The sequence below is a fragment of the Podarcis muralis genome, chromosome 2, assembly GCF_964188315.1.
Source record: "Podarcis muralis chromosome 2, rPodMur119.hap1.1, whole genome shotgun sequence".
Taxonomy (NCBI): domain Eukaryota; kingdom Metazoa; phylum Chordata; class Lepidosauria; order Squamata; family Lacertidae; genus Podarcis; species Podarcis muralis.
Window position 1 is genome coordinate 62,623,205 of NC_135656.1, and position 144,179 is coordinate 62,767,383.

Below are 144,179 nucleotides of genomic sequence, written 5' to 3' on the forward strand. Positions count from 1 at the left end.
CTGGAAGAAGAAAGCTCCTGCCCTCTTCCTGAAATCCTGTAATGTTAGGTGAGCCAGACCAAGAATGCCCTTGAGAGGCAGTTCCCTGGCTGAGGCGCCTCAGCTGAGAAAACTCCTGCTCTTCCATGTTCTTACAGACTTCGTCAGCTGATGTAATCTGAAGCAGATCTCTTTGAGGTATGCTGGGACAAGGCCATAGATAACATTGTAGGAAACTGGTAACCTGCATCTTGAATTGGGTCTGGGAATTTACATGCAGCCATGTTACATATTATGTTTACATTATATGCTATCTTTGCCTTTCTCTTGGTACAGCCAGGGCCGTCTTAAGCATATCCTGCACTGTGGTGCAAACATCCCTCTGGCACCCCCCCGGGCAACTCCAAAACAAGGGAGAGGTGTGTGGAAAATGTCTTCTGCCTCCCCCACCGCCCCGATCCCTGGCGTGGCGGCGGCGATCAAGCAGGAAAACGTGCTGGTGGACATGCTTTTCGGTGTCGGGGCGCCCGAGAAGGCAGCCCAGAAAGTCAGCCCAGGATCAGGAGGAGGACAACGACTGGGAGCAGGGCCGTCTTTAGCAGATGCAGAGGCTTGGGAGGGAAGCTGCACACAGCTTCTATCCTAAGCCTCTGCGGGGATCGCTCTCCTCCTGCGGAGGCTTGGGAAGGAAGCTGCACAGCCATATAATTGGCAGGGTGCAGCTGGCGGGCGTGCAGGGAAAGGGGAGGCTGCCGGCAAAGCCACGCAGCTCCCCCACTCGCGAGGGTGCCCCTGAGAGGCCGGCGACCTGGCGCAGTGAATCACTAACACCAATGGGAAAGACGGCTCTGGGTACGGCGTTTTGCACTAACTGCATTTTTAAAGACATTTTCAAGGGTAGCCCCAAGAAGGATGCATTGCAATAGCCAATCTAATGGATTCCATAAATATGCATGATAGATACTAGGTCTTTGAAGAAGGAATAGCTAGTTTGTCAGCTATAACTGGAGCTGGCGAGTTGTCTATTTCATTTTATTTTGTCTTCTTCTTTAAAAAAAAGGGTGGGGTGGGGTGGGAAATCCAGTTAAGATAAATTGAAATCCAGTTCAAATTTCACATTATCTGAGGTCTCATGTTATCCACAATGATAATCACATCCATATTGCCCAGATACAAATTCAGTGTGTTTGATCTATCTTCTCTCTAATTACCATATGACATAATCTAGAACCCAATTAGCTGCTCCTGAGTTTGAAGGAAAACAAAAACCAAATTGGATGCTACCTAAAAAAAAATGCTAATAGTCATTAAGAGATTATCATTTCCAGTTGTTCAACTCCCATCAACTCCAGAAAGCATGGCCAATGTGTTATGTGGGCTAGGTCTGATTGGAATTAGATTCAAAAACATCTGGAGGGCACCAGTTTGGGGAAGACAGACATGAATATTAAATGGGATTGAGCCTGCAGTAATTCACAGGCATATTCACAAGCTGTTGAATACACAGCAGCACCCTGGGGACCCTCAGATTTAGGAAGGTCCAAAATAACCTATGACTGAACCCACACCCCAGCCACACTTCTTAAGTTGTAATGATCAACAATGTTGAAAGCTTCTGAAGCTTCTGAAAGATCTAGAAAGAGTATTGCACCACCTGTAAATTTCTAGATGTAGATTATCTGCCATTAACTTTCAAAAGCGGCTCTAAAGCCACTTGGAGTTAATCCACTATCTTTGATTTGTACAGTTCCATTACTGTATTTCTGCTGTTTTGAATGTTTTTACAGGCAGGAAATGCACATTTGGAAGACCAAAAAATATAATTACTGTCTCTTGCACAATTCCTGACGCTTGAAAAACCTTTTTTGGAAAGCAGACACTGGAGAGACAGATCTCCAGGCAAGATGAGGAGGAATGAAATCTCCTGAAATGTAAACTATGCAAAATTACTTTTGAATTCCAGACTTTGCTGGGATCTAAACTTATTTTTCATCTTTTAGCCTGGGAAAAGTTTATTCCTGCTACTATCTTTTTGTGGACTCCTCTTGATTCCTCAAGATTAAAAATGACGCATGCATCCCTGTACACAGCATCACCATTAACCCAAACCCTTTTGGAACATCTGCAGAGGCAAGAAGCTCAGTCTTCTTCACCAGTGTTCCATGGTGAAAGGAAGCTGCCCCTTAGCACTTTCCGTCAACAAACCATGTGATCAATGAGTTTCACCATGGGCTCTTTATGTTGCCCTGATCTGGATGGCTAGGGTGGAGTACTACTTCATCTTCCTGCCCCAACAAAGAACAGGAGAAAGAGGGATTAGGCAGGATCTGCTAACAGCTGCTTGTTCCTTCATTAGTATGGCATGGTTCACACTTCCAGAACCACAAGAACCAGTTGCCATGGCAGGCTACATCTGTATCAGTGAGAAGCGATGCATGTTGCTCATTAACTATTATGTGGTTTGTGGCATTTGCCAAGTTATATATGTACATGGTTTCCGTGAAAAATGTTAACCAGATGCAGACCTGCTTTGCTTTTGAACAGAGCTGGGGAAGCTTATGGCCCTCCAGATGTTGTTGAACTACAGCTCCCATTACTCCCTGACCATTGGCTGTGCTGACAGGGGCTGATGGGAGTTGAAGTCCAGGAACATCTGGAGATCCACAGGTTCCCCACCCTGATTTAGAAAGATTGCATGCTCTGGAAGCAATACATGGGACAATGCTGTATCTGCCAAATGTCATCCCTTTTAACAGAGTACTTTTGTCAACTCTCAGAATGCTTCCACTTTACATTCCAGCTGCTTTTTGAAAACAGTTCCATGGCACTTTTTTTGGGTTCCGTCTTGCAATACATTCAATTGCAATGCTAGGAGCTCCCTACTCCCACCTTGTCAATCTGCTACGTTTCAGGCCTGCAGCGATGTTTACGATTAAAGATCAAGGCTCTCATAATCAAAGGCAACCAATCTTCCCAAAATTACATGATCACAGCGCAACATGTATGAATAAGACTTGAGTAGGGGACCACCCAGCTCTTACATTTGTTTGCAAACCATAATGAAACCAGAAGCCAAGGGCATGAGCAAAGATCATGAGCACTCAAAACATTTGGAGAAAATTTGAAGAGTTGTATTTGCATCAGCTGGAATGTTATTAAAAGTCATCAGAAGATTCAGACATGGAGAGACAAAAGGAGCGTCAGTGATGGGTAATAATGACATTTTCAGACATCATCTACTTTAAACATCAAGTAACCTCCATGACTAACAAGGTTCATCTAGCCATATTTCTAATGTGCTTGTAGCTTCTTATTTATTCATTTAGCCTTGGCAATTGCTCTTTCAAAATCTGTGGTGAATTTACTTTCTCTTTGGTCTGAAAGTAATCAACAGCCATATCTGTAGAGTCTAATAAACTCTTTTCTGCCTCACACAATAATTTCCACCCATGCCTAATGATGAGCAAACTCAGTAGTAGCTGTGCCCACTAGGGCTGGTAGGGATTCAATTTTATGTTGAGCAGATTGTTCCATCAGTGCAAGGATTTCTCCTTGTGCAATGGAATAATCTCCAGCTCCTCTCCCCATGCACTCCTTTAATTTATTCTGGGGGTTCCACCAATGATCCTGAGCAAATTTGGGGATGGCATGGATAGCATGCATAAGGGGTGAGGGAGGAAGTCTCATTGTGCTAGCAGGAATCTTTGCATTGGCTTCTGTTAGCGCATTTATTTAGTGGAATATGGCCCAGTAAGTTGACCTGATCATGTATTTAAACAGTGGCAAAGAAATATAGTAAAAGAGAAGAAATACAGGGCAGTTGGATGTCTCATTTTTATGGGCTTGTTGGCTACCCATAGGCATCCAGTAGGCCACTATGGGAACAAAATGATGGACTAGATAGGCGTATACTGTAGTATGACCCATCAGGACCCTTCTTAGGTTCTTAATGGAAGTGAAGATTGTAGTAATATAGTTACTGACTTACATTCGTATTCATGAAGGATCCCAGAGCTCAGGTTGCAAGTGGATGTGACTTAGCAGGCTGTCAGCAGCCACGGCTTTCCTTCTTTCCAGTCTTTTCTTTTTGTGTTTTCTTGAACAAGCAAGGAGCCATGCAGCCAATGACTCACAGCTACAAGAAAAACCAAGTGAACTGAATCTCTCCAAAAGAGAACTGAATCTCTCCAAAAGAGAGATGTTAAAGTCCGTATCTTTGGTAACCCAAAGATTGCACAAGAAAACCAATTACTTTTAAGTTGCTTGGAACCCTTTTTTCATCTCTGGTTTACTGGGACCAAATGGAGACTTGCTTGCTGTTATTTTCTGGAAACTCTGTGAGTAAAATATTCACTTATTTGCAAGCTAAGTGCCTGTGATTTATTCTAGCCTAAGCATTTTTTACGAGGAACATTTGTTTAACGATGGATGAGGACAGATGTAAATCTAGCCAAGTATTAATGTGCTTAACACTGTGCTTAACTTTGCTATGAGAAAGTAAGACTCTCTCTTCCAAACCTCTCTCTCCAACAAAGCTAGCCTTTCTGCACTGTGCTATATTGGTGGGTATACTTGTGGTCTCACGGGCCTGTTTCACCTGTCACATCCATGCCATACATTTGGCTTGCACATGGCTTCCCCCAAAGAATCCTGGGAACTGTAACTTATCCCTCACCGTGCTACAATTCCAATCACCCTTAACAAACCCACACTCCCAGTATTCTTTGAGGGAAGCCATGCACTTTAAATGTATGGTTTGGATGTGACTGCAGTTGCAAATGGAAGATAAAGAACCACAGCCAAAAGGGGCTGATTAGAAGAGCTTAATTTCGTTTATTTTTCAAAAACGTTTTCTTTATTATGGGCAGATGCTGTTTCAGAGGATGACTGCTAATGGCGGCCAGATTGTTTGCACAGGACTAACTCCCTAGAAGTTCTTGTTTGTTTTATCTCAGGTCGAAAATATCCAATCAATGGCCTCCTTGCAATAGCCTGGGAGGCAAAATATGAAAGTCTACGTGAGAGGAGAAGAGCAAATGACAGCCTTTTCCACGTCACCCACCATAAAGTTTCTTTTGTCTCTTTTGTGGGGGTTGCTCGGTGATCCAAGGCTTAGTGCTAGCAGTGCTGTACTGTAATATTAACTTACCCAAATCTGTAATAAATTTGCTTTGCTGCCTCATAGTAATCAGGGCCCCCTCCCCTCCTTGCTATGGCACTACAACTTTATGAGCGCTGAAGAACCATAAAGCCCTTTTACTGGCAGCTTTTACAATTGCAAATCAGAGTATGCAACTGGATAAACATTGGACAAAGCACCAATTTGCCATGTGCCCTCACCCCATGCACAGCATGTGGACAGCAGTTGTAGTGACAGATTTATGGGGCCTCATAATTAGCCGCAGTCCCTAGCTGTGGAACACTCACTCCTTTACCCTAATTCATGTGTGCATTAGAATAACTTTTTCATTTCAGTCTATTCCCCTGCCATATCTTCTAAGACAATAGAAGGAGAGAAAGCCTATTGGTCACACTGGATAGAAGCAGGCTGGTGGAATGCCCAGGAATGAGACTGCATGGTGCCTAGCAAAAGGAGACCAGGTTTTGTGGCATTTGTCCTTGAGATGTGTTTGGGTGACAGAAACAAACTGAGAGGAATTTACAAGTTGAGAAGCCCCTTAATTTTTCATAAGAAGCATAGAAAAGGTTCATCCAAAGATCACTACTTAAATCAGAAAATGTGGACCTAACCCAAATGTTTGAATATGGCAGCCGTTTCATGAGCATAGCATTTATCTCCAAAGCTCGTTGAAGAATAAAGTCTGGAAGGCTTGCGAGGGCACAACTTTCCAGAATTCAAATTCCATGCAGACCCTACTGATTCACACTAGCATTAAAAAAATGTGAGGCAACATAGCCACAAACTAGAGGTCAAAAAAGAAGTTTGCAACTGTAATGGAAATAGCCAACTCTGTTGCAGGCTCCAACAGGGGCAAAACTTCTCTGCCAAAGATTCATATGACACCCCCCCCCCCCGCTCACTTTTTGTGTGTGTGATCTGCTTTGCGTGAGTTTTGTGTTCCCTGCCATGAATTCACTAATCTGAAGCTTGGCTCAGTTCCATGAAAAATCTGCTTTGTATGGGTTCTGAGTTGTCTGCCACGAAGCCACTGATTGTCATTTGAATTAGAAACTGACAGCCTCAATGGATAAATGGTTGGCCTGATATCACGCGCAAATGTATCCCTTGCTAGGAGGGGATTTGTGAACACATGGAACAGCTTAAAAACTTAGAGAAATTGTATTTTCACATCCTTTTACCATTGGACTCTGTCTGACCACAAAATTCTGTCCCTTGATCCTAGACTTCATCCCTGAGGTCTCACCCAGGTACCAGAATCTTAAAGGCTGGCAACATTATTGTAGACCCAAAAATAAATAACATTTATATTGTATTTCAGAATCACCTAGTCTCAGTCATTTACAACATTGTTACTTGAAGTGCTTTTCTATCTTGACTTTTTTTTTTTTTTTTTTTTACAAGGGCTGTGTGAAAAATTACCATTTGTGACTCTATACTAGGCTCTTTCAAATGGTTTCTTTGGCTTCGTAAGGGTTTGGGACTCAAGATAAATATTTATGCATTTCGAAACCACTGCCAGATGTGTGGAGTCTCTTATCTTTGCCACTGCATCATGTCCCATGCGGGTTAGAGTTTATGTGCTCCAAAATTCATTGGACACCTCTCCCCCTGCTCCCACTACCCATTCATTAGGATCTGGTAGTGATGTGCAAATGTTTGGAGCGGGGTCAATTCCAGTGGGGCTAATGAAGTGTGGAGTAGTGCGGGGGGGGGGGGGAATGGGACGACTGTCCTCTTTCAGCACCAAGCCATGCCCCAGAATCTACAGAGAACACGCCTGTCTTTTGTGTAAATGTGCCTTGGACTGAGACCTCAGCCAGATGAGCAATAAATAAACTTGGTTAACACAGATTGTCCGCAAAGGCTTGTATATAAAGCTGCGCACATGTATCCCTGGAATTAAAAAAAGAAAGGGGGGGGGGGAACTGTGTTGGCTTTCAAAGCATCTCAGTGTGGACTCTTTTCCTCTTTCTCTTTTTCTTTATTTTTCCCCTGTTTGGATTTTGAGGAGCTCCCAACCCTTCCCAGAGTGTGTTTTCAGAGAGCCGGGCATGAGCTCCATGTATACTTTTGAAGTAAGCTCTTAAAAAATATAGGTGGCTAATGTCTTCAGTATGTACGAAATATACCATATGTTGTGAAACAAAAGGGGCTCTGTGCTATTAAAGTTTCAGCTCCACGCTCCCCTTCCCTCCCTCCCTCCCCCTTCCCACCCCCACCCGCTTTCACCCTTCCTTCCTCTGTTCCTGCTCAGGCAACTAGGAGGGGAGGGAGAGAGAGAGGAGAAACCCAGTTGCTTTGAGATGCAGGCTGAGGTGGATGGAGAAGACAGGATCTGCTGGCTGGCATGGTAGCCGGGGGGAGAGCATCATTTTACTGCTGCAGGTAAGGGGGCCTAGCGGAGGCCGGAGGGCAGACTTTACTCAAGGCTGTAGGCTGGAAATGGATGGGGGATGATGAAGCCAAACAGTGATCAGAAGTTTGGTATATTTCACAAGTGGCGTGTATAGGTCAAGGGACCAAGAACTTGGCATGTTCCCCTCAGTATTAATGGAAGAGTGGAGGAGATTCCTTCTCCACAGGCTTGGCTTTGCCATCTGTGTGAGGCACAGCCTTTTTCTTGCCACTCCAGTTCGATCTGTGCAATTCTCTCAGCAAAGCAGCTTCACTTAGATCATGAGCGCTTTCCTAGGATCAGGAAGCCTGTCCCGACTGCTTAAAGACACCGACCTGTCTGCCCTTTGGTATCTGAGAGCCAAAGGGCAGATATGGACCTCCAGAAATGGACACGTACATCATCCCTTTCCTGTTCTTATTTAACAATGAGCCTTTCATTAGGCAAGCGTGGTGGAATAAAGTACAGGAGCATCACGTGGTTATGGGGAAACCAATCAGACCATTCGCTGGGTTCCGTTACCTGATGGAATGGAAGTGTGTGTGTGTGTGTGTGTGTGTGTGTGTGTGTGTTTCATCCTTAGTGAGCTGCAGGCATGAATTCAGCTTCACACAACTATGCACAAAATCTCCTTTGCTTACGCTAAATTAAAAGAAGCTTTGAGGGGCCAGCATGTTCATTTGGGCCCTGAGACTTTGCAAATTGTAATGACTTATTGACTATTTTTGAGTTGTTCTGAAAATCATCCAGTCGGTGGAATTCTATGCATCTTTACTTTATTCAATGGGGTTTACAGGTAAGAGCGTAGGATTGCAGCCTGAACTTTACATTCAACTTGGGGTCGTCCACACTTGCTTTCTATGCATGGTTTTCCATTTGTGTTGTCATTTTCCCTGGGAAAACCCACTTTTTAGCACTGAATTGGAGCAAACGTCAATCCATGGAAAACCCAATGGATGTTTGCTCCGATCAGTGCTATTTTTCTAGAAAAAGAGGTGCCGGAACTCACCATGAATGTCTCCCTTGTTCTCTTATAATGGCAATGGTGCCCACCTGAGAGGTGCCGGAACTGAGTTCCAGTGAGTTCCGACTGAGAAAAAAGGGCCTGGCTCTGAGTCTGTGGTAAAGATCAGGTTTTCCCAGTGGGAAGCAGCAGGACAAGTAGATATCTGGATGAGCTCCTTCTCTTTAAAATGCACACATACAGACACAGACATGGGGTACTTTAGCTGTAAAGGTCCTCGAATTTCTGTGTGGGCCTGGAAAGCATGACTTTCTTCCCTTTGCCTTTTGGATGGCTGAAGGTGCTGACATCTGCCATCGTGATGAAAGGCCTTCCTGATCACCCTTAAATCAACAGAATGTCCTTTGACTTGTCTGTCCTGTCAACATGTTGGGGATGCTGTTAGTGGTGAAGAGCTGCATGGAAGAGGAGAGGAGGGTAAAGGGAGTAAGCAAAAAAAGTCAGGAAGGAAATAACAGTGGGGGGGGGGGGGAGAAAGATTATGAATACAATGCCACCTGATTGGCACATTCTGAATATTCTGCTGTCCCTTGGTCCTGCCTTCTCTTGCCATTACTGCATAACAATGCATTTGATATTGGTGATTCTAAAGCAAGGATTTCCAAACTGTGGTCCTTGGACCACCAGTGGTGCAAAAGCTTCATTCAGATTGTGTGGCATGCCTGCATTAAATACTCAACTGGATTTTTAATTGTATTTTTGTTGTTTCTTTTGTTTCTTGTATTCTATTCTATTACAACTTGAATCTATGGACTGCAAATTATAATACAATGCAATATAAGAAATCAAAGAAGCAATTAAAATGCCATTTAGAATCATGCAACCTCTATTATAGTGCATTATAACAAGGAGAAGAAGCATTAAACAGTCCACCAAGACCCTCCACAATTTTCAGGGGGGGAAAGGTTTGGGAACCAGTGATCTAAAGGAAGACAACAGTTTCTAAAGGGAAGTCCAACCACAAATTCATCACAATTTGTTCTCAAAGGTGTAAACCAATCCAAAGTTTGAATAAAAAGTGGTATATTTAAAATAACAGGGTTAAGAGCGACATGGGCTGGAATGGAATGGAGACAGGACTGGGTGAATCTTTAAATGGAAGTTTTTCATTTTTCTAATCTTAAATTCAAGTTGTCACATTTCCATATCAGATTGTGATTTAAAAAAATAAATACACCATGAAAATTCACCAGCATTTTCTCACCAGGATGCATTTTTTGCAAACAATTTCCTCTATTTGCACAGTTACTCCATATTCATTCTCTCCCCCCCATTTTATGGTTGGGGGACTGCATCATAAAATTGCAACAAGTGTGGATCTGAAAGGATGGCTGAGGTTAGGTCTGCCCATTTTTAGGGTGAAGTGGGAGTTTGATAGATTTGCATTAAAATGTGAACTGGACCAAATTTCTCCCCCCATCCCTAGTGAGCTTTGGAGACAGACACCCTCAGATTCAGACTATATGGTTTCTACTGCTAGAATGGTTGGGAAGCCAAAAGGTCCTTATAGTCCTCTTATTTTGCATGCCTGTGTTCAACTTCCTCTCTCCTTTCCCCACTTTTGCCTCAAAGGCTGTAAATTCTTTGCGCAATCTAATTTTCTCTTACAGCTGTGTAATTCCAGCTCCCCAGCCATGGCTGTCTCCCGCCCACTCCAAGCAATTCTCTCCATAAATGCATTATATTTATTTTGACACTTGTATATCCTGCCCCTGTCTTAATATAAATCCAATTATTTATTTAGCACAACTGCACCCCACCATACCCTCCAACATTTCTCCTATGAAAATAGGGACGTCCCATTCCATCTTACTGGGTTGCCCTAGTCATTCTGGGCAGCTTTCAACTTACATAGAAACATAAAAAAACACTAAACATAGAAAAACCTTCCCTATACAGGATTGCCATCAAACAGCTCAGGGGTCGGATAACTCCATAGCCTCCAACATTTCTCCAATGAAAATAGGGACATCCTAAGGAAAAGTGGGACATTCTGGAATCAAATCAGAAACTGGGATTCTCTAAATCAGGGACGTCCCTGGAAAATAGGGACACTTGGAAGGTCTGCCCCATTTTCCTCAAAGAAGAGCAGGAGGCAGCCTACACAGGACTATCGCTTTCTGTTCAAAGCAGATTTTTATCCTACCCCTTCTCTGTGGGACTCAAGGTGGTGTATATGAAACCCTCCCCTCTTCATTCTTACTTCTAAAGTAGGTTCCCTCAACCCTGCAATTTAGGTTAGGTTGACAAAAGATAACTGGCTCAAGGTCGCCCTGACCCTATGCATGTCATGTATAGGGTCATCATCCCTGAACAAGGATTTGAACCTGCACCCCCCTGGCATAGGTCTAGCACTCTTTCCACTACAATGGCTGTTCAATCCTTCCAACAACCTTCAGAGATTGGTTAGGCCAAGAGAGAGCGATTTACCTAAGGTTGCCCAGGGAAGTAAGCAAAGATGTTACCAACTACAGTGGTACCTTGGGTTAAGTACTTAATTCGTTCCGGAGGTCCGTTCTTAACCTGAAACTGTTCTTAACCTGAAGCACCACTTTAGCTAATGGGGCCTCCCGCTGCTGCCGCACCGCCAGAGCATGATTTCTGTTCTCATCCTGAAGCAAAGTTCTTAACCCGAGGTACTATTTCTGGGTTAGCGGACTCTGTAACCTGAAGCGTCTGTAACCTGAAGCGTATGTAACCCAAGGTACCACTGTATTTGAAAGTAAGTATCTCAAGCCCAAATTCATCCCACTATAGTGGCTCCCAGTGCCATCAGCCAGCTGGACAATGGTAGCGAGTGCTACATGGGGATGCCCTGAATGAATTTCAGAAGTTTGTGTTGAATGCAGTAGGCAATTTCCTAATGGAGCCACTCAGGTAACACATTACAGCTATGCCCTTAAGAGTCTGTGCTGGACCCCTGTTGTCTTTTGGCCACAAGACAAGCTCTGCTCTCAAACTGTAGACCCCTTACTATTCCTGCATTTCTAAGAAGTGTCCCTTCTCCTTGTCCTGGCCTGGTTCTCTCCATGTTGCTTAGTTAGTGACAGAGCAATTATGCCTATATACGGAAGCCTGTGCTGCTCTGTGGCTCTGAAGAAGTTGAGGATGGGTAGTGGAAAGGAAGATAAGGAAGAAAACACAAAGTGTAGGCATGAAATGATTGACAGAAGCTATTTGTGCTGCCTTGCACGTGCCCTTGCCGTGTGCATTTCCAATTCACATTGAGTGTTTGTGGGGAAATGGATCCAGACATTTGAATTCATTGAATGTTATCAGCTGCACAGAGATACACAGGAAAAGAGAGAGTGAGACGCAAGCCTGCACATCTGTTCATCCGTAGGAGGAAATGTGACTCTGGCCACATTTTTGCACCATACATTTAAAGCACTATGATACCACTTGAAACAGTCAGAGCTATGATTCTGAGAGTGGCTTAACAATCAAGCCCTTTTCACTGGGAAGGGGCAATAGGAGTCTCCTAACAACTCTCAGAACCCTTAGCAAGTTGCAACTCCCAGGATTCTTTAGGGGAAGCCATGATTATTTAAAGCGGTATTACACTGCTTTAGATGTATGGTATGAATATGACTTAGCCCTCTCTATGGGCCCACCCCCCATGCATTGGCTAGAACACGTGTGCGGTGACTACACATGTAGACCATGGTGCACAGAGGTTGGAATGAGGTTGCATTTCTCCTATTCCTGCTAATTTTTATCTAAGCAGATTGTTTTTGTGTTTTTTTTAAAAGAGTATTTTAAACACTTATATCCCAGCTTTCCATCACACATTCTTCAAGGCAGTTTACAGTTCAACATACAATTAAATAATTAAAAGGTCTATTTTAAAATGACTCAAAGCACACCCTGAGTTATGATTAGTCACAGCAATAAAGTACAGTACATCATATTACTCAGCAAAAGGCTGAACAAAATGGAACCGTTTTCACTTGGTGCCCACAGGATAAAAGACTGAATGCTGAATATGTTGGGGAGGATGTTGTACAGTTCAGGTGTCATCACTACCTCTGAAGACACCCAGAGCAGGGTCTTGAATGATGGATTTGTTCATGTGGGAGAAGGTAGATTTCCAGAAACTCTGGTTCTAGGCCATGTGGAGCTTTATAGCACAAAGAATCTCCATGGGGCAGATCTACATATTTAAAGAGCATCCAACATACATTTAAAGCACAAAGAATTCTGGGAAATGTGTTGGGAAGTCTAGCTCTGTGAGGAGCAAACGACAGTTCCTAGAATTCTTGGAGGGAAGTCATGTGCTTTAAATGTACATTGGGTGTACCTCAAAGGTATGGTGTGGACCTACTGATCGTAGAACAAGCTGGCCACAAACAGTACCTCCAGCTTCTCTGGATTGACTTTCATTTTGCTAATCCCAATCCAGTCCATTATAATTCCAGGCATCTGTCCAGGACATCCGCTGCTACATCTGGATTAGATGAAAAGCCGAAAGAGAGTTCTAGTGATGCTTGAGCCCAAATCCCTGTATCCAGCAATTTCATATGGATATTAAACAATATGTGGTGGTGTGGGAATAAACTTTGAAGTACTTTGTAACAGAATTGTGAAGAACCAATAAAGCAAAAACAAAACAAAACAAAAAACAACTCCACCAGCACCTGCCTTCCAGATAGGAGCAGAACCATCAAACTGTGCTGTCCCTAATTCTCAAACCAGACAAATACCATGGTGGGTAGCATAAAAAACTGCTGAAAGGTCCAGAAGAATCCATGTGTTGCATTCCCCCAGCTCCTGGTGTACGTTGCCCACCAAAGCAACCAAGGCTAATTCAGTCCAAAAACCTACCCAGCAGCCAGACCAACATGGGTAGGGATTATCCATGTTGATTCAGGAATGTCTAGAGTTGGCCATACATTGGTTGCTCTGTAGTCTGCACATATTCTGACCAATGCATAAGAAGGGTGGTCACATGACAGGGGTAGAGCCTCCTGCCACAGCCTCCCTCTTCCACTCACACAGTGAACACCTGTGTGCGATCCTATCCACTAGACTACCTTCCCAAACCCAGTGTCTTCTGGATGTTGCTGGACTACAACTCCCATCATCCCTGACCCCTGACCATGCTGGCTGAGACTGATGGGAGTTGTATTTCAAGAACGTCTTCTAGAGCATTTCCAGACTCTGGATTGACAAAGTAGAATCAGATTCCCCCCCCCCCCCCAGTGAAGGACATGTTCAGGCATTTCCCAAGCTTTCTTTTTGAAGGCATAAATATCTCATATCAGTCATCACCAATGGCACAACCCTTACATCTATTTGTCGGGGAACACAATGTGTAATTACTTTAAAGCCAGGGCGCTTGCTTTGAAATGCAATAGCACTGGACGAGAGCTTTCTTTCAAGATTGATGTGCTTTATGAGAAATCTGGATTACCGCCCCAGATGTTGCTCAGTCATGCTACCCTGTGGCAACGCAAAGGCTGCATCATACTAATTCCCCACCCAGTGCTGCAAGGGATATGACTAGCACTATGGCTTTTCCTTATATTCTGTGGCCAGACAGGATCTCATTGTTTTGCGTCTGTCTGTTACACTTGCAAAAATAGCAGGTACTGTGAGAAAGAAGGAAATGAACTGAGGGGTCTCTACCCCTGTGCACACATAATATTGGCATGCAGTTCTGAATTGGGCTGATGATTTGTATGGAGATGATGCAACACTTTTTATTTTCTAGACTTGCTGACGGTGACTAGCAATAAGAGGAGAGGTGATTCTAATGCTTATGATTCTGTTCTAGTGACTTTGTGATAATACGATGGCTTGATTTTATGTATAAAATATGTATCCAGTCCAAACAGTCTATACCACCACCACCAATTTGCCAAGTCTGTCTGGTCTTGGTGAGGTTGATCTCACAGCCAACTGGGAAGGTGAAGAAGCAGGTGTGGCAAATCTAGGTTAGGAGGAGAGAGCAGCTGCAAGCAGACATGTTGAGTCCACCCCAAGCAGTTGGGCAGATCAGGAATGAACCCAGCAAGCAAACCTGGGGAGCAAGGGGTCTTTCACAGTGATGGACAGGACACTGAGTGTAGCACATTCTCAAAGAAATGCCCTTATATAGTCATTGGCAGGACTCTCTTTCCTTTTTTTAAAAAATGTTTTTTATTGGTGTTTCATTTAATACAAACAAACAAAATACAGTAAAATTCAACAATCATTTACCCACATTCTTTCCCCACACTCTGCTAAGTATTGACTTCCTTCCCTCCCTTCAACAGGTTTTCTTATGTCAGTTACTTTTCCACAGTTTCTTATTGTATCCAATCCTATCTACATCATAAGATTTCTTTCAGTCCTGCCAGAGTCTTCAAATTTCTACAGTTATTATTTATGTACTCCATAAATTTACTCCAATCTTTCTGGAATTTTGTTTCCTCCTGATTTCGGATTCTACAGGTCAGTTTTGCTAGTTCCGCATACTCAACCATCTTCGTCTGCTACTCCTCTATTGTTGGCAATTCTGGTACTTTCCATTTTTGGGCTAACAAAGTTCTGGCAGCAGTTGTAGCATACATAAATAACCTTTGATCTGCTTTTTCTATTTCCTCTCCCATCAAGCCTCGCAAGAAATCTTTCGGCTTTTTCGGGAAAGTGTATTTAAATATCTTTTTTAAATTTGTTATAAATCTGTTCCCAAAACTGTTTCATTTTCTCACACGTCCACTACATGTGGTAAAAATCTCCATCTTTATCTTTGCATTTCCAACATGTCTTACTGCTCATCCTGTACATTCTCATCAGTTTAACAGGTGTCAAATACCAACGATACATCATTTTCATTATATTCTCTCTTAAGGTGGTACATGCTGTAAATTTTATACTCCACAGTTTTACCCAGGCATCATACTCAAGGTTATACCCAAAATCCATTGCCCATTTCATCATCACCTCCTTTGTCTGTTCATCTTTTGTGTACCATTCTAGTAAGAAGTTGTACATTTTAGACAATATGGTCGGCAGGACTCTCTTTCCAACCTCCATCCCGCCCCCTTACTGAGGATTGGAGCTCCATAAAGGGGTTCCTATCTTACCTTAAATCTAGCTTTCCATTGCCTTTCTTCTATCTCTCACTAGGAACATTGTCAACAGTGGTGACTGGACTTTGTGGCGTGTGAGACTTTGGGGGCAACAGTGCTGGTCCCTTAGTGGTATTTAGCTCAGAAGCTGCAACCTCTCTGTCAGAGTCTTGTCTGAGGGTCCCGGGCTTCAGAGGCCCACTGTTGCTGGACTGAGGCTTGGTTTGAGGGGCAACTTGGTTTGTCTGTGCAACTAAGCCTCCCAGCTCTGAATGCACCTATGTATTGCCTCCCTATTTCAATGAAGAATGTAAAGAGCATCATTTAGTGGGTGTTTACATCAAGTGAACCAGGCACCAGTGGAGCAATGTCCACCTTCCAAAGGCAGATCCAGGGTTACAGGGATGAGAGCAATGGGCCAGATTTAGCAAGTTGGTCCTGCTCGCAGAAGCCCATACAAAGACTTCTACAATGGGGCTTTTCCTCCTCCCCTCCTCCCATGCCTCCCCAAATTGGCTTTGGGGGGGATGTCTGGAGAACCTCCAGAAGAGCACATGGTGGGGGAGGAGAGGGGAGATTGTTCCATCAGAGAAGCAGATGGATTGAATTCCTCACACAATGTTTTCAAAGTCCCATCCATCAAAGATCCAGGGACTTGGTTCACGAAGCAGGAGGAGAGCCATCAGTTCCATGGTGGTCCTTGTTGCTGATGCTTGGGTCACTCCCTGACAACTTCTGGTTTGGGACGGGGCAGCATTCCTCACTTCCTTCTCCTGTTTAGTTTGGGAAGAGTTGGGTTTGGATAAATAGTCCTGGCTCCCCATCTCTTCTTCACCCCCTCCCAACAAAATTGTCATAGTCTCAGTGATGCATGGGAACTCTCCACCCACACTTACTTGCTAGCCTATTCATTTCTGAAGCTGTTGCTGTTGAGAACAGGCCAAGGAAGAACTGGGCTCAGGCCAGCTTCTCCACTCAGGGAGTCTGTGTGTGATGAATGGATGTGGGTGGGTGAAGCCTGAGTGGGAGTGGGGAAAGGTCTTGATGTCTCATTCCCTCCTCCACCTAGAGTTTGTCTTGATGTTCCAGACTTTCAAATGCATCCTGCAGTTTTTTACGAGAAGGTACAAGAAGGTCAAGGATGGTCAAAAAGGAGTGGGAGGGGAGGAGAAAGGCAGCAAAGCAGGCTGTGTGAGAGAGCAGGAGTCTCTAGTTTACTACGAAAGCACCTGGAGCAAGGCAGTAAGAGACTGTAAAAGGCACAGAAAAGTGAGGTTTTGTTTTAAAACCCTCTCCTCTCTTCTACTCTTTCTTTGTCCAAGTTTTAAAAGCAACACTGAGTGCTTCCTCAGATCACATTACTGGATAAGCATACAGGCTTAATGAAATCCAGTGCATCTTGGGGCTAATGCAACACAAGCCAGACATCATCTCCATCCCATTAGTTTTCTTTTATGGGGCACCCTTTGCCCCATCCCACACTGTCTCCACCCGGAAAGCCTCAACTCCTCTGCTGCTTGGCTAGCACCACGCAGAAGCAAAGGAAAGCAGCAGCAGTAAACAAATCAGAGACAGATTTTTTATTTTAAAAAAGGCTAGATTTTGGACAGGCATCTGGAATATGGTATCCTTTTATGAAAGGTAATAAATAAATGGCTGGAATTTTTTTTAAACAAACAAACAAGCATCAACACAGTTCTGCACAATGTAGAACATCCCTGTTGGAGGTCCAGAAAGCACAGCAAGATTTTGCCTCATATTTGGGGAGGGTGGGTATATGAATTATTGGACAGCTTTTCTTCAGAATATTGTTTTTGGATAAATTTTGGCTTGCTCAGTGTCGAATGAAATGCTATTGCAAATTCATACTGGTGGATGAAAGAAGAAATAGGTTAAGACAGGAGGACTGAAAGAAAGAAGAGTTTAGCCCCTTGCTTCCTTTAAGAACGTTAAAGGAATATTGATTGGTACGAAAACTAGATCCACAGCTGCACCCAAAATTGATGAATAGGGAAATTGGGGAGTCAATTTCACAGAAAAGTCCATAGAAGAGACTAAATTCTTCAACAACTCAAGAATACTGTACTTCAATTTTTTTTCAAAAATTTGTCAGGATATTTTATATATATATAAATTTTGGTTCAGTCCTATTTTATAAATATAAACCAGCATGTTTATATTTTAGTATAGGGATGGGGAAATGTTGGCCCTTCAGGTGTTGCCAGGCTACGAATCCCATAGTTCCTGACCATTGGCTATGTAGAATGGGATTGATAGAGGGAGTTAAAGTCCAACAACATCTGCAGGGCCACAAGTTCCTCATCCCTCTTCTAGTGGCTCCATCCATTATTTGTCCCCCAGTACAATTTTGTTGAAAGTTCTCCCCATAAGAAAAGGGTGCAAGAGAGATATTGCAAAGAAGCTCAGAGGGACCCTTTATGCCAGTTCACTGATTGAGCAATATTAGACTGCAACAGATGGCAAGCAAAATACGTAGGGCTGCCCTGTCAGCTCTGGCTATGCATCAGATCTTATCCAGAGCTATACCTGGAATGGCATCTTGGGTATCAGCGATTGCATCACTAGGCTTAGGTAGCATTTCACTCTCCTGACCTCTGAATTGACCAGCTGCTCTTCTGAAGTGACTTCCAGCACTCGATGAAGCTGTCAAACGCCCTCTGCTATATTTTATTTTGCCACCCATCCCCAGTTGATGCAAAAGTCTAATGTCCTGAGGAGAATATTTGATGAAATGGTTCCCTCGGTTTTGCCATTCACAAATAACATGGAGAAATGGGCAGAGTGTTTGGTTCATCCCTCTCCTGTACCAGTTCCATGATGAAAATCTTGCCTGCTCACCAAACTTAAATGTATTACTTATTAATACATGTTTTTCTTTCCCTAATGGGACTAAGAACAACTGGAGAGGGCATTTTCACTTGGAAAATGGCATGGAAAAAGAGTTAATCCCTGCCACCAGCACTTCAGTCCTGATATGGGTCCCACCCATCCCTGTACAGCTACCATTTGCCAAAATTTAGAAAACCCATTCATGGATCTCTGCTTTCTGGTCTGGTTGGGTCCCAAGAACTTCTTTTTCCCCAAGGCTGCCTTATTCCATTTCATGCAGCCTCTTAAATGTATTTTTGCTTTGAAGCTCAAAAGGGGATCCATTTCAGCTACCTAGTCACTTTATGCACATCTGTGGGCTTTTTTTTCATGGCATGGTATAGTATTTCCAATGCAATATTTCAGAAGTGGTCCCTGGAGAATTCAGCTGACTCCCATCTCATATTCCAGAAGTTTCCCCTGAGAAAGATCCTGCTGGTACCCACAGTCTCACAGGATAGGCTTCTAGGTCTTATTAAAAGGACCCACCATGAACATTTCAGATTTGTTGGGGCCAAACTGGTGCTCTTGTTGGTCAGACTACTCCTTGACCTTGTGATCCTTGATGCCTCAACTGTTCCTGGGAACCTGCAAGACTCCCATGACTCATTGACAGGTCTTGGCCAACCAGCTGAGCGTGACCTGAGGGTTGGGATTGCAATTTCCAACAACGAGGTTCTGGTTGAGAGAGGGAATCACTTTCACTGTCGTCACAATGAAAACTGGTGAACTACATGGTTAACACAGTTAAAAATTATAGTTTCAGCAAATATCCAGACCGTAGATGGACTATGATAGTAATAGCCACAGTAAGTGGTATCGGAAGAAGACACATACACCCACTATTTGGGATCTCTGCTGTAAAAGGGACGACAGAAACTTAAAAACAGAGGCAACATCCCATTCCTGTTGCTAGAGGTCCCTTACTGAGCTGCTGCTAGCACTGATTATGTAATGTTTATTTACAGCTCTATTGGGTAGGGAACAAATGTTAAGGATTATCATATTGTGTGGTCATTTTCATTAACCTTAAAGCAGAGCTTGGTACAGCAGCCTGCACTAAAAATATCAGAACTCTGTATCAAGATGATACAGATTCTTTGTGGGTATGTTTGTACACACACACACACACACACTCCAGAGTCTGTGCCAAGAAAGGCTGAACATTGTACACACATCACACAAATATACTAGCTTTGATATATTTGCACCCTACGTGTATGATGGTGATGGCAGTCTTGAGGAAGGACAAGAAGCTACACAGAGCAGTGAAACCTCACCCTCGACTACTCCACCCCTTCACAAACATCCTTCCTCCCAGAGCTTCCGATATTTCCCCAGACATTGCTCACACACTTTTACCTACATTGGCGGCCAATAATAGAAACTTGCTTTTGAAATCAAACGCTGCATGAGCTTGCGCAGCATGAATAACACTCGGTTGCCGAAACACTGAGTTTGCCTAAGGCATATTATGGGATTATCCTGCCCGTTTGGGGGTTGCAATATTTATGGTTGAATTAGGCTGCTGAAGCACTCACCTTCCCCACCAGATGGGGATAGCTGAATAAGAAGCTTTTTCACAGCCCTTTTTCTCCTCAGTTTGACAGTGCTGAAGAGAGCCGTGCTTGCCAAAACATATTTGTGTAGGAGGTGGAAAGTTAACTTTAGTATTCCTTTTGGAAGGAGGCGTATTCATCCCTTTCATCAAATAAAATGCAAAATGAGTATGCAATAACCTATATCACGGGGAGAGCTTGATACAGGGTTTTTTCTACTGTTCTCTGAAAGGAAATTACCGCATTACTGTTAAATTATCAAAAAGCTGGCAGTTCCTGGTTTCAGAGGTCATGCTGTATGATATTGGAAGCATACAGAATTTTACAGGGTAGGTTCTATAATTCTGAGTCCAGGAGACTAGAAATTGCAGAGTGCAAAATGTACACATTAGGTCTGGGAGATATATTGATATATTGCCCAGGACCAATATGAGGAGCAAACTGCGAAGTCGGCTTCACTCAAGAGTTCCTTCCTCCAGTGGGCGCTGCTAGCAGAGGGACTCAGGGGTGGTGGTGGTTTCACCAGTGATATGGGTGGGGGCTATGTGAAACTGCTCAGCTGAGGGAGTGCGGTTGCCACTCCCCGCAGTGAGTACCTGTAGTTAAAGGACCCCTGATGCTCCATTCGCTCGCGAGTGTCGAGAGCACAGAGGCTGTCTCAGCTGGGTGTGTGTGTTTCCTTTCCCCAGCTGAGTGGTGCAAAAAAGCTGCATTGTCCCAGCCCAACCCCGTGGGCAGAGGTCAATGCATCTTGATATCTCCCAGCCTTAGTACACATGCAGACTTCCAAATCTGGTTCTAGGAAATCCAATAGAGATTGCTGGATGTTCACACCCATTGAGATGTAAGCCACATTTAGATATCTAAACATAGCCTTTAGATGCCTACCTAATACCTACCAGGACTTTCCTGGTGCCTACCAGGGCCTGAGTAAATATGACATAATGCACAAAATTAATGCATTCACTCTTGTGGGATTACCAGTCTCATATAACCAACATGCCTACATCTAATTAATGCAATAAGAGGCTAAGACCATAGAGTAAGCTGTCCTGCCAGGCTTAGCTCATTTTTGGAGGGACTAGAGACAAGCTTTGTTCCCTTCCAGTCTACCAGGGATGCTCAGTGTGTGAAGAGCATGGCTGTAACAAGGCACTCTTGAATTCATATATCAATAATTTAAGAACTTTCAGGACTGTAACTAAGCCAAGTTTTACTGCCTGTGCAGCATTTCCAACTGATGTACGGAAAATCACATGAACCTGACCTTTGAAGAGTTTGTAAGTGAACCATTTTTTAATTGAACAAATGTGTGATCATTTTTCTACCCTGGGGGAAGAGGGAAACTTCGGAAAGAAACTTTTTAAATGAACACTTTTGGAACTCCCAAGGGCACATATTTCAAAGGTCTAGCAGCCTATATATCCATGCTTTACTATACTATATATATTTAATTTAAATCTCTGCTAGGGTTCTCTCACCAAAGAGTTCTTTCCCCAAACTTGGATCTTGACATCCAGGAGGTCTCCTTTTATACCTAGTTTTTTCCTTGCCACTAACACTCGTGACATCTTTTTCCCTTGCTAAAATGGAATGTGCAGGTGAAGATGTAGAGATCAGAGCAGCCTAGTCAGAGGGGAAATCCAACCCTTCCCCTTCACCACTTTTGCCATGGGCCCTAATCCAATTCAATTCTTTAAAGCTGCTATTAAAACACATTGACATTCATAATGACTTCAGCCATCACATCCAGAATAAGCTCTCTGTTTGTGCTTTTGGGGGACATTAGTGTTTGTACCAATGGCACTGTATGCCATGCAGCACAGCACAATATATACCTAAGGCTGATGTGGCATAACTACTTTTATTTTGGTCAAAGTTCTGTATGATGGAAGACACAGAGCAAAGCTCTAACATACTATACTCCAGTGCACGTGTGAATCAGTCCATAATGATCTTACAGCATGAGGAGAAGATATCAGTTGTTCCTTTCAGGCTTTCTTAAACCTTGAGGGTTTAAACAAGCAGGCTGGGTTTAAACAAATCAGCCTTGCAAAGGGCTTTGAAATAGCCAGCACAGTGTTTTAAAGTATCAATAATCAGGCCTTCAAAGCACAACATAACCTGCTGTCACAATGATGTCAGGTGATTGACATATGGGCACACCCACCCACCTGCAAATTTGGCCTGCCAGGGGCTGGTGTGATAACTATCTGGCCAGAAAAAGTTCCCTACCCCTGATAGAAGTCTACCCTCTCTGCACACACATGCAGAAAGCTTGGGACCTTGCATCCCAATAAAATCAACCTTATTCTACTGTTGATATAACTACTTTGTGGATTGGGCTCTTTGGCTAGAGAGTTTTGTTTCAGAGCTCCTTGTTTTGTGTCTTCTGTGGACAGCACAATGCCTTATGAACCACTTTTTGAAGCGACCATTGAAGTTTGTTTGCATGTCAGGATGGGCAAACATGTCAATTTTGGTATTTCTCAGTTACTCGTTTTTCCAATCTTAACTTCATTTCTTACGTTAATCAGTTTTGGTGGGGGTTGTTCTTGTTTTAAAAAGCTCTCCTGAAAATACACCAGTATTTCAGTGGAAATTCTCCTAATATACACATTTTTGCTGTATGTAAACTTTTCCCAAATTGTGTGTATTTCCCCCTAATACACAATTTTTTGCAAAGCGTTTTGCAACGCTTATTTTCAGTAATATATGCATTTATACGCACACTTTACAGTAGTACATGCATTTTTGTACACCTTACTTGGTTGGAGAAATTTGTAAAATCATGAATTTTGTAAGATTGCAAAATTTCAGTTTGCCTATTCTTTCAGAAAGCGCAAACTAAGTAAGCTGAATCAAATGCAAGCTGAATCAAAGCTGAATCAAGTAAGCTGAATCAAAAGCAAGCTGAATCAAATTTATTCACCATCCTTGTAAATTGCTCGGGTTTAGCCTGTTGTTGGTTTGTTTGAAATACCCATTTGCTATTCTTTAGCTATGGCAAACAAAGAACATCAAAATACAAAGAAATTCACCATGGTAAAAATACCTAAAACTGAGCAGTTGGTTTTAAAGAAACACAGGACAGAAAGCTCTGAGCAAATAAACAAAGTGGTATCTAAAAGAAAATAAAGACTCAGAGGAATCTCCCTTGGGAATACGTTGCATGATCAGGTCTCTTCTGTCATTTGCTGCCTCAAAGCAGACAGCAGCAGGCAGGGCTGGAGGCGGCTGACACATGGAACAAGACCTCTGAAGCTGATAAGGCATGAATCAGGCAGGTTAATGGGGAGGAAACTGGCCCTTTAAATTGGTTTTACACTGGGAGGTTCCTTGTTAGAGAAAGACAGATAAGCTCTCCCAACACTGACGCCTCTTCCTCTTCCTCTTCAGTGGGTGTCCAGCTCACACTTGCAAAAGAACAGCAGACAAATTACTTGTGAGTAAGCACTCCCATCTGCCTGCTCCATTTCAATCTCTGTGTGTGTGTTTGTTTGTTACTCACTCATCAGTAGATTCTCCCCAGCAAGCCTCTTGAAACAGAGCCATTCCTATCTGAGGAACATGGCAGGAGGGCGCTTTTTAATGGGGGACTTCCAGCCTGCTGCTTGAAACTGATGACTGCCACTCCTCAAGCCAACAGATGCTGCAGGCTTTAAGTCACAAGCAGATATATATATATCTGGTGGGCAAAGTTCTGTGAGGTTTATTGAGGTGGGATACAGTAGAATGAGGAGAGCTCTGCCATAGAGGGCAATACAGAGACTAGCAGTTCCCATTTTTTGGGGGGGGCTCCACTTGGTTCTATAAACTCATCCCCATTTCTCCCTACTTTATCCCTATCCATAGGTGCTGGCTCCCTGGGGCCCTGGGTGCCCGAGCACCCACAAAATTATCCATGAAGGGGCTGGGCATCCACAAATTTCAGTGCCAGGGCCATGCAGACCCAGAATCGTGGGGCCAGGCTGGCATTCCTGACCCTATACTATAAAAGCATTATTCAGAACAGATGTTTGGAAGGAATAAAATCAAATTCAAAACAGTTTACAAAGGTATGTTTAGTCAGAGGTACAGTGGTACCTCGGGTTACATATGCTTCAGGTTGCATACGCTTCAGGTTACATACTCCGCTAACCCAGAAATTAAGAACTTTGCTTCAGGATGAGAACAGAAATCGCATGGCGGCAGTGTGGTGGCAGTGGGAGGCCCCATTAGCTAAAGTGGTGCTTCAGGTTAAGAACAGTTTCAGGTTAAGAACGGACCTCCGGAACGAATTAAATACTTAACCTGAGGTACCACTGTATTTGGTTTAATTAATTCAGCAAAATTGATGAACTTGATCGAATGATGCCAGCTTTTATTTTCACATTTCATGACACACACCCCACCCTCATGCCTCTTAGCATCTTCCTAGGTAATCCCATTCCCCCCCCCCGGGGGGGGGGGCTTTTGACAATATAACTGGGATCACTTAGAGTGGGATTATTATTTTTTACGTTTTCCATTGTTTAGTCTTTGCTTATAGCAGGAGCTTATTGTATCTATCCTTGTTTATAACTGAAAATCAGAGATGGAAGAAAAGGAAGAGATATGCTGCAAGAGCCCCAGCTAGGAAGAGTTTTTACACCTGCCTGTGCCTACCACATCTCTCCTCTTGTACCCGACAGATTCTTTTCTGTCTGGGCCCTCTTTGAATATTAGCCTGGTGATGTGACTCTTGATGAAGAAGCAGAGTGAACTCCCAGGTCAGGGAGATTAAGACTGCCATCCCAGAATGTATGGAATTTTTCAGCGAACTTGAGTCATCAAAGAAGCCCCTTTGGGTGTTTTATCATCACTTCTTCTTTAAAAAACAGCAACACAAAGCCAAAAATGAATGAAGCACATATCTTTGAGAAGAAGCAAAATTAACCATTTCTTGGACGACAGTTAAGGGATGTAGTCATCTCAGTACTACAGGGATGACTCAGTAAGAAAAGTCCGTTCTGTTTCTGCCTTAAATTCTATTTATTCATTGACCAAAAATAGGTGTGGGGAATCTTTGACCCCCTAGATGTTACTGGACTACAACTCCCATCATCCCTGGCCATTGGCCAATTTGATGGGAGTTGTAGTTCAGAAATATCTGGAGGGACAAAGGTTCCCGACACCTGGCTTAGAGCAAATTCACTGCCATCACTTTATAGAGTTCTTTTCCTTCCCATATGGTGCCTACTCTAATCCACCCCACATAAATTCTAGCATGTGGATGAAAGACCACAAAGTGATTGCAATGTGCACCCAAACACAACAAAGCAACGGGGAAGCTTTAACTAGAGCAACATATTATTTACACTGCATTATAGCCACAAAGTCAGTAAAGCAGGTATACATGTGTAAAACAATAATACAAAATTAAAATGAGTTGAATAGATATTGACAGGACGATGTTGTTGTTGCTGTTGTTGCTGTTGTTGTTGTTTAATTTTCTATACTGCCCTTCATCCAAAGATCACAGGGTGGTTTACAATATAAAAACACAAAAATACATAGGCCTGGGAGAAGAAGAATGCTTTCACCTGATGCTTAGATATATGTAACCACAGTTTTAAGTGTAGATCACATTTTTATTCTCCATGTAATAGAATCTAACTTAAATTTGAGACAAAAATTTAGAGCCAAACATTATTGACTGTCCATGCATAGTGTAGTATTTGTAATTTGACTCTTTTATGCACAATACATAATATTTCAAGTTAATAATAATAATAATAATAAATAAATAAATAAATAAATAAATAAATAAAAATAATAAAATATTTATACCCCGCCCATCTGGCTGGGCTTCCCCAGCCACTCTGGGCGGCTTCCAACAAAATATTAAAATACAGTAATGCATCAAACATTAAAAGCTTCCCTAAACAGGCTGCCTTCAGATGTCTTCTAAAAGTCTGGTAGTTGTTGTTCTCTTTGACATCTGCTGGGAGGGCAGGTGCCACTACTGAGAAGGCTCTCTGCCTGGTTCCCTGTAACTTGGCTTCTTGCAGTGAGGGAACCGCCAGAAGGCCCTCGGCACTGGACCTCAGTGTCCGGGTAGAATGATGGGGGTGGAGACGCTCCTTCAGGTATACTGGGCAAAGGCCGTAAGAGAAGAAAGAAGCATTTCTGTAACACTATAGCTCGCTTCTAACCCAGAAATGTATGTGTGTGGCCTAAAAGTACTATGTCCACATTTATAATTTACTTAGGAGACCTCTGTAAGCAGATAAAAACATTAGCAGAATTTTAATATCACTTGTAATGTAACAGGTATTATGGTTAATATAGATGAATACAAAATATAGATTATGAAATAATCTGCAGTTGAAAATGTTCACAATAGGACTCATGGAAGGGATGGGCGGAGGTCGTGAGACTCAGAGAAATCTCTGTATATGGATATGCATTTGGTATTGTTATAAACTCATTTTTGTAAAATCAAATAAAAATGATTTTATTAAAAAAAGTACCATGTCTAACTACCAGCAAAAAAACACAGGGTGGGATTCACCAAATTCATGGTGGCATGGCTGGCCATGGAAACACTACAATGCTTTCCCTGGGTTCCCAAACTCCTATGGGCAACTCCGGGCTAGATACTTTTCAGGTCCCCTTTAAGCTAAGTACTCTGTGGTTCTAAAGCTAATGTAGATTCATATTTTCAATTTAAACTTAAACACTTTCATAAGGGTGGTTAACCTGTGACCCTCCAGATATCACCGGACTTCAAATCCCATCATCCTCAGCCAGTATGGATGATGGGACTTTTAGTGCAACAACATCTGGAGGAGCGCAGGTTGGCCACCTCTGCACTGGCGGACATCACTTCTGCTTGGTGGCACCCTTTCATGCATCCTCCCTACCTGCTGCAGTCCTGTGTATGGTACCTTACACTGTTCTATAGACTCTTCCAACCCCCAGGACTAGTTTTTAAAGGCCTGCCTGGTGTGGGGAATCCTGCAGTGAGAAGGGGACAATTGGTGAAAATCAGGGGCCCTGCCTTGCACTCGTGGACATGCTTTCACTAGTGCAAAGCCACCCTTTGTTATTTAAAATATAACAGTATAGCCACACATCTAAGTAGCCTATGGAAAAGCTGGAGATCCACGTTTTCCTGCAAGAGACAAAGTTTAAAAATTAAATGTTGCGCATTTCTTTCCTTTCAGATTTGTTTGCTCTGAATGCCTGCAGTAGACAAGGAGAATTCCATAAGATGCTCCACTTTGATCATCTTGAGCAGCTAAAGGCCGTAAAGAAGCATCAGAAAGATCAGCTTGATTCCCAGAGGATAATTCACAGCAAAAGGTCTGCAATTCCTCTTTGAAAAGAAGAAGCGCAACACCCACACTTGGTATCCTATTCTCTGTTCCTGCATTCAATATCTTCTTGTTCAGGCTGGGGCAAAGATTAGTGCATTAAAGCACCCTGGCAATTATTTACTCAACCTTCTTTCCTGGACAAGTGTTCAGAATTGTAGAGGTTTATCTTTTTTTCCCCTTAGAAGGAATCAAAGGCTAGTCCTTGCTACACCCAATCAATGAAGCACTGTCTGAACCCTTCCCAGTAAGAGTGCAGACAGGGACAAAATGCTAGAGGCAACCTTACGGCAACCTTGTCTCCAACCTCAATCCAGCTGCGCTGGGACCAGCAAAGCAAAGCAAAATCCATACGGTTTTAAGAAGCCCAAGCCTGACTTGGTTGATGGATATGGCTGCTTGGAAGGCCTGCAAGGAAAGGAGAGAGAAAGATGTCTCCCAGCTGGGAAGAATCGCCCAGCAGAGCCAGAAGAGCAAGAGATAAAAGAGTCAGCAAGAAAGAGTTTCTTGCAGGAATCTTGGAAAGCCAGTGGAGATATGCTACTGTTCAAGGGAGATGGCAGCGGGCTGATATCAGGGGGCAGGTGCCCCACGACCAGAGACTCTCCAAGGCCAGCTTTGGACTTGCTCCAGCCTGGGTTTAGCAAAAACGGCGACCCGAGTCAAGAATGGAAAGTGGTGAAAGTGAAGCGAGTCCTTATTTCTCCTGTGGCTGAACCTAGGAAAGCAAGTAAGTGCAGCCCTACTTTTTTCTCCCAGCCCTGATTCTTGTCATGGGGAAGAAAGAAAAACACTATACGTTCCACGTGGTCACTGATGGTGCAGCCCTGTGCTCAGTTACTTGCTTATGAATCCCATAAGATTCAGTGCTGCTTCTACTGAATCACACTGCGTGTATGGTTTAGCAGCCAGTACTCGCCCACTCCTGTGAGTATCATTCAGTATTTTTCCGTCATGGTGAGGCTCTTCACCCCTGCTCTCCTTCTCATGTGGGTGTTCTTGCCACACTGCCTAGAGCAGCCAGCTAATCACTTGTGTGTGGGGGACGGGACAACCTCACTCTTTCTTGTGGGTAAGGCAAGTAGCTGCTTGTTTGGCCATTATGAGGCTGAGATGGTGATCATAACTTTCCTAGGATGCAAGATTAGCTGGAAGTAGCTTCCAGTATGACACACATAAAAGGTGCAGATCAGAACAGCTTTTAATGTTTGCGTGGAGATGGGAATTATTTAGCCAGTACTGCACTCACCTGATTAGTGAGTGACAGAGATCAGCTCAGCTGGATCTGAGTTTCCTTTGACTTTTATTTCTTGATTACTTTAATGATTAATTTTTATTACATTCCGCCACCTTTTGTGCTAGGAGAATATACTGAAGGGCCTGACCAGGCATTACACCAGGTCCACGATAACAGCAAATTTTGCCCCAGCAAAGCAACTGAAAAAGGCTTATACAGTGGTACCTCGGGTTAAGTACTTAATTTGTTCCAGAGGTCCGTTCTTAACCTGAAACTGTACTTAACCTGAAGCACCACTTTAGCTAATGGGGCCTCCTGCTGCCGGTGCGCCGCCGGAGCATGATTTCTGTACTCATCCTGAAGCAAAGTTCTTAACCTGAAGCACTATTTCAGGGTTTGCGGAGTCTGTAACCTGAAGCATATGTAACCTGAGGTACCACTGTAACATGTTAGGTGCCATTTATTATGCAGAGAGCGTGTTCTCAGGTGCGTGTATATAATTTTTTTAAATGTGGTTACTGTACATTCAAAACCTGGGGGGCTTAATGTGAGCCTTGCTTCTCCAGGGTGGCAGTAGGGGAAGGCAGGGTGCCTGCAAGGGCACTGGCCCATGGGATTCTGCCACCTGAGGCAGCTGCCTCAGTCCAGGTGGGCCTAGCCAAGGGTGCCCGTGAAAACTCTATCCTTCAGTTATTCTCTTCCATAGTTTGTAGGATCTCTTGCCCCAGGTTTTGATGCTAGCATGCTCTGTGCAGGGTAAAACAGCAGCATAATGTCATGGTCTAGGGGACAATATGGTTGTCTGTCTTAGAATCTCACATAATAATCTTTCATCTCTATAAAGCTGCATATATCTGTGGATGTTTGTCTAAAAACCTTGCTTTGGGATTCCCATGATTAGACTTGCTGAGTCTCACGGGAACCAATTAGGATTAGAAACTGACGAAACTGTGGCATCTTGAAAAGCTGCCCTTAGCTCAGAATGCAGAGATGGGTGGAGCTTTTCAGCTAATCCAGCACGGCCATTCATATGCTATGATGCCTACCAACAAACCATTTCCAGAAATTGTTGGGTTACTTTAAGAGTCCAGGTTGGCAGACATGATGGAACTGCAGTCTATTTTCCAAAGTGAAAAACAATTGTTCCTGGGTCATTTTTTAAAATGACAATTAAATAGCAGGGCTGCTACATAAACCAAAGCTATGACGTATATAGAAATTATAGTATATAGAAATTAGACGTATATGGTGCTTTGCCCCGAAGTATAAGGTTTGCCCTGCCAACATTGTTAATGATAAACTTTAAACTGTTTTACCTAGAGTTCTCAAAACTGGCCAGTGATTGGAGATGCTTGGACTTTAAAACTTGACTGATTAGTTTTGTAATGTTTTATAGGGACAACTTGAAAGATATAGCTTATTAGCAACAGCTTATCTGGCGCCTTTGCTGTTTTGACATTCGGCAGTCATAAAGCTAACCAGTATTATAACTGAAAGGCCTATCTTACACAGGATTGTCTACAATGATTGGCATGGCTGTCTGGGATTTTAGACTAGGGTTTCTCCCAGCCTTACCTGGTGATGCCAGGGATTGAACCAGGCACCTCCTGCATGTAAACTAGATTCTCTGCTACCACTGAGCTACAGCCCTTCCTTATGCACAGCTGCCACTTTTGTAATCTGCTTTTGCTTGGCAGGTTTCAGGAAGCCTCTGTGCAGCAACCTAATCTATGAACGGGCCCTCGCTGTTGCGCAGTTGGTGATATTGGTGATAAAGGTATTTTTGACTCGGAGGCAGTGTTTGCACTACTTGAATCTATGGGTTTATTTATTTACTTGTTTCAACAATTTCTATACCACCTAACGCCATAGTTTCTAAGTGGTGTATAATGAAGTCACAAAAAATGTTACAAAGGATAAAATCGGTTAAAATTAAAAAGTCAGAAAGCCTCGATTAAAAGCGCTGCTGAGAACTCTTCACGTTGCCTGAAGTTTGATGATGATGATGATGATGATGATGATGATGATAATTTATTTTTTATTTATACCCCACCCATCTGGCTGGGTTTCCCCAGCCACTCTGGGCAGCTCCCAACAGAATTAAAAGCACAATAAACCATCAAATATTAAAAACTTCCCTAAACAGGATTACCTTCAGATGTCTTCTAAAAGTCAGTTAGTTGTTTATTTCCTTGACATCTGATAGAGAGGGAGTCTGTCCGAAGGGAGTTGCACAGAATTGGACCCACAATACTGGCTCTGGGTGGACGCACGTCATGCATCCAAGCCATGGGGAGACCATAAAGACCTCAGTGATTGGGCAGGGATCTAAGGCATCAAACATTCGTTAAGGTACCATGGAACCAAGTTACTAAAGGCCTTGTAAATTAATACACCTGCATATGGGCAACCAGTGCAAGCTTTTAAGCACCAAAGTTATGTGCTGGCAGTAGTCTGTTCCCATCAAGTCTAGCCACAACATTTCGCACCAGCTGGAGCTTTCTGGACTAGGCGCAAGGATAAAGCATTTGCAATGATCTAGTCTTGAGCTTACTGGCGCATGAATTACTGCGGCCAGACTCTCCAGGTTGCACTGATTTACTGTGCATTTGCCACAGATGTACCACAGAACAAAGACTCTGGAAAGGGAAGAGTTAATAGCTTGGATGAGAGGAGAGACTGGTGGACAGTGCAAGTGGAGAGAAAGGGTAAGATCCAGGGGTAGAGAAGACATCAAGGTAACCTTCCCCCACCTGGTGTACTACAGAGGTTTTGGACTACAAGTTCCATCAGCCCCAGCCACCAAGCTGGCTGGAGCTGATGGGAGTCATGGTGATGGATCTTAAGGTTCTAGTAAAAAAAGGAGGGGGATAGTAGACAAACTGAACATGAACTGAAGGTGCCGCCTGCATTATATTAGAAAGATGTTAGGAAGTTCACAGTTGATCTTTGACTTGGAGAAGGCTGGTATAGGAAGGCAACGACAGATGCATTTAAACGTATTTGGTTTCACAATTCGCTCAAAAAAATATTCTTGAAATATATCCTCAAAACGGCTGGGGAAAGCTACAATTTCATGCATATTAAAATATTCCAGTACCAGAGATGTCTGCAGATGGGACATTTCTACATTTCTGCCTCAGAATAAGGCTCATGTGGGCTCCCAAAGATTGAGTTGCTGCCACAATAGTGTGAACTCTGCAATTTGGTACACAGGTGGACCTAAACCAGTGTTTCCCAACCTTTATGGGCAAAGGCACACTTGTTTCATGAAAAAAATCTCGAGGCACACCACCATTACAGCCCCGTGACGTCAGCGCGCAGCGTCACGCCGGGAGGGACGCACGAAAGTGTAAGATTCAATTTTTTCCCTCCCCCTTGCCTTCCTTCTGTGCCAACCGCCAAAAAGCCAAGAATCGCGGGACCGCCGGCGGAGGGGGGGAGGGCGAGCGGAGGCAGCGGCGAGCCCCGTTCCTCCCCATCTGCCCCATTCTGTGCAAGGAGCGCAAACAGGTGTGAGAAGGGGGTCAAACCTGCGGGTCGGCGCCGGGGAACCTCCAAGCTTTGGGGGTGGGGGGGAGGAGGCAGCAAAGCGAGGCAGGAAGGAGAGCGTGGCTTGGCGAAGTACTCGGTGGCGAAGGTCAGCAGGTCCGGCGGCCGGTGCCGCAGCACCTCCACCGTGTAGCCCTGCAGCAGCTCAGTCAGACCCAGCGGGATCTCGATGCTCATCTTGTAGCCGAGGCGCGCGGGAGACTCAACGGACGGGCCCGGGAGAGAGAGAGAGAGAGAGACACGACGGAGAGAGAGCGGGAGTCCCTGCTCGCCGTCGCCACCGCTACAACTACTGTGGCGGTTGGTCGTGGTCGCCGCCGCCGCCCACCTCTATCTATCTCTCCCCCTCAGCTTTCTACGCGGGCCTCGAGCCGGAGGTGGGGGGTGGCCGCCGCCGCTTTCTCCGCCTCCACGTCCTGCCTCCTCCTCCTCGAGCCCTCCGTCAGCCCTAAGGGAACCGCCGCGCTCGCGCCGCCGCTCTCTGACACGTGAGAAAGAGAAAGGAACGGAGCGGCGGGGTAGTCGGGGGAAGGAGGGGCCGGAATGGAAGTGCGAGGCAAGCTGCGCATGCCCAGCAGGAAGCGGCGGAGAACGCCACAGAGAGAGAGAGAGAAGCAAGGGAGGGCGGGGAGTGGGCGGGAACACGCTTCATGCGTCACAATAACGGACAAGAGGCGCTCGAGGGATAGATTAGGACCTAATTTGACTTTTACAAAAAAAAAAAAAAATCTTTTGAATTTTCCCCACGGCACACCAGGCAACATCTCGCGGCACACTAGTATGCCGCGGAACAGTGGTTGGGAAACACTGACCTAAACAGCATCGTTTCTTGAAAAACCTGAAAAGCAGCCATTTTTTAGTTGTCTCCGATGTATCATCTCTCCCCCCCCCTGCATCCCCTGAAATCTGTTCCAAAGCATTTCCCCATCCCCAAGCTGATGTTGAGGGTGTGTGGGGAGCTGGAGGGCCCAGGAGAGGAACAGGGTGCTTCACTGTCTGCATGGAAGCCCCCCTTGTGTCAGCAGAGCTTGCAGTATCAGATATGACCCTTTGCCCCTTATCCTCCAAAAACATGGGGCACGAACGTTACCTCTCAGTAGAGGCCAGCACAGTGCAAATCATTCCTCACCTGGGATTCCTCATCCCTGGGACTTCTGTTCATTCATTCAGAGAGGATGGAGAGCATATAAATAGAAATATAGAGGGTCACATTGCCTTGGTAACCTGTTGGGGACATTGGAGCCAACTCCTAGGGGCTGAGATCCCTTTGCCCCCCCCCCATAAAATATTTGAGGGGGCTGTCCCCCGAAGTTGATGGGCATTGTGCATGCCCCACATCTTGTGGTCGATTATGCGGGGGTGGGGCGGGTTACTGGCCCTCCTCCCAATATTTTATTCAAGTTGGCATCCCTAATTGGGGGCTGCATGCCTATAGCGGGCAGAGCACCCCCTCCCCCACATTTCCCTCCCACCTTGTCACCTGCATGAAACTGAGGCCGAGGGCCATTTTCAGCTGCCCTCCGGTCCCCTCCTCCTGGGATCAGCTTCGGATCGAGGAGGGGCGTGCCTGGATTCCCAGTAGCCGCCCGGAGGACGGAGCGGAGGAGCGACTGTTTTGATCTCTGCGCTTGCACAACGCCTAAGCTGCGTTTGCTACTATTAGGTACGACTCCTGTTCACCTTTTAGGGAACTGACAAGTTGTTGTTGTTTTTTAAAAAAGGCAAGAGGGCGGATAACGCTGCAGGAAACCAAAAGGGCTATGTATCTGATGGGGAGAAATTTGTGTGATGAGTTAAAAAGAAAAAAAGAAGTGCGCGTGGCGATCGGGGGTGGGAAAGAGCGAGCGAGCGTTGAAATAAATAAATAAAAAGCGAGAGCACCTCGGCAGGCACTAAGCTTGCGAGTCCCAGTGAGTCAGCCGGGCTGAGCCCAGCGCACTCCCTCCGGCTCTCTGGCTGCCGCCGCTGCACACGCAGCCAGAGCGTGTGGGGCAAAGTCAAGTCCCCGGCTGGCCCATCCTTGCTCGCCGTGGGGAGTCCGAGAAGGGGGTTTGGGGTGGCGGCGGCTCTCCACCCCTTTCCCCTTTTGACAGACACGGCCAGTTGCTGCGAAAAGCCGGGTCACCCGATCTCCCTTTCGGAGGAGCCCAGGGAGCCGCCGCCGCCGCCAGCAGACAAACAAACACAGAGCTGCTGTGCAAAAAAAACCCCGGCAGCGGGAGAGCGAGGCTGGCGGAGGAGGCGCCTGGAGGAGAGCGAGGAGCCGGGCGAGCGGCAAAGCGGGGAGTCGCGGGGTCCAGAGCGGAGGTAAGAGGCGGGGGCGTGGAAGGTGGAGGGGCTGCGGGGGAGCGGCGGGCAGAAAGGAAAGTGAAAGCTGCGCCTGCTCTCCTCGCCTCCAGCCGGATGGGCTCTCACGCGGAGCAGCGGGCGAGCTGAAAGGAGGGCCGGATGGGTGGCTACTAGCCGCTGGGCTGGGAGTTGAGGGGCGTGCCAAGGCGACCTGCCCCACGAGGCCCCAGGTAAAACCTCTTTCCCCCCCCCACGCCCACAAGCGAAACCTCCTGGGATCCCCACCCGGTGCGCTTGTTTGGTTGCGCTACTTGTTGCTCGCGGAGGGCGAGTCGAGGGGCGGCTGATGTCACTTCTTTGGCCGGCTTGCGGTGTTGGCGTCTCCTCGCTCGCTCGCTCGCAAGAAGTCCCTCGGAGTCCAGCGATTGCCGCCCAACTTCCCAGCTGTTGCCGGAGAGGGATCCGATCGCCTCCTGCTGTGACCTCAGCAAACTCTTGGGGGTTGTTTTCCCTCGGGAAGAGCTGCCACGCGCGTCTGGGCGCATATTGGGTGGTGAGGGTGCTTTTGGATAAGTCTAAGGACAGCCGCTCTTGGAGGGGAAGCGTCCCTTAAGGGCGTAAGACTTAACCTCTGGTATAAGGCAGCGATCAGTATATAAACACCCGCAGGATGAAGGACCTGCTGGGTGACTGAGGTTGCTGCTGCTATTCCCTCTGCTTCTTTCCCAACGTTTGCACTTTCTGTGGGTTGAGGGGGTTTACTGCATGTCCACATTCCCCCCCCCCCCCAATGCATTGATTTGGAGAATCCGATTCCCCATACAGGGCAACGATGATGCCCGCAGCCTTGCTGGTGTCACCGGTAGCTGGCATGGCAGAATAGAGGAATTGCAATGGTCAGCCACAGCAGGTGTTGGGAATGCCATTTGGGAGGGATGGAGGGAAAAGGCCCTTTCCCAGTACCTCTATTCCAGGTAGTGCCTTGGGGATTTGCACTAACAGAGAGTGCACTGGGAGCTCCCATGATGTAGGGATGACCTCATTCCAAAGGCACGTGGTTCTCTTTGGCTGCTTCGGCTGAAAATGCAGTGAGGTCCTTCTTTTTCTCAATTTGGATCGAGGCTGGTTTTGGGAGGAAATGCATCAAAAGGCACTATTTCATAAGAAATGGCAGGAGAGACATGGACTGTGGCTAATGTTGTGTGGTGGGAGAGCACTGGATGGGAGTGTAGACACAGCCTTTAATTATACATTTGGCCTCTAGCCTCTGCAGACCTTCTTCATGTGGTGGTCTAAAAGGAATGGGTTGACTTGCAAATTTGTGGATTGTGGTGCCTGAAAGCAGAGGCGGGAGGAGAACGATGAAGGGAATCCTGTGGGATGTGATGGAGCTGAACATCTTCCATATTTTGGTCATCAGGTCTTGCATCATGTTATTCACTCTCCACTCTCAGCTCAGCCTCTCGTTCAGGGTTAGTTTTGCCCTTCCATCTATTATCACCTTGAAACCCAACAGGCAGAAAGAAGGGAGTATAAATAGAAATTATAAGTCAGTAAAAATAATCTGCCAACCGGAGAGCACTTCTGGGGGATGAGTCCATTCACAGCCATGTCGTCCTTTGCTCAGAGCCTGGGTCTTTGGGCATTGCAGCCAAAGCTTTCTATGCATCAGGGATCCAGATCCACCATGCATATTTTTAGACTCCTTAAGCTACCTGTCACTTTACTCATTTATTTATTGCATACGTATATCCCCCACCTTTCCTCCAAGGAGTTCAAGGTGATATAGATGGCTTTCCCCTTCTCCATGGGCCAGAAGCCACAGAAAGTTTAGTTGCTGTAGCTGTCCCTCCCACTAGGCTGCCACACAACGCTGGGCAAGTCACCTTGCTTTTCTATTTGCCAGTAATTTTCAAACTTTCTACATTTAAAAAGAACCGTTTAAGAATGGACTTTCTTTCTGAGATGAGAAAACCCCAAATGTCTGCACCCTCTGTGTTAGAGAAGAGTCTGGCGCATGCTGGAAGGAGCACTGAACATGCCACTGGGTGTCATCAATGTTATTTTTTTTGGCCTTGATTCAAAATTGTATCCTCCACATCACTTAGGCCAATCTGCATGAAGCCCTGCATTCACTCAGAACATATTTTAGAATGTACCCTGTAGTGTTTCTGCAATTGTGAAATACACTAAAGATTGCCATTGGTCAACTTGGCCTCCTTAGGAATGTAGGGACATGAGAAAATGCCTAAGTCAGACAAACGGCTCCATTTAACTCAGAATTGTCTACATTGACTGGCAATGGGTGTCCTGGATTTCGGGCCCTGGGTCAATCTCAGCCCTAACTGGCAGTGCCAGGAACTGAACCCGGGAACATCTGCATTCAAGGCAGATCCTCTGCCACTGCGCTGTGGGCCTTCTCATTGAGGAACCTCTCATAAGCAACCAAGGACTCTCCTGAACACAGTTTAGAAACCACTACTTTGTTCTATAGTAAAAAAAATTCAACGTCCTTTTTCTGAGGAATTTTTATAATTCTCAAAATTGCCTGAACAATCAAATGTCTCACCCAAGCTTCAACCTGCACTGTCCAGTCAGGTCTTGAGTGATAGGAATTTAGAAGATAGCTTTCTAGAATTTGGAAGCTGGGAGGATATTTGTGCAAAGGATTTTGTGAGTGCTCAGTCTCATCCCTGAGCAATGAGCAGGTTGAACACTCATACTTACAGCTACAAAGAGTACCTGTGGATGTTTATGACACAATAAATGTGCTAGTCATTAGTCTTTAAGGTGCCACTGGATTCTATGGTTCTGGAGCGGATATTTTGCTACAGTATCTCCCAAAGTGTGAGCCCAGCAGCTTTCTTCCTTGAGCGAAGTAGTAAATGCTGCACCCACAAGTCAAGATACATGGTACCCAAGGCCACACAAGTTATTTTGCCACCCGAGACAGAAAAATCAGAAAACATATCCTTTCCATGTCAGTAATGTGTCAATAACTGAATAGCTAGCAATTTGCTGCCCTTTCACGAATGATCCCCCAAATCAGCTGCCTAAGCTGACTGTCTCACTTTGCTCAATGGTGGGGCCAGCTCAGCTTGACTTCAGCAATTCAACCAAAGTAGAGAATTCCACACAGGCAAGACCACAGTGGAAGCAGTGGTGAGTCTGTTGCTGATTTGAATTACACCCAACAAGTCCCCTAGTAGAGCAAAGAATTGGCAGGTGTAATGCATGATTTACAAAAATGAGAACTAGACAGAAATTGATGGAGGATTTTTTTTTGCAAAACTAGGATGATTCTTGGTGGGTACAGGTTTCAGCTTTTTGAGCAGCTTCAAATGCTGATGAGTTCAGTTTTCTAGAATTCTCCAGTCATTGGGATCTGGCATTCCTTTAAACTCATATTCAGACATGACAAAATTGGCCCAGGGCTACTCTCTCAGTAACTACAGATCTGTTCTGGCACTGGAAAAATGCTGAGTGACTATTCAGGGCAAAAGGGTCACCCTGTGATTGCAAAGGAGTCATCATGAAGTCAGCCTAGAATATTGCGCAAATGATAGTTGTCTTCGGCTGGTTTTGTGGTGGTGCCACGTGTGAGCTTCAGTGCCATGCATAGACTGGACTGGATCTTCCTTGGGAAACAAATGCCATCCCCCACATGGTGCCCAGGAGATCTGAGCATAGTTGTCAGTGATGATCTATACCCTTTCAGATTCCTTGCTCATCATCTATGGTTTGTGTTGCTGTATGTCAAATGGACTCTTTTTGTTGATCCTCTCACTTGGCGTCAGGCCAGGCACAATCCACTGGCAAATTTTCTTTTATCTCAGATTGCAGTTATGGGTTCACTAAAGTGTGTATTTTCATCACAAGTAAAGAGTCCCGGCTGACAGGGTCTGTGAATGGTTTTTATCCATGTGCTGTTTCTTCAATAGCAGAGATGGTACGAACCAATCCCCGGGAGGAATTCAGTGTTGCACTATTATGATCCTTACATCAAAGCAAACATTCCTGATTGCCAGATGGAACAATCTCCCTTCTCCTCATCCGCCCCCTCCCCATGCACTGTTCTGGGGGTTCTCCTGACCCCCCCCCACCCTGAGCTGATTTGGATAAGAAGAGAGGGAGAAGCCCTGCTGTGCTAGCAGGATTCATTGGGCTGGCTCCCACTAGCACAACTGTTTAGTTGAGTCCTGCCCCAGCTTCCAATATGCTGTGTTGGGGAAAATTTGCTTTCAGAGATAATAGCTCCACAGCTTCCATGGCTTCTTGGATATTCCACAAGGGATTAGGCAACTGTCCTTTAGAGAGCTTTCAAGTAGAGCAACATTCCATAAGAACATTTATCTGAATAACAGTAGCTTTTTGATGAGAGAAGCTATGGAAGTTTATGACTTCCTTGGAACTCTTTATTTGGAACAGAATGCTCTGGGAGGAAGCTTTTTGTGGTTTTGCAGATTCTTAGGAAATGACAAACTTAAGTTCAACCTTTGCCAGATAGGTATCTGTATCACCAGGCTGTTTCCAACGGACGATACCATCTTCTGATCTCATGGTCTAGTGGAGTCATCCGTTCTACTCCTTTAAGAATGAACAGATGAGAGCAAGTCACACTTCTTCGGCTCTGACTCTCGTTGTTTACTGTTCATGGCATGCCATTAAAAATAGGTTCAAAATCACAGGTTGTAGTGGTATTGCCTAGTGCTGGGAGGTTGAATAACCTTAGGACATCACTTGTGTTTTAGTGTAATCTGCAGAAGTTCACATCCATTGTGTTGCTCTCTTACTGTTAACTTTTTAATATGCTTACAATATATATTTCAAATAATCTCCAAACGGATCTGCCCAATTTTGGGCAGCCGCCATCCTTTACTTGGAATGTGATACCTACCAGCAATATCTAGAGACCATTTGTTTTTGAGGTTCTTCTGTACTAGTTATAAGAGTGAGGCATTATATTTCATCTGTACATCAACCAGGGTTGCCAGGCTGCAAGCTGGTGAACCTACCTTTCGCTGTTGATAAAGGTATGTTTTCCAGCAGATGCAATGGTAAACATTGCAGCTGCTATGCTGCTAACTGCTCTAGGATAAAGATGAGCGCTACTCATTTGAGCAGATGGGACAGTATGGCAAGGGATGCCACCAAGAAGTAGCAAAGCGGAAAGGGCAGGGGTAGCAATTACTTCCACTCTATTAACATTGCTTAGTAGCTCTCATATATCAGCTACATGCAGATACTGCAGAGAGAGAGAGAGAGAAGAAGAAGAAGAAGAAGAAGAAGAAGAAGAAGAAGAAGAAGAAGAAGAGGAGGAGGAGGAGGAGGAGGAGGAGGGAAGGAAGGAAGGAAGGAAGGAAGGAAGGAAGGGCAACATTTTCCTTTCCTGGTCATACAGGGCACTGTTTATTTCTACCTTTGGCCATTTATGTTCGTGTGTGTAGGCCTTGGGTCATTGCTGAGCTGCTGGCAGGTGTGGCAGTACTTACACCTGCTAAGGCTCACCTTAAAAGAAGCAGTTCTTTGCCCCCACCGTTCTATCTCCCACACTCCCATAGGAAGAGCATGGCAATGCAAGGACTGCTTTTGAGAGATTTACACAATGATACAAGTTCTCTGAATACCTTCTCCATCACAAGTCAATGCACATCAAGGGAAACGTCTTCCCACCAGGGTCAATGAGTGTGCAACATCCTCAGAGGAATCAGGGTTCCTGTTTCACTTGGACCAGATGGATCTGCAAGCCCTGTGTTATGCAGAGCTTTGATGTGTGGGAGCAAAAGTCTGAAATTTCATAGGAGGACAAGCAAATGCATATGTTGCCTTACATGGGGGATGGGGGGGAATATCCCACACAGCTGTTGCTAAGGCAAAGAGCCAGTCAGTTGTCTTGCCAAGAAACCTGTCTTTATTTCTTTATTGTCAAAAACTTGAAGCATTTGAAGGAAAATGCAATGTTTTCCTTCTCTGGTTATATATAGGATGCTACATTATGTATTTAAATTATTTATCTTATATCACTACATGGGATGAATATATGTGTGTTTGTTTGTGCACATGCACACACACACACACACACACACACACACACACACACACACACACTCACTAGGTCTTGGGGTCATTTCTTGTAGGCCTGCCACTGCCTATGAAACAAAGAAAGGAAGAAAGTCTCACCTGCAAAGGGATTGCTCAGATGACTCAATCCACCCCTGCCTGGCTCATTTTCCCTCACCACTGAAGTTGACAAACCCTACCATAAGCTCATTCAGCCACACTGGATAACATTCCTAACATAATAGACCTAGCCTGAACAAAGCCGTAACTCACACCAGATACAGTCATGTTGCTACCGGAATGGAATCCAGACAATAATCTTGCCTGGCATTGTCTGGTGGTGAGTACCTTTTACCAAAGGCTCGGTAGAAAATATTGTTAGAACGAGGGGGAGACAATAACCCTGCCAGCTCCACCTCATTTTCTTTTAACCCTCACAATAGCCTGGAATGAAAACAAGGAGGCCAGAATCCAGCAGGAAGAAGAAGTGTGCTTTGACCTGTGGACTTCAGCTCTTTGCTTGATGATGGGCCCAGTATATTAAGCGAGAATGTGTCTTTCTCCTCCTTCTGAACATGTGGATCCATCTGGATGGTGCTAAATTTCCTTGAGTCCATCAGACAGTGCCTCTTCATTCTTTAATCTCGGATTTCTGGGAGTAGCTGGGGAGCTTAAAACAGGGTTTTCAAAAAGCATTTTTTGAAATGATATACTTTATTTTGATTCCATGTAGCTCATGAGTTATTTTTAGGTTTGTAGATCCTCTGGGCATCTGAGCAGTTCTTTCTCTTACTATGTGAAAGAGGATAAAAAGCTTTGATGAGAAATATATAGCCAACCGCTATGAACTATCTGGTACCTCTCATTGTCTGTTTCTAGCTAGCTATTGAAATCCCTCAAAGAATAAAAAAGAACAAATAAAACACTTACAGCAACAAAGCAGATAAAAACTGCAGCCAATATTTTGTTTTTGAGTTAGTTGATAAACGTTAAAGCTGGAGGACTTCTTTTAAAAATAAATCTTGTGACTGTTTAACAATTGTCTTTGGGATTGATGATGGTGCAGCAATGTATCTAATAACTGGGTGAAATTCTAATTGCCTTTAGTTTTTTAGGAGCCGGGTCAGTGACCTTAGTGGTACATGGTTTTTCAAGGATGCAGTTTTAGATATTTTACCAGGTGAGGAAATAATTGACTGAGAGAGATCTAATTACCAACCATTTTCATGTTCCTGTTGGTCTTTCAAGGCTGCAGTCCTATGCTTCCATGGATGCAAATCCCCATTTCCAAGTTAGCATCTTTAGGATCAGGCTGTGCAAGTGTTAGCCCAATATGCAGCCGTTCAGCCCCCCCTAAATCATTTTACTCTAGAGGGTGAGATCCAATGTAGTGTGAATGGGTGTCTGCTCATGCAACAGTGCTTCTCCTTCCTGCCCTACCCCCAACCTGCATTGCAGGGGGGTTGGACTAGATGGCTCTTAGGGTCCCTTCTAGCTCTGTGAGTCTATGATTCCATGACCCCTGCACATGCCCCAAATCTGCTGTGGATGGTTGAGAGACATTCTGGAGCTGGTTCTGGGGAGTCAGGGGGAGAAGGTAATCTTGAAGTCCTTTGCAGAAGCAGATTTCCATTGTGCCAGCAGGCTCCCACATTGGATCTAACCCATGGTTGGTTTCCTTTTTTTGAAAAACCTTCACTATACACACACTCACTGCAATTCTTCTAACATTCTTGCAGCAATCACATTGCTGTTATAGTAGTATTATATGAATAACATAGTGCTAACGGAATCAGTTGTTCCCTGAAAAAGTTATTGGCTGTACAAATCAGAGGAGAACTCCAAAAACAAAACTTGAGTTATGCATGAAGTAATATGAAGTAGACCTTCCAAAGGCAGCAAATTCCAGATGGGGCATTTTACCACTCCTAACTCTGTATGTGTAATGATTGTATTACTATGAATCACCCTGGACTCAATTTCTGATCAAGGGCCTTATGCAAATACTTTGAGCAACCCCTCCCAGTGGCATTAAAGGGATAAAGAGAGGTGGACTTCCCTCTTTTGAGTACAAAAATATGTCAGGCTGGCACTAGAGCATTGCTTCAGCTGGCCAAGTCCACGGGTTGTTTTTGGTGGGCACAGTAGATAATATAGGATAAGCAGCTCTGAGTTCAGAAGTGCTATATCTTTGCTGTTCTGCCTGCACTGTCAGAGGCAGTGTTCCTTTATATATGAGTTACTGCGAACTGGAATCATAGTATCATATAATTTTGGAACTGACCCTGAGGATCATCTGGTTATTAGGCTTTGGGGAATAGGATCCCCTACGGTGGCAGCAAAGAAGCAGAGAAAAAAGAAGAGTTCTTGCCAATTAGTTTATTCAATAATTACAGTGAGAGACAAAGGAATGCGGTCTCTCTCTCTATCATGGTGTTGCTCCAAGTAAAGTCCCACCCCCGTACGTCTCCCCTATTAGATGTCACTCCTGCGCCCACTAATCTGAGCTTTCTGCTTCTGAACTCTCTGTTCTAATACCCTCAATGCCCGCCTGGTTCTGGGAGGGGATGGGGGTCAAGAATGCTTTCCAAGGACACTAAGTCTGTCAGCTGTCCCTCCCCTGGTGCTGCTTCTTCTTCCTGCTGTTCCTCTCCCAATATTTCCCAGCTTCTGCCCTCTGCAGCCTCTGAACTATGCCCTTCTGCAAACCACTGTTCTAAATCTATACTATCCTCCTGTTCTCAGGAAGGTTGAGGAGAAGGGGGGTGACCCCCACCATTCCTCCTCAGTCCAGCCCTTGGCACTAGTCCAACCCAAGTGTTGTTGCAGTCAGGTCCTGCTTGCATGCTTCGCATTGGCACTTTGAGAAGAGGATGCTGGACTAGACAGGCCTTCAGTCTGGTCAAGCAAGTCACTTCTTACATTCTTAATTCAGGAGGTCAAGTGTAATGATTTTTTTACATTCCTTCCCATCCTAGAATTTTTTTTTATTTTCACCAACACTCTCTCTTATCTTTGGCACTCAACTTCTGAAGAAAGGAGTGGAAGTCCTTGCCACATAACGGATTGACTTTGACAGCATGGAAAGAAAATGTGAAGCTTTGAGTTTCAGGGATGTTACTGGAAGTCATGACCATGACATTTAGAAATCCAGGGAGCTTGTCAAGTGACAAATGCGCAGGAAGAAATTCCAGTGGCTCTCAAACAGCTCTGGGCCTGTCAGCATTTTTACTGAATGCTCTCTCGACGTACCGCCGGAGAGGCTGTGCAGGCAACTAATTTCCCCCTTGTTTTTCAACTTACACTTTTTAATCCACAATGGGTTGCATTGGCTTATATATTTAAAAGTGTCAGGTGGATTTGATAGGGTGGCTCGACACACTTGTGACCAGTTTGTTGAGCGGAGCAGGCGGTTTCAGACTCACTCAGTATGGATGCATGTTAAATCACAGACAGTGCAACCCTAAGCATATTTACTTAGAAGTGAAGTCCACCATCTTCAGCCATTACAATTTTCGATCCATTGAAGGGGCACAGGTGTCAGAAAGCACACAGGCATTGGAGCCAATGTACCATCCCTCTGCCATTATGTTCCAATTCTCTGATCAAGCATAGTGCATGCCCAGCTTAAGCGTGGATAAAATAGTAGTCTCCGAGAACAAGGCTGGAGCAGGTCAGGGAGAATTAAAGTTTGGAGGTGAAGGGAATGAGATTGGGTTGTTTGTGTGGATTTGGCCACCACTGTAGAAAAGTAAACAGCAGCAAAGCACTTTGGGTAAGTCTGCAGCAGCTTATTTTGGCATGATTTACCAACAGAAATAGCATGAAGACCTTGAGAGTTCTGCCACAGTCTGTTTACTGACGCTGATTATTGCTCCGCTTTCAGGTCTCTTGGTACATTATTCAGAAGGTACTAACCTTTTTGCGGTTAGTGTGGACAAATACGCTGCGATGTCAACCCCTTCCCCTCCCAATCCTGGCAATTGTCCAGCCGGTCTGTTCCATTATTCCCCTTATCTCTTTCATTCTCTCTCTTACTTTCTTTTGTTGATTTTATGCTTAGCCACTCTTTTTTCAGGGTACTGAGAGGCAGTACTTTCCTGACTCTGCGTAACCCTAGCTGCTAAACAATCCTATATAGCGAACTCTCAGGGTGCTCCCCCTTTCCATGCCATATCACTGACTTTAACTTGATAACTAAGGCTCCAATCCTAACTCCAATAACCTGGGAGTAAGCCTCCTTCAGTTCAGTAGAATATATATCTGAGTTAACATGGTTAGGGCTGTAAGGCTCTCCTTTTAGAAACAGGTTGACTCTACTCTTGCCATAAAACTTTAGAGTGCACTAAATTTTAGTGACTAAAACATTCCCGTGTCTACCTTGATCCTATGCATTTTCTTCTCTGAAGTTATTTCTGTTGTGCTCAGTTGCGGTGCTCCAGTGAGTAAATATGGACAGGATTGCAGCCTTAAATGGATCTAGCAGTTATCCCCTCCCACAGGCAACCTGGGAACTGTAGGTGCAAAAGAGGATAGGGAAAATCTGTTTAGGAAGATAGAGAAAACCCTCAACACTACTGATAAACTATGATTCCAAGGATTCTTTCAGAGCAGGAGTTGCAAACCCTTAGCCCATGGGTTATATATAGCCCTACAAGAGGTTTTGGGTGCCCCCCCCCATTTCAGTGACAAGTTAAATATTGATTGATTGACTGATTGATTGATTGATTGATTGATGCATACATGCATGCATTCATAAAAACCAAACCACTCACCACCTTTCCATTTAGGGGAATTTAGGATGAGGGAAGAGGAACTTTGAAAAAAATAATATTAATTAGGAAAATCTGTTAAACTAAATACCTTTTAAAAAAAAGTAAAATAAAATAACCAGTCAGAAATAAGGAAAGGAATGGCCTCACTTTGGATAGATAGCAGCAGCATAAATGCATTAAATAAAAGAAGTTTTAAAAAGTAAAAGAAAATGCAAATAGAATGAGTTTGGGAGGATTAAGGAAGGGAATGGACTGGCTTTGGGTGGAAAGAATTTAACATGAGTTTGGGATTAATGAAGGGAAGGGATCGTTAATGCGATGAATGTCGGGAAGGGGATGAAGGGGAGAGAGTTAACATATTCTGTGTATCCAGCATTTAATTGAAAATGAATTTAGACGGTATTAATTTTTCCACTCTGGCCACACCCATTTGGCTCCCTCTGCTTTAGTCTATGTCATGGCTGTACCTCTACCCTCAGTCAGACTTGCTACTGGCAAAGGGCAATCTCTGGGATGTTCATTGCCCCTGACACTTTTCTTTCACAAGTGCCCACAGCTCTGAGAAAGCCAAGGTGGAAGGTCACAAGCACTTTTGGGTTTACTGCAGCCATATTCTACAGACTGGCAATGTTTGCGATGCCTCCAACAAAGGAAGTCAACATTTATACAATGTCTTGTGAAGCTTACAAATATTCCATCTAGGTCTGAAATCCTTCGCCCCATTTTCTACCTTCAGTGGCAACAGAGCAGAGCCATTTCCCACCTTTCTGCATGGTGACCTTCAAAGTAGTCTTATTGAAAATCTGTGTCACTCCTCTTCACCCTCAATAAGAAACTTAACAGTAGTGTGTGTGTGGCATTATGCACTGTGGGAAAACACAACTTGCTTCTCCATTAAGAGGTTTCACATAATAGATGGCACACGTAAACGTAATATCAGCAGTCCAAATCACTATAGCAATTTGGCCGTAAATGCCTGTCATTTCTGCATTGTATTTTAAATCATGTGTGGAGGTTTAGCCTTCATACAATATAGGCTTATTTTTAAGGGGACACAAGTATTTTGAATAGTTGATGCAAAACGAGCCTTTATTTTGCTTCCCTCAGTCCGAAATGAACATTAAATGGACGGAGACTCTCTTCTTATGGCTTCTTCCCCTATTTTCATTTAGTCTTTTATAGGTGTATTCCCCACTGTGCAATAAACTGGCCCATTGAACTGCTTCAAAAGGCCAACAGGAGGTGGTCAAATGAGACCCACTTTTTAAAAACAAAAAAACCCACAAGCAGTATCTTTCTCGCATCCTTGTTGGAACAGATTGCCTTTCCCATCCTCTTTTCCTCTCTTGAGCCCTTCAGATTTGTCAGCATTTCGTAGATTTGTAGAAATCAAATGACTTGTTGCTTAGGCAGGGGCGAGGCACTTCACTCTTATCACAGGCTATAACCCCAGAATATGAAATCAGATTCAGACCCAGAGCTGGATTTTGTCCCTTGAAAAGCAGTTCTGTTGAGCTTGATACAGGAAATTCTATCTGCTACATCGTTCTGCACCTGAGTGCACAGGGCCAAGGAGCCTCTTCATATTCTCATCCTGCCTCCCCTTGCTTCTGCCTGCCCTCTTATTTGCCCTCTGGAATTCACTTCAAGCCCCAACGGAAGCAGGGAGAGGGGCAGTTCGAGTGATGGGGACTGTGGTTACGAACTCAGCAGACTGGAGAATTTGTAGCTGCTTCCATGCCTGATGATATCAGCACCATTTAAAATGTGATGTAAGCAGCATCCATATCTCTTCCAGAGGAAAGAATGTGCCAACTGGTCTGTGTTAGTAGCACAAGCGTATTGTATAGCAAGCAGCATTCTCTCACAAAATCGAGTATATTTTTGGTAATAATCTGCACAAGAGACTCCCCTGCCCTGAAGAGGGATGATATTTTTAAAAATTTAGAGTAATGGAGTGACAATCAAGACAGCTGGCAACCCTGCTGGCAAGTCCAGCTCAGCGTGAGAGTGGATTAAATGACATCTTAGGCCTCTGTTGACAACTATTTTTTTAATGAGAGACTTATTTGGAAATGGAAAGGGGATGAAGGGCCAATAGCAGCAGCTCCACCCCCTGATTTACATCCATATAAGCTGAAACAGAAAACAGAAAAAGAGCCTGTTGGATCAGGCCAGTTGCCTTTCTAGCCCAGCATCCTGTTCTCACAGCAACCCACCAAACGACTATGGGACCTGAGTGCCACACCATGAGACCTAGTGCGTTTTTCCTAGAAAAATAGGTGCTGATACTCACCATGAAGTTGTTATAGTAAGTGCCACACTTTTTAACCAAGAGAGAGAGAGAGGTGCCGGGACTGCGTACCCCTGAGTAAAAAAACACTGACGAGACCTAAGAGCAGTGGGCAAAAGTTCTGTTGTTTTCTCCTTTCCTACGTGAACACAGGCAGATCTCTCATTTTACTATGCACCTTTCAGCCAAAGAATTCTTCCTTGCTACAGACACTTTAGCAAGCACCTCCCCTGCGCCTAAGCTTCTCATTCGCACCTGATGGACTCATGCTTGGGAATTACCTGCTAATAGGAGAATTCTAGCAAGGCATCTGTTCACACTGTTGTTGAGCCCTTCACCTGTTTCCCGGAGCTGTGGAAACTCCCCCATCCCTCTCTGCATTTGGCACCACCATATTACGAATTTGGCACCACCATATTACGAATTTCCACACTCTGCCCACAGGCAAGCATAACCTGTGCTCCAGCTCTTTCAGTGAATACCTGAGGTTCCCAATAAGATGAGCGCTCTGCCAAAGGCCGTGATGCTGTTGACACGAGGGAGGAGGTTCGAGGTTCGCTTGCTAGCAAGCGTCTCCCAAACGACCTGAGGGCATAAAAGGGACGGACTGGGCTTGAGGCCGGGTAGGAGGCCCATCAGCTGTATTTTCTTAGCTTATCTGGCCTTAAGCTTCGATGACAAAATGCAGAGTTGAAGATAAAAAATACACCCTGTGAGAGTCTTGTACCAGAGAGTCCTACAGCACAAGTAACAGCAGCAGCGTGTGATCGGAGAGGGTGACTGAGCAGCAGTGGTGCTCTCCTGACTGTTTCTTCCAGTTTTTCATTTTCTCATTCTTCAGTTCATCTCTCTACATTTCCACACCAGTCTGCATTTAAAAAAACCAACAACCAACCTCCTGAAATTTCCTTAGCAGTTTAGTGCAAATTTCTCCTAATATATACATTTTTGTATAGAATTTTTCCTGATTACACATTTTGGCAAAACAATTTCCCCACGTATAATGCCGTGTGTGTGTGTATTTACGCAGTAGGAGAATATACAGTGGTACCTCGCAAGACAAACGCCTCGCAAGACGGAAAACCCGCTAGACAAAAGGGTTTTCCGTTTTGGAGGCGCTTCGCAAAATGAATTTCCCTATGGGCTTGCCTCGCAAGACGACAGCCCATAGGGAAATCTCCGGGACAGCGGGGAAGCGCAGCGCGTCTTCCCCGCTGTCCTCGGACCTCCTCCGAAGCCTGGCGGTGGGGCGGGGACACCTCCTCTCGCCGCCGCCGGGCTTCGGAACGATGCCCCAATGCCGGGCGGCGGGGCGGGAACCTCTCACCCCGCCGCCGGGCATCGGAACGAGGTCCTGGACCTCTTCTGAAGGCAGGCGGGGGCAAAAGTCTTTGTCCCCCCCTGCCTGCCTTCCCAGGGGCTTTTAAATCACCCCGGACAGCGGAGAAGTCCTCCGCTGTCCCGGGCGATTTTAAAATGCCGCCCGCCAGCATTTTAAGATCGCCCCGGACAGCGGAGACGTCCTCCGCTGTCCCGGGGTTTTTTAAAATGCTGGGGGTGGGAAGAAAGGCCCTTGTCCCCCCCCCCCCCCAGCCTTCAGAAGAGGTCGGGGGACAGACTGTCCCCGGACCTGGTCTGAAGGCGGTTTCCCTAGGAACGCATTAATTGATTTTCAATGCATTCCTATGGGAAACCGTGCATCGCAAGACGAAAAACTCGCAAGACGAAGAGACTTGCGGAACGAATTAATTTCGTCTTGCGAGGCACCACTGTATACAGTAGTAGAAAGTGTGCATAAAAATGCATATACAGGTGTGTGTGTACCAAAAACACACACACATGTAGATGCATTTTTATGCACACTTTCTCCTACTATATGCACTTTTGGGTACATTGCTTGGCGGGAGAACCACACTGCAAAATTTGGAGAAGGGCAAATTTCAAAAAATGGCTGTGTTTCGGTTTGTGTAATGTTTCAGAAAGGGTGGATTTGGTAGGTTCACCTTTAAATGGGAAATGAATCCATTTTCTCTGCTATTCCTAGATGGAGTGGAATGAGGCAGTGGTGAGGTCAGAGTTGGCAGGGGTGGCCTTGCCACCACATACTCTGCTTCGTCTTTGTCTCAGTGAATGCCAGGAAGGCAGCACTGTTCCTCTAGCCACGCCACTGCTGCAAAGAAAAAGACCCAAATAACGTTATTATAATTCTTTTCCTGGGCCAGTGGAATTGCGGGTCCAGGCATCATGCTCCGCAGTCCACAACCCACAGACAAATAAAGGACCACATAGACTGGTTTGAATCGAAACAGGCCACAACCTTATTGAATACAAATGAAAGAGGTTTGGCTTGGGCATGGGGCAATCAAAATACTTCTGGCCCGCCACCGGAAGTGACACGTAGGTCAGTCCTAAGACTTACCGTATTTTTAGCCCTATAGGACGCACCGGCCCATAGGACGCACCTAGTTTTTTGGGGGGGAAATAAAGTAAAAAAAATTATTTCCCCCCAGGCGTGGGGCTGGGGCGGGGGAAGCCTGAGCTTCCCCCTACCCCAGCCCCCAGAACAGGCAGCTCTCCGCAAGCCGTGGGAGCCCAGCGCCGGGCTCCCACGACTTGCGGAGAGCTGCGCTAAGCTTGAAGCCTGGGTGTGCTGAGCTCAGCGCGCCCAGGCTTCAGCATGCAGGCAACTCTCTGCAAGCCGTGGGAGCCCGGTGCCAGGGTCCCACGGCTTGCGGAGAGCTGCGCGAAGCCTGGAGAGCTAGAGGGGTCGGTGCGCACCGACCCCTCTCGCTCTCCAGGCTTCAGCGAAAGCCTGCATTCGCCCCATAGGGCGCACACACATTTCCCCTTTATTTTTGGAGGGGAAAAAGTGCGTCCTATCGGGCGAAAAATACGGTACATCAAACAGGGAACCCGACAAGGGAAAAGCAGGTAGGGCCCCAGGTGAAGGCTGCTTAAATGGCCAGGGAGCAGACCTGAGGGAAGCCTTCCTGCTCCGTCGACTCCGCCCCCCAGCCCAACCCATGTCCTAGCCTGCATCCCTATTTGCCATTCTGGGATGCAGGCCAGGACCCGGTTTCTGATAGGTGGCACGGGCTTATGCTCATGCCCCCTATCCAAACAGGTCTCCAATGAAATTATTCCCTCATCGGGGCCACAGAGAAGCGTCTGCCGTCCCGCAACGCCTCCTCACCAGAAAGGGACTTATAATACTGTCTCAGTCAGCTTTGTCTTGCATACTGAAGCACACTTGGGAACCAGAAGTAATTTTCCTGTAAAAGAGACTATTGCCCATTGGAATTAGAAGTTATATTTTACCTGTAGGAATTTGAAAAAGTCTGGTGTGTGTGTGTTTTTTTAATGGATGTTTTAGCATTTACTAATGCTTTTACGGAAGGTTGTACTTATATTTGTACAATGCAGGTATTCCTTGGAAATAATTTGGCTTTATTTGTGGCACAGACCGTAATACTGAATAAGCCAAATTCTGAGGATCCACGCTACTTCTTGAAAGCCTATCAACTGATTATATGTTGCATTGTGGCTGTGATGCGTGTGAGCCCCTTTTCTTTTTTAATCAGAAATATCTGCATTAAAACAAAAAATCCAAAAGTGAATGGGGCTCACACACCATTCCTTTTCCCTCTCTGTTTCTGAACACCTGGATTTTTATTTATTTATTTTACACTTCCTTGATTCTGGGCTAAGCCTGAAGAGGTGAGAGAAGGTGAGAGAAACCTAAAGCCTCCAAGATGCTCCCAGCCTGTCCGAGATAGCAAGCGAGGGATTAAGAGCTCATTCGCTGGGGCAGTAAGTCAGGCAAATGGAGTAGGATGTGAAAAGCAGATGGGAGAATCCTGCAAGACAGGTCACTGGGGCAAAAGAGACCTTAATGAAGCGTAACAATGAAGAATAAAATTACATTGGGGTCATTTGGAATGCTCTGCCTGTAGCAGGCAGAAGACCAGTTAGCGACTCCTGAGGGGAAGTGGGTCTGTGAGGCGGGGAACCCCTCTCCTCTTCTATATGGGATAGGAATGTTAAGACAAGTTAAAATGCCACATTCCATTTCAGACTCTGAGGTATGGGAAAAGGGAAAAGTGGATGAGCAAGTGAAGAGCACTTTGTTGAGCTTGGCTGTTGACAGGACACAAATTCTTGAAAAATAAGAGCCTGATGCTAGAGCAGAGATATGTAGGGTAGTAAAGAGATATGTAATTATATAAAACCACAAAACCAAACCAGTAATATTACAACTAGTTAAAAGCAAAAAGAAATTTAAAAAAAACCATAAATAGACCATTGTGGTGAGTATGTACTCTTAACTGCCGGCATAGGCTTGATGGAACAGAAGAGTTTTCAGTGGGCATTTAAAAGTTGGCACAAAGGACACCTGCTGAATCTCTAGTGGCAGGGTGTTCCATTAGGTACCTAGTTTGGGGAATATTTCTATATAACGGTGATAAAAGTGACAATGCTTGTATCCTGGATGTGTTTCAACAGGCGTGTGCTCAATGTAGGATCAGCCGAAATGGAGCCAGGTAGGTTTCTGAGGCTGGCAAATGACCTGACCAAGCTATAATTCTGTATTTAATAGTGGTGTCCTTCAAACCCGCTCTGAAGGGCCCTCTTGGGACACCGTGGTGCAGTGGCCTGAGAGTGCTGGGTTCAATTCCTAGCTCATCCATGAAGCTCACTGGGTGGCCTTGGATAGGTCACAGCCTAACCTGCCTCATGGATGGTTATAAGAAGAATTACGAGGCACTCTGAACACAGGAAAGATATTATAGAAGCATAAATAATAGTATTCAGAAACAGTTCCTGCAAGAGCTTCATTTTTCTTCCCCAAGCAGCCTTCAGCACTACAGGGGGAAAATGCTGGATGTGTGTTCAGAGTGTTTCAGCTTCTAAGCCTGAAATTCATAATCATCTGGCCCCTGCGGTTTGTTTTTTAATAGTCCCACCAGCATCCTGCAGCCATATTTCTTCCACATTCTAGGAAGATAACCACTTGAAAGGGTGACCCACTGGAGGATGAAACTCAGGCCTGCTCTGGCCCGTCTCCAGGTGGGGTCAGTCTCTCTGGTCAACTGAGGAAACTTTTCTCTCTGTGCTGTTGCCAAGGAAAAGAGAACTGCAATGTTACTTAAGATTGAAAAGAACAGAATATTTTGTACTGGATTCTCTTTGCTGTGTTAGGTCTAGACCTGTTGTTTTACATATGGCCATTCACACTCTTATATCCCTCCGTAGCCAGCAACCCACACTTTTGACACCTGATCTTAGCTTCTTTAACAGATTCTTCCATAATGTGGCAACAAATAAGTCATTTTAAATGCAAAGAAGCATTGGTGGCTGATTTTTCTTCATGAAAAGCTCCTTCAAAGGGGGACAAGAAGATGTTTGCTCATTTTACAAATATCCCCCACATTCTTGATGAAACAGTTTAAAATTTTGAACATATGCCATGGTTTCTAACATTTGTTGGTAATACAACATTTTTGGGACTTGTAGGCTTGGTTTGCACATCACATTAAACCATTGTTTAAAACAAATGATGGTTTAATGTGAATGAGTGGTGTGTTGTTGCATGCTGCTCAAAAGTTCCCATTGTGCTGTGGACGAAATGAAATGTTTGTGGTGGACAATGCACTATGCAAATGGAACTTGGTGGACAGACATTGGGGGGGGGGGGAGAGGAACATGAGCAGAGCGTGACCATGTTTTGCATATGCTCCCTAAATCATAGCAGACTGTGCCAGGTCCTAACCATATCCACCTCCCCCAAAACACATTTAAAGGGCTTGTAGCTAAAGCATTTAAAGTAGGCAAGACAAGCTTGATGGTTTTACAAACATGCCTGCTGTTGGTTACATAATGGCTGGATTGCTGCAAGAGGCTGTACATAGGACTGCCTTTGAAAAGCTGGTACAGAAGTTTTGACCGGGGTTTGGAGCATGTTAATCCCCTTCTATACCATCTTCAGTAGCTTAAGATTTCCCATCTTACCAGATGAGCCTCTCCATCCACTCAGATACCTTTTTGACTTCTTGGCCACTATTTGAAGTACTGTTCTTGATAGAAATGCTGTGAGTCCTCTCTGTTGTTGTATCCAGACTACACACACACACACACACACACACACACACACCTCACACACATGCACACACAATCTGTTCAGCACTCATCTTGATTATATATGTCACTGCCCAGAGACAAAAAAAGGCTGTTTTGCCAGGCTTTTCACCTTGATTTTATTATCCATGGCTCTCTGATGTTTATCTATCTTGTCTTCCTTGTTCTGATATTGTGTTCATTTTGTTTGCTTTGAATAATATTAAAGTCTATTTTGTCTCTATTTAAGTCTCTATATAAAATTTATTTGGATATATAAATCCAGTGCTTTCTGGCACCTCTTTTTTGTTGTTGTTAAAAAGTGTGGCCCTTACTGTAACAACTTCATGGCAAGTACCGGCACCTATTTGGGGGGGGGGGGAGCACTGTATAAATCTATAAATCATTAATGAGGACGACGATGACAATTATTCTGAAAGCCACATCAGACATTTTATGAGAAAATGAAAGTGGAATGCAAATGTCCAAAGAAGCAAAATAAAAGCAGTGCCTGTCCATGTGACTGCATGACACCACTGTCTTGAGAATGCACAGGCAGGCGCTGCTGGGTCTCTGTTGACTCCTTCTAAAAGGGACCAGATCACGAGGCTACAGCTAAGACATAATTTACCATTGCAATCAGTAGGCCAAGGAATGCTCCCAAGCGAGGAGCATTCCTGGAGCCTCTGTCCAGTAAACCAATGGGGTGGCTCTTTGCCATCACTTCTGCAAAATTTCAGAGATAGCCACTTTATTTTTTAAAAAAGCAATTATTATTATTGGAATGCAATTTTGTTCATTTGTCTGTGTTGCAGGAAATAGTAAATTGAAATAAATAGACCTCCCTGTGATTAAGAGCATTTTAATCCCCCCAAAATGATACATATTCACTTAGTAGTAAAAGGAAAGGAACTTTGAGTTGCTACGTAGCCAGCTTGACATTTTTGAAAAGCCACAAAAGTTCAAATAAACATGTAAAATCAACAGAAAATGTGGAATGCTGTGTGAGTGCTTCTGGAGGCAGTATATGGTATAGGGTGTGCAATGCACCTGCATCTACAATATAGCAGTGGCTTATGCTCAGACACAGGGCTTCCTTGGAGGGATTGATATGAGACGCTGTTCTCCTAAATTGTTAACCCTAAACATACTTACTGGGAAGTAAGCACTGGTGAACTTAAGTAAGCAAGCTCTTAGACTTCAGTAATTTAGGAGATCAAAAATATTGCTTTCTGAGGAGGCAACTGTCTCTAAGATGGGACATGGTGGAAAGACTCTCTGGCGAAAGACGAGAAAACGTCTACAGCAAAATGCTATAAATTGTAGTGTTGACTGTATTGTGTGGGCACATTCATATTTGGTTTAATTATCCATAGGATGTGCAGCAATGTGGGCATGTGTGTTACATGCAGGCTTAAGCAAAAAAGCTAGCCCTAGCCTGTTCTTATTCATAGATGGGGAAACTCTGTATTTCAGAAGTCATAGGCAGCAACTACACTGGTTATCCTCTAGTATCCAACAAATGCAACCTATTTCTTTTTATTTATGTAACAGCAGGACTAGGTGGAAGCTACAGCCATTATTTGGCTCACTGGTTACCAGTTTGCTTTCTGGCCCAATTCAATCTGCTGGTCTTGATCTTTAAAACTTTAAATGATCTGAGACCATCTATATGTACCTGTTGTTGTTGTTGTTGTTGTTGTTGTTTAGTCGTTTAGTCGTGTCCGACTCTTCGTGACCCCATGGACCAGAGCACGCCAGGCACCTCTGTCCTCCACTACTTCCCGCAGTTTGGTCAGACTCATGCTGGTAACCTCGAAAACACTATCCAACCATCTCATCCTCTGTCGCCCCCTTCTCCTTGTGCCCTCCATCTTTCCCAGCATCAGTGTCTTCTCCAGGGAGTCTTCTCTTCTCATGAGGTGGCCAAAGTACTGGAGCCTCAGCTTCACGATCTGTCCTTCCAGTGAGCACTCAGGGCTGATTTCCTTAAGAATGGATGTGTTTGATCTTCTTGCAGTCCATGGGACTCTCAAGAGTCTTCTCCAGCACCATAATTCAAAAGCATCAATTCTTCGGCGATCAGCCTTCTTGATGGTCCAGCTCTCACTTAAATGATCTGAGACCATCTATATGTACCTACCTGAATACTTAAATAATCTTCAAAGGTCCATGTGATGTATGGCGGGCGAATACACAAGATAGGTTTTTTTCAGTCATGGCAGGATATCTGAAATGACCTGGATCCATCTGACCCTATCACTGCTGACTTTCTCCTACACCGCAAATGAACGACTTCTTCCATTGAGTGTTTCATGTGGCACAGAACTCTGTATGAAAGCCCTGCTGTTTTTGCACAATTCTTCTGTACAGGCATTTTTATTCTATATTTTGAAATATATATAGTAAATGTTTTAGGGTGCAATCGAAACTCCCTCCTGCCCTGTAGCCATTGTAGAAAGTGTTGGAATACGCCTGGGGACACACGCAGCCCCTGGAATGAGACAAACCTCTCCAGGCATCTTACTGATGCAGCGCAGCCGGGGACGTCCATAAATCTTCAGTCCCACATATCAGAAGACTATGTGCATGCTCACTCAGCAGAGTATAGCAGAAACAAAGTGGAGTTTTGGTGTGTGCATTTTAAGTATTTATTAAGCAACATATACAGGACAAAGCAATCATGGCATCCTCTCACTTCTTCTTCTTCTTCTTCTTCGAGAGAGAGAGAGAGAGAGAAAGAAAAGTAATACAAAAGTACAACAGAGTGGAAGAGATAAGACTAGCTTCCGTTTTCACACTTTCCAAGCCTGGAAAGTAAACACAGAGATGTGATGTAACAATCACACATCCAACAACAGAGGAGTGAAATGCTAACAGAAAGCACAGGTCAGCAAGATTCACACTGTCTAGGACCAGTCACAGGCAGCTCCCACAAAGGCAGTGGGATCAACTCAAGATCCAGCAGATCCCAAGCTAACTCAGCTCTGCCCTTAGAATACCCTATGTCAGGGCTACCCTCTGGCTTTCCACAGCAGGGATCCCACCAGTGGGTCTCCTGTCTGTCTGCCCATTCAGTGCTGGAAAGACAGGTTGTCACCAACAGAGTGGGGCTCATGTTGCTCCATCTTTGGCGGAGAGTGGGAGATCAGCTGAGCCAAGAGAGCTGAGCTGCAGGCTGACTCTGCCTAATCCAGTCCCCTTCAAGTAAAGGAGGTGGATTTAGATTGCTCTGCTATTCAAACAATATTTCTTAGCTGCCTTGCGGGGTGTTTTCTTGTTTTCTTTTTTAAAAAGGTGGGTTATAAAAATAATTGTAATGTATCCTGTGGCAGCATAATGTCTGTGAAGGTGAACATATAGAGAGCCAGTCTGTTGACACCAGTGCAAAAGTCCAGTCCCTGGTGACGTGGCTTCCTGTGACACAATTGTGGTGATGTGGCTGTGGGGAAGACAGCACTGTCTAAGTCTTGTTCATCACAACATGTATATTTCCATTATTTGTTTTCACCGATTTCCCATTTGCCACGGAAAAACTGATGTCTGTCTCCAAAAGAAGCTTCCCTTTTATGCTAGAGTTCAGGTGTGTGTTTGTGTGGTATTTCCTCCTTGCATAAAAATGGAATGTGACAAAAGCACATGGGATACGAATGGTTCGCAGGAAGCACACTTAACACATTCCTGTCCCCTGAGCGCCGTGCTCTTACTTTGGCTTCCTTTCCTTCGCTCCTCTCCCTCTTTTCGCTCCTCCTTCAAGAAGATATGGTGGGTTGAAGCACTTCCCTTCTCCCATTGTTATTCATGCAGTTATCATGCCCTGGCTTGGTATAAACATGCAGTATGAATGGTCACCAATATGTAATAGTACCTGAAATACTCCACTGTTGACTTGACGTATTCCTCCCCCCGCATTTGTGATACATTGCCCAACATGTTTATATCTTTCAATAGGAATGGGCTGAATCCACAGCCTTTGATTTTAAGGCACAACCTGGTCTGTGTTGGGTGATAGTTGTTCCCAAGGACTATAAACTGTATCTGTGCGGCTTCAGGTTAAGCAAAGAGGCAGCAAGAAGGGGCATGAAGGGGTTGTTTAACCTTTTCATTCTCAGCTGTTTGTCCCCTAATCACTCTACCCCAAGTTATCCCAAGAGCTCTCTGTAAAAATAATAGTAATAACCTATTAGAGAGAAAAGCAGCTTAAGGGAGGGGGTGCTGTTGCGTGGATAAATTCCTTAAATGAAAGGGTATAACAGTTCTCTCTCCTGCCGACCCACAATTACTTTATCTAAGAAGAAACCCCATGGGGGTGGGAGGGACATAAAGGAAATACGGGTCATTATTTATTTTGGTTTTTTGTTTGTTTGTTTTCAATCTAATTCGAAACCTGGAATTCCCTGCAGTCTGCTGCCAGCCACCCCTGCCAGCGCTCTATCTCTTATATATTTTTGGTCTTTGTGAATGCTGAAATTCTTAATTTGAAAATGTGATGGCAAAATAATAATGTACTACAAGCAAGTTTATAAGCACATAGAAGCTAAATATAGCTGTGTTTTAACACCCACAATTGCAAGTACAAAATTATTATCAAGCTGAAGGTAACTGCGTTAGAACACTGCAGACTGAGGCTGCAATCCTAAAACTGGGTTGGAGGTGGAGGGAGAAACAAAGGCTTGCTGAATGCTCATATATAATGTTCTCTCCCAATGGCAACAATGAGAGTAGGGATATGGGATAAATTCAATTCTGTTCACATTTAAAGGCGAGCCGACCTGATTTGCACCTTCCAAAACAATGCACACACCGAAATACAGCCATCCTTCAAAATTTGCACTTTTCCAGATTTTGCAATGCACGTCTACAGAAAAGGGATATGTATAAGAATGCATAAGCTCGGGGAAAGTGCATAAAATGTATGCATTTGTGACAATAACATACCAAAATGTGTTATATTAGGAGGAATGGCCTTTGCAAAAATGAATGCATTAGGCAAACTCACTTACAAACGTCATATATTCGGAGACATTCCCTGATGAATTTTCATGAGGACTGCTTTCCCCCCCTTTTTTTAAAAAATGCAAACTGAAGTGGAAGTCCAAATTTAAGACCAGAAAAAAATGAGAAAGTGAGAGGAACTGAAATTGTGTAGATTCACCCATTCTTACATGAGAGGGAAATATAGGAGATGCAAGCTGTTCCCTGGTCCTCCCCCAGCATGCCCCAATTTGCCCAGGCACAGCCATTTCTGGGCCTTGCTGACATAGGTCTGGCTTCTGACATTCACTGATCTCTCTCTCTGAAGTTAGTCATCTTACTTTGCCCTGATGCTTCCTGTGGTCACTGGGACATCCTGGGTCTAAGAGCATACAGTCTGTCACCTTTCAGTTCATCAAGACAATATGCATGTTGTATCACTGCCATGAGAAAGAGATATGCAAATTTGCTGGGGTCCTCCAGCTCACAGTTAATTTCCAATGTGACCTTCAGGACCGAACATGTTGTGGTGAGGGGGCAATAGATGGAACAGTAGCTCCACTCCACCCTTCCAAAGATTGCCACTTAAAACTGCTGAGTTGTATAAAGGTCATAAAGTGACATAACGGACACTGCGGTGATAGTATTAAAGTTGCATTATATGTCACAATGCATCTGTGAAAAGCGAAGATAATATAAAAAGAATCCAGAATGGGGTTGTTGTTTTTTAAAGTACAGAGCTATGAAATGCTATACTAAAACATTACAATGTCAAAGTGATGAACACTATCACACTCACAATCTCCTGGAATGCTGACAAGTAGCTTGAAAATTCTGAACTGGATCATCTTAGATGATACAGATGATGTAAACCCTCTTGGGTGTCCTGATTCACTTAAGGTACTTTATTTGAATAACTTCACAAGGCATGAAATATGTAACTCCGGCTCAGAGAGCTCTACCACAAAATGACAGTCCCAAGAAGCTGTTGCTTCAGGCAGCGTATTCCACAGGGGGTGCTATTTGCTTGTCTCTGGCCTTCCTTTCTGTGTGTTGCTTAAAAAGAAAAGAGCATGGGAGGGAGCCATTTTGAGATTTTGCTTCAGGTGGGAAAACATCCAAGGCCAAGACTTGCGGCTGGATGAATGAGCCTGGGCTGCGTACCTACCATGAATTTAAAGCACCTGGCTTCCTTCAAAGAACCCTGGGAACTGTAGTTTGCCCCTTGTGGAGCTATAGTTACCAGCACCCTTCACAAAGTTCTGTGAGGGACAAACTACAGCTTCCATGATTCTTTGGTGGGGGAAGCCAGGTGCTTTAAATGTATGGTGGGTATGGAGCCATGTTCCCATAAGAAGTATGGCAAATGAGACACCCACTACAGTTGCTGTCCAATGAGGACAACTTCTTCTGATGGAGTGGCTTCTCGCCAGGAAGTGTCAGGCTCCACTTCACTGCAGAGTTAAGGGAGAAAAGGGACAAAGGTGTAGCCATGGATTAACAGACATATAAAGTAAACACTTACAATGGCAGGGATGGCTGAGATACTACTGCTCTCAGTGATACCAAATAATGGAAGATCATGTTTGAATCTTGGTACTGTCTCCCAGTCGGGGTTGAGTGATTGCTTCCAGGTTACCTGCTTTTACAGTATGTCTCTTCCTTGTTTGCTTGCACAAATTTTGTGGGAAACTTGTATGATGCCTGCTATTCCCTGAGCTTTTGCTGTGATTTGTTTGACGTTGTGCCAAGATATGTTGATCCCACACTGTCCAGCGCATCTTCCCATTACTTTCCCTACCACAGAAGGTCTGATTTGTTTGTTTATTTAAAGGTAGGTTTGCTGCACAAGAACACCAAATCCACTTTAATTGCACAACCTGAATTTGCCAGTGTGTGACTGAATTGCCCTCACAAAATTGCAACATTCTGGAACCAGCTAGATTTAGTGCTCTGAAACAGTAACATTAATGCTATTACCATCATCATTGCAATGTGGGAAATTCTGAACTGCAGGCTGGTATCTTGATGGTTCATCAAACTGACTTCAGATTCTTCTACTACTACTACTACCTAGAAGCACCTTCACTGTTCTCAGTGCAGGTGGATAGCACATTTGCTGTTCTTAAAATGGAAATGGGTCTCCCAGCTACATTGTCGTCATCCCCTTATCTACACTGCGTGTTAAGTGGGGACAAGAGGAAGTCTATGACGGTGGAATGGCTGATCAAACAGGAAAGGGTCTTTGGAAAGGAGCCAAAGATGAGATGTACATAGAAATCCCAAGGGAGGAAGCTTCACAGCTGGTCCCATGTCCTCCCCCTGCAGCTAAGAGTGTGGTGCTAGAAAGCAGGAGGCATGGCAGTGAAGGTCAGTTGCCTTATGTGCCTTTACTGAGATGCTGGGTAAAAAGAATAGAATTGTATTGAAAGAACATGAAAGCCTTTATACTCCCAGGAGGGAGCACATGTGCTCACTAGCATTCTAGCTGCCAATTCCAGTTTGTTAGTTATATGACTATCTGAGTTGATTCAGAACCTGGTTGTGACACACAGGATTGCTGGTGGATGTGCCATGAATCTCATAGCTTATTTAATAAAGGTTGGGGTCAGACTCAGAGCAGAGGTCCCCAGACTGCTATGACCCATCTCTCTGATGTAGCCTGAAATGGCATTGTTGACCATTTCATCTTTACTTCCATTCTCCATATTCTTCAGCAACTGCAAGCCATTGGGACAGGTGTCACCAATTTCTATGCCACCACTTCTTCTTCCCTCTTTCCCTCCCTCAAACCACCAAGACATCACCACAGCAATGACTTTTTGAAAACAATAGTTGAGATTATTTTTTAAAGATGGTTTTGAGAAATACCGGGACCTAGGAAGTGGTTATGGATCTCTGATCACTTTTTACAAGTGCCGCAACATGCTCATTCCACTCCTGCGAGGAGCCTGTCAGGGATGCTGTAGTGGCAAGTTGCCAGCACTGGCAGGGATTTGGACTAGAGGACTCTATGCCTCTCTCAGTTAGACAGCTAGTCCTCTCCAGCTTGTGCTGAGCCCAAGTTTCACACTGTCAAATTTGCTGCAACTCAGTGGCTTCGCACTGGAATCTCCCTGCAAAACTTTTTGTTGATGTGTCGTGATTTTTATATTCTGCTGGAGGGTGTCCTGGAAGAGAAAGAATGTCTGGGAGGAAATTTACAGTTCAATATAGGCTTTCCCTTAAAGAAATCTTTCTTTCTTCCCCTCCATCTCACTGAAGAGCTTTGAATTAGTAATTCCATTTCTCTGCTGCTGGTACATTGAAGGGGTTGAACCACTGATAAAAATACCCTGGAAAGATTCCAAGCAGCACAGAAGGCAAGAAAATGAAAAACATATTAAATGCATAAAAGTTAGACAAGCTCCGAGTGGGTGGAATCGGTGGCAGTAGCAACCCACAGCATACCTGGCAGCTCTGTAGAATGTCCTACTCTTTCTTTCTTTCTTTCTTTCTTTCTTTCTTTCTTTCTTTCTTTCTTTCTTTCTTTCCCCACCTCCCCATCCCCACCACCATGACATTTTTAAGCAACAACACATAATTTAAACAATGCTAACTTAATTGAGATTGTCCCGAGTCCTCAAACACTGCTGCAAGGAGGTGGAGTTGCAGAGGATGTGTACAAATTCCTCCAGCAACTAACCTCCCCTTCCCAGGACAAAACAAAAACAATCTGCTCTCCTGGTCTCCACTTTTCATCTCCAGCTACCTACCTATCACAAAAGCTAATTTAAATAGCACTGATGATCCCAACATGGATTGGGGTAGGAAATATTTCTCAGTCTGAGAGACACATTGCCACACACACACTCACACACATAGAATCAGAATGGTAGAGTTGGAAGGGACCACGTGGGTCACATCTAGTCCACCCGTTGCCATGCAAGAATCTTTTGCTCAATGTGTGGCTTGAACCCATGACCCTGGGATTAAGAGTCTCATGCTCTACCAACTGAGCTATCCAGGCAGAAATGCATCTTTCCATCCTGGCAAGCAAGAGGCATTACCATAGTTCAAGGACACATTCTAGCCCGGCAAAAGCGCTTGAGGAGGACATGGAGCAATCTTGTGAAGGGTGTGGCTTGGTGGGCGGCCGGCCTAGGTCAGAGTCCCAAGGGCTGTATAGAGAGACCTGAAGGGCCACAATCCCTGCTACCCCTCAGATTTGTGGCTTCCCGCCAGGGCTGTACAACCAAGTGAGTACTGGGCTTCCTCAGATCTCGCTATCATTCTTTCCTGACTTGCTCATTTTGAGCCTTTGTTTCTCTTAATCCACAACCATGCTGTTCTCTCCTTGATTCAGCCGTGGTGCTCTGGCAAGGTAGGAAAGGTAAACTTTCACATTACTTTTCAAGGGTGTGTCAGGAGAAGGAATCACTGGGCAGCTGCCAAGGCCTACTACTACCACAAGTTCTTTGCAATCTCCTGTTGGTGAAACCTGCATATGATTTAGTCTTTTGAATGACCTCCTTCATGTCTTTGGGTATCAAGCTACCTCATAGGAGGCATGTCCAATTTATGCCAGTGTGGTGTTGTGGTTAAGAGCGGTAGATTCATAATCTGGGGAACCGGGTTCACGTCTCCGCTCCTCCACATGCAGCTGCTGGGTGACCTTGGGCCAGTCACACTTCTCTGAAGTCTCTCAGCCTCACTCACGTCACAGAGTGTTTGTTGTGGGGGAGGAAGGGAAAGGAGAATGTTAGCTACTCCTTCAGGTAGTGATAAAGCGGGATATCAAATCCAAACTCCTCCTCCTCCTCCTCCTCCTCCTCCTCTTCTTCTTCTTCTTCTTCTTCTTCTTCTTCTTCTTCTTCTACTTCTGTTCTATTTATTCATGCCTGTGAATCTTTCTTTCAAAAAGAATGTCTTTTTATGGCACCCCTTTCTCCCCCTCTAAATTTAGTAAGTGCCCTTACAGCGTATAGTTTTGTGGAACTCTTGGTTATTTACTAATGGTCCCCCAGAGCCCCCTGGCCACCTTTTGGCAATTTTCTCCTCCTCCTTTGAGGTTTTACCTTTGAATATACTCACTTGTTGGAGGCAAACACTGTTAAAACCTGCCATGAATGGATTTGGCAAACTGCAGGTCAAAAGAAAAGGAAAGGAGATGGAAATACTTTAAATTCCCAAGAATATCTCTCATCACGCAAGCATCAAAGGCTGTGGGTTATTATCTTTCCCAATGCATAATCTATGAGTACATGTAGCAATGGTGACAGCTAGATGGACAATGGAGAAGCCAGGCTTTGTTCTCAAATGACTTGTGTAAAATTAAGAGTTGTCAGACCTCTGGCTTCAGGGAATGGCTAAGAAACAGCATGTGCATGGTGCAAGCAAAAGGTATATCTGCTTTAGTCATCCTTTGTAGACACACCTGCAGTTCTTTTATCTCTGCAAATCCCAAAGTATCTGTGAATCTATAGCTTTATCTTGTGAAGAGGAGAAAAGAAAAGGCCACATCCAGCCTACAGCATTATCTAATCTGTGTATTATTTTCTCCCTAGTAGTAACTAACAGCTTGTTAACTTGCACCTCAACATAGCTTAGCCTGGCTTCTCCCTGCCAGCTCCCTGTTTTGTATTGTGTAGAGCAATTTATAACTTCATGCCTGGGCAAATGAAAATGGAGCTGGTGCCTGTGGACACAGCCCAGCTGTGCCAATGGTAAGGTGATAGGGAAATGGTTCCATAGGTTAGAAGACCCAGTTCTGGTCATAGTTTTCTGTAACAAATTTCCTGAACGATCTTGGCAGTGAAATATTATCAAATCCCCAGTGGTTCCCTTATACCAGAGGCTGAAATAATAAAAGGCTATGAGATCACAGATAGATGCCGGTGAAATTAGCATGCAACATTCACAATGGAGGGAGTGCATGCTCATAGAACTGAACAGAGTTCTCTTGGAACCCCAACTTGGCTCGAGCCTTCTGTGGTGGGAAAACCTACTGGGTAGGGATAATGGGATAGAAGAATTCTCTTTAGTCCTGGCACCTTTCATCCTATCAGAAAATTATTGCAGTGAGAAGTTCAGGGTGTGTCTGGGGTAGTCAACATTGCTGGACTACAACTCCCATCATCCCTGACCATCAGCCATGATGGCAGGGGCTGATGAGATTTTTGTCCAACAACATCTGAAAGGTGCCATGTTGACTACCCCTGTTTTATGACCTGGCCAAGGATGGGCTCTGACCAGTATCTGGGGTAGTTGAGCTACCTGGTTTTGCCATGCCCACCATTGACTTACTCAGATTTCTTCTCTTCTTGTGCTTTTCTCTTGAGATGTGTGGCATAGCAAGCTTCCTTCCCAAGCAATCTCCTTGGACAGATCTTGAAGCAGTCAGACCTGAAGAGTTTCAGAGCACCTGCTTAATATTACTAGATTGGCTAGAAGAGAACGGGAGAGATGAGGACCACCGCACTTGCTAACATTTCTATTTAGTTTGCAAGATGCAGGATCAATATTCCACTATTGGTGTCGGTTGCCCGATACGTCTTTTTGTCATTTGTTAATTCTGTTTTCTAAGAGGTTCTATTTGATTTGCAGTTGATGTTAGCCACCATGGGGATCTATTAGATGGAAGGGTGGACTACAAACATATAAACCAATCAATACGTTTTGTATTAGTTCTGCCTTGCTGTCAGGAGTCAATTGTTTCCTGTGATTGTGTCTCTTTCTGCTGCATGAAGTGGGATTTCCTGTTGGTTGGTTGGTTCTAAACCAGCCAGTGTTTAATGTGAGCATCTCCTATGGGAGCAATAAGGAGAGGGGTCAGGAAGGAATATGTTTTCCATATTCTTTTGGAAACCTAAACACATGACCACACCATGTCTGCCGTGCACTCACTTTTCCTCTACACAAATGCTATCCATGCAGTAAACTTGCCATGCTTAAAGTGGTCATTTAGGGCAGATCCACACCACACATTTAAAGCACACCCAATGCACCTGGCTTACCCCAAAGAATCCTGGGAGCAGTAGTTTGTTAAGGATGCTGGGAACTGTAGCTCTGTGAGGGGGGAAATTATAGTTCCCATGATTCTCTGGGGGAAGCAGATGTGTTTTAAATATATGGTGTAGATCTGCCCTTATAGAGCATGAAGACTGCTTGAAGGTTTGTGCTAAAGACCTATGGTTAAAGAAATTCCTGGGGCAATGCTTATCTGAGTTTGGTTTCCCTCAGTCCAAGGGCCTGATCCAGCTTCCAAGTAAACTTTCCCCCTCCGTAATCCCAACAATTTTGGCGGTGGTGTCAAAAAGAGAAAATAAATAAAACAGACACATCATGCTGTGATTCCCTCAGTGTGTGTGTGCACACACACAAGTGTTTGCAAGTGAGAGTGGGGGTGGTCAAACCCACTCTTGTGATTTATTTATTTATATTTATATTCCGCTTTCCCTCAAAGGAGCTCAAAGTGGCCATAATAATTCTGTGGGGATTGGCCCATGGTGAGCCAGTGAGCTTCATGGCTAAGTGAGGATTTGAACCCTGGTCTCCCAGGTGTTAGTCTAACACTCTAACTGCTACACCACACTGGTTTACAGCTTACTGCTCCAGGGAAGAGGCAGCGGATGAAATGATTTAACCCCCTCAGTCCATATGAAAATCCCCCTCCCTCTCCCTACATATGCTATTAACTTTTTAAAAACTTGACAGTGACAGGCTTCCTACTTACACCTTTAGTGTCACATCTAGCATGGTGCTAAAACTGCAGCTTGTTTTGTTTCTTTTCGCTCATATCTTCCTGGCATCATCCTTAAATGGGAAGCGTGCAAGGCATGTCACAAAATATCCAGGAACTTCCAGCTTTATTTCCTTAGGAACTGAGAGAGAGATCATCTCCTGGCCACTTAGTTAGACGTTTTGTCCAACTGAAGTGGCTCTTGTTACCCCATTATTAACCCTCTTCTGCTTAAACGCCTGAACTTACAACAGCAGTTTAATGAATCCTTTGGGATCTGCGATGTCTGCATGAAATGTTTCATGGAAGTTTTTTCCTCTCTTTGGAAAGATTAATAATAATAATAATAATAATAATAATAATAATAATAATAATAATAGATTATTTATACCCCGCCCATCTGGCTTGGTTTCCCAAAAAAGGCATTTAAGCCTTATTTGTATTATGAGTGCTAAATAATGAGAGAAAATGTCAGCCTTTTATGAGAGCACAAAAATTCCACCCTCCTATCACAGTTCCACATTTCTATTTGCCAACGTTCTGCTTGATTTGAGGGGGGCGGTGTATATATATAAAGTAGCTTTTTAAATAGATACAGTTGTTTAAATGTGCTTTTATTGTATTGTGAAATCACTCTGAGATGCTTCATAGAAAGCAATTCATAAGTGAAGTTAATCATCATTATCACCCTGCAATCAATGATTCAGGATGTAGTAAAAGAGGGCAGCAACCATTGCCAGGCACTGACTTTGCTCACCTCCAGCTATGAACTTTGAGGGTAGACTTCAGTCACAGAACCCAAGACTTTGAGATGCAAGTTCCAAGATATTATGGGACCCTTGGGGCACCTGAAAGAGAGAGACAATGCCCTGGCTTTCTTCTTTTTCTTTCCTTCGGTGGTCCTTTGAGTCTTCTTTCCTATCCTCTACATTTACCCTTTTCCCTCTTCTCCCTCCTTTCATTTTTAGGGTATACCGGTATATTTGTGTGTGTAAATCACTCTCTGTCCTCCGTCTGTGCTAAGGTCCTACATTCTCATCATATTCCTTATGAAGGAAGGAGCTGGTGCCCCTATTAACAAAAGTGTTAATTCTCCATGAGCAATACTTGCTGCAGTCAGAATAATCTAGGCACTTGCTGCAGTCAGAATAATCTAATAAAGGGTACATATACACCATACAGTTAAAGGATGTGACTTCCCCCAAAGAATCCTGGAAACTGTAGTTTCCCTCTCACAGACCGACAGTTTTCAGCAACTGCAGTCCCCAGGATTCTCTGGGGGAAGTCATCAGTAGAGCATGAGACACTTAATCTCAAGGTCGTGGGTTCAAGCCCCATGTTGGGCAAAAGATTCCCAACTAGATGATCCTTGTGGTCCCTTCCAACTCTATGACCTGTGTCCTTTAAATGTGCTTGAAAGGTGTTTATGCCGCCTATATGTGGAAGGCAGGTTTTAACATCAATTCCCTTATATAGTGGTCGACCTAATCAGAAATAATTGAATATGTCATCTTCTGTTCAAAGAAACCTTACAGGACCCTCACTAGAAACAGCAAAGTCACCAACAAGCAGCATGATTCTGACCCCAGCTGTGAGCCCAAAAGCCTAAAAGGGAACTGAGAGAATCCTTTGCCTGGGCAAGCCATCCTGCTTCCCCCTCGTGCCACCGTCCTCAGTAGGAATGTCAGCGGTTGGCCTGTAAACTTTTTATAACTGCCCTTTGTTTCTGATGTTTCCTCTTGCCAGATGTATGAAATCATGGGAGTTTCAGAAAAGTTGCTCATAGGAAATGGCTCACCCAGAGAAAATGCATTCTGTGTCCTTCCACATCCTTTCTGGAACGTTGCTAATAGCCACTTATGCCATGACCCATGGCCAGACAGTTTTTAAAAGCTGGCAGCTCCCCACCTCCCCTAGACAGTTAAGGTGAGTTAGGAGGAACCCAAGTGGCCTATATTTCATGCTTTTATGAGATGCTAAGTGGACTCCGTTCTAGGAAGCCGTTGGCTAATTAGCTTGAACCCCTGATTGGTTAGGAATCATACGAAAGGCCCCAAATGATGCCAATTTATTATCGGACGCTGCCATCTTGTGTTTAGGTTCAAACAAAATTATTAGGCCGGCACTCTGCATCTGCTGTGCAAGAGGTGAGCCTCCCGCAGTGTTCAGAGACAATAGTTTATTTTTCTAATTTTTGTGATAACCCGGCTCATTGTGCTTAGCCAAGCCTCTGTAGAAAAGGGGAGATCTGTGAGACAGTTTCGAGTCGGCCAACTTCCTGCTTGGAGCATGTTTGTACAGGGTGTTTGAAACCAAGTGAACTGCAACCTGAAACCATTTGAAGTCTTTCAATAAATTCCTTTTGCATGCAGTCATTTACAATCACAAAGCAAAGCTGCGTACAAAACAGGGACACAATCTCCCAGTGACTTTTTTCCTTGCGTTTTCTTGCAAAAATTGATCTTGAAAATAAAGAGAATAGAATGCCTGGGATTTTTCCATTGTAAAAAAAGGGGGGGGGAAGCATTAGAATGTCTTTGCTGGCAGGCAGTTATGCACATATGCAATGGTCCTGGGAGCAGGGACTTGGGGTGTGAGGGAAGGTCCACATAATTCACTAAGGAGAGTGAAAAAATTGTATGCAAGGTTGGGATGGGGAAATAGTTCCCAATTCTTGCAATCAATGATTAACTTCCAAGCCCTCCCAAATAGTGTGATGACTGCCCACTCTGTTATATGTCTGCTTTAATTACATTAAACTTCATTGATAGGAAAGGCCAGAATAGCTTCAATTTACTTTGGTTGGCATTTACCCGAAAATCATATGTATGCTGTCCTGTGGACCCTTGCTCTATATCTGATATATTTATAAGACAGATTTTAAGGCTGGGCACATGATGTATAGTAGGAATACATAAAACATTCACATAGTGCTTAAGTCGAATTTTCTGAAAAGTGGAAGAAAAACAATGTGGACTGTTATTGTTGCTCTCGTTGCTGCTGCTCTTGTTTGTTGCTTTCATTATTCCTTCCCAAACCCATTTAGAAACCCTGTCCCCAAAAGTTCTAAAGAGTGATCGGAAATGCACTTGAAAAACACCCCAGCATTTTCTGCCCTCTGACACAGTGAGTCACGGTGAAGTCTACAGTATTCTGAAGAGCATCATCAAAACCCAGTATTTCTGCATTCATGGATAGGGTAGGGGTACCAGATGTCCCCGATTCCTGTGGATAGGGTAGGGGTACCAGATGTCCCCGATTCCTGGGGACAGTCCCCGGATTTGCAAATCTGTCCCCAGACAAATTCCGTCCCTGGAATGTCCCCAGATTTGCAAATCTGTCCCCCGGAAACGTGGCAGCGGCAGCCTCAGCAGCCTGGAGCCAGTCTGGTAGCGCAATTGGCTCTGGCTGGCTTCAGGAGCTGCTTACTGCTGTAGCGCCCACCATTTTTCCTTGCCAGAAGTCCCCATATGATGTGTCTTGTGCTCTGGGCTGCTGACTGCCGCTGCCACCACCACTGCCAAAGGGGAACCGGGGGCGTCCGGCGGTACAGATCTCCTGCCCCCTTCCCCCTTTGTTTTGACTGATCAGGAGAGGCTTGGGAGTTGCGGACAGGCGGCCGTTGCCCAATTTTAAAAAAACCCTCTGCACATTTGTTTCATAGGGTGCGAAAGAAGAGCTTTGCACCTTTATACAATATGCATGTGTGCTTGGACCCAGGGTCTTTTGCCTCACCATCCCCACTACTGACTCCCTGTTGCTACTCAGCTTTAAAAAAAAAAAGTCCCCGGATTCATTGAAAAAAAATCTGGTAACCATAGGATAGGGGACAGGGCTTCTGTATTCTAAACAACTTTTTTTGCCACCTGCAGCATAACTAGAAATCGTTCTGCAGGAATGAAAAAGGCTGCCTCCAGGCTGCCAGTATTTTATGGGATTCAACTGCATACCAGAAATTTAGGCTAGAGCAATTAAAGTGAGTTAAAAGCACTCTCTTGCCCTAGTGAAACGAATCTTGCTATTGTCCCCTAGCAACTGGTATTCAGAGTGTACAACAGGGTACTGCTGTCCACTTTTTATTATTAATAGCAATAATTATGTAGCTATTACTGGCATTTAAAACAATGACAACCATATTCATTTTGGCCAACTGTGTCTGGTATGTCACTTTTTAATTTTATGTTATGATTACAACTTAGTGTCGATGGCAGTTATCTGCCGAAATACATTAGCATATTTTAAAAAAGCCTTGACAACTATTTACTTCTGTGGCTTGTGATTTTGTTGGCTTTGAGTTACTGCTTTCTGTATATGCTTTACATGCAGATGCAGGTGGTTTTTTTCTAGGTTATGACCAACAAGTTTTAGTTTAAATTACTGTAATCATATTCCAGTTGGGTAAATGTGTAGTATGTATGTGTGTTTTCTGGGACTCTTTGATTCTTGAGTTAACACTGTCCTCTGTATCCTTTCTCTTCCTCAGATGTTTCGAGAAGTGCCAGCCTTTCTGAGAAAGAGCTGAAGGAAGCGAAAGCCAGGAGCCAGAGAATTGCAGCTCAGCTGACAACCCCACCCAGCTCCAACTCCAAAGGGGTCCTTCTGTTTCACCGGCGCAAGCAGCGGGTGAATGCTTTTACCTTAGAAGCCCCCAAGACAACAAGCGCGAAGCAAGCAGGGGCCGAACGCATCCCCAGAGCTACTCATAAGCACCAAAGCGGCCCAAGACATGGGAAAGAGCCCCATTTGAAGCAGGCCTCAATAGACATCGGAGCATTGGAAGGATTATCTTGTGCCAAGAACTCTGAGTTGCAGGGGCAAAAAGGCAGCATGGAAAAAAACGAGAAAAGCCTGGCTCTGGAGCAGACTCTAGATAACACACAGGGCTCTCAAAGGCATAAAATAAGAAGTGAGGAGGCCTTTTCCACAATCCACACCACGTTGACCTCTGAGGAAATCCCGGCTGAAGACTTTGAGCAAATCCCTCTCAGCGTGTACCTGAAGGAAACTACGGGGACAGCCTCCACCAATGGAATGCATGAACTTATCGCCAACGAGTTTGAAAAGGCACTAGTTACTGAGCAAGTGCCAGTTGTTGACAATACGGAAAAAATACTGCCTATGTTTGATGCTGTCCCTGTTGCTGACAGGGAGAATAACAGCACCATTCTTGAACAGGCGCCGTGCGTACTGCATACAGACAGGGAAAACAATGTTCTCGATAAAGAACCATATTTGCCAAATATTGACAGCAAGAATAACAACAACAACATCCCTGACAAGGTGCTGTATGCACCTGTTCTCGATCAGGAAAACAATATTTTTCTTGACAAGCCAATGAGTGAACCAGTGATTGGCAGGAAGGAGAACGGAGAGATTCTCAACAAGGAGCCGGATGTACCAATCATTGAGGACAAGGACGTTTCGCCTGCTGCTGAGGAAGAGAAACCCATGCTAGCTACCGACACGCAGCCCAGCGAGACTGTGACACACACTAATAAGCAGTACTGTGAAGTACGCCTGACTTTGTCTAAACCGTTGCCTGTGAAGAACCGAACTGCAAGACCATTTGGGACTCGACTGCTGGCTGCAGCTCAGGCGCCAGTAGAGAAGAGTCCTGTGGCTGAGTTTCCTCCTCCACCCACTTATGCAGAGACGTTTTCCAGCCCTCCGCCAGTAACGAGGGTCAGGTCACCTCCGGCCTACTCAGCGCTGTATCCTACTGAAGAACAGAAAGCTCCTGTTCTTCATGAGGCTACGTATGTAGACAGCAGACCAGGACCTCTTCCTGGAGGAGAGGACAGGGAGTCACCAGCAACCAAAACAGGCCTTCTGGAGGAGTCCGTAGCCCGCAGAGCAACAAAGAAGTCCATGTTCACCTTTGTCGAGAAGCCCAAAGTGGCTCCTAATCCAGATCTCTTGAATTTAGTCCAGAGAGCAGATAGCAGGAAAAAGGGGAGAGGACAAGGAGGAGCATCCAGTCTGGAAGAGGAGCCATTTGCTCTGGGCGCAGAGGCCTCTAACTTCCTGCCTGAAAACAGATCAATAGAAGGACCAGCCCAGGCTCCTGCAGATAATGCCCCAGAGTGGTCTTCGTGTTTAAGGTCACCAAGAATACAACCCAAGCCGATGATCAAATCCAACCAAAGCCTATCAGAGGCGAGAGGAAAGGGGGCAGAACTATTTGCCAGAAGGCAGTCAAGGATGCAGAAGTATGTCATTGAGTCCCCATCCCACCCAGACATAGGCAGGTCACCTTCTCCTACCATGTCCCTCCCTCCCTCCTGGAAGTACGCTTCAGAAACTCATCTCTCCCCAGTCACATTCCAGGCCCCTCCCAAAAGTCCAGCCAGATCTCCCAAAGCTCCTCCTCTGCCTTTGTACAACAGCAACATGTCAGAGAGCGAGATTTCCAAAAAGGAGCTGGAGATCTCCAAGCAGCAGCCTTACCAGCTTCAGTCCTCCTTGTTCATCCTTTCCCCAGCCAAAGACCCCGTGAGGTCCTTACCGAAAGGGGCACCGCCACCCAAGCCTGTGGTTGCTGAGCCCATGTATATGAGACAGGCCTCTTGCCCAACATCTCCCTTGCCTCCTTCTCCTGTTTTTCATCCACTTGCCCAGTTCAGCCAGGGCAGACCATATCCTGCTCCTTTCGCCCCATCACCCGGGACTTCGCTTGCCCCTCAGAATGTCCAGACAAGCATGGAAGCATCGCAGGAGCCGCCTTTTGAATACCCTTCAAGAATTTTGTCGCCGAGAGCAAAAGGAGTCTTCCAAGCTCCAAGGCCTTCTTATTCCACCAAGAATGCTGGAATTGAGCCTCAGGTGTGGAGACCTTTTTACTACAAGTAATGGTATCTGTACAGGGGTTTGGGCAAATGGCCAGTGTCATCGTTAGCTGCTGATTGGTGGTGTGCAAAAAGAAAGGCAAAAAAAGCAAAATGAAGACAGCTTGCAGGTTACAAATCCAATAGGATTTGCATACAATAGAGCCATATCTCAAACTCCAATGGGCCAGACAACGTTTACACTAAGGAAACTGAGCTCAAGTGAGCAGACAGGTGCTCCCCTCGGGCATTTCTGCAGCCAAGGTCTGCGGTGGAAGCCCAGTTTAACATAATCCTGGGATGCCTTGGCCTAGCAGAACTTGTGCAATCGGATCCATAAGTTTGTGCAGATTTAAGTTCCAAAGGGAGTTAAAGAGTGTGTGAATGCAGTGCACAGTAGGAGCATAAAAGTAGTCCAAGCATAGGAGTCCTAGAAGATTGTTAGCAGAAGCTTGACTGAAACAGGAAGAGCGTCTGGTGCCTTCTTTCTTCTGCTGCCCAGAAACTTTATGGAGCATCAAATCTCTGGCTTCATCTCTCCGCCTTGCCTTCTGAATTTCTTCCTTGCTCTGCAAGACTTTTGTTTCTCTGTTCTCTATGCATCCGGAGACTTTAGCATGACCTGCTTGCGACCTCTGCTCTCTGCTGATGCCAAAAGGCATGTGCTCCTTTCCTCACTCAAACATCTTTGATTTCGGACAATGTCACTTCCACTGATACCTGTTTCTGCTTCCCATATGTTTCTGCTTTGTATATTTCCCCACTCTCTACTTTTCTTTCGTTGTATCCTTTAGACAACAACACTGAGAATTACTTCAGGGTGAAGAGAATATGCAAATAGCCTCTAAGCACCCCATTTGTACTGCACAGCAATGCTGATGTACTTACCCTGTTTTGCTGATCTGGAAAGCCACACACTAGCCAGCCCACCCCACCCATCATGAAGGGTCTAGGCTAAAGACACACTTGAAATTGTTCCTTTGGTGGCCAAAGAGGTTTCTGCAGGTGTGCTGTTGTTATCTTACGCAAAAAAATCTGTACCCAGATATATTTAAGATAATGTTCTTATTAAAGTTGGCAAAAGCAGGCTTCTAAACAACTGTGGCACAGGCATGCATATAGCTCAGTGCCACTGTTTAGCCTTGGGTGAATATTTTTATACAGCAGACGATAGGATGATTGTGAAGATTGAATACCAGTAGCATTTCTCAAAGTGACTCTGCAGTTGCCCCACAGCAGAGGCAAGATTGTCCACCCTAGCAAATACTAACAGAAATCAGAGGTGTACGGGATATGATCCCATGGTGCAGTGTCTTCTGCATAAAATTGTGATTGTTTAATTGTTTAGTTTTAACAAATATGTTTCTGGCCCTCATGGCTGTTGGACGAGGGCAGAGGAAGCACAGAATGTGCTCTGAAAAGACCAGAGGGCAAATAAAGCAAACCTCAAAGTATCTCTTTTAATTTTGCTGCTCTTTCATTACCTCCCATGGATTTGATTAAGAGTACTGAGTATTTGGGGCTGACAGCACCACCAACACACTGGTCAAAAAGAAGTTTAGGTACTTACTGCATTTCTGTATTTCCCAATAACTGAAGTTCTCCAGGTGGTTTATTTCTCCTGGGCTTTGGATAGTAAGGAACACCCTCCCCACTCAAAGGCTAGTGGCCTGCAGTGTTTTACTTCCACACAGACTTTGAAGTCAGCTATGCAGGTCTTTCAGCATAGCATCGTCTGTGGGGGTCTGTGGTCTGGTGTTATGCAGAGTAATCAAGCACCTGTCGTTTTCTTTCAAAAGAGACACACCAGGCATTACATAATACAGCTGACAACCTGGGGTATCATTAAGACCACGAGGAGCCATGGATTAGTTGCAAAACTGGGAGGCCAATAAAGTCCTGCATACAGAACGCACAAGTGGATTTCATTCATTCATTAATTTTGGGCATTAAGAAGTGTCTCTTGAAGGAAGCTAACTACAGACTGCCCTTTGGGAATAGACAAGCTCCATAAAACCAGGTGCTCATTGTTGAGCAACCAAATCTCCATTAAATCTAACGTGTAGTACTTTATAGTCAGTCTCTCCCCAATCCCATGACAGTTTGGATCAACCAGCTCAAATAAATTAAAAAAGTAGATGCAGTGTATTTACTCAACCCATTGCCACGAAAGGACACAATCTAGTTCTCTCTCTGTCTCTGAATCTCTCTCTGTCTCTCTATACATCTCTGTCTTTTCTTTGTGATCCCACAAGGCTGCCAGACAAATCCTTCTGGGAGGACATAACTGAAGGGAGTTAAAAAATCAAGCATTTCCAGGTAGAATTACCAATCAGACATGTGAGCCAACAACCTCTATTGGCTGGTAGCACTAAATGCAAATCCCACATGACAGTGTTTGTTCAGTTCCACATCTTCACCCCTGGCCAAAATTAGTACCGTGCATCGAAGCTTCATACAAGTGAAAATTCCCAACAACAGAACATTACAAGCTTGACCCCTGGCTTTGGCTCCAGACTCAGTCATGCCAAGAGTGGGCCCATTGAAATCAGTAGCTAATTATTAAGTCCATTGATTTCAAGGGGTCTCCTCGAAGCAGGACTAAAATCTGGATTCAGCCCTAGAGTCGAGTGTGCCAATTGCTGTAGGCTACATTCCAGCAGAGCTAACTAGCTGGCAATTGTAGGCCGTGTCCCCAGTAGGAGAACATGTGGAGAAGCTCTGTAATTCTAGGGAATTTATAGGGCAAATGCCTGTGGAGGAGCAGTATACATAGGTTGGAGAAGATGGGATAGTTACAGGGATGGCAGGAAAATTACAGGATAAGTGCTATGGGATAGCTGGGTATTTATAGAGCAAAGGCTTTTGCCATCAGCTCTGAAGTTACATGTCCACATAGGGTACTGCTGTTTATGGCCACAGATATCTGCAGTGTAGCTGAGATATAGCAGTCTTTTTTACCATTTCCTTCAGAAATGTCTGACAGAATCCTTGGGGAATTAGTTAAGATGGAAGCCTTTATGCATACTTATGCAAATCTCTAGCCACCAATGTTGACAATTAAGTTTATTTAAAAAAGTAATTCTGCACTGCCACGTCATAAAAATTCCAGGGAGGTGTTCAATGATAAACCATAAAACACAATTAAACGAAATTGCATGGAAGTCGTATTGATCTGATGAGGAGCCAGTAAGGCCTTCTTCACCTCCATCCCAATTGCATTTCAATAAAATGAATACACATGCCCTATCAGAGGAGACCAAACCATTGCTAAGCTCTTCTGTCTTTTAAGTGTTGCAGCCTCTTCAGAAGAGAAAAACAAAACTTGGCACTGTCCATTTGCAGGTGTTCGGGTGTGCACATTTTAGATTTCTCATAGTCTAGTGATGAAGGAATTAAAGACTGCTGTGTGTGACACAAACAATATTCCCTGTAAAGGCATTTTAAATGGTTCCACACAGCACAGGAGTTTGTTTTTGTTTTTTTAAACTTTCTGGTCAAGTCTGGAGAAAGTCAGACATTTGCAGGAGCAATGCTAAATTCACCACGGGATGTTACCCATCTTTAGAGAAGGTGAGGGGGAATTTTGGTCTGGTTCACCATTTTATGCAAACCTGCCTAAATTTGCACCTCCCAGAACAATACGGGAATCAAAATATGCTTCCGAGTTTGCACTTCTTGAATTTTGCAATGCAGTTCTACAACAACATGTGCAAGCATTATGGGAAAGCGTGAATAAAAATGCATATGTTAGTGAGGGTAACATACAAAAATGCATTATATTAGACAAACCTACATTCATAAATTCCTATATTAGGAGAAATGGGTGCTTAAGATGCTGATGGATTTTCATGAGAACTTAAAAAAAAATTATTAATGCAGAACTGAGCTTAAAGATTGTGGAGAAGTGAACTTAAAATTGGAAACTGAGCGGAATCAAAATAGATTCATTCATTCCTACCCACCACAGGGCTGCCTTCATTCATGATGCCAGTGGTTAACAGTTCTTTATGACAGTGCTAGAGGTGGCCATATAAATAGGTCATGCATATAGGATCTTCTTCTTCTGTCATGTAGCCCTGGGGAAATACGGACCTTATATTACCTCCAAAGTTGCTGGCAGGTACAGCAATGGCAGGAAGCTCAGAACCTGAGCATTTTGCTACTGGGGCACCTGGGTGAGATTCCAGGAACATAAATCTGGAGGGGTTCACAGTCTCTTCCTGAGGAAGGGATGGGAGAGTGACCAAAGTCTGCCTTGTAACAAAAGGCCATCGAAGGCAACGCCCTGTGAAACAAAGCAGCAAGGAAACATTCCTCAGCTCACTGCCTTCCCTTTGCTGCTGAGCAGTTGGGTTTTTAAAGTGTAAAGGAAACTTTTAGGATAAGATTGCAAGATGCCTGAGTTAGGCTAGAGCAAAAACTAGGAGCAGGTTTCTGTTTCACTAGGCTAACACATCTACTTAGGGAAGTGGGTTTTATTTTTTATTTCAAAACCACTCTACATTTTTACGTAGCATTAAAACAAAACCCATAAGCTTGCATTGCACTGAGGCTTTTCTTCCGAATCAGCCTAAGTATTGTGTTCCAACCACATTTTAGCCTTTGCCCGGTGTACACCCACAGCCACAAAGGCCTGGCATCCCAGCTGCACATAATAGAGCAGATGGGGCGGGATAGACTTGCCTCTGTTGGTCCCCTTTAAAAAAAGAAAGTTTGCCTGTGCGTTCCAGCACAGGTAAGAGGGAATGCACAACCTCAAAAAGAATGGATTAAAAAACCCAAACAAAACAGAGGGTTTGCAAAATGACAGGGTGTCGCTGCAGAGAAATGGGAGTAGCCCTGCTGAGATTCAGTACTCCCATTAAAAATAAATGTGGCTGGATGAAGTTTCTGTACTGAAACCGTACAGTGCCCAGCCTCCAAAGTAAACAAACACAACAGAGAGTCCTGTTCAGCACTGCTACCACCTTTGCCATCACCACACAAAGTGAATGACTAAAGGCTTTCCCTCTTCTTCACCTGCTTTCCCCCAAAGCAGTGGCAGTGATGGCAATGGTAGTATTAGGGAGAACTAACTAGATCAGAGGTGGGGGAACCTGAGGTCCAGGAAGCAAATATGGCTTCCTACACTCTTGGGTATAGCCCCATGCCATGCTTCCTCCCAAGTCACAGTCCTGCTCCACACTCTCCTCCAGGGATTTTGCCCAGCTGGAGTTTGCCTTTGAATGCTATTGACAAGGGCTCTTGTTGCCTGGATTAGGGATATGGGAGGGGGGGGGGGATTTTGACTCAGTTCCTATTGAAAGGTCAGCCTACCTTCTTTGCACAGCTTTTCAATACAGTACAGTGGTACCTCAGGTTACAGATGCTTCAGGTTACAGACTCCGCTAACCCAGAAATTGTACCTCAGGTTAAGAACTTTGCTTCAGGATGAGAACAGAAATCGTGCAGCGGTGGCGCGGCAACAGCGGGAGGCCCCATTAGCTAAAGTGGTACCTCAAGTTAAGAACAGTTTCAGGTTATGGACGGACCTCCAGAACGAATTAAGTTCTTAACCCGAGGTACCACTGTACTGAAATACAACCAATCTTCAAAATCTGCAGTTCCTCCAAATTTTGTAATGGGTTTTTTCAGCCAAGTAAAACCCCCAAATGTGACTGCTAGATTAAAGTGTACCTAAAAATGCATGGACTTAACCATCCAGGGGTCCTTTACCTTTACCTTGTATATTATTAGTAATAATAACATTTAAAAGTATTATATTAGGGGAAATTGTTTTGCCAAAATCTGTACACTGGCAAAATTGCATACAAACCATTTTTTTTATACTGGGAGAAATACTCTGATGAATTTACATGAGGATTTTTTAAAAATCGCAAAACTGACGTGGAAACCTGGAGAACTGAATTGTAAGATTGGAAATATGTGACAATGAGGCTGTATACATACTATACCTTTAAAGCACATGGGTGTTCATGGTTGCCATCTTTGTGACCCCTTGGGCCACTGTTATGGGTCTTCTTAGACAGTGCCTATGGGAGGTGACTGCGAAATGCTTTTGGTTTGGCAGATGCTTCATGTCTAAACTTCCTCTGTTTGGCCGCGTCTAGATCCCCTTCCCTTTACTGAAACATCATCGCAACAGTGGAGAGGGAACAGAGCCTCCATAGACAATAGGGTACTGGAAGCAAAGGAAATTTAAGCACTTTTTCCAATAGTTTCTGCTGTGATGTAGTTATGGGTGGGATACAGAGCATGAACTAAACCTCTGTAATCCTTGGCACAGAAATGTAAGCAAACCACTTATTTTCATGTGTCAGCATTTCCGCTAGCAGCAGACAGTGAAATGGTTGGTAGCAGGGGGAACACACTGAGGAAATGAAAGAGGTTCATGCAGTGGATAGGAAGAACAAAGAAAGGGAGAGAAAGAGAGGGAGAGGGAGATTCTACTTCTCTTTGTAATGTTTGTTGCCCAACTGCTGATACGACTTGGAAAATCACATAAAGCATCTGAAGGACCTTTCTTATGCAGTGGTACCTCGGGTTAATAACTTACGGTAATTTGTTCTGGAGGTCTGTTCTTAACCTGAAACTGTTCTTAACCTGACGCACCACTTTAGCTAATGGGGCCTCCTGCTGCCGCCTGAAGCTTCATCCTGAAGCAAAGTTCTTAACCTGAGGTACTATTTCTGGGTTAACAGAGTCTGTAACCTGAAGCGTCTGTAACCCGAGGTACTACTGCAGTTTGGAGTGTTTCTGTAGGCTGGCAGGGTCATAGATCAGTAGCTAGGACACATGCTTTGAATGCAGAAGGTCACAGGTTTAATTCCTTGCCACTCTAGGCAGGGCTGGGAAGGACCTCTATCTGGAACCCTAGAAAGCCTCTGGCAGTCCTGTAGACAGTACGAGCCATTTGGATCAGTGATCTGACCCAGTATAATGTCTCAATAACCATGACATCAGTCATTGAAGGGATCACACAACGGTTGTCAGACTCAGCACCACCCCACCTCTGATCCATCTTGGCCTTATACTGCTTATTCTATAGCTGGTTGTCCCAAAGCAGCAAGTGCTATTTGCAGTGCTTGTTTTGTGACAGTACTCACTGGTACAAAGTACTCTCACCTTCCTGCCTGCCTTTTGCTGCCCATGGCAACCATCTAGTGCTGGTACCCACAGCACTTTTATCAAGATACGAGTACTACCAGCACCTTGGTTTTTGTGTGTGATAGTTTCTTTTTAAAAAAACACCAAAGAACCACTTGCCATTCTTCTACATAAATGAGAGGAACAGCAGGTCAAATTGTACAGTAGTGAACAGAGGATCCTCAAAACCTATGCTTAACATCCCAGCCTTTCTTTATAACATGTAGCACATGCATTGAACCTAGGCAAAAGGAACAACAGCAATTCTGCCTTGGTTGGCCTCCTGCCAGTCGCTTATCTCTCAGTGTTCCTCACTTGTAAAATATGAGCATTCACTTACTGTCTTTGATCAGATCTTTATGTAGCTCTGTTGGCTAGCTGCAAAGTTTTCCACTAGAATTCCTAAACCATAGTAACTCAGATGTAGATTTGTCCTAACACAGTCTCTGCCACAGTCTCTCTTTGGGACTACAACTCTCATCAGCCCCAGCAAGCACAGCCATGCTGACAGGGGTTTGATAGGACTTGTAGTCCAAAAACTCCTGGAAGGCGGCAGATTTGGGCAGGCTATACTAGTGTCTGAAGGTTGCCTCGGTGTATGGCTCATTGCTCATTGGTTCCACCCCACCAGCTGGCATTTTTCATCTGGCTCCTCCCTCAAGTCATTATTTTGCCCCTGGCTCTGGTTTGAGGACCTCAGTATTCTAGGGAAAAGCAAAGTACATTCTATAAATGTGAAATATGTCCACTCTTGCACAGCTTGATGTATTAGAACCATGTGGGAAGCCACAGGTTTCGCACATGGTTCTAATGGGATGAGAGAGTTGGGTTGAGAGAGAAATTTGGTTCAGTTCACATTTAAAGATGAACATACCTACTTCTCATTTTCCAAAACAGTATGAGAACCGTATCATAGTTACCCTTCAAAATTCACACTACTCCAGCCAGTGTTTGCCAAATTGCATATATTGGGGGACAGTGTGCGTAGAGATGCATATATCAGTGAAAACAGCATGCATAATATTGAGGAAGATTGCTTGCAAAAAATAGGTACGTGGGTCATATCTGCAAACAAGCGTGTTTATTAGGAGAAATTCACACAAAATTCTGACAGATTTTCATGTTTATTTGGAGAACTGAACTTCATGCTTTGAACACAGCATGTAGCAAAACTTGCTGGGTGGCTTATCTGCCTGATGCGCACCAGCAATTGAATGGAGATTTGCCACATGCAGTGATCTAAGTGGTGAGGGGCCATGCAACATGTTATGCCCTCTGTGTAGAGGAACTACTTCGTTTAAACCATCTATGGGCCTGATCCAACAGAAATAGCATGCATAACCAGCTCTTAGAGCTTGCATTCTGGGATGGGGGGAGAGAGAGATTCATTCTTCAAGTGTCCAAAAATGCACAGCTTAATTCTGCTGAGATATCAGAAACAGAGGATACCTGGGTCCTTTATCAAAAAGTACCGTGTTTTTCGCTCTATAGGACACACTTTTCCCCCTCCAAAAATTAAGGGGAAATGTGTGTGCATCCTATGGAGTGAATGCAGGCTCCTTGGCTTCAGCGATAGCAACGCGAAGTGCAGAGGGAGCGTTCCCTTCGTGCTTCGGAGGCTTCGCATTGCTTTCGCTGAAGCCTGAAGAGCGAGAGGGGTCGGTGCACACCGACCCCTCTTGCTCTCCAGGCTTCAGGGATAGCCACCTGAAGCCTTCGGAGCACAGCGTGAGTTCCCGCTGTGCTCCAGAGGCTTCAGGTTCCTTTCGCTGAAGCTGGGAGACCAAGATTCTCCTGGCTTCAGCAGAGAGGGAGAGCTGCGCAGCGCCCCTTCAGCCAAGCGGGAGGAGAATTGGAAGGGGCTCCGTTTCTCCTGCTGCTTCACTGAAGGGGCGCTGAGCAGAGAGGGGGAGAATTTTTTTTTCTTGTTCTCCCCCTCTAAAGCAAGGTGCGTCCTAAGGTCGGGTGCATCCTATAGAGCGACAAATACGGTAATTGCTGCTCCTTGTAACTGAGGGCTGCAACACTGGCCTGCATGTCAGAGCATGGATGCTTCTGCATTGCTTCTTCCCTAGAGTGTGGGACTTTTGTTCCAGGTAGGTTCCAGTCACATTTACTCATTCACCAAACCCTTCTTGCAGTTTCCTACCTCTTTACTGGCACAGCTGGGAGAGAAGGGATCTGAGATATCCCTGCCTGTGCTTGTTTTGGGAAACATAACATCCAGATTCATTGATTAGGGTTTTTTCCCCCCTTGTGCAAATGCCTGTAGCAGAAATGGTTGGCTCAATGTACAAATATACAGCCTTTTTTAAAAATGGTTCTGGCAAAACCATTGCTTAATACAAGTAAGTATTTCAGAATTGCTTGGGTTAGTTTATAAGGACAGAAGAGATTTAAACTACCATACTTGTTTGTATATGCAGGGATAGGACGTGAATACTCCTATTGTTGCCCATGTGATGGAGAAAATTGTGTGTGCCTATGTCTTTGTGTGTGAGCCACCTAAGACCTTCAGCTTAAAGGGAAATGATGGTTTAAAAACAAGCAACATATTCCACAGCTAGTTAAGCCATCAGATAGCAAAGAAAGGTTTTAGTTGTATCCCCTGCAGACCCTGCCATTCCCTTCCCCAAACCCTATGCTAGCAGGTATAAATTCTTGGGTGGGAGATAGTATCAAGTGGAAGCCATACAGGTGTATCACTGTCATTGGTTCTAGAAGCACAGTGTTTGTACTAGGAACTTACCTGTGTCTGGCTGAAAGCTGTATGTCATTTTCTGGAATCTCTCTCTCTATCCACCTTCTGTTTTCAAGGTTTTTCTGATTAGTTCTCACATATGAACCTTTCCCTCTTACAGTGATGTCAGCAGGATATTCTATTCCCTGAACTCGTTGAGAAATGGTAATTCTGTGAGATCATGTGCCTTGCCCAAGGTCACCCATAGAGAAACTGATACAGCTGGGAAAGGAATTTCAGAGGTCCTGCTCTCTGACCCATACTTCCTCTTTCAGTTACCATTTCAGACTGCCAAATATACCAGCCTTCCACTGATAAACTTAGCTTGAAGGATGTCAAAGGGGCAGGACACTGACCTCATCTCTTGTTCCCCTTACAGGAAAGGAAGATGTCCCTCCCTGCTTCCCCAACGTGGACTCCCCGACTGCTGCGCCGACCACCTAGCAGTTTAGACGGTTGGGTGAGCCCAGCCCAAACTCCAGAGCCCGAGGAAGGGCTTATAGAGGCCTTTCAAGTAGCCAGTGTCATGACCCCGCCTCCTCCGCCCATGTCTCCATCCTGGAGCGAAAGATCTGTGTCCCCATTTCGGCAAGAGGCCGACCCCAAGTCCAGCCGGCAGATGCAGGCGCTGCTGGCCAGAAACATCATCAACGCTGCCAAGAGGAAGAGCTCTTCTCCCAAAGCTGTGGCCATAGAGAGCTTCAGGCCCTTCACTCCTCCTGCTACTCCCTCAGGCGGAAGTCCTAAGAGTGTGGGCAACCATTCCCCAAGTCCGCTGCAATCTCCCAGGCCAATGAGGGCTGACGGGTACAGGCGTGTCTCTCTCCCTCTCTCCGCTGCACCGCCGCATGCCAGTGCGTCTTCAAACAACAGTCCCAGGTTGCTAGGCAGCCAGTCTCCGACCTACAAGAGCCCACTGCAGTCTCCCAAAGCAGTGCGGATGAATGGGAACAAGTATTTCACCATGCCTGCCAGCACTGGGGCATCCCTCTGCCACACAGCGGCATCCAACAATGGCCTGAGAACAGCAGGCACCCATTCTGTGGCCCAGCCTCCAAAACCCTCCATCATGGAGAGTCACAGGATCTTCACACCCCCAGGAAGCACAACCAGGAAATCATCGTGTCCCAGCCCTAAGAATGTGGACACCTGCTCCCCCACCATCAAAAGCCCTTTGCAGTCTCCCATGGTAGGAGTCCGTTCTCCGCTGAAGCGCTTCACCTCCCTGTCACCCACCAACTCAGACGTATCCCTTGACTCAGAAGACTCTGGGATCAAGTCACCCAGCATCCGCAGCTTCAACATTTGTCCCCGGGGCTGGAATGGAAGCCTGAGGCTGAAGCGGGGAAGCCTCCCTGCAGAAGCCCCCTGTACCTCCTAAACCTAGGACAGCAGATGAGAAGGAGAAACAACCTGCAAAGTTGCCTGTTGCCAAAATATTATGCAGTCCTACTACAGCCACTTAATCCCACCCATCTCATTAAGCATCAGGAGGAAGGAGCTGGGCCTGCACAGATGTAATCCCTTCCCAAAAAGCCTGCTCCTTTCTGGGGTTTAGAAGAATGGATCAGAGCCCATTTGTTTGTGGGGAAGACCTTTCAGATCAGAGGTACTCTCAAACCAAGAGAAACATGGCTGAGATTCTACCCTCCAACACACCAGATCGCCATGGGCTCCATCCTCACAGCATTTGCCTGCTTTTTTGGCGTTCATCTGTCTCTGCTAGACTGGAGCCACCAGTGACTCCCTCGCTCAAGGGAGTCTAATGAGGCTTTGGCTGCTTTTGTTGTCACGCAGTAACATCCTGTGGGATGAGGACAATTGTACACACACAGCCTGCAGCATAATCCCCGGCAGACTGTCAACACGAGAGAACAGGAGGAGAGGCCTGCCAACAGCTTTGTTTGCCTTCCATATGATAGCTGTTATTGGCTTCCCCCCTCTATTCTGACGGTGGCCGCTAGTCTGCCCTCACACCAGGGGGGCTGGACATGAAGGTGAGGCATGGCCAAGAACCCCACTCAGCAGTTACCCCTGGTGGCTGATCTGTGCAATGTAGCTTTAGCTCCAAAGAGAAGGCCTGGCTTTACACAAGCCTGTGTATCCAAAGAAGTTAGCCTCATGGGCTCTAGGGTGCTGGAAATCCACACTGGGATATAACCCAAGCAATCCTGTATCCTGGGGCGGAGGTGTGGAATATTCTACCACAACACAGGTGGAGTGGCTGCTCAGTCCAGAAGGCAAAGGCGAAACACTCAACATAAAAATGACATCCCTGCAGCCAATGTCTAGAATGTTATCTGGGTCCCAAAATTGATAAATGCCTGGAACATTTCCTACGGAACAATAATTATTAGCCAAGCGTTACAAGAGAGCATGATGAAGACCACCTTTCCTCAGCAATACTATATCAAGACTAATGTGCCCTAAGTTGGTCCCTGGCAAACACCCTCTTTGTTGGGGGGTGAGGACCCAAGATTCCTATGGGAGGCCTGAGACACTCTGAGTAGTGCAGCATGACTCCGTTAAGACTGCAGATCTCCTGAAGGGGTTGGGAAGAGAGGCAGGGCTGACCTAGGACTCGAAAGACGGACAGCTAACTGACTCCCAAATCAGTTATATTTCTCATGACAGCAATATCAGCAGGTTGAGGCCCGTTTTAAAGACTGTATAAGACTGTGCAAGGACAACAACTCCAAGAGAAAGAGACTCCTTCAGTTAGGCTCCCCTAGAAAAGAGGCTGGATACAGCAAAAGTGGGCCTTGCCAATGGGCTCATGTTCCCAACCCACTTGCTATAAGGTGGCATGGCGTATTACCTGAATAACCATAAATAAATGGCAAGTGTGCCTTGTTTGGCCAAAGTCAGGAATGCCTCCTGTCTAATGGAAAGGTCAAAAGGAGGCTGCTTGGGACTGGAATTGGCTGACTGGACTTTGCTTCTTTGCTGCGTCCTTTCCACTTGCCACCACCATCAAGGACCTGATAAACAGACTTTTCTATTTTGTGCTACCCAGAGAAGCTCCCTTTCAAATCTGGCCACCCACGTCCAGCCCATTTCCCTGTGCGATGCTGTGTAACGCGCTGCCATGTAGGCGATACTCTGACTGGCATGGGCAGGGCCGTATCAGATGTTTGCCCCACTTGCCCTTGATTCTGCAGGCATCCTCTATTTTTATCCCGCTAACCTTTAAAGACAGGAGCATGCCTTAGGTGTTAATTCAAGGGGAGCCAGAAACGAGTAAGCTAGGCCCCCGTCTTTGTTTTCTTCTCATCATGCACGGCTCGCGATGGGGGAGAGCAGGCAGGGGACACTTCAAGCGATGGGCTCCTTGGAAACGTGGCCGAGCAAGCCAGCCCAGCTTTGTCACGTGGCATGGACGTACTGCCGCCATTCTGCTGCTCTGGTAGTGCAGACTCACGGCAGACCCCCCTAGTCAAAGGCTCCCATTTGTGGGGACAAGGAGAAGCAGGGTAGGGCAGACCATCAGGTGATTCGAGCAGGCACCATTGGAGGCATATGGAGATCACAAGCCCTGTGTATATAGGACCACAAAGAACAATTGGACTGCTTCCATCCACCAAGGCTATCAGTAGCTACTGGCCACAATAGTTTTGTTCTATCTCCACTGTTGGAAGCTGGAGTAGATGGAGTAGACTCAGCAGAGCTCTTCGAATGCTCTTACATAGTGTTCCCAGACTTATTATAAAGGGGATCCACCAATGGAATCTGGTTGTTTCAGGGAAGAGGACCTGCACATATCTGCCTTAACCCATTGCTCTCCGTTGCCCCCGACACTTATTTCAAGCAACCTGTCAACCCAGCTTTGAAGCCCTTATGCCTCTGCTTGCTGTAGTCAGCAACGGCAGGGGCTCAGGGAAGCCAAAACAGAGATTCTGCTGCTGCTGCTGCTGCCATGAGGACCTGAGTTCTGCCTCCTTGACTCAGCATGGAGAGGTGTAAGAACACCCAGTGCTACAAAATGTTTGCTTCTTCCCTGCAGCTGCTTGGCCCCTCGGGCTTGGAGGTCAAGCAGATACTTTGCTGCTGCTCCAATTTCACAGGAGGAATGGCAAGGGAGAAGAGCATATCACACATTGGATCCCACGCTGAGGCCCTCTGTTGTGACTGACAGGCCTAAGCGATAAATTTCAGTCCCACAGGCAGGGAACTCATGGGTACATCAGGTACCGTTCTCAGATAGCTAGCTAGCTCTCTCTCTCTCTCTAGCCAGTTAACTTGTCCTTTGCAGAAGCAGCAGCAAAGTGAGGGCAGGGACTGGTGGGGACAAGGAAAGGTTGCTGATGCCCTCTAGAGGCTCGTGGGATCAACTACGAGATTTTTCACTCCTCCCGAGAGCATGGTAGAGACAAGAGAAAAAAGGGAAAGTTGAGTGTAAAAGCAACAGCGGTTGATTGAGCTTTTGACAAAGAGAACACTGTGGCAGAGAGAAAGCTCAGCTTTGGATCTTCCAGGAAGAAGGTCTCGGTTAGTTAGCAGTTGGAAGCGTTGCATGTCGTTGAGTGTGTGGGAGGGAGGCACTGATCTGGGAGAAGGTGCTGAAATGTGCCATGAATCTCTAAAGGGCTCCTTGTTGTTCCCTGAGCCAATGCGGGCAGCCTCTAGAACACACTGTTGCTTGCAGCCGAGGGAAGCTAAGATAAGGAAACTGAAAACATGAGATGCCAAACGTATCAGTAATAGCATAGCCCTGAACTTCCTGAGAGACAAGAAACCTCTTGCTTTCCCCGAGAGAGGGATTAAAAAGGAAAGGAAAAGAAAACAAAGTTATATTTGAAAGAAAAAACCTATTATATCCTTGGTTCCCGGTACAGACTTTTAAAACTCCCTCTCCAGGTCTAAGCCCTCTTCCAAGCAATTTTTGAAGAACTGCTTAGTGATGTTGCATTTAAAGAAAAACTGAGTTTAAGAAAAGCTAAAGCTCTGCTAGGGTAGAGGAGGAGGTTTAAAAGCATTTGCTTGTCCCTGATTTCACAGGCTCTGCCTTCTCCACCTTTACCATGTGTGTGAGATGCTTCTCATTGCTGAGGAGGCCCTGTGTTGTTATGTTTGCAAGCTGGATGTCTGCAGCTAGCCCTCATGGGTGCAAATTTGGAGATGTCTGATCTAGTGTGACTGCATTGATCCAACCTCCTTTGGGAGTGTGAGAATAAACCATGAAGTCTAAGTTGTATTATCAAGCTCCAGGGACTCAAATTCAGTAGCATAATTCTTCTTCTTACAGCTAAAATAATCCTTCTAAATCAATCTGAAGATTGATTTCCTTTGAAGAGAAATGAGAATTTTTACCCTGCTTTTACAAACCAAACCACAACGATTAATCGATGAAGGGATACCATTTTTCCTAATGGGCTTTTTTTAAAGCCTTGTAAGTTTTTTCCTCTTCAAAATAGTGACAATGAATCCCCCCCCCCCCCACACACACAGCGTATACAGATACTGCATGTAAATAGTAGCAATGACTTCTGAAACAATGTATGATATCCACTCTGCAAGAGAATGTGCACAGCTAACCATTTCCTACTTGCTCACTCAATGCAAAGAAACGGTTTTGATAATCTGTTATAAAAATAATAATTCTCTATGTTTATTTCCCATTAGGGAATCAGTTATCAAGCACGTGTTGTTTCACATAAACCTGCCCCTCGTGTAAGTTACAAAGCAAGGTGAATCAGGGACAATATGCACAACATTGAACAGCGCAAACCTTTGCACAGCTACTCAGAAGTAAGCCCCATTGAATTCAGTGGGGCAGTTAAGCATCCAGCCTAAATTTAAATCCCTTGCTTATAAATCAGCGGTCAGGTCTCCTTGCAAACACCTGGACTCAGATTCACAGCAGAAGCCTTGACTTCCCCGTTCTTGAAAGGTCCCAGATAGGGATATATGCCAAAGATCTTATGAGCAAAATTGATTCCCGGTTCACAAGAGCTTTTGCATGCAAAGCAGATGTGTAGTTTCTATTAGTATTGCTCTTTCCCTGGGCATCTCTCCCAGAAAACAAAGAGCAAGAGGAAGGATGTATTACTATCCCAACTGTAACACACTGCCATGGTTGGAGCTGGCAGCTCGATTCAAGAGGAACACAGAGGAATTGCTGGAGGAGAAAAGATGTTGTTAATTAAATATTGCAAGTGTCTCACTTAGGGGGCCTCTTGGGCGACTCATGACTTTTTGGCTTGTGGGACGTCTTTGTTCTGAAATTGTATAACCAAGAACACACTGGGCTTGCTTCACCAGATGCTCTTTGCATTAGCACTGCACCATGCCTCTGTATAACAAAACTCCAAAATAAATACATTAGCCCACACGGCCTGGTCATCTCGTGTTATTTGGGAACCAAATTATTAGCCACAAGAAAAGAGGCCTCTCTCTCTGTCGTGCTTACATGCAGTCTCCATGGGTTCACTTCCATAGACACATAACGTGCTGTAGGGCAGTGTTTCCCAACCGGTGTTCCGCGGCACACGAGTGTGCCGTCAGACGTTGCCTCGTGTGCCGCGAGATGCCTGGAGGGAGGCGGGCGAGTCGGGCGGCGAGAGGCGGGGCGGCGGCGGCGAGGAGAGGCCGCGCCTCCTGCTGCTGCCTGGCGCTCCTCCTCGCAGCCGGCAGCGCTGCCTGGGCGCCTCCGCGCGACTCTGCCTCGCTGGGTTTGGTCTCCCAGCAGAGACGGGTCACACGCGCCCCTCCCTCCCTCCCTCAGCCTGCGCGGAGGGAGAGCCAGAGAGAGGCATCGCTCCTGCGCGGCGGGAGAAAACTTTCACTTTTGTGCGTCCCTCCCGGCGTGACGCTGCGCGCTGACGTCACGGGGCGGGGCTTTAATGGTGGTGTGCCGCGAGATTTTTTTTCAGTAAACAGGTGTGCCGTTGCCCAAAAACGTTTGGGAAACACTGCTGTAGGGGTCATTCAGCTAGGACCCAGAAGATCAGGGTTCAAATATCTGCTTGGCCATGAAGCTCATGGAGTGACCTCAGGCGAGTTACTGTCTCTCATCCTAACCTACTTTTCTAGGTTGTGAGGATAAAATGGAAAGGGGGGGGGGGAGAATTGTGTGTGCTCCCTTTGAGCTCCATCTCAAACTCCAAGAAAAGGTGGGATACAGTTGTAGTGATAAATGTAGTGATAAATGAAAATAATAATTGTTGTTGTTGTTAAAATTTATATACTGCCCTATACCCGAGGGTCTCAGGGCGGTTCACAAAATAAAATCAAGATATAAAACCACAAAATACATAATAAAAATAAAAATAACAACCCAATACCCCCCCAAAAAACCCCCACATTTTAAAAGGGCATAGGATGTAAATCAGATCAACCAAAGGCCTGGTTAAAAAGAAACGTTTTTGCCTGACACCTAAAGGTGTATAATGAAGGCACCAGGCGAACTTCCCTGGGGAGAGCATTCCATAGACAGGGAGCCACTGCAGAAAAGGCCCATTCTCATGTTGCCACCCTCCGAACTTCTCAAGGAGGAGGCACATGAAGAAGGGCCTCAGACTCTCAGAAATAATCTTCTTTTACTGGGAAGGGGCAGTATCCAAATGAAGTTCCACTGAAGTCCCCTTCTCCTCCCCCATGCCCTCCCAAAATATGCTCCAGCTTTCCCCACAATCCTCCAGAGCAGATTTAGGTTGTGTGCAGGGCAGGGAGAGGGCAGAGCAGTTACACTGCACAGCTAAAAGTCATTGCTCAAAGCACACTGTATCCGTTTAGCTGTATGCTGCCCTAGGGGAATGATCTTAATGCCTCTGGTGGCAATCACCTGACAACAAAAATGGCTGCTGGAAATAAAAATAATAGTGCTGCGAAACTGTAGGAAAATAGCTTGCTGAGGTCAGTCACTGGGGCAGAGGTGGGGGAGAGACTGTTGAAGTAAGAGTGTTTGTGTTTCGTCTTAATCCAATGTGTTTATTTAGCTTCATGGTCCTTTGCATCCCAAAGGTAACAAAAGCAATCGCTCTGGCTTCCCCTAGCAAGGCAAAATAAGCCTTGTGTTAAAATATCATTGAAACTGCCGCACCCTTTTCTGATTTAAAGCCCTAGTGCACACAGTAACCTTTGCAGTAACCTTTCCGAAAGGCCTTCAGGCTCAAACTTTGGCAAGTCAGCTGAGAGGAAAGAAGCAGTCACCAAAAAACCACTTCTCTTTGTGCTCTTACTTCCAAACCTGATGCAGAGATCGTATCGCCAACAACAGGCATCAAAACATCCACTGAGACACGGGGGGGGGGGGGGGAGAAGAGGCAGTCTTTGTTCAGGTTAAAACCAGAGTTTGAATTCTGAGGCTGAGAAACACATTCTTGAATTGCTACACTTCATTCTCAGTAGGATATGAAGACTGGGCGGTTTAAATTCTTGCACTGGTGTGAGGATTAGCACTAACAGGACATGATTTGCACCCTCCTCCCTGCCTCACGCACATTTCACCCCAAAATCCGTTCCAGGGTGATGGGGGAACCCCAAGAACAGAATGTGAGCTCACATAGGGAGAGAACCTTCTGCTGCACAAGGAGAAATCTGTGTGTTGACATAACATTCGGCTTGTCACTGCATTGAACACAAACTGCTCTGCCTGTTGTTGTTGTTTTGCCCTCTAACAAGCAAAGCCTAATTTCATCCTGCAAAGGAGAGAGAGAGATCGATGGTCAAAGGGTTTGCTGAAATTGTGGAGTAGGAATATGAGGCGGTATTGCTGCTGCATGCACTGCCCCAGCCTCAGGGCACCTCTTCGAATGAGGGTGGCTTGCTCAGCAACTTGTTCTGAGGAGAGCTGGATGTGAACTGAAGCCCTTTGTGCCTCAGCCTCCCCTGTTTGCCTCTCATAGGCCCCGCCCCCTTTGCAGAAAAATCTCTTAAAGGGCCGGCCCTCTGACAGGCTCCTTTCCTGCATTCCATGACCTCCTGCCTGGCATGCTCCCTGTGCTTCATGACTGGTGAGGTACTAAAGGAGGCACACTTCTTCAGGCCTAGTAGAAGGTGCCTATGAAGGTCTTGGCTCCAGCTCTGCAGCCCTGATACTGTGAAACCTGGTTCGGTGGACTCCTGCCTGCCTGCCTGCCTGCCTGCCTGCCAGCCTCAGGTGCAACATGTTCCAAGCCAATAACCTGGTCTGGCTCCTTAGCCAATGACACCCTGTCTTCCTGTCTATGAAATGAGGATTCATTGACCTATCTACCTGGAACCTGAGAGGTCTGATGCTTTAGAGGAGTAGTAGAATACTTGAAAATGTCATGCAAATATGCTGTAAAGCACAGACATTAAAAGCAAGAGAAATACGGCTGGGTCTACCTCCCAAAACAATGGAAAGATCAATGGACTCTTCAATGGGGAACCCTTTTTATCAATCTGTATGAAGTTGTTGTTATTATTAATTAAATTTATATATCCTGCCCCTCATCATAAGATCTCAGGGTGGCTCACAGAATAAAATACAAGATAGACACAAGTCTGAAGTGTATGATGCCTTGAGTGAATATCAGAACACCTGAAGCTCCATATCATTAGATAGAAAACATTAAAGTTGCTTTCAGAATATAGCTATGTGATTTGGTGTATATGTATGAAAGCTGAAAATGAATGAGCCAATAATGAATGAAAAATGAGGCAAGTGCAATGCAAAGAAAAATGAAATGAATGAAAGATTTAAAAGGAAAGAGACTGAAAACTAAAGTGGATGGATTTCAACTAAGTGAAAATGAAATAAACTGCGGCTTTAAGATGAAAATGAACAGATAAATGAAACAATTTCCACCTTGCACACCCCATCACAGTCCTGAGTCATGATTACAGTGTGAAAATTATTGTGTGTGTGTGGTGGCGATGGAACGGTGAAATCCCCAAACCCATAATCTGAGCCATTTAAAACAATGACTAAGGTGGGGGGCTGTGATATTGCATCTTCTGCTTCCTCTCCTAGTAATTCAGTAATGGAGGGGCAGGGGGCGACATTTAAGGAGCGGAAGCCTTCTCATTTCAGACTAAGCTGTGTGGGAAAACCATTTAACATTTAAGTACTGTATACCAATTAAAAGATGCAATTGGAAGCGTCTTTCCTGCCTCTGAGAATGCAGTGGTGAAGAATGACCACAAGATGGCAACCACAGTAAAGCAGAACGTGGGTTTTGCTTATATCCTTCCCTCTTCAAAATGGTTTCAGTGGTTAAAGTTGGGTTTGAACATGAGGTATAAAATGCTGTCCACCAGCCTCCACTCCAATATCACAGTGCTCAAGGGAAATGTTGTACTGCATTTTTATTTATTTTTTACATATTTGCTGGGCCACTTGGAAACAAGGGACTCCAGCAGGACTTTTACATTTGAACATAGGCTGTTGTCCTGAAAGTTCACACCAACTTTCCCTTCTTGATATCCAGGGAGATGCCCTGTATTTTGCATTTTTCTCACCCCATGGGGTGGGGTGTCAAGCTGGCATTTAGGACAAGCGTTTGGCACACCCTATGTAATATTTGTTTGCCATCTCATTTATAACACAATAGCCCCACTGAGTGCTCTGATATTAAATACAATTTAATACGCATGTTCAGGAGAGAAGTAGACTTCTTTCTGGAACATGTATTAAATTGTGCTTGATAGTAGAATGTTCAATGGGTCTATTGTGCACTCAACAAACTCAAATCATTTACAAAGGGTGTGCCAAGTGGTTGTCAGAAAAACCTGGCCGATTATCTTGGGACGCAGAGCAGAGAGAGAGACGCTCTCTCCTTTCCTCTTTCGCTGCTTTATGTATTCTAAATGGCCTGTGTTAAATTTCTTGCACCACTGCTATTGAAATAGTTTTTGGATTCTTGTGGGTTTTTTTACATGAGGTAAGCAACCCACAGATGGGCTTTGCTGAAAAAGGCAGCCTATCAATAATTTTACAAATAAATCCCACCTTGATTATGATTATGGGCCTAATACCACATGCTAATGCATGTAGCTGTGCCCCAAAGTCATTTTTTTAATAAGTAAAAACACACTCAGAGCCCTACAGGATGGAAACAGCTTGGGGATACAATATGGTCTAAATTCCTCCTTCAGGAATCCTTTGCGTTTTCCTTTTTAAGTGCTCTGGAGCACTGCAGAATTTCTGTAGAGCACTGGTGGTCTGCTAGCTCCATTCAGGTGGACAAGGTGCTGTACACTTGAGCGGGTCACAGGTGGCACTGTAGTCTAAACCACTGAGCCTCTTGGGCTTGCCAATCGGAAGGTCAGTGGTTCAAATCCGTGTGATGGGATGAGTTCCTATTGCTCTGTCCCAGCTCCTGCCAACCTAGCAGTTCGTAAGCACACCAGTGCAAGTAGATAAATAGGCACCGCTGCAGCGGGAAGGTAAACAGCGTTTCCGTGTGCTCTGGTTTCCGACACAGTGTTCTGTTGCACTAGAAGCAGTTTAGTCATGCTGGCCACATGACCTGGAAAGCTATCTGCGGACAAACACCTGCTCCCTCGGCCTGAAGGGGCACCGCAACCCCATAGTCGCCTTTGACTGGATTTAACCGTCCAGGGGTCCTTTACCTTTACAGTTGAAATCATCTGTACTGACCCTGCACTCGATTTATTTACAAGAATACCAGCAATTTTCATTTGGTTCACCTGGGAGTGGGGAGAGAGGCTGAGAACCACTAAACGAATATAGGATGCATGGTTATGAGCTAGGCCCTAAGTTGTTCTACTATTGTATTTTTCAACTTACAGCTCATTATGTTACAAGTCATCCTAAAAGGCAAGGGCAGGGGGAATATTTTAATCAGTGGTTCTCAAACTTTTATCTCTGTGCTACACTTTCAGAATAAAAACTTGCTCACGCCACACCAATTTTTTTTTAATTGATAAGAAATACATTGGAAAACAGAAAGAAACAACTCCTAGCTTTCAACACTTGCCACCAGCTCAGCTTGCCAAGACTCTCCTCAGACCACGCCCCTTTTCTCAGCCAGAAATAAATGTCTGATGTAACGAGGATTAGGGTCTTGGCATCTCGGCAGCAGGAGATCGAAAAAGACACAAGGGGGCAAGACTTGGGACAGCTGGAACGCTCTTGGGCGAGAAAAGGGGTCGAGGAAACTCAAACTGGGCTCTAATCCTCACCTGGGAAGTGTCTGCCATCTCAGGACTTCACCACAGGGCTTTACGGTCTGAGGAAGGGCTCAAGAAGGTATGGGGGAATCTCTTCTCTGGACTCAAGGGGTAGTTGGATAGAAGGGAGAGGCTGCCGTGAGGAAACGTCAGAGGGAAAATGTTGGTAATCTGGACAATGTCTTCTAGTGGCTTGCATAATATGTATATTATTGAGGATCGGACTATGCAGCAGGTGTATCTTGCACAGAAAGATCCTTGTAGAGTTGAAACTTGGGACATTCCCCTTCCCCCTTCTAAAATACAGATTTGGGGCTTTAATAAGCAAGAGATGTTCCAGCAGCTGTTGATGTGGGAAAGCAGCAGAGAGCATGTACATGATGGCAAATCCATCCCTACTGCATGAAAGGGCGTTATACCTGTTTTCTAGTGCCATGTGATGTTTCTCTGATACAACTGGGGCACCATCAGTGCGAAAGCTGGTTCCCCAAGGACACAAAGTGGGTAGCAGATAACCCATGCTAGGGAGCATGCTAGATGAGGCATCATTACTGCAAGGTCGCTTAGACAGGAGGGCAGAAGAAGGGGAAAGGGAGACTTGGTGGCTGTTCAGTGTATCCATATAGGAAACACTCTTTGCAATGGCTAGGCAGCCCAGCTGAATGTCCATAGGGCAAATATTAGCACTTAGCCTCAGAATATGGGTGTTTGCTCAGTCCATAAAGGAAAATGGCTTCTGGCACAGGAAATCATAAGACTATGATCGGGACTTGCTCTAGGACAGTGTTTCCCAACCTTGTGCCTCCAGCTGTTTTTGGACTACAATTCCCATCATCCCTTGCCACTGGTCTTGCTAGTCAGGGATGATGGGAGTTGTAGTTCAAAAACAGCTGGAGGCACAAGGTTGGGAAACACTGCTCTAGGAGACCTTGTCCAACACAAAATTGCAATGGAAGAATGCTGAATGCCCCCACAGAGCAAAAGCAGGGAAATGTGCTCTCAGTCCAAGCTGGCAATCTCGTCAGGCCATGCAATACATAGCCCTTGCCTCTGTAACATTAGCTCCATCGGCTAAGTGATAATTAGCTTTCCAGTTTCTAATGTGCTCTGCAGATGTCACAGTGTCTCTCTCTTTGGACTGTCCTGTGGCAGTAAGTAACATAGGATGGTTAAAAGGCTTCCTATTGTGAGGTAAAGCCATTTAAATTTGCCAAACAATTCTGGTTCTTGAATTACGGGGCATAATGTGACTTGCTCCAGCCTGCAGCCAGAGGCTTGGCCTGAAACAGGACAAGAAAGAGGGATGTTATATATGCCAAAGCTTGGAACTAGCAAGGGGGAAGTAAATTCTCTCACCCAGCCAACATTGTCTACGCATTTCTCAGATAAGGGAAGATGTGACCACAAAGTTCAATTTCCGACTATCATTGTTTATGGATTCCACATCACGTTTTTAGATGCAGGCCACGTTCAAGATTGAAGAAGTGGCCAATGTGTCTAAGTGATAGCTGGATGGCAGGTCAATGCAAAATTAGTCTGAACACCTTGCTGGCACTGTGGACTGCAATCCTATGGTTGCTTACCAGGGAGCTGGCTCTGTAGCATTCAGTAGGACTTTGTTATGTGAACAGACATGTTCAGGATTGCAATTGTTGCTTGATTAATTAAGCAACTCTTCTATTTGGGTTGACTCCAAGGCTTATGAAAGGTAAAGAGTAGGAGGAGATAAATGGAGAAGGACAGTGGAAAAGGAAGGAATATGTGTGTGTTTTCTTACATTTATATCCTGCCAACTTCCCAAAGTCCAGGTTGCTTATATCAAACTAGTCATACCTGGTGCTGCTTGAGAATTCTAAGAAATCAAAAAAAACCTGTGCAGTTTTGAAAGGCTAATTCCACCATCTTGATCAAAATGGCATCCAATTATGTCCATATGTAGACAAAAAAACCTGCTCCTTGATCTCAGCCTCCATCAGGTGAAGTATGGTTATAATACAGTGGTACCCTGGGTTAAGAACTTAATTCGTTCTGGAGGTCCGTTCTTAACCTGAAACTGTTATTAACCTGAAGCACCACTAATGGGGCCTCCCACTGCTGCCGCACCACGCAATTTTTGTTCTCATCCTGAAGCAAAGTTCTTAACCCGAGGTACTATTTCTGGGTTAGTGGAGTCTGTAACCTGAAGCACCTGTAACTCGAGGTACCACTGTATTGTAAGAGGTGACCAAGTGCATAGAAAATAGACAGATGGAGAAATTTTTAAAAATACATAGTAAATGTGTAAGGCATGTTAACATTTCAGACCTGCTAAATGGATTGAAGGATAAGAGAGCTAATGGTGAAAGGATTTCAGGAAGCAGTAATAAGGAAGTGAGAGCATGATTCTGCAACCCGCAATGATGGCAATTGCATTTCCATCCTGAATTCTGACTCATTGCCTAGTGAATACACATGGCACAAACTCAGTATCCGAGAGGCCAGGTTTGGAGATAATCTACAAGCAATTTTTTTCAGCCATGCCGCAATGACAGGAATGCCACCCCCCACCCTCCAGAGCATATCTGTTTATGCCAGTGGCATGCTTTCAAAATGATGCCAACTGAAGTGGGTGTATAATGGACAATGCCTTAAACAACACACTCCTAACCTTCCCAATAGTAAGTTGTATTGAATTTTATGGGGCTTATGCCCAGCTAAATGGGCTTAGGGTTGCCACCCCATTGCCCATAAAACCAAGGTTGCTCATGATGTTGGAGACCTGGTGGTTGTGTACATGCGCGGCTTAACCCCTAGCAATATTAGGCCCTTTGAAATCTCAGGGCTAAGTACTTTTGTCCACCTCCAACTCCCATGAGATCATCATGTCAGAAATCCATGCCTGCCTGCCTGCCTGCTTCCATCCTTCACGGACCAAGGATCAGGGTTACATCTCCCAATCCTCCCAGGTCAGTAACTTAAAATAGTTGCTGCTGATATAGGGAAGTCTCTCTAGCGGCACGGAGGAGGAACACACAGCCCTACATGAACTATGTAGTTCAGAGAAGCTGAACTTTGCTCACTGTAATGTGCTCCATTCAAACAGCTGGAGCTCAAGCTTTTTCTTTTTTTAAAAAAAATATCCCCAAGGTCATTTGTTTACAACCCAAGGGCATTAAAAACAAGACTCCTTTTCTTGTCTAAGTGAGAATAATTCTGCATAACAATACAGACCAAATGAATATAACCATTAATTGCAGTTTGGTTCTGGAACCGAGAGGTTTCAGAAGAGGACCTTGTATACCGAGCTTATTTTATCAGTCACGTTGTTACAAATGTACCCCAACCTGTACCCAAACTGTTAGAGTGACAAGATCTGTTTGGAGATTCAAGTAGGTAGCCATGTTGGTCTGACGCGGTCGGGGGGGGGGGGGAAATAAAAACAAATAAAAAATTGCCCAGTAGCACCTTATTGACTGACTAAGTTTGTTCTGGTATAAGCTTTTGTGTGCATGCTTATACCCAGAACAAACTTGGTCTCTAAGGTGCTACTGGCCTTTTTTGAAAAAAAAAATAATATTTTATTAAGATCTGTTTGGGTCACAAAAGAGATAGCAGAAGGCAGGTTCCTATGCTCCTGACTCAGGTCATTGATCCATCTAGCTCGGTATGTCCACACTGACTGGCCCCGGCTCCCCAGGATTTCAGACAGGGGACATTGCCAACCCCACCTGGAAATGCCAGGGATTGAACCTGGGACCTTCTGCATGCAAAGCAGATGCTCTAAGACTGAGCCATGGCCCTTCTTCATTGGATACCAGAGAAAGGCATGGGGACAAGTCCCCTGCAGACAACTAGGTCCCCACCTCCAAGAGCAAAGTTCAGTTGTTTCTAGGGCTTCATAACTGGATTAAAATTCAAAGTATGGAGAGAGCAAGCCGAATGAATGGGCTGTTTCTAAAAATGGGTGAAATAGAATAGAATCATAAAATCGTAGAATTGGAAGGGACCCCCAAGGGTCATCAGGTCTAACCCCCTCCAATGCAGGAATCACCGCTAAAGCATCCTTGACAGATGACCATCCAAACTCTATTTTAAAACTTCCACCACGTTCCAAGGCAGCCCATTCCACTGTCACAACAGCTTTGAATGGCAGAAAGGTCTTAAAACGTTTCGTCCTCCAAATGACTCGCTGCTCAATTCTGTAACCTAGAAAGCCAGTTTTAGTCTCATCCACTTGCACATTTGTTATTATCGCACAAATATATTTGGCCTCATGCCCAGGACAGTGGCAACATTTCCAGCATTTTCACATTCAGAGGAAAGAGCAAATTTGCAAAGACAAACACCCCAAGTAGGGCCAGTTATAGAATCATAGAATCATAGAGTTGGAAGAGACCACAAGGGCCATCGAGTCCAACCCCCTGCCAAGCAGGAAACACCATCAGAGCACTCCTGACATATGGTTGTCAAGCCTCTGCTTAAAGACCTCCAAAGAAGGAGACTCCACCACACTCCTTGCAGCAAATTCCACTGTCGAACAGCTCTTACTGTCAGGAAGTTCTTCCTAATGTTTAGGTGGAATCTTCTTTCTTGTAGTTTGAATCCATTGCTCCGTGTCCGCTTCTCTGGAGCAGCAGAAAAAAACCTTTCTCCCTCCTCCTCAGTTGTTAGGCAATACTATGTAGAAACAACACACACAAGAGATATGTGTGAAGAGCTTCATGAATGTGTGTCCCCAAAATTTCAGATCCCCCTCTAAATGTTAATGAAGCTTGTGTGGAGACTGATAAACTCTTGCTTTCCTTTGCAGTCGAGAAAATGTTCCCCCTCATGCATTCAGATCACAGCAGAGAGCTGAGGACACGGGTCCAGACCATTATGGGGGAGCTCACAGATGGAGAAGGTAAGCCATCCTCCACTGCCATCATCTTCAGAGGTTGCTGACCTTTACAGGATTCGTGCATTAGCTTGTTTTCACTGGGCTTTTCGTTTACAGCCTCTAGCTCACAAAGGCAAACTCTGCGGTCCCAAGCAGACTTCTCTCTGCCCCCTGCCAGTGGGGTTTTAAGGAGAGGTGGATCCACCACTGCGTTCATAGCCAGCAGCTCATGGTGGCTGTAGCAGCAGGAACAGGACAATAGGGCTGGATCCCTCCGTCAGCTCCAGGCTGGCTCCGTGATTGTTTCCAGGTTAGGCCCAATGTCATGCAAAGGGCAATGAGACTGGCTAAGGCTCCAGCAGATCCCAGGCCGGTTCATACTTCTCACCCACCCAAAGAACAAACAATTTAAGTGCTTTTTTGTCAGTAGGGATACCACCAAGAGGCTTCCTTCCTGTCAGCATGTCCAGTTGCCAGGAGGGGGGAGGGTTAGTGCTTGTGTCCTTCCACTGGCAGTGGGAGGCTAGCTCATCTGCAGATGCCTCCACACCGTCCAACTCCTGCTCCCCTATAGCCTCGCCTAAGTGGGGCTTAGATGGCTCTTCTCATAGCTCAGTAAACAACCTTTCTGAGGTGAAGGACAAAATGGTGCCCCCATTCCATAGACTGAAGCTGACCAGACTTCAATACTGGTGATAGGACAGTGCTCTCCATCACGCCTGAGGGGAGCAAGCTGTTGGAGGCAGGGGAGGGGAGTGGGCAGGGCAGGACATGGGGCAGATGCAGATTTGCCCTCCAACACCTCCTTCCCCCTCTCCCCTCCAGCATGAGCTGCCTCACTTCCTTGCCTCACATTAGGGCACCTTTAATTAATTTACAACCAGCGTTTTGTAAATTAAAGCCTTTCTGCTGCCTCCACGTGACATACGCCTGTTTTTCTCAGCTCTGGTGGAGCTCGATTTAGGAAAGAAGGTGAGCATCCCTCAGGATCTGATGATGGAGGAGCTCTCCCTGCCAATCAACAAGGGCTCCAGGCTGTACCAGAAGAGGCAGCGGAGAGTGCAGAACTTTGTGCTGGAGCATCCTTCGGGCTACAGAATTGTGAGTTGTGTTTCCGTCCTGAGGGAAGAGGCAGGAAGCTCTGTGAGAACAACCTGTCGGTCCACAGCAACAGGTGCAGCAAGGGAGGCAGCAGTGCTGACCAAATGGACTCTTGTTTCTCAACCATGGATCCCTGACTGCCTAAGAATGAGAAAGCAAATCCTTCCCAGTTAGGTTGCTGAGATGGGTAGGGGGAATGGCAGGCCTCTTAAATCCTGTTGCTTAGCATCAAGTGCAGTGGGTAAGCTATGTTCCATCTTCATCCACGGCCTCCATGCCATTCTCCCCTCTATTTTCCACCTGTTTATTTTTATTCATTGAAATATCTGCACACTACTTTTCTGCCCCACTAGCATTTCCCAAGATAGTCCATGGAACATCAATTAAAAGCAAGGTCAGGGAGCTGGATCCAGCCATCAGCTGTGAGAAGCATTTTCATTTGCCCACACAGTTTGAAATCAAACAGCATCGGCAGAGGAACAGGGCTTTGCAAGCACCCGTACACAGGAAAAGCACTTCACGTGATGTCGTGGCAATATCAGGTGGGCCTGTGCCTCTGCAAGCACTGCCAGCCAGCTGATGGTTTGCTCTGGCCCAGGCACCACGTTTTGCAGGCACCACTCATCAGCTGATTGTCAGTGCTTGCAAGGGGCTTTTAGGAGCTGCCAATCGGAGCCTTCATCTGCCTCACCCTGAGATTATATTTGACATTGGGTCTAGCTTGGGGAAAACAGTCTCATGGGCCAAACTGGAACCCCTGCCCATGGACCAGAGGTTGTCTACTGCTGATTAAAAGCAACAGCCAATAATAGTGTAAAAACAAGCAAGGACTAAGCATTGGCAGCCAGATCATAAAGCCATAAAAGGAGGGGAGAGAAACCAAACCAAAGATAAGAGGAAACAAAACATGTGCCAAAAATGTCAGTAAGATGGGGGCTAACTGGGTTGTGGCAACACAACATGAAGCAAAGTCTCAGTGGATGTGCAGGGTGGGAGAAGGCAATCTTCCAAAAAGCCTTATCCTAAACCGTTTAGGGGGAAAGGCTTTGACAACTAAACACCTAGGAGCCATTAGAGGGTGCCTTGAGAACAGATGCCAAGGCATGTCTGCTCCTACTGATGACAGACAGAACAAGATGTCAAGCCACTTCTGCTCTCAGATCATCCTCTGTCCTTTGAGCTTCACAAGGCATGCAAGATTTGGCATGGTGGTCATGCACTCAGTGCATGGACAAGATCATCTTGCAGGCAGGCAGGCAGGCACCTCTGACCCTCTCCTTGGCCAGCAATACCACTCCTGGTCTAAACAATTACTGACTTATCTCTGTTCAGATGCTATTCGATGGGGTAATAAAATGAATTAGTGGGCTGTATGCAACTGCATGCTGCTCACAGCAGTTCCATTGGAATTGATGAAACTTAGTTAGTCATGTCTATTGACGTCAGTGGGTTTACTCTGAGTAGGACCAGCATTGGATGCAACCCAGTTGTAAACTTATTGCACCAGCTGTTGTGCTGTGACATGAATCTTCCAGAAAAAGGGTGCCTGACTTATTTGGGCCAGAGGGCCACAGTCACCCTTGGTCAATCCTCCAAGGACCACATGTCCTGGCGTGTCGTTCTCTCACAGGCACATACGCACGCACACAGCACATACATATAATAGAGGCAGGCAGGTACACAGTTCCCTCCTCACTTTCTCAGTTGTGGATCAACTGAGGAGAGGGGCTTTATTGCTCCCTGCCTGCTCACCAAATGATGGATCTGATGTCCAGGGAGGGAGGGGACAATTTACACCCCTGCTAGATCATAGGGCTGTGCCCACAACAGCATTGTGTATTTCTCTCTCTCCCTTTCACCCCCCTCATTTTGCTGCTGCTGCCACTGCCCAAACTAAGTGTTTAAGAGATCAGGCCCCTGAACAGGGACTTATCTACCCCTGCTCGAGGAGTCGGTGCCATGCTTTGCAGTCTCTTTTGCTCAGCAAAAGTCAGTATCAGAGACTTAGAGCTGAATGCATTCACATTGGGAAAAGCCCCCATTTTCTAAGGGCACCGTCAGTTGGGTGGTGAGCCTGTGATCTTCTTCATTTATATAGGTGCTACATTAAGGCCAGATAAATACCTTTGACAGTAAATGTCTTTGATGGCTTTTCTTTAACTCATTCCTAAAGCAATTTAACTGTTGACACCTCTGTCTGTAAGTAGCTGGAGCAAATCTAGTCATCCCAGCATTTAACCGGAGTCTACACATATATTCTCTAGTAGTCTTTTTAAGTTAAATCACCTGGCTCGTGATTATTAATTACTCTTTCATATAGTATGCATTTGACAAACCACTTCTCTCCTCCACCCCCCCACCCCCATCTTCTAAAAATAGGTTCACAACTGAGGCCACCATATTTGCTATGGGAATGGGCATACAATGCAAGGGCAAAATTATGAACCACTGCAGAATAAGCTGCAGGACTGCCAATTCTAACAGGAGGCCATATTTAGCTTTAATCTACTAGTGTCTGCATTCTCTCAGTCTTAGGGCTTATCCATGGCCCTTGCCCATGTCATGTATTAATATTCTTTTCCTTGCTCTCTTTGCAAGATCTCAAATGTTTCTGGAGGAGGAGGAGGAGGCTCACACGCTGATTACGATGGAGTTGGCATGTCAGAAGGACAGGTAGTCTGCATGACTGCTGCATGGGGAAGATCTCACTTGCTTAGGCTAGAGTTTAGGGTCCATCATGAGACCTGGAGAAGCCAAAAAGTGACACACTGAGGCAGATTCACCCTGAAGCTATGTCATTTGGACTTCTTTCCCATAGTCACCCATTTCCTCGATAGGGAGCAGACTCGCTGTCTATTCCAAGTTAATATTTCAGTGTCTTCATGCATGCACCCAAATATGTACCTGATCTGCATGTCCTGTCATTTATGTAGCATGTGATGGAAGCTTAGCTCTCAGTGCTTGCTGATCAGGTTTCAATGCCTTGCGCAGCTTGAAAAGTGAAATTCGTTGGTACCTTTCTTCTGAGAGAGGGAACCTACACTACAGACCAACTGGTATAATTATCATTGCCTCTTCCCAAGGAATTCTGAGAAATGTAGTTCTGTGAGGGGTAGGATAGGGCTTTCTAACAAGAAGCCTCAGCCCACCAAGAGTCTTTGAGGGAACCTCTGTACTCTGAAACCAATATAAGGCTTTAGTGTGGATATGCTAGTTTCTAACAATCCCATTGTAGAATACATGGCACTTGAGTAGCAGGAGGTGGAAGCACTGGAAAGCATTCAGGCAGTTTTGGACTGTGGTCTATTCACAGAAGCAGCTGGGAGATATGTTCTGTTTGCTTCAAGCAAAATTATTTCCCTCAATGGTGAATAAAAAAAGCTCATCCAACCAGGGGCCTGGCTGGCCTTCTTCCATTCCCCTTTTATCATTCTGCTTCTGCCTGAATTTCCATGCCTACCTCAGTCTTGAAAGCATGCTGAGGAGACCTTTCTGATGACAGAAAACATCTTGCAGCCTATGCCTGTTTCCCTTTGTCTGCTAGTCTATCCATAATGCTGAAGGGAAGGAGAACTACCAGGCTGGACTTCACGAAGCAGCCTCAGGAAAGGCAACACCTCCCAAAGTGCCAAAGAAAACAAACAAAGTCTTGCGGATGAGCAAAGCCCTGAATCCCAATGCCATCGCTCCAGGTATGATCCAGGCACAGCACCACTGGGACCAGAACTCTTATTCAGCACAAAAGCAAGAGTGCAAGTGGGCAGTTTAATGATGACGACAACAACAACAACAACAATTTATTATTTATACCCCACCCATCTGGCTGGGTTTCCCCAGCCACTCTGGGCAGCTTCCAACAAAATATTAAAATACACTAGTGCATCAAACATTAAAAGATTCCCTAAGCAGGGCTGCCTTCAGATGTCTTCTAAAAGTCTGGTAGAGCACCTGCTTTGAGGTCCCAGGTTCAATCCCAGAATTTGGAAACAGGCTGAAAAAAAAATCCCTGTATGAACCCCTGGAGAGCCTGTGGGGACAATACTGAGCTAGGTGGACCACAGCAGCTTCCTAAATTTCATTAATGCCAATAAATGTCCAAATAATGGTTACAGCAGTCGTTGGAAGGATCCTAGTTGCTGTCAGGTTAAGCCCCACTCCAGTGCTATCTCAAACATTCCCTGGAGCCCTTGACACTGCTATAGTTTTGTTTTGTTTTTAATCTCCCTCAGCATCAGCAGGTGCCATTTGTACCTGACCGCAGGTGGAGTCAAGATTTAGTTCACAACTTCCAGGTTAGTTGTAGTTTCGGGAACTTCCTTGAGACGTCTGACAAGACATCTCAATACCCGTTCCCTCTAAGCAGACTGATGCAGAGGACAGCTGAATCAGAGACAAGCTGGTGTCCTTCATTAAATACAGAAAGGCAGGGGAAGGGAGAGGGAGCTTCTAAGGATGGCAACTGGCCTTTGATGCAGCGACCCTGCTTGTCAAAATGATTGGGGAGGGAGCCAGTGCTGCTTTCGTGTGTGTGTGTGTGTGTGTGTGTGTGTGTGTGTGTGAACTGCACATCTACAAAAAGCAGGACAGGACTTGCCAAGGCAAAGAGAAGCGGCCTTCTACTGAGCCACTACTAGCAGTTCTTCAAGGTTTCAGGCAGAGATTTCTCCTAGTTCTACTTGGAGCCTTCTAGATGCCATGGAGATCCTCTACTAAGTACAGGAGGGCCATATTGTCGAATACCTCCCAAATCTGGAAACAGCCCTGCTCTTTCACATCTGTTCTAGTTTCTGCTAGGAACAAGACCTCTGAAATCAGATACTTCAGGTTTCTCTGCCATCATACTTAAGATGTTTTCATTGAATGTGACATTCTGAACCACAGGCTATTCTGGACCTCTAAGTGGTGTACCACCAGAGAAGTTCAACAGGACAGCCATCCCCAAAGGCTACCAGTCGCCCTGGCGGGAGTTCCTTAGCAGCGAGGACTACCAGATAGACCATGAGACCCGTTTGCCTGAACCTCCCAGAAAAGTGAATAGTTTTGACGTCAGGAGCTTCAATAGGTAAGCCCTCATACAATTTCCGTGTGGAATTTTGAGCTGGGATGTTCAGCTTATACTTTAATCAGCATTCACAGCTGCTTATACAATGGGGCATCCCCTGCCCCACAACAAACAAACAACCCCTGAAATTAGAGTGTGTGTCAGAAGAACCTGTAGAACTGTACGCTGGGGGAATAGAGGAGTGATTGTTCTGTCTGTCAAGCCAAAATGCTTGCCCTGGTGGAACAATTCCCTTAGCACAAGATTGAATTCCTCCCATTTATTTGGGAATAAGCACTGTTTATGGGATAATATATTTTGTAAGTTTAAAATAATAAAACGAGCACCTGCAGCCATGAACATTCCTGCCTCCCGCTGACTAGAATTAAAAACAAAATAAAGAAAGGGTGCTGTGGTGACTGGAGGCATGTCTGTTCCAGCCAAGGGGCTGGTGTAGGATCTGTTTGTTGCTGCCACTCTCTGGGTGGTCATTTGGGAGTGCTGCAGGGCCACAGGCTTTGGCCTCAAATTGCATCCCTAGCTGCAGCGCTGCTGGCGTCTCAAGATGTTCTTCTGTTAGGCAGGCAACCATTCCAGCACCATGGCTCGCTAGCAGTAGTTCATATAGGACTGTTAAAGTAACGGCAGTTGTGTAGAAGACATGCTTGTATGTGCCACTGCTTTGCCATTCATTACCTTGTGGAAAATTCTCACAAGTTAATACTTTCAGTTCATCATGGCTTATGGTATGAAAATGTTGGAAGATGGCCCCAGAAAATCTAGCATATAATCCTAAACCAGCTTTTCAGAAAAGTGCATGACACACACACACCCCATCCCCATCAACTAGGGATGGGGAACCTGTGGCCCTCCAGATGTTGCTGAACTTCACATCCTGTCAGCCCCAGCCAACATGGCCAATGGTCAGGAATGATAGGAGTTGTAGTCCAGGATCCTCTGGAAGGCTAGATTCCCTCACCTTGCCCTAGGCCAGTGGTGTCCAAACTTTTTCAAAGAGGGCTAGATTTGATGAAATGAAGGGCCGTGAGGGCCGACCAAAGTTGTTGACCTTTTTTTAGGTTTTAGGATTGAAGTTGTTGGGGTTTTTTAAGGATTTTACCCCAGGAAATAAACTGCCGCAGTGGCTGGATTACACCAAGTGGCAGGCCGAATTAGGCCCCCGAAATGGACTTTGGACATGCCTGCCCTGGGCAGTGCTTGGTTTGAGCTAGGGCTTTGCTCTGGAGTCTGGTATCACTTCTAGGACTTAGCTGGAGGGCATGAGGGTGGAGCTATTAACACATTTGCATCCTTCTTCTTGCAAGTGTTTTTCCAGAAGTCCCATTCTGCAGGGATACAAAGTAAGTACAATCATACCTCAGGGTACAGACACTTCAGGTTGCGTGTTTTCGGGTTAAGGACGCGCCAAAACCCGGAAGTAACGGAACAGGTTACTTCCGGGAATTGACGCTTGTGCATGCACAGAAACACTAAATCGTACTTTCGCATGCGCAGAAACGCCTAGTCGCAACCCACGCGTGCGCAGACACAGTGCTGCGGGTTGCGAACACTGCGGGTTGCAAACGTGCCTCCCGCACGGATCACATTCGCAACCCCAGTGTCCACTGTATAAAAAATGCTTTAGGACTTGGGGCTTACTGATGATTGGGCTTATGAATTTGTTCCCAACTGCTAGTAACAGAACCTTGAAATTGTAAGTCTCCTACATCATTGTGTCACTGGAACTGGAGGCAGAGGAATCAAGTGAGGATTCTGTTTACACCCCATGCCACTCTCACATGCTTTTAACCAAGAGTTCTGTTCTGTTTCCTTTCTGCACCAGTCCGCAAATTAAAAAATGACAACTCTGAAAAGGTTATTTTAATTACGTATCTAAATATATATTTTTTCTCAAAGTCATATGTAAATCTATATTTTGATATGCTTAAATTGCCGAGAACTGTGTTCTGACATTTGGAGAAGTGTGAAATCTGTTGTGGAGCTCAATTTCAATCCGTACATCATTATCTAAAAGGCTATTTCATGTATGAATTAATTAAGACTTAATGCTTCAACCACCCCTAACTCCTGGCACTGAAAGTGTAGCTTCCACGCGTACTTGAACAGTGGCACTTTTCCTTATTAAACTGCACTAGCTGACTGCTGTCTTTCACTTACGGGGATATATATTATAAGAAAAGATTCAAGAGGACAATGCAGTTAGGTCAAGGGGAAATACTCTGATTTGATAGCAGTTTTAATCCATTCACCTTAATATGGTAGCCACACTGGCAACAGAAATTAAATGAAACCTATCACGTTCATGGTAGAAAATTTTCCACAATACATAAGGCAATAATTTGCAAGTTAGACTTCCCAGTTTTTAACAGCGCAGCCAACTTGATTCTATAAAGCAATCCTAACTCCTAACCAAGGATTCGTTGGACAGGAATGGATTGACGTAGGCTCCCCACCTGCAAGCCAGGACAGAAAAGAGGGGGTATTTGTCTTTATTTTTCTTGTGCTAGCTCCAAGCTGGTACAACAGAGTAGTCGACACTGGGCTCCTCCTCAGCTGCTAGCCCAGGCTATGACCCAGCGGATCTTTGGCTGACCTACTTCACTCCTTCCCTGACCACAATCTGTCCCATTTGGACCCTTTCCCTGGCTACCAGCACCAGAAATACTGCTGCTGTTACCTTGCCAACAGCTCCCCCGATGACCTTGCCCCTGGCATAAACCAGGAAACCTCTGCCACATACAATTCCACCCCCATCTCCAGTAGCACAGCTTAGCAAATGAAAACAGTCACCAACTATAATCTTAGAGATCCACACGATGCAGTCAAGGTACCACTCGTATTTTTGCCTTCATCAGCTGCCAATTGGCAACTTTCAAAACTTCATCATCTGCAGTATGTTGCTAAAGCATAAATTCATAGCCTCTTCACATCTAAATAAAAAAATTCTTGCTGAAACCATGCCCAACTAGTCGTCACTCCCAATGAGGGCCGGCCCACCCCGGAGGCAAGGTGAGGCGACTGCTTTGGGTGGCAGGATCCTCAGGGGCAGCAGATTCGGATGTAGATATTTATTCCTCCTCTGGTTCCTGATGTAGATCTTCACTTACCCCTTCTACCCTGGCAGGGAGGGAGGCAGCATTCTGTGCTTTGCCTCAGGTGCCAAAATGTATTGGGCCAGCCCTGCTCCCATTACTGTCTTGCAACGTCTTTTTTAAAAACAGAATCTTCCTGCGTCTCAATATCTTTAACATATGTTGGACCGGGGAACTGTTCCAAAGACTTACTCTTTTAGTTCTGGTTACTGCTCATGTTTCCGTTTATTTCAGGCCCTGTAGCAGAAATATATTCATATATGCTAAACAGACATAGCTGCCTGGTTTCTTCCCTCTCTCTGTTGTTTTAAATGAACCCTTAGTAGCACTTATTACCAATTGAATTCAGTGCTTACCACGCCTTCATGTGAATGTTTCAGAGATTATGACTTGCCACAAAACAATTCAAGAAAACAAATGTTTCAAGGCAAATAACAACCTGACTGAAAGGCAAGGAACTTTTTAAAAAGAAAATAATTATTTATTGTATGTTTAAAACAAAACCCACTATTGCCATTACGTGACCAAGAAGACATAGCATCAGCATTTGGTATGCAGGCTTCTCTATTGGCAGGAGCAGCCTACACTCATTTTAATTTCCCACATTGCCCTGGAGGAGTGCTACATCAGGAAGCATTATGGGAAATAAAAATGGCTGCCTATTGATAGGTAAATGAAGTGAAGGCTGCAATTGGGATCAGCATAGTGGGCAGTGCACCATGGGGTACTATGTCAAGGCTGTCTTCAAAGGCAGCCTAGATGCCATGATGGATCTTTGAAAAAATATATACGGTATACTGGGGAAAATATTTTCTTCTCTTTAGCATTCCAATTACTTTCATGTCAGTGCCAACAACACTGATTTATTTTCTCAGATACACCCAGATTTTCAGTTTTTACTGCCCTGTTGCAAGTGAAAATAAATAAACTGGCTCCGAGTTTTACACAGCTTTTTTGTTTGCATAATACACTTGAATAAATGCTAGTCTTTAATATCTTAAAATTCTAGATACCCCCCCCCCGCACATCTGCCTTCCAGGTGCTGCTTTCAAGATATAATTCCATGTAACATGCTTCTTGCTACACCAAGAACACACATAGCTACTTTCAAGCGCAATTAGATTTTCACCATAGGACCAAAGTTCTGCAGAGTAACAACACTATTACTATTTTGGAAGCAGACACTGACCAGCTGTGCAAAGCAGCAGAGAACTGAAGCCATCTGCAGCCCCCCCAAAAAATACACATTGTAAAATAAATACATGCATACATTTCACAAGTGTGAGGCAACTCAAATATTTATAGGAATTGTGTGTGCACTAGAAGAACATCAAGGGAAAACTTGACTGAAACATGCCAGCGGTGAATTCTGTAGGTGCACGTGAAAACATCATAAAACATAATTAAAAATCATTTTCTGAGGCCCTTCTTTTGTGTGCTTCCTGCTCAAGAGGTCCGGAAGGTGGCAACATGAGAACAGGCCTTCCCTGCAGTGGCTCCCCATCTGTGGAATGTTCTCCCTAGGGAAGTTTGCCTGGCGCCTTCACTATACACCTTTAGGTAAAGGTAAAGTTACCCCTGCCCGTACGGGCCAGTCATGTCCGACTCTAGGGTTGTGCGCCCATCTCACTTAAGAGGCTGGGGGACAGCGCTGTCTGGAGACACTTCCGGGTCACGTGGCCAGCGTGACAAAGCTGCTCTGGCGAGCCAGCACCAGCGCAGCACACGGAAACGCCGTTTACCTTCCCGCTATAAAGCGGTACCTATTTATCTACTTGCACTTAGGGGTGCTTTCGAACTGCTAGGTGGGCAGGAGCTGGGACCGAAAGACGGGAGCTCACCCCGCCACGGGGATTCGAACCGCCGACCATGCGATCGGCAAGCCCTAGGCACTGAGGTTTTACCCACAGCGCCACCCGCGGCCCGTTATGTGCCGGGCAAAAACGTCCCTTTTTAACCAGGCCTTTGGTTGATTTGATTGATATCCTATGCCCTTTTAACTTGTGGAGGGTTTTTTGTGGGGGTTATTGAATTGTCGTTTTTATTTTGATGATATATTTTGTAGTTTTATATCTTGATTTTGTTCTGTGAACCGCCCTGAGACCTCCAGGTATAGAGCAGTATATAAATTCAATTAACAACAACAATGTAGCTGAAATTGCTGAGAGAGGACTAGTGCAGCAGATAATGAGAAACATTCATTTTCAACCCACTATTAATAATAGACTATCACAATGACCACTACAGATTGTCAGGACCCACACTATTCTTCTGAATGTAATTTGCTTGAACTTGTTTTTAATTTCTGAATTTTAAATTGCCGTTAACCCACCCTGGGACCTGCTGGCGAAGGGTGGAGAATAAATGTAATAATACATGACCACGGAGGACCAACACATACCGTAATCTCTTCCCCACTTAAGACTGAATGTGTGCTACACACTACAGCCTTCTCTTTTTGTACCTACAGGACCCCAACCCCATTTGGCGGACCATTACTGAATGATGTGATCCTTGGGTACGAGATGAATGAAGCCCAGACAGACATGAGCAGCTTGGAACTCATGTTAAACAGGCCCAGCTTCAACAGAGCACCTCGGGGCTGGATACAGGCGATGCCAGAATCTGAAGATCTGTAACTTGCTACAATGCTGCTGCCTGACTTTTTCCAACGCCAATGCACGCTAGCCTCCTAATCATGGGGGAAAGAAAGAAAGCACCCTTTTTGAATTCTGTGGTTTTACACACAAAGACATAACAATCATCTGTTCCTTAGTAGGTCTTAAAATTTGGTAAATACAATCTCAGACGAACAACAACATATGATGTATTACACCAAGTCATGATTTATTTAACAGAAATAAAGCCAAAATGGAAAAGCCATGTGTAAAAAATGAAGTACACCTTGTGATTCAGTAGGTCATAAAGCACCTTTAGCAGCAATAACACGAAGCAATTGTTTTCTGTAGGACTTTCTCTCTCACACATCATTGTGGAGGAATTTTGGCCCATTCTTCTTTACAACATTGCTTCAGTTCATTGAGGATCGCTCCTTCCTCCTTGACATTGTGTTAAAACACACCTGAATGCTCCAGACCAGCAAACTGCTAAAAATTCACCTTTTATAGAGATGGGCACACATGCTGATGATCAATTAAGCAATGACATTTGATTAGCAGCCCCTGTCTGCTACTTAGCTGCTTAATTCTTATGGTAGAAGTAAGGGGGGGACTTAGCTTTTCACACATGATTTCTCCATCTTGACTTCATTTCAGTTAAATAAATCATGGCACGATACGTTATGTGTTGTTGTGCATCTGAGGTTGCATTTACCCAATTTTAAGACCAGTTAAGGGACAAATAGGGACGCGGGTGGCGCTGTGGGTAAAAGCCTCAGCGCCTAGGGCTTGCCAATCGAAAGGTCGGCGGTTCGAATCCCCGCGGCGGGGTGAGCTCCCGTCTTTCGGTCCCAGCTCCTGCCCACCTAGCAGTTCAAAAGCACCCCTAAGTGCAAGTAGACAAATAGGTACCGCTTTCTAGCGGGAAGGTAAACGGCGTTTCCGTGTGCGGCTCTGGCTCGCCAGAGCAGCGATGTCACGCTGGCCACGTGACCCGGAAGTGTCTGCGGACAGCGCTGGCCCCCGGCCTCTTGAGTGAGATGGGCGCACAACCCCAGAGTCTGGCAAGACTGGGCCGTACGGGCAGGGGTACCTTTACCTTTGGGACAAATAATTGCTATTTTGTCCTGATATGTAAAACTCCATAATTCAAAGGGGGTGCACTTCGTTTTCCCCGTGACTGTATATACCTGCTAAAAGGAAATCTCTCTAGCATAGAATAGATACCCTACTCACACACAAGGCAAAGTTATGTTTGTTACTATTACATGTGTCTTTCATAAGCTCCCGCCTAGGGCTTTTACTGTACAATTTAACTGTACAAGCACGGCCTGCAGCCCACTTCATATTGGGATTTCTTATGTTTTTGAAAAGATCCTACAGTGAAGTGAGGCCTTCTACCAAGCCCAGAACTGCAAAAGGCAAGATGTAAGGTGGCTGCTTAACTCTCAAAAGGAACCTAGTTTGTTCAGGAAAGTGAACCTATTTCCTTCTGAGAAGCATGAAGCTACATTCAAGTTCAGATGAGTTATATTTCCTTTGGTCTAAAGAGAAAAACAAGTCTGGATGCCAGGTTTGTGTCAAATACCACCCCAAAATTTTCTACGGGGTGCCATCAAAGTAAGATGCTGTAACAATAAAAATCACATTAATATCTAGGTAATAGCAATAAAGATTTGAAAAGCTGTCTTCTAACTTCATTTTTCGCTTGTCCTAGAAGCTATTTGCAGATAGTTTTTTGCATTCGAGACAAGACCCAACATCTAACTTGAGAACAGGGAGGGATGAGTCATATCTTTAAAGCCCAAGACAAATTAGGTTGCAGGGACACAGTAGCAGTTTGCTATGGAACCTAAATACAACATCACCATGGTGCTAATGAACTAGTGCTGAGAGAGCCAACTCTGCCATCTGATGAGAGGAGCTCTTCCCATTAGCTCTTGCGGAAAGCAACACAAAGTTTTGTTCTCGCTATTTAGCCTCGTTAAATATGTAGCAGGATATGTGATGTCTAAGAAGCCCATTAATATAAAATATTTAAATTTGAATTTAAGGATTAGAGAAATTAGTGGGAAATGGACTCAAGGAAGGGGGAAATCAGGGCAGTAAATTCATGCTTGCCATTTCAATGGAAATCGCATGTAAACAGCATTCTAGGATTGCAACTTAAGATCTCCTTACCCACAAACTGGAAATAAAACAGGAAAAAGGGACTGAAATTAAAACAGGAAAAAGGATTGCCACTTAACTGACCTGTTTGTTACTAATACAGTTCCCAAAATGGACCGTGAGTGGGCGCCACTGGTCTGATCACACTGTCCTGGGTTTTCTACTCTGCCTGTATTGTTACAGGCATTTTATAAAGCAGACCTACATATTCCAGATCTTGGAATAGATGAGAACATACCAGCAGTAACAGGAGAGTTTTCATTTAAATACCTACTTTCATTAATTTATAGCTGCTGCTATTATTATTATTATGTTTATTCAGCTTTGTGGAACTCCTGTGTAATTTTTATGGCTATTTTAAATTATTGGTATTTATGTGGCTATTAAACTAGGCAGTTTTTCTTAAGATTGTTGTTAGTGACTGAGGGGCTACAACATGTAAAATAAATGTAATATTAAGAACATTAGCTGTCAGAAGGACTCTTTAAAACGGAACTCCTACCAAAGGGGGCACTTCAACAGCTATTCCGAACATCGAGAGAAGACTTTCCATTCCAGCTCCCATAACACAGCATATAGGCAATTTAATAGGTAGAAATATCAGACTATTATTTGTTACAAAATCCTAGTCAGTGAAGGAATAGTTCTAAATTTATGAACTGGAAGTGATGTTTACATTTGGAAATATGTGGGAAAATAAAATGAACTGTATTTTAAAATGCTTGTTGCTTGGTTATTTGGTAAAACACTTCAATATTTGAGATTCATCTCTGATGTCATTTTAGAATTTGTTAAAGCCTTCAAATTGCTTCAATAAGGACTTGGGCACTTTTGATAAATAGCATACCACCTGCAGTTTCACACCAGTGGGGGGGGGGGCTAAAAAATCAAAATGCATTTGTGCAAATGTTCATCAGTCACTTTTATATTCCATTCTTTTAGGGCAAACACTCAGCAATGCCAAATCCATTTCTTTTACACAACTGCCTCTGGAAGCAAATTCCAGATATCACTGAGTGAACCTGCAAAGTGCTGTGTTTTCTTTTTTTAGGAAAAAAAATGCACACAAGGTAATAAGACTTGGACATAGGTAAAAATATGATTCTCTTTACTAGGACACATGACAGACTTGATGCAGAAAAACAGATGGTACAGGGTAAATACCGAAAACACATATCTAAAAGAGCCATCAGTAATCAAGTGTTGCGTTAGGAAATAAACCAGACTAGTTTCAGTAGCAAATGGACATGAAGGCCACGTAAGTCACAACTCAAAGAGTCACCAACCCCTTTAACAGAGGTTTAACAAGCATGCAATGCTGCCGCCTCAACATTTTGGTAGCATGCATCACAGACAGAATCATGAATGATGGGAAACAGCATTGAATAGAAAGTGGCACAGCATCCATATGCCCCTCATTATAGTCTATGACCTCCCTGTATCTTTCCATTCCAGCTCAGCGCCAAGAGAAACTTGAATCTAGTTTTAATGGCAACACAGTAATTTGACATTCAAACAGATTACTACTGAAGGGCTTTCCAGGCCATTCTGAACAATGTTGGGTAGTTTCCACTGGGGATTACCAAACTGTCTTAAAGGAGGGTGTCTCGTTTTGTTGCCAAAGACTAGTTTATTTGAAAGTATCCAAAATTGAAAACGCTGATGGGATTTGTAGTTCTACTATAATTAAAATTCCTCTAGGTCATTTTAAAAAAAGCCACTGTTGCCTCAAAATACTTGTATCAAGTTCTTTGGTTATACAAGTGATCTGGTTTTTTGTTTGTGTAACACAGCTGGACTGAACCAGGGCTGTGTGACTATGAAGGAGAGATATTTTGTTTGCTGCACATTGTAACTGAATGTGGTATGCTACCAACGTAAAGTTCCATAAAAAAACAAAGAAGAAGAAGAAAATAAACAATGAGAATGATCTTGCGATGTTAGGGGCTGTTGTGCTTCCCGGCATGGGCACCCATTCTCTGTGGATCTTGAGAAGGATAATGGATAGGACCCGGAGCTCTCATGAAAGGAGGTGGAGGGCCCATCGCATGAAACATGTGTGGCCCAAAACCTGCGGAAAAGAGGACAGACAATCTTTGACACTTGATCAAAGCTTTTATAGGTAAGAGAAAATTCTCTGTGAATTTGTGACTGGCACCTGACATACTCCTTTAATTAATGTCAGATACCTTGATTTTGTTGTCTTTAACACAATTTCTTTCTTTTTTATTTTATTTGTTGTTTTAATCCATCTTGCTTGGGTAAGCCACATGGCACTCTGTGAGCTGTTTCCTAGCAATCAAGCACAAGACTGGGCTGCAAATCTTCCCTAGAAAAATAGTCTGACCCCACAATTACATTTCCCACAATGTTGCTTCACAAGCAATCGCTTCTCTGTTGCTAAATGCCATGATAAAGTTGAGCGGGATGAATAAAGAAGCAAACACGCTCAACTAGCCTTCTCTTTAAGTGAATACCAATAAAAGATGTTCTGGAGGGCCAAGTTTGCCTATACCTGTCCTAGAGATTAACTAAGCAATAGAAAGTAGATCCACAGATGCAAAGACAAGACATTCTGCCACATATTTCCCCAGAAAACAAAGGAAAATTACCTGGGGGTGGGGGTGGAGCAATCCCAGGCGGGGGTGGCAGGGCAATGTTCACCACAGCTGGAGGGCCACTGGGAGGTAGGTTGAAGTAGTTTGCAGAGGCTGCCTCCTCTTCTGCTGCAGGAGGAGGAGGAAGAGCTGTGGGGACACAAAAGACTTGACGTCAACCTTTTTCAGAAGACGAGAGCAACCCAAGTCCATGGAGCACTACTGCTGCCCATTTTCTCAATGTCTATTATCGTTCGTATAGGTTCAGTAAAGGAATTTCCTTCCCTATCAAAGCCACCTAACTCTAAATCAAATGCCTCATCTTGCCAAGGCCTATATTATTAGGTTTCAAAAGAGTTTAACCACCCAACCTTTAAAGCAGGAAGGAGAAATCTGCAAGGCACTAGATGTTCTTGGACTACAACTCCCATCATCCTTGTCCCATTAGCTGTGCTGGCTGGGGCTGATGGGTGCTAGAGCCCAACCACATTTGGAAGACCACAGGTTCCTCATTTCTGCCTTAAAGTATAACTTAACTCCCTTCCGTCCAGGGGTCCTTTACCTTTAGTTTTTACCTCCCTCCCTTCTGATAAACTTATTCACAGACTCTCTCATAAGCACTGTTTCCTTCTCTAGTCCTAATTCAGTCAGTCTCTAGCTATGCCAACTTCAAAATGAGACCTCATTAAGCTCTCAAAATAAAAATGTTTATTGCGCCTCTGTTTTCCAAATAAACAGAACAAGAAAAGCAATTTTTCTGCAATTCACCTTGTCTAGAATGTCAGAAAACCCATGTTTCTGAACAAGGAGCACTTTCCTTACCTCCAGGTAATCCCGGCACTGGCTCCAGTTTTATACCGGATTCTGTGATTCCTTCTCTTTCCTTTTCTTTTCCTCTGGCTGCTTGAGACCTGAAACCAAATCAAAGCATTTGAACTGTGGTCAAGTATTAAGCTGGGTGGATGCCGGACTTCCAGATTTAAAAAACTGTAAGCATATATTAACAAAAACAAATTTAATTTTTTATATATTTTTTGTGAAAAAGCACCGCCAGTGCCATACTTTAATAGCTGTGTATTTCAACTGATTTGCAAAATATACTTGGTAATGCTCCCTAATACTGTATAGATAGGAAGAGAACTGGGTGGCTTTCTTAGAATGGTCATAGCTCTATGAGAAGCTGCATGAGTTCAGCTTAGCGAATAAGCAAGATGGTGCTCTCAGCTAACTGCAGAAACTGTCAAGGCAGAATCTCTGAAAGAAAAATACACGTTGCCATCACTTGATTTCCTTAACACTCACCTGCCCCATTTCACATTAAGCCTGCGACCGTTGACAATGAGCTTGTTGAAGGACTTCTCTGCTGCCACTTCTGCAGCTTGTCGGGTAGCAAACTGGATAAATGCACACTGTTGCCTCTGCACAACAGTTATCGTCCGTATCTCGCCAAACTGATAGAAGTGATTCCTGAGGAGGAAACATATTCCAATAAAGAAATGCCCCTTTTCACATTCCTGAAGTCTAAGATGCTTCAAACCTAATACACTCCACAACCTCAAAGCTCATTGTGCAGACATACCAAAAGACATGCAACCAACACTGCCAGCCACACCATCTGAAGTAGATCCAAAAATGCACTTACCTAAGGTCAGTCTCAGTGATGGTGTCACCCAGGCCACCTACATACAGCGTTGTAATTGTCTTGTCATCAGGTGGGTCCAAACGAGGCATTGTGGAAGCTCGTTTGAGAAGCTTGTCAGCCACAGGATCATTAATTCCATAGTAACGATCTTTGATATTCTGATCAGCAAGCGGATCATCTGGATCTGTAGGTTTCTCATGTCTAAGGATTCAAGAGCAATATTTCATGACATTTGTTGTTAAGTGCCAATTTCACCTGTCTCGTCTAACCTTTTAATTACTCAGACATCTGCTTTCTTGATAAAGTTTACTTTTTCACCATAATTATACCTGTAGGGACATTCTTCTCCTCTTTTACACTCTCCTTTCACCCAGAATGAACAGATATGGGGACGGTTGCGTTTATAGTAAGGTGTGGTCCGAGCCAGTTTCAGCAACATGTCACTGGTGGATGTTGCCTTTCCTAAAGCACCAACAGGTCGGGTGCCATCAGAGTTCATGATCTACAAAAGCAGAGAAACAGGGATGTACACAATAAAACCAGGTGAAAAACACATGTCTTAGTGATCTGGTTCATTTACTTTAACGCCACTAATAACACAAGAAACATTACTTCACCTCTCTTTCCATATTTTGGGTGTAATACTCTTTGTTAACATCCGACTTGGGCATATCATCTTTAAGCGAGAGTCCAGCATCTCGAACCTGAATAGGCAGACCTAATATTTAATGGGGAAACAGAAAGTTAATATAAAAGCTAAACAATAATGACCACAAACGTTATAAGCAAAGTGTTTAAGCAAATAAGTTGAGAGCATTTGAAAGTAGATCATGGACCTCTGTCCAGTTATTTTCCTTAAGAGAAGCAGGCTGAGCACATACTACAAGAGACAATTTCAACTTCATCTCCACTATGAAAAAATGTCAGCAATGACTGCCTAGCTTTGGAAAGATGATGCTAAATTCAGACTCTCCAAGCAGAGGGAATAGCACCAGTATGTGCCATTCAGCACCTAATGCATGCAGGCCCAAATGTGGAAGGGGAGTCCATATACAATCTGTTTCTGTACTGAAATTGATTTTAGACATTTAAATTTTGTTTCACTCAGCATTCTAAGATCTTTTGAGATGAAGGATGGGATATAAAATTTTAACAACAACAACATTCTATACTTGGCAACAAAGTGTTAATTTTGTATTTGCACAGTATAGTAAAATGATAGCCACACACCATATTCCAGGTCAAGGAGGCAGGTCTGACAAACATTTTTCAGCTTGCTGCATGTTTGGCACACTTCTGTCTTCTTAAAGCGCATCCGTACACCCGGGCACCAACGAAATACTGTGAAGGGCCTAGCACAGATCTGAGACAAGATTGCATTAACGTTTACCAGCCTATCTAACTATAGAAGAACACATGACTGGTGCACTTTCAGTTATCAACACTACATAAACTCAAAACAAGGGAAGTAATTATTGGAAGACTCAATGAGGATGGGAACTGATTGCAGTGTGTTTAGTCCTTTTTAGGCAATGCTATCTTTGCTGTTCTCCATTATTCCATTGTGGAAATGAATGATATGTTTTGCTGTGTAGCTCTAGCAACACTGTTGTATACATGTTCTATTGACACCACTGAAGTGAATTGAACTAAACTAAGCTGCATGAGTAAGATTTAATGCTTATCCTTTATTGCTGTGACACTAAATTGTCAGGAAATATTTCTACCAGTAATACAACCACCCTTTAAAATTGTGTCACCGTAACATACTCTGTTTTGAATGACAAACATACCTTGCATTCTTTTCCATATTTCTCTTTGGTCTAAAATAAAGGAAAATACATGTTAGAAAAAATAACTGCATCCCAAGATAATATGCCTTTTGAAATCCAGTTTACCTTGTCAACTCCTACAAATTATCTCCACAATATGTTAACTGTACTGAATATTACTTTATCTGCTCAGACTGTCCTAGGGAACAGAAGAGAATTCACACTTTCTTCGATAGGAATATGCAAAAACCTCTGACCTCACCTCTCTTTCTAAAGAGACTGAAAATCATATTTCTATAAGAAATGTTACTTTGATCTCCCTTCCAAGCATAAAGGATACTGCCTGCCAGGGATTCAATGGAAGAAGTTGTTTTTTATACACAAAAGGGAAATGTTTCTTCCATTAAATGTTTGTGGGAATGGCTGGTTACATAACAGCTGTGCATGTACACCAGAGTGTAAATTTGAGCATTAGTGAAGAATAACTTCAGAGAAAAACAATTCTTATGGAGAGCCTGCAAACACAAATGGAGGCATATCACTATGTTCAGGCAAACTGATTTTAAAATGATTTATAAATGCTTAATTTCCAATCACAAACAAGTGATCTAAAAACCTACTAAGATATTCATCTCAATATATTTAGCATAACCTTCTACCAAGGAAACTGTAATACAATACATTGCTTATTCTTGCAAGTGAATACACAAGAACAATAGGGACCCCTGACCATTAGGTCCAGTCGCTGACAACTCTGGGTTTGCGGTGCTCATCTCACTTTACTGGCCGAGGGAGCCGGAAGAGCTTCCGGGTCATGTGGCCAGCATGATTAAGCCGCTTCTGGTGAACCAGAGCAGCGCACGAAAACACCATTTACCTTCCTGCCGGAGTGGTACCTGTTTATCTACTTGCACTTTGATGTGCTTTCGAACTGCTAGGTTGGCAGGAGCTGGGACCGAGCAACGGGAGCTCACCCTGTTGCGGTGATTCGAACCACTGACCTCCCGATCAGCAAGCCCTAGGCTCAGTGGTTTAGACCACAGCGCTACCCACGTCCCTATTCACAAGATCAATACCTCAATTTAAAACATATTTTCTTAGAAGCAAAATCCATCATATAAAGAGTACATACTTTATAACAATGAAGTCGGAATTGGAAATTCCCTGCAAGTTAATATCCTCTTATCTTTGTTTCATTCTGCTGATCTTTAGTAATAGCCCACAATAAACACATACCATTCGAATATAGGGGTTTTCTCCAAGACATGTCTGGCACAAAATGGGGAAATCCTACACAGAAGAAAAGAAAATAATTTCACTGCAAGCACATTTCACCAACCCTGAATCTATAAACAGGATGTCTATAAACATCCTGTTTCAAATTGAACGTGAGAACAAACACCTCAGACATTCCTAATATCAGTAAATGGATCTGATGGAAAGCATTCAGTGTCAAGGGCACTTCTGGGGCTGGATGTGTACAGTATGTATCAGCTTTATTTTTAAGTGCTGTGTCACAAAAGCAAAAAACAGCAAGAGGAGAACAAATGAGTGCAACTCAAATCTCCTGGTTTCTTCAGCCCGTGAGAGAAAGCACAGCAATGAGTTCTCACGTTTAAAGCATGCAGTTATATACATCCTCCGAACTGCACTTCGGCATATTAGGCGAACAGCCCACACGCCCACTGCTGCACTGTTGCGCAGCAACAGTTAACACCTCACTAGCTTCGCTAAGCTAGATTCTTCCCAAAAACATCTCTTTTACAAGGTGGGAAATCGGATCGACTTCGGTGGTTAGCACGAGGCTCCTCGCTGCCGGCTCCCAGGACTCCCTTGACCCGGCAAGAAGCAGGAACCCAGCCGCCTCACTGGGCGGGCGGGCGGGCGGGCGGGCGGCAGCGGATCCCTCGCCCGCGGGAGACTGAAGAGCCCCGAGTAGCTCCCCCCGCACCCCTCTCCTTCCCGCCCCGGCACCCGAGGGAACCACCCGGCCACGGGGGGTATTTACCGCATCCTCCCAGTTCTGCCGATTATACGTGTTGGATCCCAGAGACGTCGCCATCTTGGCACGCCGAACAGGGGCGCCCGGAAGTAGACTGTCGGCACGCCGGAAGCGCTCCTCACGTAACCTCGCCATAGAGATAGAGACGGGTAGAGTGGCAGCGCGCCCCCCCCCCCCGCCCCACCTCTGCAATGGGGAACCGGCGGCCCTCCAGACCGGGGGAGGAGGCTTGTTTTTTTTGGGGGGGGGGGAGACCTCTTACTCCCATCAACCCAAGGCAGCATGGTCGGTGTCCAGAGAGCTCAGCTGTACTGAGAGGTCACAGGTGTCCTGCTCCTGTTCGCACAGAATTGAAGCCTGTCTGGAAGCCATAGAATGATAAAATTGTGGAGTTGGAAGGGACCATGAGGGTCATCTAGTCCCACCCCCCTCCGTGGTGTTTAGTAGGAAATGCCTAGTGGGAAAGTGCTCAGTTCACAGCCCCACACAGGCCAGTGGGTAGAAGCGAGACGTGAGAGGTAGAGCTGTGTCATAGAATCATAGAGTTGGAAGGGACCCCAAGAGTCATCTAGTCCAACCCTCTGCAATGCAGTACCTCAACTAAAGCATCCATGGCACATGGCCATCCAACCTCTGCTTGTTGTTGTTGTTGTTGTTGTTTAGTCGTTTAGTCGTGTCCGACTCTTCGTGACCCCATGGACCAGAGCACACCAGGCACCTCTGTCCTCCACTACCTCCCGCAGTTTGGGCAAACTCATGCTGGTAACCTCAAAAACGCTATCCAACCATCTCGTCCTCTGTCGTCCCCTTCTCCTTGTGCCCTCCATCTTTCTCAACATCAGGGTCTTTTCCAGGGAGTCTTCTCTTCTCATGAGGTGGCCAAAGTACTGGAGCCTCAGCTTCACGATCTGTCCTTCCAGTGAGCACTCAGGGCTGATTTCCTTAAGAATGGATGCATTTGATCTTCTTGCCGTCCATGGGACTCTCAAGAGTCTTCTCCAGCACCATAATTCAAAAGCATCAATTCTTCGGCGATCAGCCTTCTTTATGGTCCAGCTCTCACTTCCATACATCACTACTGGGAAGACCATGGCTTTAACTATACGGACCTTTGTTGGCAAGGTGACATCTCTACTTCTCAAGATGCTGTCTAGGCCTGTCATTGCCCTTCTCCCAAGAAGCAGGCGTCTTTTAATTTCGTGGCTGCTGTCACCATCTGCAGTGATCATGGCGCCCAAGTAAGTAAAATCTCTCACTGCCTCCATTTCTTCCCCTTCTATTTGCCAGGAGGTGACCTCTGCTTAACCTCTGCTTAAAAACCTCCAAAGAAGGAGAGTCCACCCAAGGGAGACTGTTCCACTGTCTTACTGTCAGAAAGCTTTTCCTATTTAGTTGGCATCTCCTTTGTTGTAGCCATGGGTTCATGGCTCCAGACCAGTCGTCTGCATCCTATTACAGGTCACCCCAAACTCTGAGCAGTGCAAGATTCCAGAGGTCTTGGCACTTGCCCAGAGATTTTTTCCTTTGGCATGAGGTACAGTGGGGACTGTGGTGTCTTTATGATTAAGTGTTCCATTTACACATATATACAGTGGAGGGATCTCCAGCATTCACATCTCAAGAGGAGCTTGCAGCATTGGATTCAAAGGCAGCCAAACAGCCATCTGCCACTCTTTTCCAGCTTGTCCCAGCCAGCCCACCAAGAGATCTGCCCTCCCTTCTCCCCTTCTTTTCAAACCTTTCCTTCTGTCTACATCAGGGGTGGCCAACTCCCAAGAGACTCTGATTTACTCACAGTGATTCTACCCCCTTTGGAGGGAGCCAGTGATCTATAAAGTGATCTACCACAGACGTCCAGTGATCTACAGATAGATCATGATCTACCTGTTGGACATGCCTGGTCTACATCATCCAGGCTGAAACCCTCAATGTTTTCTTTCTCTGCCCACTGGCGCACACAGTTGGATGAGAGTCCCCCCTCCTTTCTCACACAGGCTTCACCCTATTGATTGATGATTGGCCATCATCAGCCAGCTCTTAACAGCTTATCTCCTACCTAGGTGGTGCCCTGGTCCGAAAAAACAAGGTTAGCCTGCATAATCAGTGCTTTAACCCTAGCTCCCAGGAATCTATAAAAACACTGATGAGAGTTTAGCTCAAACCTCCGGATGCGTCCTCCCAACAGTTTTATGTAGGTGTTAAATAGCACAGGGGAACAAGATGGAACCTAGAGGCATCCCAACTGCTCTGTACTGGAGCCACTATGAAATCGTACCTGCAGATGGGCAGTGTTGTTCTCATATTCTGCTTGCAGGCTTTCCCCAGGCATTTTGAGAGCAGGGCTGGACTAGAAGGGCCACTGGCCTAATCCAGGTGGCTCTTGTATTGTTTTCAGATGGAGGAATTTGTATCTCACACCAGGGATCATCTCATAACATAAGACATTCCATGAGTCTACAAGGAAAGATGCTTTCCCTAAAATTGGAACTATAGGTTATAATTTCTAGGAGTGATGCCCAATAAATATTAGTCTGATAATAACAAAGATTCCAATTGGCTCTTTGTATAGCAATTTTTTTAAAAAAATGATAGGTGGCAATTTAAGCACAGGTACTTGCAGTATGGGGCCAATTTAAACATTACATGGCAGCAACCATTGGCTGTAAAAAGGATCAGTCTTATAGCAATTTAACCATCAACAAGTAATGTCAGTAGCAAGTGATAACTCACTGCCAGCAGCTAGGAGCTGTAGCATTCCTAGTTCAAATATTACTTCAGTCACAAATCCACTAGGAAGCATTACGTAATCTCTTATCCTTAACCCAAATGCCTTACAGCAATCATGTAAGGATAACTGAAATAAGCAATTTGAGCACTTGGAAATGCACAATATAAATGTTAATTATTAATGTCTAAGCACATTTGAGTGCTTGTATGCCCAAGATGCTAATGTACTACAAAATTGGACAGACAAGCGTGATAAAAGCATTTAAGACCTACTCATTCTCATGGGGAAGAACTTGAGCAGACGAAACAGAGTGATAATTCACAGTAGTAAGGAATGTGTAAATGAGCCTTTACCTTGTATGAAGTGGGACACAGACTGACTGGATTCCCCGTAGTCAGCAATTAAAACATTAAACCATTTTTATCCCATGTCTCCTTCCAATATTCCTTTCATTTCTCTTGAGCCAAAATTGGCTGTAGCTCAAGTGCAATTCCAGGAGCTTAATATGATCTACCTCACCCTATGGCGGCAGTTGGCTGTATCAGCTGTTCTCTCTCTCACACACCTGTCTTCATTAGGAGCCAATAGCAGCTTATGTGTGGCTCTCAATGGTCTCTCAAGCAGGCACTGATGAGGCCGACACCTGTTTAGGTCCATCAGTGCTACTGTATCAAGTGCTCCCACAGCATTCCTTATGCCAAGCTTCCGCAGCTTGTGTTTTGCCCATATATAAGGGCATAGTAGGTACACTTAAAATCACTGCACTCCTAAATCCAGTCCAACACCACTATGCTTGCATAGCGAGAAAAAGACAGTGGCAGATGCTGTCCTCTACATTACACCCTAAGCATTGGTGCTATCAGAAAAAGTACACAATAAAGAAATGGCTTTGTCTGCTTCTTTATTTCAAGTTCACTACATTAAGTAAAACAATAAGGCAACACAGTCATTTTATTATTATTGATAAAGGCAGAGTGTCTCCAGTGCCCTCTAGTGAGGATTCAGTGAGATGTTTCTGCAGAAGTGTGTAATACAGAACAGAGTCCTAAAAGATTAAAAGGAAAAAGCTTCCAATGTATGCCCCGACTTTCCTATATGTTTTGCAAAGAAGCTTCAGGTGTGTATCACTTCAGCACAGCAACAGCGCTCAAAAATGAAGTTCCCAAATATTACTCAGCCAAGAATTATCTTGACAGAATTAAATCAGGGGTTAGTTTGAGTTATTTTAAAAACTGAGATCAGCAGACACTAAACACTACACATTTAAGAATAAACACTGGTTAGACTTCTTAAACTCATGCTTTATATTGTGTATAGTCTACGCAGGTCTTGTGAACATCAAGCTTCTCTTTTTCTTTACATCCATTGCACAAACTGGATAAGGTGCCACCTTCATCCAAATGCTGCCAAACAAATGAAGACTTTTAAAAGACACACCTCTGAACAACTTGCAGTCTACAAGAAAACAGTTTCCCCACAGCCTTGAGTCCATTTACTTTAATCCAAGATGGAAATAAGCATTCCTCTTTCTGTCCGAGGCTACAAAATAAGCTCTCATATTGTAACGCACACCTGTTGACAACAGTATTCAATCACGTGATTTGCACATGCCCCCATTACTCCCAGGCTACAACAGCAGAGCCCCATTCAAAGCACACCTACATCTGTTACATAGTCTGAGAATTATAAGCAGAAAAAGCAGCCGAGTTCCACCATATGCATTTTTCTTCTCAGTAATCTAACAAAAAATATTAGCCAAGAAGTTCGTGTCTCTGCATATCTGCATTTTGTGTCTGTGTGTGTATGCAACACTGCAATGCTGAATTTATGAGTATGGGTGGAAGATTAGAGCCAAGCTCTGGGAATTAGAGTTTACAACCATTTATTTCTTCCATTTGCCACTAACAAAACCTTGTGAAAGCCATTCACTTTTTCTTATAATGGTATGGAAATCAAGTATTAAGTACATTGAGTGCAAGGATGCACAGTGGGCGCTTGTAGCTACTTTCTCAAGAGATTTTAAACTTCAAAGCATACCGAAAGTGATCTCACGTATCAAAATTCTCAGCTATCTTTGGTCATAAACCTATTCCTAAATAAATAATTTAACAAAACACACACAAATGATCCCCACAATGGCACTCCTGCTACAATAAGTACACTACAGCAGCATTTTCATTTATGAACTACCCTAGATCCTGTTCCATTTTTACGCCTGCATCTTCCAATGTAAGAGTGGCAGAAGACCTGCCCTCCTCCCCACACAAACCTGCAGAATATTGGGAGGAGCATTCAAATGCCCTTTTTTTTCTTAAGAGCCTTTCCTTAACAAAGTATGCAGGACATCTTATGAAATATCAACTTCTGGTACATGAGTAAAAGGCCAACAAGTGCTATTTGAAACAGATGGCACATCCAATTGAAGGTGGAAGCAAGAGAACATTATACTGCTGCCGCTGCTTGCTGTTTCACTATAGATGGTGCTACTGCAGCCTTGGAATAATTTTTACTGTGAACAGAACCTACCACAAGGGAGAGAGATGTTGGCATTATGTAATATTAGCTTTGCAAAACCGATGCAGAGAGCGCCAAGTAAGGTCGTTTGCTGGGAAATTCCATGCCGTTTTATCAAGGAGCAATACAAGATGACCAGAGAATGTGCACACAAAGCTTTCTGCTACAAAGCTGACCAAGCGTGGGGGGGGGGGGGACCATCAATTCATAGGTGTTGCAGAGAGGAGAGTCATCCAAGAGTGTGGCTCTTCTCTTCTAATCCGACCTCTGCATCTTTTGGCTGAAATTTGTGTCGTGTGAGCTCATATCTGATGGGAGCCTCTGTGAAGCAGTGCCTTCAGCATTTTGTCAGGATGCATTCTTCTATAGAACAGTGACACAATGTAGTGTGTGGCCATCGTTTAGGTTCCAGTTACAGATGAGTTTCACGGAAGCACAGGGCCCAGGCTGAGCTCCACGTGGTGATTGAGCCAGATGACCTCACAACTCTGATCACTTTCCTCCGTGGGCCGGATAGGAGCAGCAAGGTTTTTGAATTCATGCTTCATCTTAAAGCTCACAGTAACTTCTCCCTCTTCTTTCTGTGGAGTGACCTTGATGAATATCCCAACTTTGTTAGCCTTTCGGAAGGCTATGATGCTGCAAAGGAAGAAGAGAGGTTTTAATATAATTCCACAACACTTCCCTGTGAGCTATGTCGCTAATAAAGTTTATTAGTTGCTTAAGCCAACTAGAATAGCTAGACAGAACTAAGCAAATACATGGACTTGCCCAGTGCTAAAAGATGAGTTCATGGGTATGCCTGAATTTGAATTTTCAAAAAGTAAGAGAAACCCCTCTGAATCAGGCCAAATGCCCCAAAAATCAAGTATCTTGCTTCAAACTGCCAGCCAAATACCTCCAAGAATCCCACAAGCAATTGGAAGAAATTTAAGGACTATCTTAGGAAACATTGCAAAGTTAATGAATGTTAGAACGATGTTGGTTTAGAAAGTAAGTGGTTTCCTGCTATAATGATTAAGTAAAAAGAAAAGAAAGGTTAAAAATTAAATAAAAATTAAGGGAGAGGATTTGCTGAACTTATAATTAGAAATTGGAATACAGAAAGGGGAGGTATGAGGAGGTCGGGGAAGTAAGTTATAAGAAAATAAGGGATTGAAATTATACTTGTTTTTGTCTGTGTTTTGTTTGTATTATTGTTTTTTCTTTTTATATAATTTTTGAAACTTCAATAAATATCTTTAAAAAAAAAGAATCCCACAAGCAAAACACGAAGTCAACAGCCCTCTTTCAAGCCCAGAAACTAGAACTGACACATATTGCCTTCCTAGCAACTAGCATTCAGAGGCATGCCAGCATTGATATATCCCTCCTCCATGAACCTGTCAGATTCCCTTTTAAAGGGATCTAAAGGAAGGCTCTAATTGTTTTACATGAAGCACTTCCTTTTGACTGCCCTGAATTCCCTGCCAATCAATTCCACAGACCACCCCAAGTTCTAGTATTATATTGGGGGTGGGATGTTCTTCAATCAACTACTTTCTAAATTCCAAACTACACAAGCAGAGGAAAATAAATACTGTGCTATCAGTTGCCAACCTGGTCAGAAGCCAACACCATCAACCGCCAATGAATCATGGATGACAAATTGATACACAGGTCTGTAAGATATGGAAAAGCTTACTCAGGATCATCTTGAAAATCTTGAGGCTCTGCCAGCTCGTCATATTCTGCTGCTGCATCTTTGCCAGCCAGGAGTAGCTCTTTGGAAGGAACCACCACCTGAAAAAGAGTTATGTAGAAAAGATGTTTTGCAACAAGTAGCCAATCAACATTCGCCCTGCCTTCCCTGTAGTCTATATAAGTAATGGAGGGGGAGAGATTGCCTGTGGCCAACTGCAAGATACAACACTGGCATGAAAATACCCAATACATCTTCAGTGCATATTACTATCATCATTTATTATATATTTATACCCCGCCCTTCCTCTCAAAAGGAGCCAGGGGAGCAAACATACACAATTTTTAAAAAAAACAACAAACCCCACCTAATATGGCAAACTCCTTAAGTGTTTATGGCATCCACATGGGTACCAATACCATGTGGAAGTTTCTCTTTGCATAGCTACATATAAATCCACCCTAAGTCTTCAATGACAGATGGCTATTTATAGGAGCATACAATCAGTGTAGCTTCCAGCACAGCATCAAAGTATGGCCCAGAATCTATGCTGGGAAGAAGCTGCAGTACCTTAGCAGTACTACTGGTGTCATCAGGATCACCTTCCTCACACTCTTTCAGTGTCACATGAGTGAGATTTTCCACTGGATTGGTGAGAGTTAGAAGAACTTGACTCTCCTGTGCAAATGACAGACACACAAAGGAAAAGATCACTCTCAGTAAAAATATTGCACCCTGTTTTTATGCTGTTGCAAAAAACACATTCCTGCCTTCCACTGATGCCTCTAAAATTCACAAATTTATCACATTTAAAAAACAGCTAGTCTTCCAGTCATTCAGTTAGTGATTTAGTTAGTGTTCATATTTGTCATAGCAAGCATTATATTGCAAAATGCATTCCCTCCTATATACATGAAAAGGAGTTGTGCTTCGAGATGGTGCTGTTTTAAATGTCATCCAATTATTCGGGAGTGGGGAGACTTTTAGTTGATTAAAGATCTCCCCAGTTCATTCATCCAATCAAATAAACATCAGTTGCGGCTCTTCTGAAACTACGGCTTGCTCAAACCATGATTTGGTGTGGTGTCTTAAATTGAGCCAAGGTTATAAAAAATAATGCACTCAATATGAAAAGCTATATAAAATAAATAAAAAAGTTGGTTTAACACTCACTCACATGCAACCTTTAAAACTCCCAGCTCCCAGGAAGCCCAACCATCATAGCCTATTGTCATAAATGATGGGAGTTGCAGCCCAACAACTCTGGAGGGAGACTGGTCCCCATCCCTAGTTTAAAATCCCACCTCTAGAAAGACTGATCAAAATACACGAGAACAAACCTTCATATAGCGCAGATTAGGAATAGACATGATTCTCACTTCTGGGATATAGTTGCTACAATACAAATAAAAGAAAGTAAATAGCAAATTCAAGTATAAACCCAACGTCTCTAGACTTCGGACTGCACTTTCACTTTTTAGATATCTGGCTTACCTTTCAATCCAGAATGGGTTCTTAAGATGGTGATGTTTTAAAAAGCGGGAAAGGTAGATGACTATGAGCACAACATGGTTTAATTTTTTAAAAAGGGAACTGTACTGTAGATTAGCTACAACTTCCAAAGTTTTAACTGAGATTAAATGAGAACATGGGGCCAGGCGGTTTAAATGACATTTCAGAACTGGGGTTTGTAAACCAAGTAGCCCTCTGTACATAGACCATTATGTACCTGCATGTAGAAGATAAGTCACTAGTGTGTCAGAGGGAAGGCTAGACTAGATCCCTGTTCTCTGATATCCCAGTTTGCTATGTACTGTGATTTCTGTTTTAGGAGCTCTCACCTACAGTCTGAAGTGGAACAACTCAGGAGAGAATAGAGACCCAACCGTAAGTGTCATAGATTGTTGCTCCCACCCATATCCAAAATACTTACACAGCTACCAGCTGAATTTTGAATTTGATGGATGTAGGGTTGAACTCTGGTTTACTCAAATTGTGTTCACATTTCTAGGGAAAACAAACATTAACAAAATGTGTGGCCAAACAGCAGACAACAGCCTACAACTACAAATGCTACCACTGAGCCAATTTTTTTAAAAAAGAAACACCAAAAGCAGTAGAAGTAGAGACTAACATATTTTTCAGAAAAATCTACATACCCGGCACCGAAGGGAGCGTTTGATCAGCAGATGCTTATGACGTGGGTAAAGTTGAGAAGCACAGATTGGCTGGAAGTCTGGCTGGAGGAGGCGCTGTCGGAGGGTTGTCACTGTTCATAGTACAGAAAGTTAACAACAACAAAAAATCAGTTTTGAGCAATATGGAAGAGGGATCACCACCTGAACACATTAAGCTGGGGCAGGAGATCAAAATAGATATGCTAAGAGCTACTACCTTCTGTCAGATTGATTGGTCGTGTGTAATAGTCCTCAGGCAAAGGCTCCACTTCCTCCACAGCTTGAGCAGGTTCAATTTTTATCTCCTTCTGGTCCTCTCCATCTTTCAGCCTGAGGCAAAAAAGAAAGCAGCTGCTTAGGATAATCAGAAAGTTGCTTAGAAGTAACTGAGCACAGTAAAACCTCAATAATATTACAATTACTGGCTAAATTAAAACTTTCGCAGAGCAACTGTAAGCAAGTTGCTGATTGACATTCAGACTTCCTTACAACACCTAGAACAATGACACAGGGCTACGGAGAATGAGTGGGAGAGAGAACTTGCTCAGCCAGGTGAAGGTGAAAATTGATGTGCTTTTCAAAACCATTTCTTGAAATTTCCCCATCTTTAAGATAATACCATAAATGAGATCGGCATGTAAATATTATAAAGAAAAAGTTATCAACATTCACTAGCCTTAATTGTCACTAGTTCTGCAATCCTTAAATGCCACACCCTTAAAAAAAACTTCTTAAGAACAGCTGTTCTAGGGATTAGAGGATTAACAACAAGAAAAAACCCAGAAAGGGACAAAAAAGCAGATTCTATTTAATGCTGTCCCATTTATGGAGGCTCCTTGATCCAGAGAAGGCTTCTGCTAACAGAAGGGGAAGGGAGGCAATTTCCACAAATTCCTCCTCTCTCTTATTTTTTGTTTAGTTAATAACATTTATATAGTGCTTGCTTGTAATAAAACTTCTAAGCAGTTTACAAAAATATACAGTCCTCCATGCCACCTCTTTTAACAAAGAGCTGAAGAGGGAAGGTGGAGTCAGAAAAAAACAAAAAACGCTACATACATAGGAAAAGAAAGAAAGAAAACCAACCCACAGCAGGGGTGGGGTGAGCTGTTCAGTGAACAATTTAGAATGGAAAATGGTTGACACAGAAAAGGATTAAGCATAGTTCCCCTCACTCCCTGCTTTCAACCTTTCCCTCACAAAATGGCTTTTATCAAGCTACACAGAACTGCATTGCTGAAATCCCAAGGCAAACCGTCCAGAGTTCAGACTCGCGAAGCACACAGGGGCTTACTTCCAACAACACATGCACAGGGAACTTGAAAGAGAGCCACACCATACATTTAAGGCACATCCGATGCACATTACTGTACCCCAACAATCTTGACATAGATATAATTCCCAGCACCCTTAACAAACTGTAGCTCCCAGGATTCTTTGGGGGAAGCCATGTGTTTTAAATATGCACCAAATACATGGTGTGGATATGCAAAAAGCACCTGAGTTTGTTTCCTCTGAAGACAAGGTCAACAGCAAAGAGGTAGAATGAGCAAATGCTTCTGGGTTTGCAAGAAAAGATGACGCCCACAGTACACTAGCTGTGTACTGCACTAGCACAGATCAATCTCAGGCGCAAAACTTAAGGGAAAAGACTGGTAGCAGTCACACTGTTGTGTAAAACAAAGCAGAAGGTTTAGGCACAACTGTGAAGTACACATCAGTGCCAAAGCACACTCCAAACTGAGCAATGGACCTCTTCTTCTTTTTTAAAAAAAGGGGGGAACAGACTCCTCCTGAATATAAGCTGCAGAGGGAGACTCTGGATCACTCTTGGCAGTCTGCAGGCAATTTATTTGCACCTTAGATGAGCAGCAATTGGCAAGCTTGTGAAATTACATCATTTCACCTCTCGTCATACATATAAAAAGGGCTAGCACTCACGAAAGTCCTGTGAGGGCACTGATAGGGGCCCCGGGCCTCTGACGCTGGAGCCGGGTTCCAAGGCCATACTTGTCCTAGGAAAGAAGTATGCAAGGAAAGTTAGGTCTGTTGATTGTAACAAGTTCAGGTGGTTTCTGACAGCTTGAGGGGCATAAGGGATCAAGCATGCGCACACACGCACACACAAAGGCAATGCATATGGTTTTCTATCTCTGTTCAAATGAATTTTTAGTAGCTTGGTTAATAAAATAAAATAATTGATCAAATGCTGGAAGAGGGACGCAGCATGCTACTGAAACAACCCTATTTTTAAAAACCTCCTACCCTGACCTATTTTCATGTGATGCTCCAATGGATACTCCACTTGACAGCTAATGTAGCTTGCTCAGAGTGTAACTGTTCTCATAATGGGTATAATTTTGTGACAAAAATATATTTGACTACAGTTAAGACACCATTGGACAGAAAGAAATAGTTGTGATAATGGTATGACACTCTACAGCTCAGATTAACTACCATCAGGCAAGGTATTCACTGACAAGTTGCTACAATTCAACTAGTAACAAATATATAGAACAGTATCAACCATAAAGAAACAGCATGGTTGGATATATAGCTGAACTTTCCTAGTCATGCTGGCTGGGGCTGTAAGTCCAACCACATCTGGAGGCACCAAGTTGGCTACTCTTGTACTAGAGCACTGCACCAAGAGCCTACCCAACAGAGAAGACTTGCACAAATATTTATTTGCACACCTGTTTCCATCCACTCACAGTTCTTTGGATTCAGTGTTATCCTATAACCACCCTGCAATTCAGGTCACTAGATTTCCAATCAACATACAGGAAAACAGAGAAACAAAGATTTAGCCAATGCTACTCTGGAAATCATTGGCTGTAGGGGTCGTGGGATGGGGATTTCAACTGAAAATTTCCCAGGAAGCAGTCCTGTTACATCCTGTGTCATTTTTTATGGCGGTGGTGCATGTCATTTTAGGAAGAAGGAACACGCACTTGGAGAAAAAATGGTGTATGGTGGTACCTCCGGTTGCAGACGGGATCCGTTCCGGAGGTCCAGTCGGATCCTGAGGTTTCCACAACCTGAGCACAATCTGTGCATGCATGCGTGGTGAAACCTGGTAAAATACTTCCAGGTTTGCCACATGCACATCCCGAAATGTACGTAACCAGAGGGTTACATTAACGGAGGTTCGACTGTACTTCTTTCTACCTGTATGACCTATGATATTACATCTAAGTCAGAGAATACTTCTAATAATGACTGTTGCTTAAGAGACAGACATAATACAAAAAAAAAGCTTTGACGTTTTAAACTGTAAACCAGCATTGTTGTAGACAGCAATACAGATGCACATATTTTAGGAGAGCATAGCTTTGGGGGTGGGGGATTACATGAGCAGGGATCAAACACCCCCAAAGAAAGGACCTGAATATAAGTAGTGCCCCTACACCAGAAAATCCTGCTGGGGCATTAAACAGAGTCCAGACCATCAAAAAAGTACTCTGCCCACATACCCAGCTGGTTCGCACATCACATCAAGCTGGTTTATGGATTAATCATACAAATCCCACCTGACTGCAGCTCAAGTCCCAATGTGGCTTCTTCCTTCCACAAGCTATAGTATGGCTTGTCATGTTGCCTGAACCCAAAGTTACTTACAGGCAGTGAGCTAGAAATAAACCAAGAACAAATCTTAGTTGATCTCTAGCTTGCTGCTAGAGACATCACAGCAAATCAAAATATGGTTTGCGTTGGGGGTGAAGCCGCAAAGGGACTTGGGCAGTATAAGGGAAGACATGTTCACAATTAAACCGTGGTTTAAGATAAACTGAGGCTTAGCATGTATGAACCAGCTCACTCTGTTAGCAGGGACTTGAACCGGCAAACATCATTCTTTATATGGACAATGAAAATGTACTCAAAGTCCATAGCAATAGGTCTACCAACCTTGCCCACTCATTAACTGTATGCAATCTGGACTTCAACTGTAGTACTACAAGCACATCCAAGACCAGAAGGCTGAGTACACTAAATACTGACATACCAGTAGAACACAAGTGGTTTCAAAGGTTTTAACGCTATCAGAAACTGAAGGGACTTACCACTACATGTATAGTGTGTTGCTGCGGAGAGCCCCCAAATTAGCAGCAGGTAGCAACGGAGACAAGAAAAAAGCAGCAATAAAGACAAAAGCAAATGCACAGAGCAAGCAGGTTATACGGGTATCCAAGAGGTAGGAAGCATATGCAAAAATATTCAGCTAAGCAAAAAGTAAGCCTTTCAAATGACACAGGCTGCACAGCTGAAAACTGAAATGAAATATTGTCACATCTTATGATTTCTAGCACTTAGCAAGTTTGTGCTGACTATGAGCTAGGCAAGCAAATACTTAGTGACAAATATTTAGTCAGTATAATAAAACTGAAAGCAGGAGCATCTTGGCCTAGCTGTTTTCCAGCCCTGACAAATGCTTGCTCTTCTTAATACAATCCTGGGTTACTTGAGGGATTTCAAATGACAGGTGTCTACATTTTGGTAGTGGACAATATCCCTTAATAAACTGCAAAACACTCTGAAATCTTTCTATACACAGATGCTTGGAACTTGTTCTTGGAAGATTATTGATCTGACATGGTTCCAACAAACTCTGAAGATTTTTGTTTGTTTTGTTTGCTTGCTTCTTTTTTACAAGTCTCAACTAAAAACAACATTTATGCCCTTGAAGCTTAAAAAACTGTCTTCTGATTTTGCCCAAGAGCTCCAGAATTCTGTATTGTTGTCCTAGCTCACCGAAAAAGCAAGGGGCATGTAGGGTCTGCGTCGAACCAACTTTTTACGATCCCTCTCCATCTTCTCCTTCTGAGCCAGCTGTTGATAATACTCGACCAGTTTGTTAATCTGATTAGAAAGGAACGTCAGTTTAAGATGTGAACTGGAAGAAAAGCTGTTCCTGGTAAAGTAAAGGTTAAACAAAATGGTGGATATACTTGGGGGGGGTGTCCCTTTTTGTTTTTTCCTTAGTTGAGCTGCAGCAGCAGCTTCTTGCCCAACTCCTGACATCAGTTAACTGACCCAGTTAGCTAGCAGTGCCATGCACATCCTAACAATTTTACCCACTGCTCTTTCCTCAGAGAAACTGAAAAAAGAAGCTTGCATTACATCATATCCTACTCTTAGGTGGAGATGGGCCAGACAGACAAGAAGGCCAGCAGGAAATAGAGCTCTCGTTCTCAAATAACTACTCTGAACAGAGTAATTCATGTTAGTGGCAGTGCATCTGTATGAGAAGGCTCAAATCAGTGTAGTATATTGGAGCTGGGGAAAGATGCTGACCTCTGCATGACACAAGGTCTGTGCCAATTCCTGATGACTGCTAGTTTAAACTGCATTCCAGCAGCTAATGAGGTCAATGTAGGTGGGCCACTTCTCAAAGAATGCATGTTGTGGAAAACGGCTTGGACTACTTGGTTATGTTTTGCTCACCATAATGTCATCCCCAGCCCCCGTTCGATGCTAAAGTGCTAAATCAATTGGGGAAAGATGCAGTCTAGCCTCAACCATGCAGGACTCATTCTTTCAAGTTTAATTAAATGTTGATTCTCTTCTGTGAGTTAAGAGATAGACAAGAGCAGACCCAACACAAAGACTCTTCTTTTTCAGGCTACTCTATGAAAGAAAAAGCAATTCCTTTCACGTACCTTCTGAGTATGAGGATTTTCTGGCTCCTGCCAACCTCCACTGGCTGCAACACAACAAAGCAATTTTTAAAAGGCTGGTGGGTGTGGGGGGAGGGAGAGAGAGATCATACATGCACTGGACAGAGAAAATGAAACATATCCAAAATTACTGCCTGCTTCTCTCCTCCTCTCATCTAACTCAGACCACGGTTCATTAAATCTGGTATTATTAGTATCAATGTGTCAGATACCAAAAGCTTAAAGTTCTTCTGCATCACAAGCTGAAAATGGCAGAACTGCATAATATAGCAGCAAAGATGTGTTTTCTATACTTGTGTCTGAAGGTCAACATGAATGCAGGGGCACAGAGAAATATTTGTAGGAAATTACTGACAGGCGAGAGAGATGTTGAACCCATTTAACACCCACATATTTTCACCTACAAATGCCCCCTTTACTTGAGAATAATTCCCCTACCCAGACTATTCTGGGTTTTAGAATTCAGCTAGGCAAAACACAGTAGAAACATAGCTAGGGGTGCAGAAGATATTTCCAGGGTGGGGGAGAATAATGCACCCTTCCTTCCACTATATATACATGGTAAATAATACTACAGCATGAAAAATGTTACAACACATGAAATTTCTACTTATATTTATACTGAAAGCCCATGAAGAAGTCCCATTGCATAGGCCAGTGGTGGTCAAACTTGGCCCTCCAGCTGTTTTTGGACTACAACTCCCATCAACCCTAGCTAACAGGACCAGTGGCCAGGGATGATGGGAATTGTAGTCCCAAAACAGCTGGAAGGCAAAGTTTGGCCACCACTGGCATAGGCAGAAGTTCTTGTGTTAACGGGACAACTTTGTGGGATACAACCCGCTTTTTTTTTGCTTAGTTTATGCAGCCTGTGAGCAAACAGTACTCCAAGGACATAGGCACGCATCCTCAGAGCTCAATTCTGACTATTTTGGTAGCATAATAATAACACCATTCACCAATGGAAGCTAACCTCTATAAGCTCTTCACACAGCCCTACTTATCTTCCCAGCTCTTAGTATTGAATTACAAAAACAACACTCCACATTCTAATTAAGGCTGCATGCAAAACATGTCATGAAAAAGTTTTCTAACAACACTTGCAATATTCATCTGAAAACAAATGCAACTCACCAACTGATTTATCTGCCATGCCAACATCTCTGGAAGTCCAGCGGCAAAAGCCACAGGCCAGGTAATAAGCCTTCTTCATTGTGGTCTTGGCTGGGTCATCAGGCAGCGGAGCAGGGATGCTTGTTGCTCGGGTAGAGAGTGTGTGCATACAGCAAGGACAGTCAAAACAGTTAGCACACCTGAACAGGGAGAGACCAGCATGGAAGTTTGACTCAAGTTTGTACTTGAACACCAGGGATTATACCTGCTGTTCAAGGCTCCTGATTTTCTGTTTTATAACTCAGAAATTGCCTCTGACAAGTTTTAAAAAAACCAAATTCTTTCCAAAGGTGTTACTATGAAAGAAAGGACTTAACAGAATCAGTCAACAAAAAACAAAGTAACCCATTTCATTCCACTTCCATCACCCTTTGCGAAAGGGCACAAAACATGCTGCAGGCAAAGTTTCAAATCTGGTCACAGTAAACATTCAAGATTCCACAAGTGCTCTGATCCACTCTGCATGTATTTCACAGAAATTCACAAAAGCATAGGTGTCAATGTACGACAGATGTAAATTCATTCTGAAAGCCTTATTACAGCATGGGAGATCACCAACAATTCCAGTGTGCTTTTCTTGTGATTTCACAAAAAAACGCATTTAGAGTGTGAAAAGGAAACAGGCTCGTGCTCAAGTGTAAATTATTGCAACAATATTTCTCCAGTACTGTCAGTAGTTAGCAGTGCAGACTATAAACAGAGTGCTAAGTCAAACACACAAAAGCACTTTCCTCATCACAATGAGATCACATTGTAAATAAAATCCTTACTTAGAGGATTTTCAAAATTGTTTCAGATTCTTACTAAGGTGCTGTGGACAAGTATACACTGATAGAAGGGAGACTATCCTAAAGCATGAGAAAAGTATTGAGTAAGGTGAGAATCACAGAAGTAGCATGTAGTCTTACCTATTCTTCTTTAGCTTGGCTTCAGCTGATGGCATATTTTCCAGGCAACTGGGACAATAGTGAGAATCCACCTTAAAAAAATACAAAAAGACCTTTTTCATTTTGCACCATTATCCTTCACCAGATACTTTTCCAATAGAAAAAAACCCCACAACTTTTTTTAGGGCTGCACAGCATAGTAGGTAGTTCAAGGTATGAGACATCAAGTCCCCAGTCTGATTCTTACCTTTGTCATGAATTCATCAGATGGCCTTAGGCAAGCCACTCCACCTCAGTTTTAAAGTGGAGTCTGTTAAGGATCCTGGGCATTGTAGCTCTGTGAGTGGGGAAAGCTACAGTTTCCAGGATTCTTTGGAGGAAGTCATGCATAAGTACACAGCCTTATACCTCTTTACTTACAGAGTAGTTATAATGAATACAAAGATTCCTTTATAAGGAATGTGAAATGTTGTCAACCCCCCAAAACACTAAAAAGTATCATCATCTTAAAACTGAGATGTCTGGGGAATTTCTTGACCTAAACACAAAAAATTATTTTCAAACAACAGACAAACTGTTCTGGCAAAGTTATTCAGTTTTCTAATGCCCAGGAACTAAGCCAAATATGATTACTGTCTTACTATTCAGATGGAATTTAACAGTATGTTGCTGAACTATGTGCTAACAACCTTCCACACTGCCACTCTCACAGATATCATCATCTATATTATTCTGAACACTGGTGGAAATAACTGAGCAAATAATTTCTTGTTCACACTAAAGTACTTTATTTCCAACTTGTCTGAATCTTCAGTCCTTCCAGAATAACATAATGCTACTTCTTGAGACATTGTACATTTTAAAGATCATTTATAAGCAAAGGGGCACATTACAAACAAATGCATGTAATAAAACCCCACCTTTAAAAGAATCACCAAAGAAGGGGAGTGCCTAATTTCTTCCATAACCCTTAAGAATAAAACAGCTTTACTAGACTGATTTTGAATGGACAATCATTGGGGACAGTCAAATACACAGACTACTTCACCCCCCTGAGTCTGTTTTTCAGCTTTTCAGCTTTGTTTATGCATTTGCATGGAGCTTGACCCTTGCTTACTCAGGGTTCATACACCAGAACAAGGCATATCAGAATTCAATACCCACTTATTAAATAGGTCTTATATATGAGTAGACATGTATAGAATTGCATTGCAAGGCATTCAAAAATAAACATTTCAGTTTTAATAATCTTAGTTAAATCCAGCGTAAATTAGGATTTCTGCACAGGAGCAAATATTCAGATCAGGAACTGTTAATAAAATTATGTTAGTTTTTCAGAACATCAGTTCCATTTATGTATATTTTTAAAAGGTCATCAAATTCAAGCCATGTATCCAATGTTTTATTCAAACAAAAAATTCTCAGTATAGAATCCTGTATCTTGCAACATCCACAGACCTATAATAAAGAGGAATGCTTCCATTATCCCAAATGAAATCAATTATCATAATTTAGCAATGAATTAATTTTTTAGCTAAAGAATAGATGAAAATGAAGAAATGTCTAGGTGTGAATGAGGACAAAGAAACCAACTCAGCTCTGAATCAACTGGGTATCAATACAGGGGATACAATGTATCTGCATATACAAATTGAAAAACTAATTTAATAGTTATTACCTCTTCATAAACTATTCTGAGATTTATAGTTCAGTAAAGGAACCTTTGGACTTCTAGCAGAGAAAATTCAGCAACCTTGTCAAAGAACAATTCCAAGGATTCTTTCATGAATCAGAACTGGAATAAAACCCATAAATTGATCGTGTAGATATACCCTTTGGATTATTTGGCCTGAAATGTGTTCACTTTCTTCTGAGAGCACATACTGACTTGATGTATGGGAATCTCACATTCATTTCAACATAATGAAGAGATTTGTTCGGTAACCTTTTCTGATGACAGGACAAAGCAGGTTTTCGGCTGTTCTAGTCACAGCGTTTGATGCATATCAACAATGCTAATGCTGTTCTCACTCTTCTTAGCTATACAGAACTGGTGAAAAACTGTGATATGTGAATTACCTGCCACTGTCTTTCTCCATCTTTTACATAAACACAGGAACACAGAAAGGTAAGGATATCTGTATATCTAAGCCTGTATGCTCTATTGTGACCAACAGTGTTTCTCTTAACAGGAGAAGTCTTCCCCATCACTTGCCACCTAATCCTTTTAACTGGAGATGCCAGGGACTGAACTTGGGTCCTTCTATAGGTACAGCATGTGCTCCACCACTGACCTAGGCTTTACAAATGAATTCCCAACCTATCACATTGGCATCTATAGTTTATAAACTTGAATAGAAGAGGTAAGGCTTACCTACACTCATCTAAAATGTTATTGCAGTGGGTTTTTTATATATACTGAAAGACTGTGAAATAATACAGATGTTCTTTACACAAGTCTAAGTTATCATGAAAAGAACACTGGACCAAGGTGTGGGCAGGCAGGCAGGCAGGTGTGACTTGTGAACAGAGTTGCAACTTCAGCCCCCAACTATGCCAAAATTAGGTGCAGAAGCAGGCTCTAATCTTTAGACATTTGTTAAGCCAAAGTCACAAAGCAGCATGGCGTTTTAAAAGTTTTACAGCTACTTTACTTATTTTGATGTTCTAACAAAGTAAAACATGTGTCCAGGCCTATTTAGTAATCTTATGGTCAAGGTAGAAGCTGCACTCAGGTTGGCACACTATGAACTGGCTGTCTCCATTCTCTACAGCTTAAAAGGGCGAAAAAGATTTAAGAGTGAAAAGAATTCAGCTAAGATATAAATGACCATTCTGTGTAACAAGAAAATTCAGTGTCAAACTCCCTGGGTGGTACTCAACCAGGTTTCACCCAGAGTAAATTAATGGACACATCTCAGTTATGTTCATTAATTTCAACCGGTCTGCTATGAGTAAAACATAGCTGAATACCACCCTCTACATCCAAATAAACTGGGGGAAAGAAGACAGAATTTTTAAGACAATCAATTAGAGGTTGTGATAGGAGTGGCTAATCAGAAAATGACTTGGCTAATCAGAAGAGAAAGAAACTGGTTTCTCCACATCCATCATTCAGCCCAGACACTGAGGTCCAGGCCGAAGGGCCTTCTGGCGGTTCCCTCACTGCAAGATGTGAGGTTACAGGGAAGTAGGCAGAGGGCTTTCTCGGCAGTGGCACCCGCCCTGTGGAACGCCCTCCCATTAAAAGTCAAGGAAATAAACAACTATCTGACTTTTAGAAGACATCTGAAGGCAGCCCTGTTTAGGGAAATTTTTAATGTTTGAAGTTCTATTCTGTTTTTGATGTTCTGTTGAAAGCCGCCCAGAGTGGTTGGGGAAACCCAATCAGATGAGCAGGGTAGAAATAAATAATAATAATAATAATAATAATAATAATAATAATAATAATAATAATAATAATAATAATAAATAATCAGTTGGTAAGATTTATCTGTAATCACTTCTGTGACCTGCACAGAACACAATAAGCTATAGAAATGGAGGGATGGGGCACAAAACTCAAGCACCACACAGGCTGCTAAAAGAACAAATAAGAAGACTGGAAGAGATTTATTTTAATGTGACTATACAGTATAGGAAGCAAAAGGGTAATAAATATGTAGCTAATTATCACCCCCCACACACAGAGAGAGGGAGAGTAACAGCGCCCCACCATGCCTACTGCTTACAAAATGCTATGGGGGTTGTTGTGACTTAACTATCCTGTGCATAACTCAGCTCTGCCAGAACAGAGCAACCGGCAGGCTCACACCACCCCAGGAAGCAACTGAGAGGCTAAGGAGGACTATAATTAACAACACAACTCCAGTGATGCCAGACTATAAAATGAAGAACTGGCATCCCGCGGCAGAGATGAGGGAGAGGGCGACGCTACCTCCACACATCATATATAAATCAAAGAATGATATGGACCCTCCTCCCTCTAATCCATCCATCTCCCCTAACCAACAGAATGAAGCGGAGCAGCGAGTGGCAGCTGGACGGGCCAATCAACGGGCTCTCGAGGCGTTGGATGGGGCGCCCCCCCCCGGTTCTCCAGCCCCCGCCCGGTTTACCTCATGAGAGACGCACTCGAGGGAGCGCAGCTCACTGCAGTAGCGGCAGAAATAGAGCTGCGAGAGCGGCATGCGGATCTCCTTCTCGCCCCGCACCAGGTACGAAACGCGCTCGGACTGCAGCAGCGAAGCCATTTTGGAAAGACGGGGACCAGCCCCAACCTCTCCAGCCGCTCGCCGCACCCAGCCGCCCCGACTTCCGCCACGTGACCCGGAAGAGAACCGCTTGGGCTGGTCGCTTCCGGGTGACGCTCTCTTATCTCCTCCTGGCGTAACGTCATAGGGAGGGGAGATGAAATACTGTACTGTAAATGGATGGTTAAAACAGAAAGATACATAGACCGATAATTTATATTTATTAATTATATATAAAATATTATATTTATGTCTATCTGATTCTAAATTTTAAATTTGATTTCATGGGTGCCACAGAACATGTTTTAACGTTTCTGTACAGAAGCCACAAATTTTACTGCATGATAAAGTCTGTAGCTGTGTATAATATATATATTGTTAAGAGCTGTGTTGTAAGCCACCCTAGGGACATTTCTGTGAAAGGCAGAAATAAATTAGGAAGCGCATCTCAGTCCTAATCTTCTTAATTAGTCCCCCCCCCCCTTTAAATAAAATTTTCGGAATTCCTTCCGATGATCAAGCTGGACACTGTTTAGGACACATAATCCACCCTGAAAACCTCATTATATGCAAAAGCACAACTGAAGACTCGTGTTTACTTTGTCATTTAGCCAGTACCTTAGTTCTATAGCAATGTTTATGGAAGCTTAGATATATTTACAGTGTTTCCCCACCTGCCGGTGACTCCTCTCCTCCTATCCAATCCTTTTTCTTCTGCTGTAAGCTCCAAATGGAGTTGAAAATTGACTTTCCACAGATATGTTTTATTTGCTGTGTGTGGCATGGGTACTGTGGGGAGGGTGGTGTACACATTCACTGTAAGCCTTCATGAACCTATCAGAATGCAGCATTTTAATTAACTAAAAATACATATACAATATGTGAAGTCTATCTAATGTAGCAGGCAGCTTTGCCATATGTTTGTTAGTAAAACTCTTAATGGAACTAGGGTACTGGTTTTAGGA

General features: G+C 44.3%; 4 protein-coding genes across 6 annotated transcripts; 2 read left to right on the top strand and 2 right to left on the bottom strand.

Annotated features, from left to right (window-relative positions):
• Positions 1–7,376: 7,376 nt before the first annotated feature.
• SYNPO (synaptopodin) lies at positions 7,377–87,898 on the top strand. Of its 2 annotated transcripts, XM_077924618.1 has the most exons (5): positions 7,377–7,507; positions 27,235–27,373; positions 27,570–28,114; positions 70,882–73,220; positions 83,491–87,898. In XM_077924618.1, exons 3-5 carry the CDS (start codon positions 27,655–27,657, stop codon positions 84,490–84,492), a joined length of 3,801 nt encoding a protein of 1,266 aa, XP_077780744.1. In that variant the 5' UTR covers positions 7,377–7,507; positions 27,235–27,373; positions 27,570–27,654; the 3' UTR covers positions 84,493–87,898. The 2 variants fall into 2 exon arrangements, with proteins under 2 accessions (XP_077780744.1, XP_028574120.2); XM_028718287.2 differs by having other exon boundaries at positions 27,235–28,114.
• Positions 87,899–95,060: 7,162 nt separating this feature from the next.
• MYOZ3 (myozenin 3) lies at positions 95,061–112,104 on the top strand. Its single transcript, XM_028718290.2, has 7 exons — positions 95,061–95,289; positions 100,000–100,092; positions 101,012–101,169; positions 103,768–103,842; positions 104,714–104,861; positions 106,051–106,231; positions 111,794–112,104. Exons 2-7 carry the CDS (start codon positions 100,008–100,010, stop codon positions 111,960–111,962), a joined length of 816 nt encoding a protein of 271 aa, XP_028574123.2. The 5' UTR covers positions 95,061–95,289; positions 100,000–100,007; the 3' UTR covers positions 111,963–112,104.
• Positions 112,105–115,201: 3,097 nt separating this feature from the next.
• Positions 115,202–122,253, bottom strand: RBM22 (RNA binding motif protein 22). The gene is made up of 11 exons (XM_028718288.2): positions 122,130–122,253; positions 121,358–121,411; positions 120,143–120,172; positions 119,580–119,712; positions 118,967–119,067; positions 118,679–118,851; positions 118,350–118,550; positions 118,010–118,174; positions 117,530–117,618; positions 116,723–116,857; positions 115,202–116,181 (listed from the first exon to the last, which is right to left on the bottom strand). The coding sequence occupies exons 1-11, from the start codon at positions 122,181–122,183 to the stop codon at positions 116,051–116,053; spliced, it is 1,266 nt and encodes a 421-aa protein (XP_028574121.2). The 5' UTR covers positions 122,184–122,253; the 3' UTR covers positions 115,202–116,050.
• A 3,482-nt stretch (positions 122,254–125,735) lies between these two features.
• Positions 125,736–143,291, bottom strand: DCTN4 (dynactin subunit 4). 2 transcript variants are annotated; one of them, XM_028718291.2, is made up of 14 exons: positions 143,080–143,291; positions 138,983–139,053; positions 138,036–138,214; positions 136,884–136,927; positions 135,976–136,083; positions 135,288–135,308; positions 133,165–133,238; positions 131,441–131,553; positions 131,206–131,315; positions 130,980–131,053; positions 130,387–130,441; positions 129,617–129,724; positions 129,050–129,147; positions 125,736–128,004 (listed from the first exon to the last, which is right to left on the bottom strand). In XM_028718291.2, the coding sequence occupies exons 1-14, from the start codon at positions 143,212–143,214 to the stop codon at positions 127,791–127,793; spliced, it is 1,404 nt and encodes a 467-aa protein (XP_028574124.1). In that variant the 5' UTR covers positions 143,215–143,291; the 3' UTR covers positions 125,736–127,790. The 2 variants fall into 2 exon arrangements, with proteins under 2 accessions (XP_028574124.1, XP_028574125.1); XM_028718292.2 differs by lacking the exon at positions 135,288–135,308 and having other exon boundaries at positions 143,080–143,240.
• Positions 143,292–144,179: the final 888 nt, after the last annotated feature.

Bases quoted from the DNA above. Each gene is read 5' to 3' on its own strand.
- SYNPO (XM_028718287.2), top strand. From the start codon at position 27,655: ATGCTAGAGGCAACCTTACGGCAACCTTGTCTCCAACCTCAATCCAGC. The intron at 28,115-70,881 runs GTAAGTGCAGCC...TCTCTTCCTCAG, and splicing joins GGCTGAACCTAGGAAAGCAA to ATGTTTCGAGAAGTGCCAGC. The intron at 73,221-83,490 runs GTGTGGAGACCT...TTCCCCTTACAG, and splicing joins ATGCTGGAATTGAGCCTCAG to GAAAGGAAGATGTCCCTCCC.
- MYOZ3 (XM_028718290.2), top strand. From the start codon at position 100,008: ATGTTCCCCCTCATGCATTCAGATCACAGCAGAGAGCTGAGGACACGG. The intron at 100,093-101,011 runs GTAAGCCATCCT...TGTTTTTCTCAG, and splicing joins GGAGCTCACAGATGGAGAAG to CTCTGGTGGAGCTCGATTTA. The intron at 106,232-111,793 runs GTAAGCCCTCAT...TTGTACCTACAG, and splicing joins GACGTCAGGAGCTTCAATAG to GACCCCAACCCCATTTGGCG.
- RBM22 (XM_028718288.2), bottom strand. From the start codon at position 122,183: ATGGCGACGTCTCTGGGATCCAACACGTATAATCGGCAGAACTGGGAG. The intron at 119,068-119,579 runs GTGTGTGGCTAT...ATTAAATATTAG, and splicing joins CCTCCTTGACCTGGAATATG to GTCTGCCTATTCAGGTTCGA. The intron at 117,619-118,009 runs GTGAGTGTTAAG...ATTTGGTTTCAG, and splicing joins CTTAATGTGAAATGGGGCAG to GTCTCAAGCAGCCAGAGGAA.
- DCTN4 (XM_028718291.2), bottom strand. From the start codon at position 143,214: ATGGCTTCGCTGCTGCAGTCCGAGCGCGTTTCGTACCTGGTGCGGGGC. The intron at 129,725-130,386 runs GTTTGTTCTCGT...TCATTTGCACAG, and splicing joins CTAATCTGCGCTATATGAAG to GAGAGTCAAGTTCTTCTAAC. The intron at 129,148-129,616 runs GTACTGCAGCTT...ACTCTTTTTCAG, and splicing joins ACACCAGTAGTACTGCTAAG to GTGGTGGTTCCTTCCAAAGA.